Below are 144,179 nucleotides of genomic sequence, written 5' to 3'. Positions count from 1 at the left end.
CAAGATACCACTAGTGACCAGTAAGTAGTAAGAATTGCAACTCCAACCCATAGCCCAGCTAGATGTAGGAAGAGTGACTCCTTTGCAAAGATCTGGAAGCTCTCGGGGAGCCCGAGAACACCACAAGTAGATAAAGCTTGTGTCATGCTGCTTTGAAACTGGTGTATATTTTTGGGAAGAGCAGTACTATAACTGAAAAGACTTTCAGATCCAAGAATTTCCAGTTCTACATTACCTCATTTGAAAAAAAAATAAAAATGCTAACAGTAATAACCGTAAAATGAAAAAGTAAAATGGCAACCATTATCCCTGGAATATAAAATAATGAAGAAAGTATAAAATTCTAAGTAAAAGTAGTTACGAGATTTTCACTGAAACGTGGGCTATAGTTACTTCAGTGTAATTGTTACTTATATACATGCTACCCAGACATTGTTATCCACTGCAATTCTATTAGTGTGCAGAGTGAAATAATCTCATACATTTACCAATATTGGTATGTCTGAGTCACCATCTCACACAGGTCCAATTGAGCAAGACAGGAAGGAATATTATTTATTTGATATGATATATTTTTAATTATTATTTATTCTATAGTATTTCTCATTAGGTACAAAATTCTCTGTTAACATTTATTCTGTTTAAATCTGAAAGGCTGCCTACACCTCATTAACGACTTATTAAGCTGTTTATTTCTATCCTAGAGGTCTGCAGTACAATACATGCTTTATGCAGTATAGCAACTCCTTGTTTAATTCTTACTTAATCTCTCCTGTGTGTTGTATTGCAATGCAGAGATTTCATTTGTGCTAAACTAAGATCACATTTTTGTTTAAACAATGACATTGGCCCGTGATTTACTTGATCTTGATTAAGTTCCATGTGATGGTATCATTTTCTGTTTACATAATCTATTACATTTTCTGTGTAACTATATTACATTTTCTTTGTAATTATACTAATTAGCAGAAGATTAAAATATTCACATTTCTTTTTATAAAGAAAATTAACTCTTTGAAGTGATCTAGTAGGAAAATTTCTCTGCATATATACTAAGTTTATGAGCAAAAGAGTGCATATAAAATCGGTTTCAGTGACTAAGGCAGCATTTAGAACTTTTTGTTTCTGCAGCTGTTACAGTTATGAGGCTGTTTCTGTCATCTAATGAGCTGGAAGAGGCATACTTTCATGGAATAAATGATACTATGAGTAAATCGTACACTTCGTAGAGTCAATTGGAGAGGATTTTTATTCTTGTACTGCCTTATCTGGCCCAAAAGAACACTGGTCACTTGAATCTCCGATTGAGAGGCCTTATTAAAAAAGAGAGCAAAAGCAAAACAGTTAATGATACCAAGATTTCAAAAGTTCGGAGCAGGTAACATCAATTATTGTTGATAGGTACTTGACTTTCATGCAACTGCCATCTACTTCATCCTCTCCTAAAGAGATGCTTGATTTCAGCAGCAGTGAACAAATAGTACGTGATGATTTATTTCATGTTCTCCTTGTAGTCTTCCAGTATTTTGTTCTTGCTTTCACTATGCAAGGAGCACCAGTACAAAAATGATTCCTGTAATTGTAAAATGGCATTACTATTCCTTTGTAAAATCTGGAAGCAATGAAGATCATATGAGGAGAAACACAATAAGCCCTGTTTATCTTCCAACTTGAACAGAAATGAATTGGTGTGCCTAGAAGTCGCACAGCTGCATTAGCACAAGATTGTGTTTGAAGTAATAAGCCCTGCTTAGAGCCATGATGTAGGACCGAAGAAGTGTTTTTAATATTGCTCTACAGGGAATGGCACAAAACCAAAAAGGTAGAACATAGACAGGAATTCTCTGTACATTTAACAACACTGGATCTCCAAATTCATTAATCTGAACTGTGTTGTGTGTTTTTTAGTCCCCACAGAGGGTATGGATCTATTTCTCAAAACTTCCATCCAACTAAGATGTAGAAGGGCACTTGAATACTTTAAAATATCAGCCGAAGGACTGACAGACTCTGATGGAAAGGTGACTTTTCAAATGAGATTTTTTTTTTTCCTCTTTATATGCAATAGCCCATAATGAATGAGCAAACTGCATTTCAGGATTGTAGCTCAACTGGAACATGGAAATTAATTGTGCCAATCAGTCAGCAAGTAGCAACCTGTCACAAATGCCTGCACATATTAACTACGAAATGAGTCAAAAGAATAAATATTCAGCATTAAAACCTTCTGAGTGCATAACACAGTTATGTCTGTTTCCACTAATATTCACAGCACAGCTGTATTTGCTGTGCCAAAAGGAGATACAAGTCTAAAGCCAAAATAGGATTAATTAAACAAGGGTTGCAGGATCACCACAGGCTGATCTCAGCATCACAGATGAGATGAAGACTCCTGTTCCTCCTGTGTGCTGGCCAAAATAATTGTTCTGCAGCAGGCTGTGCTTGGAAAGATGGCTCTGAAGGCATGCTATTTGGGTAACCTCTTACAATTAAGCCATGGATTAATCTGCTTGTTAATGTTTGTCATCATGGAAAGACACTGTAAGAACCTTAGATACGTTATTGCTGCCTAGTATGACCATCTGCAACAATCAGCTCCTTGGAATAAATTTCAAAGTAGTGGTACATTTTGAGCGAAGACCATGCTGAAAATGTGTAGCTTGGAAACACTGTGGATTTTATCAATGTTATTATATATGGTGTGTAAACCATGTAAATGTAGTATTATTTCTGTATTAAAATTATTTTCACAAAGAAACATTTCCCAGACAAGCCTTGATTTCTCTGTTTCTTTTAACAGTGAATGGCTTGGCTACCATCTTGTACATGTTCCATTGCTGGTGAGAGGAAACCAACCAACCAACCAAAAGAACTACTAGAACTATTTTCCTAGCAACTGAACACTATGGATGCAAAGCTTGCAATTAAGGGAACCATAGATCCCTATCAGAAAAGAAGTGGAGAGAGAGAACTCAGAATCTATGAGAGAACCCCAGGCAGACAGGCTGAGGATAAAAGGGAGTTGCTCAACAATTGCCCAACAAAACCTTAGGGCTCAGTATTGAAGGGTAGTACATACCCTCAAATTTTAAAATACTGATTTAGGACAGGTCTCAGTAACACTGGATGAGACATACCAGAACAGCCAAGATGAATTTTTTTATTTAGATATTGGTAATTTTGCTAATTAATTTTTCTCTTCATAATCTAGTCTCAGGCCTCATAATTAAGAGCAAAATCTTTTCGTGTGCTAAAATAATTTTGTGTCAGTTCCGACTGACAGAACACTTTGTGATAGAGAAGCATCTAAGTGAAGGCAATCTGCAGCACATTTCCCCAGAATCAATAGACTGAAATCAAACGGTGTATAAATGTCACATGTATGTATACCTGAAAATAAATTAAAGGCCTCAGGTACTGTTTAAGGTACTGCAGCATCCTGCCAAACAAAATTAAGATTCAGTGTGAGGGCTGGCAGCACCTCTTGTTTTCTGGGGAAGAATTTCCACTGGAAGCATAGAACAGCACCTGTTCTGTAAAGAACAGGCAACAAGCACCTTAAATTTTCATGGTAATTTGAGAAAAGAAAAAGGTATTTTTTTATTTATAAGGATACTTCTTTGTGTCTACTTACAACATTTTAATATACCTACTATTATAATATTTATGCACCACAATTTATATGGACATTAAATGAAAAAGATGAACTAATGCATTTGGTTTAGAATTTTGAATTTTCTTTCTATTTTTTTGTCTTTTTTTTTTTTTCCCCTCCCACTTCTATTGAACATTACTACTTGTACCTAAACAAGAACTGTGATTAAAGTCCTAATCCTGCAAAAAGTTTACGGCTTCTGACTCACTACAGGAAATGCAAATAGAGAAGAGGCACCTCAAAACTGACCTGTAGACACACAATCAGAACACTATACAGCATCCCTGCCTGGAAACTTACGTTTTGTTTAAAAGATCGTTTAACACTGTAAGCAAATAGTCTTTTTCATGTTCTCACACACAGAAAGCATGAGGCATGACATCTGCCATCAGACCAGTGAGCACTACTGCCATTAAATGTGTTTAATGGGAGAAGAAAAGCTCAAGAAAATCTGGAAAACTCAAACACAGTACTGTGGAGGGAGTATTTCCTAATACTGGAAACATTAAAATCTCTGTAATGGAAGATAGGTATTTAGGGTTGTGCTACATCAGGTTTTCAGAGTTAATATTGAAAGATGCCTCTAATTAGGAAGTTTAGTCTAAGTGTCCAGGTGGAAGTTTGAAATTATGACATCCACTAGTATAGAACAATTCACAGACTTAAGCTAAAAGTTACCAGGACTCAAGACAGAAGACAAGATAAACCAATTATAAATATGTCCTAAGAACTTTCCATATATGCTGTGAAAAATATCATAAAGGCAAAAAGTATGTTCCACAGCCATCAACAGAAGGTTGTGGAAAAATTATGTTCTAAATTTATAATTTCTCCAGTAACAGAACTAACAAGTCACACTTGAAATTACACAGCTGAAATTTGTAGTGTGTTTTTTAAGCAGACGAGGCTTTGCACTGCATATAGTAGCTGCTGTCTGTTTAACTACCTTATTTCAGCACTGTTAATAGACAATGGCCAGTCACCTTCTAGCTAGATTGCGAAGTCAGATGTAATGGAATCCTTGTCACAGTGCTGGGTTCCAGAAACGCTAAGCAAGGACTTCATTTTAATGTCCATTTGCAAATGCTTACCATAAGCAAGAATTCCATGAAACAAAGAAAATTTGGAGTTTAGTTGATACAGAATCCTGCACTTCTCAGAAGCATAGAGTGAGCACTGTAAGAGTTGAATACAATTCTCACCATGTGAAAGAGAAAGGAGATGAATCTCTAAGTACACAGATTAATATTTATCAAGGTATGCTTTCGGGAGCTAAGCATGTGGGAAACAAGCTTGCACTAGAAATGTTTTCCCCTATGGAATCCATTGGGGAGTCAAATGCAGAGTTCTGTCTCCCACCAGAAAGTCTGCATCATTATAGCACCTGAGACTGCTTTGAACACATCTGCAGTCTAGTGGGATAACTCTAAAGTAAATTTGTACTCACAAAATTACTAACGAGTTGTTACTTGGATTTTCCAGGGGGTAGGTGGGAGGAAAATCAAATTATTCTGATTAAAGAATACGAAAAAAATTATTTATAGGCATGATCAGCTTTCTGAAGTATGTATGTATGTACATACAGAAGCTTGGGGGCTAGTGAGCCAAAAATAAGTGTTTGATGAAGAAAAACATAAACAAAACTCCTATCCCCAAATGTTAAAACGATATAGTGCTCATGCAGTCCTTTTGCGATGCCCTGGAAACCAATGTTAGGACCAACACTAACCAGCATTTCTTTGTAGTTGCTAACAGAGACGTGACCGAGATGGACAGTGATTATGATCAAGTAGAAATGTACAACTTATTGCATACATTTTGGAAGTGACAAATTCAGTTTTCACCTTTGGGGCAAAAGCAGACTGGAAGTTAAATTGCAAGACAGTTTTGTGATGAAAGTACCACTTAGTTGATCAAAACTCTACAACATTCCCCACATAATAAGCTGATTATGATAAGGTACTAGAAGATGGTCCAAACAGAACACACTTTACAGTATATTTATGCACAAAGAATAAACCATCAACATGTTACAGTAAGGCTGTATGTCTGATGGAGGACTTGAAACAATGCAATAAAGCCCTGAATTATTAGGAAGCATTTCTGCACAGAAGGGGTTGTGAGGCGTTGGAATGGGCTGCCCAGGGAGGTGGTGGAGTCCCCATCCCTGGAGCTGTTCAGGAGTAGGGTTGACTTAGAGCTTAAGGATATGCTGTAGGTGGGAACCGTGCAAACATTCTTATCTGTGCTATCAAAATTTAAAAACCCACCCTACACAGACAAGCAAACAGCCACTATATATCAACGAAACCCTAAGTATCCTCTTATCACCTACCTCTACTTTTTCAACCCATAAAATAGTATCAGCACCAACATCACCTCCCAAATTAGATCTGTATCATTAGATTTCCCTTCTCTGTTTTAAGGATTTTTACCAACTAAGACATACTTTATTTGTATATAGATAAGCCCAAACCTATGTTATAAATATGCAAATATTATTTTAGATTTTGTGTTCAATCCTTAAAATAAACACTGGGTCAAAATAATTAAAAATAAATAATAAAATTTCTGGGCCATGCTTAATTTGTTATCTGATGCTATCTCAAAATATTTCACCATCTTCCTGCTATGAGTAACTTTAGTGTTTGCTAAGGAGGAACCACTGCCTTCTGAATTCATGATTGACTTAAAACCCACTTTATTTGTTTAGTTCTTCCCTATGGATATGAAGTACATCAAAACAAGTTACAGTGTCTGGATATGAAGAACTTCTGTTGAAGGAAAAGCTTCCTTCATAATCTGTATTCTTCAGTCACCTATTTTTCGTTGACTTGTCAAAACAGATAATAAATAATGAAATTAATAAGATAGCTATGGACATTGCTGTTCTTTCATAAAAACCAAACTCACTCCTATAACATGAAAGAATATAGCATCTCTTAAAGTGATAAATATAAACCAAAGACTAGCCCTAGGAACAGTATTCTGGTAATGTAATAATACATTGTTCCCATCAGGCTTCGTTACAGTTCCTGGATTTATTTAATTCTATTCATGCCTAGCACAGCTCTCAGAAAAAGCTATTAGAGGAAATCATCTAAGTTGTCACAAAATAAATAAAAGTCATAAATTTCAATCTAAAAGTAAACTGAAAAAAAAAATCTAAATCACTTTTACCTACTCTTTCAATGTGTTCATTCTTCGTTACTGTTAAAGTTTCGGTGACATCCATGTAATGACAATGCATAGCAACACCGAGATCTTGGAAATGACCATAAAACTTCTTGAGATATAAGCTGTGATTTTTGTCTGAAATACAGAGGTGGAAGAATGCAAGTTCAGGAAAACAAAGTGAAGTTTGAAAAAAGCAAACCAATTCCAGTGAACATTTTAAACTTATACACATACAGGTTTCTTCTCTGTAAAGCTGTCAACAAGTTGAAAAAGCTTCAGCGGAGAAGGGGATAAATTCAGATTACTGTTCCATTCGTCAGAGAGAATGGTCTCAGTGACTATCACAGTATGGAATTCCAATTTCACTGTTTCTTTAGCAAGTTTTTTCTGTTCACGCTGCCCCCACACCCCTCAAAAGAAAAAAATACTAGTCATTGTTTTCATGCAAAATGTAGTGCAATTAACTCAAATTAGAACATAATCTTCACATAGGAAAGGAACAGGCATGAGTTCCAAGTACGATGTTGAATACAATGAAAATGTTCTCTCCTCCCTTCTCATAAAGAACTTCGACTCAACCAAATAAAAGCATCTACAGTGAAACTAAATCAGAGCAGCACATTAAACCACTAATACACCTTTTTTTTTTTTTTTTTTTCAATAAAAACTAGAGAAAGAACAGTGTAGAAGCTGGGTTTCCCCTTCTAAATAGAAAGGAAAAACGTTTGACAAAAGTAGTATTGCAAATTTTAGTTTTCAACAAAACTAGTATTTAAAGTAACTTTTTCTAAGACATATTATTGTGGGAATGTAGCTGTGATACTTTTGCAGATGAGTCTATAAACGAACAACGATATTAACACTCATTCAATTTCGAACATAACACTCAATTTTGTTGACTGTAACTGCCTTCCGTCTCAAACCAGCTTACCAGAAAACAGGCAAACGCTGAAAAGTAGAATTTTTTTGACCACATTGCATACTGAAGACTGATTGGTCAGCTTACATTGAAGTTAAGAATTTGAGAAATGTAAACAACCATTTTAGTATCATTTTGTTGCAAGATACAGTAAGCAGTAAAAACTATTACTAGTTTATAAGATATTCACCCTTCTGCTTCTCTCCCCCATCCCACCAGTGGGGAGTGAGTGAGTAGCTGTGTGGTGCTTAGTTGCCAGCTGGGGTTAAACCACAACAGGTTGTTATTTAACATAGTAATCAGAGAAAAAATGAAGTAAGGGTTGATTTATTTATTTAAAACCTTCCCGTTACTTTCCTCTTTTTATAAAAATATTCTTTTATTAATTTATCAAAGTGACAAATTTTGATCATCTGATTAAAACTGCAATAACAATTGTTAATTACAGAGCAGTTTTCAACATGCAAGTCTTTGTAAACCTGTCAACATATTTTACAAGTCATCAGAAGCAATTTATTGTAAATCACTTCAGAAAAATCAGGATTAGTATAGGAACACTTAAATGACAACTATCCACAAATACATGATAATCCTCTCAAGTAGGCAGAAGCTTAGGGCTGCAAAACAGTCACTTAGGAAGGATTCAGCTGGTTAAGAGATAGGTGCACAAGACTGAAGAAGCCTAAACCTCACTTTCAGAGGAAAATTACTGTCACTGACCTCAGCAGGATGGATGGCGTTCTGGCTTGGAACTATTTTACAACTGCTTACAGAAGTCTGCATGACAACCCTAATCTAGGTACCTGAATTTTAGATGCACAAGCTTAGGCAAAAGGAAACACGTCACTAGATTTTATTTATTTATTTTAATCAAAGCATTTTTAAGACCACAAAAAGCATCATCTAGGTGTTTCATCTTTTATAAATCACTTGTAGATTCTCTGGGCAAATACTCCAGATCCGCTATAAGACTCCCTTCTCCAACTAAGGTGGAATTAAAGTCTTAAATCATCTGAAACCATTTACTCTCAGGACTTTCAGAAATTGAAGATTTCTATAGTAACCTATTTAGAACTTTCCACGTTTTGATTATACTAAATAACTGCCTGTGTTTGCACCTCTGTGCAACTACAACCCACATACCCTTTTAGAATCTTACTCTTCCTACTCGAAGTCAAAGATCTTTCTCTGTATTTTACCTTATATAGTCACTCAGTGATAACTAACAACAGTACAGTAACGGCAATTTTTTTTAAGAATCACAACAGCAAGTGAAGCCCCAGACCCCAGAAGCACTGAGCAATTTCAGCCATAAGGAGCCATCCTAGAGGAGCAGTTCTAGTATCCCCCGGGAGAAACAACCTCTTTGAAGTATGAGGCCTCAGAAATCTCTCCTATTTTCTGAATACAGTCAATTTTAGTATTTGAACATATTAGACACAACTTTTTATTTTATTTTATTTTTTATATTCCCTTTGCCTTGTGCTCTGCAAATAGTAGTTTCTATTCTTTAGTACTCCAGTTATTTTTACTAAAGTTTTCTCTTGATGGCTATTCTCTAGTTAGAGCAATTTTATTTTTCCTCTGGGAAATGTGACTTTTGTGTTTATTATCTGAGTGAAATGAGGAATGAGAACATCTAGATTTCAGCTTGGGTTCAACCAAATCCTAGATCTGATCTCTGTCAAATATTTCCAGTATTTTGCTTACCCTTATCTCTCCCTCTCCTCTCACAAACAGGTGAAAAAACATTTTTGTCTATAGAGAACAAGCTTTTCTGGGACCTGAAACTTCCTCTTGGCAAAAACTCTTCTAACTTGCCTATCAGTTTCCATTTATGTGAGAATGCATTCTGTTACTATTTTTGTTAAATGTAGACTTCTTGAGGGTGTTTTTCCATCACCTAAGCAGTAAAATGCTAGAATTGGAAACACGTTTGAGATTAATCCCATTCACTGCCAAGTCAAAATATGCATCAGTTTTGATGAGGTAAAATAAACATATGCAATGGCAAAAGGACTGACATATATTATCAATGTATATTCTAGATTCCTTTGTCCAGCCCAAAGTTGTAAGAACTGTCAGTGACTTCAAGTAACTTCCTTTCTTTTCTCCTGAAGTACCAAATTTTGTTTACACATAGACTGTATGAGAAAAAGAAATTATTGTACTTCACTTATTAGTTAAAAGTGGGTTCAAATGACTTTTCAATTAAACTTGTTCACATGTATGATTGTGGTCTCGGGGCAAAGACAGATGACAGACTCGTGGATCACCAAAAGGTTTTAATAGAAATTTTAAGTTCAGAGCTTTCATTTTACTAGCTATAGCCTGAAGCAATAATAAATCATTTTCAAGCAGTGTACTGAATAAAAGATAAGTACAAATATCACCAGGATCAATAGCCTGGGGTTTTATCATTGTACTATAATTACTAACATAATTTAGCTTTAACACTATCTAAAAAATGAGTTTAATTACTTCAAGGCACCAGAACAATAGAACTGAACATATAAACTAAAAAACCCTCTTTTTTTAAAAAAAAAAAAAAGAAAGAAAAAACCCCACAGATATTCAGTTGAAACTACGTGCTAACCATCTGAGACACTGATCAGCCCTATTTGAACCAGTGTGACCAATTTCAAGACACAAACAGGAAAACCCTAGGGAAAGGAGTTGTCTGTATACTAAATATTTGCTAGAAAACATTTTGTTTGTGTTCCTCGTTTCTGTGTTTACTTTTCTATTTGATGCTGAAACTTTAAGAATGCCACAATAATCCTTTTTTGATCATGAAATTTTAGAGACAAAAACCTTTTATTATTCTGTTAGTAACTTTGCTTGGTGCTGCACCATTGCACTTCAGTCCTGACCTATAAAAGCAGTCTTTTATAGAGATAAGAGTAATTGCGTCTGCATCCTCAGTGAAGCAAGAAAACCTGAAGGTTGTCCAAAATGTTGTAAAATTTTTATTTATGTTATTAAATAAGCGGAGCTCAACTGCAACTATGTTTGTTTCAAATGTGTCCTTTTGCAGAAATTATTAAAAGAAGATACTGAAATTTGTTCTGTTTAGTATACTTGGAAGGTAAACAATGGAACTAGTCAAAGTACACTGTTAATTTACACTTTCATAACATAATGTAACTTCATCATTGTTAGTGATTCAAAGTGAGTTTAAATTAATTGTATTTAGTTGTTATTCACTGTTTAGAATGATCTGTACAGTGAATATCATTCCTCTTCCCACCTAAGCAGATACTTGTTCTGTTACAATGACAACTTCAGAAAACAGATTTATATTAAACAAAACCTTCAGCGCAATAAGCTAACAAAGAAAACCCTGTATCACAGAATCATGTAGGTTGGAAAGGACCATGAAGGTCATCCAGTTAACCTAACACTGACAGTTCCCAACTACACTGTGTCTCTAAGGGCTAAGTCAACCCAACTCTTAAACACCTCCAGGGATGGGGACTCCACCACCTCCCTGGGCAGCCCATTCCAACGCCTCACAACCCCTTCTGGAAAGAAATACTTCCTGACATCTAGTCTAAACCTTCCCTGGCTGTCCCGATCCAATATCGAGGAGGGTTCTTAAACAATCCCAAGACCGAGATTAAGACACACACGAGGTCAGATGCCATACAACCTTGTAAACTTTATTGTGCACACAACAGATAACAGCGATAGGACAGAGAGGAAAAGAAAGGAAAAGACAGAATCCCTAAGCAAGCAAACAGTAGAGAGGCAGTGAGACTAATTACCGCCACCATGAATCCAGTGATGTTCTGTTGGCTCGGTCTCGGTGCAGGTGATGATGTTCCAAGCTCCAGGCTCCACCAAAGTCCCAGCTCCGAGGAAGGATGAGATGGTAAGAGTGAATAGTGCTCCTGAAAGAGGAGTACACAGTTCTTTTATTGTCCCAGTCCCCATAATCTCTGCAGAGTCCACCCATTTCCACGGAGCTCACTGTATTACATGCTGCCCCACGGTCCCATGCTGACTTGCACGTCTTCCTCATCCTGATTTAACTCTGATAGGATGTTGTGGTCCCATTGGAGACAATTCATCTCCTTCAGAGTACTCCTCCATGATGACAGGATGCCGAGGCCAGGAAATGGTGGTGGTGCAACACAGATAACACAGTCCCTTACACTGGAGCAACGTGAGGCCATTCCCTCTTGTCCTATCGCTTGTTACTTGGTTAAAGAGACTCATCCCCAGCTCTCTGCAACCTCCTTTGAGGCAGCTGTAGACGGTGATAAGGTCTCCCCTCAGCCTCCTCCAGGCTGAACCCCCCCAGTTCCCCCAGCCGCTCCCCAGCAGACCTGTGCTCCAGACCCTGCCCCAGCTCCGTTGCCCTTCCCTGGCCACGCTCGAGTCATTCAATGGCCTTTTTGGGGTGAGGGGCCCAAAACTGAACACAGGAATCGAGGGGCGGCCTCACCGGTGCCGAGTACAAGGGTAAGATCCCTGCCCCGTCCCTGCTGGCCACGCTATTGCTGACACAAGCCAGGAGTAAGTAGTTTGTAGTAGTAATACGTTTTTTTAGTAATAGTTTCATGTAGTTCTCATAGAAACAAAAACTGAGTTATGAGAGCAATTTATTGAAGACTAATTTATGCTGATCAGCTGTACTGCACTCCCTCTGTAGGAAAACAGTGAAGATTGTTAGCTTGAGCAAAGCTAATACTCAGCATAAAGGTAAAATAATCTTGCATAAAATGCTTTTCCTTAAGATGCCTTTAAATACAGACATAAGAACTAAATACACTGATCTATCTCTAGCCATCAATGAAAACCATAACTTCAATTTAAGAAAAAGTGTTCTCCAAGAATTTGTCCCTAAATAAATTACATTCAAAACTACAGTAATAAAGATGAGTGAGAAGAAGCATGATAACAAGCCAATGGAATGAAGTTAAGATGAAACAAATTTTAAAATATTAAGGGTGTTCAAGTGCTACAATTATAATAAAGTTTAAGAAAGTGAAATTCACTTCTGCGTGTTTTAGAATATAGGAGCAACTGGAATGATTGACTCATAAAAGTTTAGCAATTTCTCATATCTCCTTTTTGGTTTTTTCCTCCCAGTGCTACACAGAAGGGAGGCATCTCCCAAATGGTTTGTTAAAACTATTCCACCCTTCCACAGGTGGGAAAGCATACTGCTTTACTTCCCACACCACAGTGCTGCAACACCAGTATGGATAGTTCCTTATTATGTTACTCTGTTCCAGACATGTTTGCTTTTGCTGTTTGTGTTTTAAATAGTTATGAGGAGGCAAAATAAAATTACTTCATTTAAATAGCTGGGGGGGATAGTTGTGATATGACTTAGTATAAGCTGTCTATATTTTTCCTCTCACAATCACTTTCAAAAGGCAGATTAGTTGCTTGTAATTCTTCAATATCTAGTGACATAGTCAATTGATTTTCCATGCTTTTCACATTTTCTTCCTAGATTTCTTTCTGAAGCTGGAAGTCAGAATGATCTCTTACAGTAATAATAAAAAAAGTTGTTTATTTTTCTATTTGCTGTCATAGCTGATAGACTAATATTAAAACCGAACTGGATCCTTTACCACAGTAGCTTTTTTATTCTTTTGTCATGATTAGAACAGATTAAAAGTTCTAATGACCTAGAACCGGCAGGAAAAGAGCCTTCAAGATATAGTGAGTGATTGGTATGAATCTGCAAAGGTGTAGGATGCGGCAGCATGGTTGCTTAATTCACAAAGGCTGCAATGAGAGGGGCTGACACTTGGCAGGGAGTAAGAGAAGTCTGTAGCGATAGTAGTCCCTACTGTAGACTGAATTGGGTACTATATCCTACATCCTCTTCCCGTAGTACACAATTCAGTCTTAAGGAGAGCTCCAAAGTTCGCTTAGCTCCTGAGTACTTGCATATTTATAGTTTCAGATCCACATAAATTCAGCTATTCATTTCCACAGCTACAGAAAGCACACAGATTCCTTCTCTAACCTCTAAAACCTCTAAAGAGATTTCGACACTGTATATAATTTTGCTGTTTCAGAAAACTTGGTGTTTGGTAAAGATGTTAAAAAATGTTCAGATTTCTTCACCCTGCTATATTTTCATTCCAAGAAAGTATTGATAATCAATTAGATATTGTTTGAGAGAAATTAAAAGCATTTTTATTAATAGATATTCTTTAATCTTTAAAATTCAAAACTTAATATATTTCATTATTCTTTGAATAGTTCTAAACAACATGGTCCCCACAGAACACACAAATTAGAGCTATTATCAGTTATTTAGACAAAGAAATAAGTCATACCAACAAACCCAATTTGCTTCCAACAAAATCTGAGAAAGAAAAAAAGATATATTGTTCTACAACAATTACAACTTCTAATATCAAACCTGTTTTTTTATGGAACACAATATCTAATCACTTTTAGAAAGATGAATTTAATTAACAGGATTTTTAAGTTCATTTTGAACATTTCATACATTCCAAATGGCTGTTTCAGTTATTACACATGTATAACTACCTACTTTCTCTGAATGGAAAGAAATAATCCATTATGTATAGTAGGAAAGTTAGAGAGCTCATAATAAAAAGCATAAAGAAGACTTCTATACTGTACTGGATCCCAAGAGAGCCTACAGCTTTGAGTTTTTCATTTTATTTCACTTGGTTACTGAAAAAGATAATCTAATACTTTCCAGAGATGTCAATCTATTCACACAGGTCCCTCATGAAAAATACTCATTTATTTTATAACTCATGTCTGAAGAGATGACTGTAGAGGTTGAAAACTATTGGTATATCACTGAAGTCTGCTAAATGATCTGTGTCAGAAGACTTGAAGTTGCCACATGCTATGTTTTATGAAGATGTACTTTTAGTTTTGAAAATTTTTATTATTAGATCCTAACAGTAACACATCAGCTCGTATAGCTTTCGTGAGCCCTCTGTCCCTTATACCACCATCAGTGCTTTCATTCTACCTCCTAGCAGTATGCAAGATGTATCCTGAGGGAGGAAAACTATTGTCGTGACCTCAGTCTTCAAAGTTATTATTGCACAGTAAGTATTGACAGAAAGTCTGTGTATCAATATAGTCCAGTTAGAGACCGCTAAATCACTGAAGATGCACAAAATTCCTGGGTTACTCTATAGATTATCCAGAAATTATAAACCCTAGTTGTTGCAGAAACCAGTCATCTGGCTCCACCATAACCTCCCATGTTTTATTTGAAGGTGAATGAAAAGTCTTTGCCTGATATATTTTTAATTGTCCTTAATCAAAGTATGCCGCCTTTGTGGAAAATCTGCCATAAATGCAAAACCAAGGTTCCCATTCATTTTTACACATGGTAAAAGAGTTCTTAACTCTTATTTGTGCAAGAGGAAAAAAGCCCAACATGCACAAGGTGTCCATGGGTCACAATCTCAATTTGAACCCCATTTCACTATTGTCTGTCTTAATCTTGCAACAGGATCCACTGTGAAATTTAAAGTCTGCTGTGTCCCTTGATCTTTCAAGAAAGTGTGTTAAAAGTAATTCTCTACAAATATAATATGACTCAAATCATGCATTTACAAACATACCTGATGAAGTAATTTAGAATCATACATTAACTATTATATGAACCATCCGTACAACAGACTGGAGAGCTGAGTTGATGTGAAGGAATGTTCCTGAGTTCTTAAATCTTACTACTATACTTACTACTAGAGTCCTTATTTTTAACATAATCATTCTATCATCTTTATTGGGAAATTTATCTTCAATATATTTGCTTGTTTTCAAGGAAGGTACAGTGATATGGAACACAAAGTAAGAATAGCAATAAAATTGCCAACAGACAGGAGTACCAGTAATTATAATGCTGACAGTATGCTTGTAATGCTACTACTCTGGAAATTCACCCAGTAAAAGAAGAGATAGTTTTAAATAATTCACCATTTAAAGATGACAAGAAACTTGGATGGGTAGGACTGGAAAGTAAAAGCTGGCTGAGAACCACAGAGAAGTATCTTAAGAATTACATGTTCATCCACTTTCTCTGATTTTGAAACTAAAATATTTTCATGGGATACCAGAATTGCTGAATAGTTCTTTCCATACCAGAATTGCTGAATAGTTCTTTCCAGAAATGCCTTTGGGTAAAAGCACTTAAAAAAATGGGTTGAGTACTTCTATATTATGTTATCTACCTATGTTCACTAAATGTACTTTAACACTATTCATATTATATTAGTTTCATTTGTCTTCCCATGAATCCAGAACACTTGAAGGATAAGCTACCTTAGGAAAAATACTTCTAAATTCTGCATTTTGATTCTGAAAAAAATACCAGTCTTGTACAAATTGTCAGCAAACATATGGATATAGTACTTCTTCCACACAAAAAAAAAAAACCCAAGGAACAGAAAACAACCTCTCCAAAAGTACACAAACAAAAAAACAAACTACAAGCCACACACAAAAACTACCACAATAACAAAAACCCAAAACCAAGCAGAATTTTTTTACTGAAATAACAAAATTCACCTTTATGGAATTAATATTCTCTGAAAGATCTTGTTATACAGTGTAACTTCACATGATACAGTTGCTGTGGTTCATTCTTTAAGCAGATAACAAGAATAAAAAGCTAGATGGCAGACCACGTATTCTTAAACTGAGGCAATTTACCTCAGTACCACATAACCTTCACTGAAAATAAAAAGGTCATGAAAAATGAAGATGTGGCTTCTATTCTCTTCACAAATCATATTTAATTGTTATTCATTATTTTTTTCCTACACAAGCAATTGAAAGGTATACATCATAAAATTTTATGATTACAGGAAGAAGTAGGTAATATTCCAAGAAGGTAATAATTTTATAAATTGTACAGAAATTCATGGCAAATAGATTACTGGTGCTGCTGCCTTTTAGATACACCCTGAAATAACATGAATTACTCTAAAAGACTTTTATTCAAATGTTTATATTGAGAAGTCTTCTTCAATACAGAACATTCATTGCTTAATGCCAAATCCTACAGCCTGTTTACTGCTGTTGGACATTTTCCATCTCTTACCTGTATAATTTTGGGGCAGTTGGTCTTAATATTGAAGAATTTAGAACTACTAGGGTAATTCAATCAACATAGATGGGAGTTTCTGACTGCAGTACAGGTAATAATATGTAAAGAAGCTGACTTGAAGAAATAGGCCTAACACTGCTGGCTCATATTCAGCTTTCTATTGACCAACCAGGTCTTTTTCCATCACTTTCCAGCTTCTCTTCCTCAAGCCTGTGGTGTTGCATGGGGCTGTTGTGACCCAGGTGCAAGACCCAGCACTAAGCTTTGTTGAATCTCATACTATTGACCTTGACTCATCAGTCCAGACCATCCAGATCCCTCTGTAGAGCCTTTCTATCCTCAAGCAGATCAACACTCCCACCCAACTTGGTGTCATCTGCAAACTGACTGAGGGTGCACTCGATCCCCTCATCCAGATCATCAATAAAGATGTTAAACAGGAGTGGCCCCTGTACTGGGTCCTGGGGAGCACCACTTGTGACCAGCTGCCAACTGGATTTAACTCTGTTCACCACAACTCTTTGGGCCCGGCCATCCAGCCAGTTTTTAACCCAGCAAAGAGTAAACCTGTCCAAGCCATGAGCTGCCAGTTTCTCCAGGAGAATGCTGTGGGAAACAGTGTCAAATACTTTACTACAGTCTAGGTAGAACACATCCACAGTCTTTCCCTCATCTGCCAGCAGGTCATTTTGTCATAGAAGGAGATCAGGTTTGTCAAGCAGGACCTACCTTTCAGAAACCCATGCTGACTGGCCTGATTACCTGTTGTCCTGTACCTTCCATGTGATGGCACTCAAGATGTTCTTCTCCAAAACCTTCCCCAGCCTCGAGGTCAGACTGACAGGCCCGTAGTTCCCCAAATCCTCCTTCTGGCCCTTCCTGTAGACGTGCATCACATTTGCTAACCTGCAGTCAATTGGGACCTCCCCAGTTAGCCAGGGGTAATGACAAATGATGGAAAGTGTCTTGAAGAGCACTTCTGCCCTTAGTACCCTTAGGTGGATCCTATTTGGGTCCATAGACTTGTGTGTATCCAAGTGGTGTAGCAGATTGCTAACCATTTCCCCTTGGATTGGCTTCATTCTGCTCTCAGACTCTGTCTTCCAGCTGAGGGGCCTGGGTACCTGGAGAATAACTGGTCTTACTATTAAAGACTGAAAAAGAAGGCATTAAGTACCTTGGTCTTTTCCTTATCTTTTGTTCCTCCTGCACCTGATAAAGGACGGAGATTCTCCTTAGCCCTTCTTTTGTTGATTATTTATAGAAACATTTTTTACTGTCTTTTACAGCAGTAGCCAGATTAAGCTCTAGCTGGGCTTTAGTCCTTCTAATTTTCTCCCTGCATAATCTCATGACATGTTGCCTGTGATGAGAGATAGAAGAGAAATAACGGGGCCCTCCTTGTCACTCAGAGCATGCTTTGTACTTAAGTTTTGCATAAAACCATCCCCCTTGTCGGTGGGTAACGTGCTGGTCTTGTTCAAATGCACAAGTGAAAGATAAATGTGCTGTTCTAACAAAAACACTGTAGAAAACTACATTTGCTGAAGAAGGAACAAGAATATCAAACAAGAAATTCAGAATGTTTTTTACTCACAAGTGTTTCAAAGATAGGTTTTCAAAAAAAAAAAAAAAGGGGTGAAGAAAAGGAAGGACAGTAGGTACTTTTATATGTCACAATTTAAAGTAGATAGGGGCATTACAGGTACTGCACTAACCAGGTGATATGTAAAAATTTAAGTAGCCTCAGATAATCCAATACAAAAATGGATTTTGCTCTGGGAATTTGAGAAAAAAATCAGCAAACTAGAGGATTAAAGAAGTCTGGTGGTGGACAGTAGAATGCTCCAGGCAGAGAAAAAGAATTTGCAGTCATGTAAGTGATGCTTACTCTCCAGGCAGAGAAAAAGAATTTGCAGTCATGTACTTCTTTCATTTTATGAAGCACTGAAATAAATGTATGAAAGTCTAGTTCCCATTCTGTCCTGGCCTATGGTCTTTAGGGAATGAGAAAAATTCAGCTCATTCTTTTAACGGTCAGCTTTACTGCTGATGAACTAAGAAATAAAATGATGCTTATAGTTCCTGTGAGAGCAACCAGTTGCTTATGAGAACTAAAAAAAAAAAAAAAGGAATTACAACTTTCATAATCCAGTCTGTCATCGTGTGTAATCTGCAAGAGTGTGAGAGACTACATAAAATGGAAATTCCAAGCACATTTTTGTTCATGCCTTACCTAAAGTCAATTAAAAACGAATTAGTGGTGGAAACCCCTTTTTTTTTTTTTTTTTTTCAGTCTGAATATGCTGAAATTTAGCTGTTATAAATACAGACAATCTGAATTCCGGTAAGGTCAGCAGAGTGATTTTACTGTGGTTTATACTTGTGTGAAAGATTATAGTACAATCATGAATTTCAAGTATTTGCATGTTACTAGCAAATTATTCTACACAGATTGTAAGATTAAAATGGAACCCTCCATCCATAACCACAAAGAATTAAAATGCAATTAAGTACCACCTTAGGGTATAAACTGTCCATAAATAAAAACGAATTGGTAATTTTAATTCATAACATCCCCAACTCTCTTTCTGCTATTGTTGTTAAAGCTGGGTTTCACAGAATTTTATAGTCATTGTATTTGACTTTCTGCTGCACAGACCAGATCTAATGCAGAGTAAAAGAGGAACGGAACAGGAGATAAAGTGCAGAAACGTAGACCATTGTAAAAAATGCAGATAGAGATGTTCTTAAATCTATTATCTTAAAAGATGTAATTAGTAAACAACAAATAGGTTTAGTCTGTGAAGGCTGTTTAATGGGAACCTTAAGAGAGAGCTTGCACTTTACTTGTATAGAGTAATACTAGGCATTGTGGGAACTGTCAGTCAAAGAAAAGTGTCTGTCTCTTTCCTTGCCTAGCTGGTAACATTATAAAGAAGCAAATACCACCAGAAATGCTATTCTACTGCAGAACATTGTGGTAGAAGGATTTGTGTTCAGGATAGTGTAAAAATCACATTAGATATGTCCTACCTACTTGATCACATAGTGAAAGGCTGAGAAGCGCTCCGAAGTACCACTCAAGTCAATGCATTACTGAAAAAAAAATAAAAAAATCTCAACTTTTTTCTGTTTCTATATGGTTCCTTATATTCTTTCCAGATAATTAAATCGACAAAAGTGTCCATAAGTAGAATGAAAGTGTAAAGATCTTAATATAAAGGGCTTCAATAACTACTGTAACTATCTGTATCCAGCAGCATTTACTTTTAAAGTTTCATCCCTGTTATAAGCTGACTTCCCGAATTGATGTGAGTCAGTGCTTCCGATTTATTTAGCAAGCGACAACAAGCAAAACAGCGCTGGGCGGCCGGGGAGTTCAACTCCACCAACGGCGCGCGCCTTTCAAGTCACTCTGTTTTAGTTTTATATTACAAAGCATCGCATATTCATGATAAGCCTATACATATACATTATCTAAACCCCGCCTACTCCCACTTTGTATGGTAATTAGCTTATCAGTTCTTTACGCTTGTGCAGATTCTGCTAAAATTGTGGGCAGGGGTCCTCAGATCATGGGTGGTGGTTTCCGGGAGGAAGGCCGTAGGTCTTCCTCACAGTGTACTTTTCACCCTTGGCCTGGAATGTGATGATTCTACAAGCTTGCAGTGCTCTTATCAGTCTAGGCTCACTGCTGGCCTTGAGCAAGGAGATTTATGGACGCAAATATCCTCCTGTTTATTCAACTAAGCGCCTGCGGTTAGCCTCGCACAATATACTCACGGTTTGGTATATACATGAAGTATTTACAAGGCCTTTGTTCATGCTTTATAAAGTACAGACACTTCTTTTTTACTCTTTTGTTGTTGCCCCCCCCCTCCCCTTTACACAACATCATGTTATCATGTTAGTTCAGCTAAGTGCTTGCTGTTAATTCTATACAGTGTGTCAATTTCACTTTTTGCTGAATTTGATGAACAGTTTACTATCCATCACAATCCCCATACGAACGTCAAGAACATTAACGAACAAATTCTTTCCTCTAATGAAAACAGATATTTAAAAGGTCCACACTATCCTTGGGAACAGGGAAATGCCTTAAAAGCAAGGTGTAATTTTACACTTCTCTCCCAAGAAAATACAAGACACCTACATTTAATTTCAGGCAAGTTATGAATATGAAAAGCCAGAGGGCCTGCACAAACACAGAAGATTTGATTAGATATGGTTTAAGAATCAGCTTTAAGTGTCCAGTATTTTATTTCAAACATTTTTGCATCATTATTTTTCCATTAGCTAGGCAACGTTTCTCCTGCCACTGAGCACTGTATCAAATACACTGATGATTTGTTGTTCAGTGCAGGAAAAGATCCTTTGAAGCACTGTTGCTTCTCCCCCTCTCCCAACTTTGTATGAAGTCTTTTATAAACAAAAACAATTCTCACAGAATCTACACCAACAGATAGCAGCAAATCCTCTGATTAACTCCCCATTCATTGCTATTTAGGGAGTTCATTGAAGGAAGAAGATTTGTAGCCACGTCATTCCATTCTTAATGACGTTTAACATTTGTCAGATGTTTTTCAGCTCAATCATTGTATACAGATAATTACAAGCAGTGTTAACTGTAAGTGTCTGAAAATCTGATTTCTCCCTATTATGGAAAAACTTTGGGGTTTTTTTCCCTAAATTTAGTTGTTTAAACCAAGTATTTCAGAATCTTCTTTTTAGTACGGAATATTTCAAAGGAAACTGCTAAGTTTAAAATTTAGTAGAAACTTCCAAAGCCAACTTCTGTGCAAGTTTATTATAGCCACTCCTGGGTCTTTTTGAGTTGTTATTAATGCACAGCTTTCAGCCCTGAGAACATTTTTAGTTGGAAAATTTTATATTAATTCGACCTTTGACTTAGCTGTAAGTCTACAGCCAGTGTAAACTGAATATTCATTATATCTCACAGTTTCTTTTATATTACACTAACTTAAAACTTGCAATATGTGAATGGCATGTACTATTTCCACATGTATTCCATTATCAGGATAGCATTTTAATTGTTGAAGCAACAGACAGGTCATTTCCAGTCATAAACAACATTCAGAGCTTTCTGCAATACTCCATGTATAAAACACCCTTACAGAACCCTTCCCCTTGCTGCCAAACCTGAACACCTGAATCAGGCAGGGGAGATCTTTCAGCAACTAGTGATTGAGAACTATGTGCTGTGTCACTCAGCTTCACAGACTCTAAGTGTTTTTAACCAGCTAGTATTTGTTTCCCTCCACATACCCTCATCAATCTAAATAAATTAATAAATTAATTCAAATAATTATCAATTTTTGTGTTCTCAAAAAACTGAGAAAAAAAGCATATTATTTAAGGATGTGAATTCTTGCTTTACATGTCCCCTAGTGACAAACTTCACAAGGGTCTTGCATTATTCTGAAAACCATCATGAATTTTGAGTATGTGCCTTAAAAAAATTACCAGTTATTCTGTAATTCTAAGTAGTCTCAAATTGCCTAAAATTTTTCAGTAGTCAGGTCCTGTCAGGTCTTATTCTACTTGCAGTTTTTAATATTAATCTCGCAGAAGAAATCAGCTGTTTAAAGTATTGTTAGAATTCAACATCCAGCAGCTGTTTGGTCAATTTGCATCACACCAGGGTTCTCTGTTCTTCAGAATTCTGTGCAATCTGTGGTAGATTTGTTCTTTACAACAGCAATGGGAGCTAATCTTTTACTGACTCTAGCAAAGAGCAGAAAAAAAAACTTGCTGTTTTTCCTTAAAAAATTTACTTTTTATTAACATTTCTAGACCTTTTTCCTGTTACATGAATATGCATAAAAGGCCATTTTCAGAGAAACAAGCTACCTAATTTCATGATCACAATAAAAACTCTAAAGACAAAGAAATATTTTTTAATTAAATACATTAAAGTCATTACTAAAAATGGTTTAAAGTTAAATCCAATTAAAATTAATCATTCATTTAAAATCAAAAGTAATTTTTGATACTCAACAGGTTCACTTAATGATTTTTTAAAGAAGTGTAAACATATTGTTCAGGTATTTATTTAAAAGAAACATTAAAAATAAGGAATTATAAAATTTAAAGAAACACCTCTTAACTAAAGCATTTGTGCGTGTTAACATCACATATCCGGGGCTTTCATGCCACTGGAAAAATAAACCAAAACCACTTTTTTACTTTCTTTCCCTCTCTCAATAGTCTTTACCACAAATTTAGCAGAAATTAAAATGTAAAGCTTTACCAGATTGTTTCTGTCCCTATATTATACAATAGACTGAAAATTGCTGAATCTTAACCACTGCGTAACTGCACCACCCCATGGTTAGCAGCCTTTTGTGGAGAGGATTAGTTTATGAAATGTTTGTGTAATGACTCCTGGAACAGTCTGGGACAGACTTGCTAAAGGGACCGGGACCTTACCTGCTTCTCCTTCAGCCATTTTTTCTGGTATTGCCAAGCGCTATAAAACTGTCCATGGTTAGAATTCTGGTTATCTCATCGCTCAAAGTCATCACATTTCATGAGCTGAAACCTATGCTGCTGTGATTATCACAGGGAACAAATGGGATGAAGAGGCACCAGGCATTGATGGGGAAGGCACAGCAATGGCAAAGATTACAGGGAAAGACCAGAACTAATCTGCTTCTATAGAAGCACCAGTTATCCACTTCATTTTCCTAAAACAACTCAGGAAAGTGAGCACCTTGAACGAGGTTACTGGAAAGAGCAATAAGGTGATATTGAAGCCATTCTGTGAAGAGGCAAAGAAAAATATTTCCACTGCAAAATGAAAATAAAGATGATTCTGCCAGAAACTCCACGGTAAAATTTATCAGTAAAATCTCAGCCCCTGTTATGGAAATGGCATCAAACTTTTTGCATCATAAACAAATTCTGCATCTCCCCACAATGGACAGGGCCCATTGTCATTGACTAGTCAGAGGATTTGCACAATTAATATTCTGCAAACATCAATGAGGTGCTCATCATGAAGATCAAAGCTCTTCGATTCCCAACAATTTCCCAAGCACAGCACAAAAACCATGATAGACCACAAAAGAATTTGTCACAGTGGGATTTTTTTTTCTTTCAAGTTAAAGTCAGTAGCTTATGGTTTAAAGACTAGCATATTAAGCAATATTATCGGAGGTTTGTTGATTACTAAACATCTAGCAGTTTATCAGTTTTACCAGGTTTACATTCCTTATCTGTTATCCACATTCCTACTGCTAATATTTTTCATCCACTCATTTAGCTGCTCTTGCTTACTCTCAGACGTAATAATTTTAATGAGATTTACTGGTTTAGCTTCAGCTATTTCCCTTAAAGCTTAGATTGTCATACAAATAGAGAGGATACACTTTTTTTATGGCAGTCAAAGTGCACAGAAATTTTAACTCACTATCATATTGTTACTAGTAATAATTCATCCCTGTCTGCACCCCATGGCCTGAATTAGGGAAAGAAATAAAACATATTCTAAAGTCAGAGTCTGGAACTTTGTACCAAAAAAATGTTTTAAGAATCTTGAATGCTCTTCATGAGACAAAATGTAAAGCATATTTTTGTTTCAACAAGTCATTAACAGGTCATTAAGTAAATAAATACTTTGTATAGGAACATAGATAATGTCAAATATTAGGCCCTAATTATTCTGGCAGGTCTGAAGACCATTTGCTTGAATCTCTGGAGTCTACCTGTGGAGAGGAAGAGGAAACAACCAACCCAGTCATAGAAATATTAGTTAATATTATTTTCTGTCTGAACTGTGAGCATTGCACTGTTCTGCCAACCTCCTTTTTATTTTTAAAGTATCCTCAAAAATTTACACCATAAACTGGGGGGTGGTGGTGTTTCTTTGTTTTTAAATAAAAGTGAGGACCATCAAAGCAGTTGTTTAAAAAAAAAAAAAAAAAAAAACCACAAAAAAACAACCAAACAAAAACCAACAAAGAAAAATCCCACCACCAATAAACCTCTCTCTCCTGCACACGCCAAAACCACACTTGTTTCCACATTTTCAACTGCTGTTGGAAAAACTCCCCTGCCTAAAGCAAGGAAATACATCATCACAAGAAAGCTGTAGTTTAGCTATCTCTTGAAGATTTTGTTATCCTCAATATGGAAACACATAGTTATTTCTCTTAATATTTCAATCACAAATACTGAAAAGTGCATACATAATTAAATAATGAGAATTATAATTTGATGTAAGAGAGCAAAAGGAAAACATCTGCTATTCATTTCTAATGATTCTGATGTAACAAGAGAAAACAGAATATAAAATCCCAAAGATCTTGATAATAAGTTCTATTAATAGCCACTTGTTTCTTACATTTCTGTAAAATCTTTGGAACCAAGTCCTTTGTGTTGGCACTTTGGACTGTGGTTCAACCACATTACTCCTAAATAATTTCCACCTTTCCAGATTCTAAATGAGAAACAACAGAATTTCTTCCTATTTTTTGTCTTAGAAAAACAACGCCAAAAAACCTTCCTCTTTAAATTTCAGATTCAACTCTTCCCTTGTCCTTTCATCAAACTCCTCAAAGAACAAGAACAAAAAAACTTTTCTTGTTTACAACTACAGTGTATTTTATTATGAATGCACTAAAGATCCTTTGAAAGGATCTGATTAATTTTACACCACTAAATGTATCATATTTAAAAAAAAAAAAAAGTAAAATAAAAAGCCAAGCACACAATCTTAAAGGAAAAATTAAATGGTTCCTCTGTATGTTTTAACATCAATGGAATCAATTTGATTCCTAACTTTATGATAATGTCTTGCAAAAGATGAATTCTGCATACATAGAGCACATAATCTGACTGACAATTAAATATGCAGGAATGAAGGAAACAGTACTTGACTTGAAATTGCAAGATTCTGCTAATATGTCATAGCTCAAAAGGTCAATCTATTTACATATGGGTGAGAACACTGATTTAAATCCAAACTAATAACAGTCTCAGAATGTTAATCAGACCATGCTGCAACATATAGATCTTAACTCAGTCACAGCATCACCTCGTCACACTACCTTGTAAAGTTAAAGGAACTGTTAAAATCTGTGTAATACCAGAGATCAATTCATTTAAGTTCCCATATAAGGTGAAGGGGGTTTACTGGGCATTAAGTTAGTTATCTGCTGTTGTAATTCAAATCGGATACCTTTTTTTCTGGTGAATGGAAATCGTAATTCCTTTAGCTGGACAAAAAAAGGACCTTATGTTTATGTGTGTGTTTATATATGGATGGCTACATATACTCACAGTTTTGCTGTTAACATTAGAAAGTAATGTAGAAACAAATAAATACTTTATGTGTAAAACCTACCAAGATTTCATTATTAAGCATCGTCTTAGTTTTATGCTGTAAACGTTCCCTTTTTTGTCTCATCTGGGGAAAATCCCTGGATTACAAGCGATAATATATGGAGACAATAAAAGTTGCTGCTAATCTCAGATTTTCTAGAGTATCGTATATTTTATTGGGTCAATTTTTAGGAATTTGTCATTTCCACAGTGCTTACAATCTCACGGTATCCAAGTGTTAACACCCAGCTGCACAAAGCGGTAGTTCTATCCTGTATTTCTTCTTTTAAATCTGCTGTACTGCAACAGAATCAAGTAGGTTTGAGTCCACATTTTTCTATTTGTTATTTAATAGTAGTGATATCTGTTGAAGCTTCCAGAGAGGAGTTGTAAATTTCCTTTCCATAGCTGACACATGTTACAGGAACATCGCTTAAGTGCATGTCTCCATTTCTCACCAAAGAAAGAGGAAGATTTTATTTCAGCATATATTTTCTCTCTGAAAGATATCACAACAGTCTACTCTCCTCTTAAGGACCACTGAAGATTTACTTCCTTTAGGAATGCATTCTCACCGAGTTCAGAACTGTGTGCAATGTAATGTTAATATCAGTGTCAGAATGCCATTTCCATTCTCTGGATGTTTTAAAAAAGAAAAGAGCTCCTTCCACCTCACTCCCAAAAAAACAACCCACACCTATTTAACCTATTTACTTCTGACCATAACAAGTTACACCCTTGTGTTTCTTACGGATCTGTGCAGGCTAACATCTTTACAACCACAGAAGGGATTTTGCGCCCACCCAAAGGAACTTCAGTAAACAACATTTCGGTGACAGAACACAACATTTCTTCCAAGTAACACTTCCTAGTTTATGAAGGAAAAACACACAAAAGGCTATCTTCATTCTTTCTTAGCAGTGCTTTCTGCAGCAAATTAAGTGAAGCATGATCATTTCTCATCTTAAATCTTACCAGAGAAGGATAAGATTTTCAGCTCGATGATTCTAAGAGGCCTGTTCAGGTCTGATAGAGGTTATAGGGATAAACTTGCATTATACAGCACAGTGGCTTAAAGAAGTATTTTAAGACCCCGTTTTTATTGAAATATTCACTTGCCTAAATGTGCAATAGTAAGCTGTTGGTACGCACAGAGCACTGAGTATGACATTGAATAATGTATGTCGTCATTTCCCTGTAGTCCTGTTGTTTATAACTGTAAACTATTTCTTATTTTGTACGTCAGTGATAACCTCTGGAGCAGTCACCACATGTGTTGTGTCTGACCAATGAATAAAACCCTTCTGTTCACAGCTGAAGACAATGCTACATAAGCAACTAAACTGCTACACAAAAACGGGCTGCTGTGAATAGCTGAGGACACTTGGGTAAAACTTATAATGTTACTTTTTTTTTACATTACTAATATTTTATATAGCCATATACTATTATGATTATGTTTTTTAATTTAAATAACATTTAAAGGAAATAATATCAAAGAACAACTCAGCACTTATGGAAATTATTTCTGCATAAGAGACAGTTCTTAATCAAAATTACTAGTGTTTGCACTTCCCTGTCCAAAACCCTCCAGGTCCAACTGATTTCATTGTATTTAAAAGCTTTAGACTCCCTCCCTGCCCCCCCCAAACTTTCTTTTGACTGGTTATCAGATGCTGGTGGGTAAAGGATTTATATTAAAATTCTTGCAACTACTCAAACAGTGCATTGACATTAGATAAAATGTTGTAGGTGTGGAAACCAGCACACTACTACCCAAGTAAAATTATTTCTTCATTATGTGAACAAGATACGAAGTAATCTGAAGAGTTTACAATACTGTTTTATCCAAAGATGCTTGGATGCAACTAGCAAAGCAAGCTTCCAAGACCAAGTCCAGATAATAATTATGGACGTATGAAATGCATTAGAGAGCCTAGCGTTTTACACTTCATGAAGGAGATGGGCTTCATTAAAAAATAAATTAAAAGGAAAAAAAAAATCACTGCTCAGAATACCCCTCAAGTTTTGCTAAGGGTGATTGGGCTGCTTTTTACTTTACAGTGGTGTAGGTCAACCGAAACAGTTTCTCTCCTTAAATCTCCAGATTCTCCTCTAATTTCTGAAAGACTCTCTTAAGCATTACAAGCACTTCCTTACTTCAATAGCCTGTTCCTTGAAACACTGACTAAAGTGAACTTCATAGAAGTCAGCTAAGCCAGGTGTTTACGGTTCACTTTTTATAGCACAAGCAGTGTCCTCTTGAACTGCAAAACCAATTCAGCTAACTCCAGAAACACATTCAGCAGTTCAAAACTAAATCTACTATACTTAACATCATAAAGACTACTTCTATTACGGGTATCTTTTTGCTTCCAGAAGCTAACTTAAAGATTTTTGCCACACACACACATCCTAATTTAAAGAAGCATGCAACTGCATGTTGTATTTTACATTGTTGGCAATACTTTCAGAATACTTCAGAAACATACAACAGTATAAATTCTTGCAAGATGATTTTGAATTCATATGTGATGCCATGAAAATCAGGGAAGTTATCTGCTTTAGTATGGATTGTAACACAATGCATAGTGTGAAAAATTACTTCTTGCGTATTTAACAAAAGACAAAAAACAGTTAATAAAACTGTTGCGTACCTAGGATCAACAGATACAGGAATAAAATAATTAAGTTCTAACATTTGACTATTTAACTGAGCAGTTAAAAACAGAATTTAACATTTTAATGGATTTTAAATGTCATACAAGCTGTATCACATCTAGCCTGCTAGTTCATATTATGCACATTAATGCATACTTTCTGAGAATTCATTGTTGGCTTATTCCTAGAATTTATTCTATTTCTATCACAAAAGTATATCATAGAATGGTTTGGGTTGGAAGGGACCTTAACAATCATTTAGTTCCAACCCCCTGCCATGGGCAGAGACACCTTCCACTAGCCCAGGTTGCCCAAAGCCCCGTCCAACCTGGCCTTGAACACTGCCAGGGAGGGGGCAGCCACAGCTTCTCTGGGCAGCCTGTGCCAGTGTCTCATCACCCTCACAGGAAAGAATTTCTTCCTTATATCAAATCTAAATCTACCTTCTTTCAGTTTAAAGCCATTATCCTTCATCCGATCGCTACATTCCCTGATAAAGAGTCCTTCCCCATCTTTCCTGCAGGCTTGCTATAAGGTCTCCCCAGAGCCTTCTCCTCTCTCTAGTCTGAACAACCCCAACTTTCTCAGCCTGCCCTCGTATGGGAGGTGCTCCAGGCCCCTGATCATCCTCATGGTCCTCCTCCAGACTCGCCCCAACAGGTCCATGTCCTTCTTATGTTGAGGGCCCCAGAACTGGGCATAGCACTGCAGGTGGAGTCTCACAAGAGTGGAAAAAAGGGGGAGAATCCCCTCCCTCAACCTGCTGGCCACACCTCTCTTGATGCAGCTCAGGACACTGTTGGCTTTCTGGGCTGTGAGTGCACATTCCTGACTCATAGTCAGTTTTCCATACACCACTACTCCCAAGTCCTTCTCTGCAGGGCTGCTCTCAATCCACTCATCACCCAGCCTGTATTTGTGTTTGCGATTGCCCCGACCCATGTGCAGGACCTTGGTGGACTTCATGAGGTTTGCATGGGCCCACCTCTCAAGCCTGTCCAGGTCCCTCTGGATGGCACATCCCTCCCTCCAGCGTGTCAACTGCACTCCACAGCTTGGCGTTGTCACTGAAATCCGGGATAAAAATAACTTATCAACACCAATTTGATGTAGATAAGCAGACACTTCTTTATTGACAGCCGGACGTGTAGGGGAGTGCTCTCACCAACAACACGTACCAGGCACCAGGGTCATACATCTTATATAGAACTTACTCATACATATTCATTAAGTCTTCATACATAAGCATACAATTTCTAAGAAATCATTAACATATTCTCCTCCTATTTCCGATTCTGCGCAGTAAAGGTTAGAAATGTCCAGAAATGGGTCTGGGGTGTAATGTGAGTAGGTGGCCCATGAGTCAGTGGTCGCAATCTCCCCCTGCCGGAATTACCTTCTGCTTAAGGACACAGTTTTCTTGGCAGGTACCTGCAAGCTGTTACGGTTACTTCCCTCGGTTCTCATTAATCCTGGACCTTGACAACTACTTGCATTCTTCTAGTCCTATACATGTATTATAAATCAGATTACAAATCACCTCATGTTTTGTTACCTAGGTTCTAACCGTTCTTACTAAACAATTATGACCAATCCCTTTAGCCTTGGTACGGGGCTGTACAGGGGATTTTAGAGTAGCAATCGGTTGCTAGATTCAAAATACAATAAATGTAAAATGATTTTTACTAAAATATCCCTTAATTTTATACTTACATTAAAATTAAACATAATTTAATTTCAGTTGATAATAAAATCAGTAACATCTCCCCCCTTTGAAAGTGTTGAAAATTATTTCAATACTTTCACACTTTTATTCTTTTTCATTTTTGAGGCCAAAGTTTGTCTTGCTAGATGATGGTGGTGGTGGGCTGTAGTCTGGTGGCATAGTGGGTACTTTTCTTATAATTCTATGATGTATTGCAAGTTTATTAGTAAACTGTCTTTTAAGGCACGCATACACTAGCATAATCATTAAAAGGACGATCAGTAATAAAAACAGTCTTGATTTGGGATTTCAGCCAAGAGCTCAAATTCCAACCTAATCCACTAAAAATTTTTCTTAGCCAATCTTCTGATATGTCTTCTCGAATGGTTTCTGTTTCTTTTTCAATTTTGCCTAACAGATCTAAATCATGTTCTAAATCCTGTTTAACATTTGGAATATGAATGCAGCAATGATCCGATCTATCTTTGAGATATCCACACACTCCATTCTCTTTTAACAGAAGCATGTCTAATGCCATCCTGTTTTGAACTGTCATTCGGGAAGTTGCCTGTAACTGTATATTTAATTTTTTAAATCCTTTTCTTGTAACATTGGCCAATTTTTTTTACTTGTCCTGTTAAGTGATAAAGCTATTCTCTCTTCCTATAGGACGCTATTGGGTTCAGAAGAGACTCTAAAGCCTGGCCAGTTTTTACTCCTGTTAATGGTTCATTCCAAGTGTCATCATCTGTTTCAGACCTTTTGATTCGTTGTAATTTTAAATTTTTCTAGGGATCCCTTGAATGGTGATTTCTTCCAAATTGGACACAATGTTGGCAGGCCTAAAGTAATTTGTTTTACCTTACTATCTACTGGTAAGTGGGTTGTCCAGGTGCCATCACTTAATGCCCAAACTAAATGTCCTGGACTTTGAGTGGTGGATTTCTTACAACTAGAAAAGTATCTGCTTCTGGGTGTAAAGATGCTAGTCATGGTGAAGTTATTATAAAGACCTCGACAATAACAACCAAACTTCTAAGTATCTGCCAAATGAGGAATTCTTTGAATTATTAAGTCTGCATTGCTGCAATCATACACCTTTTCACATTTCTACCATGGTACTACTATGTTCCTTTTCTAATCGGGTAGTGCCTTTATTTACTATTGAGGGAAGGATTGTAAACACTCTACTGATCCAGGTACTCTTCCAAGTAAAACACTAAGGGGTTCTGGCCATGTACTGAAATAGTAAGAATATGGACATAGACCATACAGAGTCTCACCTTGCCTGGTTTTGGGTACTTTGCCCAATTTTGTTACACTGCTATTCCATGATGATCCTGCTCACATTGTTGTTAACTTGTTCATCATATGAACACCATCCTAGATTAGGGTTTGGGCCTCCTGGAAGGAGAACTCGATCCAAAGCACTAGGTTGAGACCCTGTTACAAAGTCATAATTTAGTAGTTTTTCGCAGTCTGATTTTTTTCCTGGTGATTTCCATTGTTTTCTAATAACTTTCACTTGTTTGTACCATTGAATCACTGGCTTTTGTTTGCAATAAGTGGTCTCGTTTTTGTGTTCTAGATAGGTCAAATTAATAGTCAAGATTCTCCAAGGAATAGATTCGCCTACTGCTCTTGGAATTGGTAAACAAGCTGTGATCTGGGTGACATTTTGTAAGTTGGCAAATCCCTTAATCAATCCCAACATCAAATTTTCTTCAGGTATTTCTTTGGGAATTTGGATTAATTATTCTGTATCTGCTTGCCTTCTGTTCCTTGCCACCAGATCAACCATGATTCCACCAGTGTCACCTTCCAAGCTAATATAAGGAGAACAATCACAAACTGATATGAAATTTTAAACATGTTTTAAAGTCAGTTTTAAAGTCTTTGGGTCACAGCTTATAATCTTCCATGGAGTAGGTGCTTTCTTCACTCGGGTATAGTGTATCCAAGCATCTGATTCTGCAATTTTGATAGCCGTAAAGGTTGTTAACAGTATCTGAAAAGGTTCTTTCCAACGCTCCACGTTTTCACATAGACATAATCTCCTGGTTGAAAGTCATGCACTGGAGTTTCTAGGGATAATAGTCTATTCCACAGCACTGCACTCCGAATCGCAGTCAGTGTTTTTCCTAAAGAAAGTAAATAGTTATACACATCCTGTTTTCCTTTTACATGCATGTTTGGATTTGGTTCTGGGGACTCATAAGGTTTTTCCATACAGTAATTCGTAAGGACTGACTGAGGTTCTATCTTTGGTTGTACTCTGATTTGTAATAATGCCAATGGAAATGCTTGAGGCCATTTTAAATTGGTCTCTTGACAGATCTTACTTATTTGTCTTTTTAAAGTTTGATTCATTCTTTTTACTTTTCCACTGAATTGCAGCCTCCATGGAGTATGCAAATCCCAAGTGATACCCAGAATTTTGATGACATTTTGAACTATTTCTGTAACAAAGTGTGGACCTCTGTCAGACAAAATTCTAATAGGAATTCCAAATCTTGGAATTATTTCTTGTAATAACCACTTTACTACTTCATTGGCTTGGGTGGTGCGACAGGGAAAAGCTTCTGGCTATCTTGTAAAAGTATCAACCCCTACCAGGATGTATCAGTACCCATTTTGTCTAGTAATTCTGAAAAATCTACTTGCCAATAATCTCCATTTTCTGTACTAGATTTTAATCTACCCATCTGAACTCTTTTCTTGATTACTGGATTATTTTTTAAACATACGTCACATTTTGCAGTTATTAATTTAGCCATGTCCGCCATTTTAACAGATATAACTTGTTTTTGTAAAAAAGTTACTAAAGCTTCTGTTTCTTAATGACATTCTTGATGTTTGGTTTGCATTCTTTCTTTTATTAACAAAGGTGGAACTATTACTCCTCCATGAAGAGTTATTCACCATTCCGCTAAATTTTTCTTAGCATTCAAAAATTGACCTAATTTTCATCTTCTACTGAATATTTTGGCCTTTCCCTCGGAAGAGTTACTGTTTGGAGGGAATTAATGCCATTTGAATGTTTGTTCCTTTGTTATTTTTCTTGCTGTTTGGACAGCCAAAATGTTTCCAATAAAATTTTTTTGTATTTTTAATTTGGTGTGATTTACAGTGCATGATTGCTACCTGATTTGGTTTTTGAACTGCTTGCAATAATTGTATAATTTAATTTTGATGCTTAATATTTGATCCCTGAGAGGACAATAATCCCCTTTCTTTCTACAAAGCTCCATGGACATGTACCACCCCAAGAGCATACTTTGAGTCTATCTAATTATTTACTTTATTCGTTTCACTTAGTTCTAAGGTTCAAATTAAAGTAATGAGTTCTGATTTCTAAGCTGATGTGGTATTCGTCAGTGCCTTTGCTTCTATAACTGTGGTGTCTGTTGTTACCGCATATCCAACATACCAGACTCCTCCATAAAGCTGCTGCCATCTGTATACAATTTCTAGTCTGGTTGCTCCAATGGTGCATCCTTCAAACCTTCTCGACTGGAATAAACATACTCGATAGTAGCCAAGCAGTCCTGCTCCAGTGGCTCTTCTTCCTGTGTGGAACTTAAAAACACTGCAGGATTTACCAGGTTAGTTGTTTTTAGAATCACATCATCTTGTTCAGTCAGTACTACCTGGTACTTCATCATTCAGCTCAGAGATAGCCAATGTCCCCCCTTCTGTTCTAAAACAGTTATCACCATCTGTGGGACATAGACTGTTACTGTGCTTCCCAAAGTTAATTTCCGAGCTTCCTGTATGAGTATCACTGTTGCAGCCATAGCTCGAAGGCACTTTGGCCACCCTTTACTCACTGTGTCCAGCTGTTTAGAGAAGTATCCGACAGGTCGTTTCCAGCTTCCCATCTTCTGAGTCAGGACACCCAGTGCCAGGCGTTGTCTTTCGTGAACAAACATCTGAAAGTCTTTGGTGATGTCCAAAAGTCCTCAGGCAGGTGCAGACATTAAAGTGTTTCAATTCTGTGACAGCCCGTTGTTGCTGTGGGCCTCATGTCAAAGGAGAGTTCTTTGGGCCTCATATAGCAGTTTAGCTGTCAGACCATAACTTATGATCCAGAGGCGGCACCACCCTGTCATTCCTAAGAATACTCAGAGTTCATGAATATTTTTCAGCTTACATGGCTTCTCAGTGTTCTGTTCCTAATTGCCGCTGCCCTTTTGAAATCTTAAACTCCAAATATATCACAGTCTGACATGCTATTTGGGCGCTTTTTTTTTTTTTTTTTTTTTTTCCTGGCTACCTTATACCCATTCAGTGCCAGAAAATTAAAAAGATCTATTGTTACCTGTATGTAGGTAAACTTTCTTCTGTAGCAATCAGTGTGTCATCCACATATTGTAAAAGCAAATGTCCAGGTTTTGGTTTGTCCTGTTTCCGTGTTTCAAGCTTCTTTGCCAGCTGATTTCCAAAAATTATCGGGCTATTTTTAAATCCTTGGGGTAGTCTTGTCCATGTCAGCTGCATCTTTCGTCCTGTTTGTGGATTTTTCTATTCAAAGCAAACTATTTTCTGTTTTCCTTCTCCAAGGTATACAAAAGAAAGCATCTTTTAAATCCAGCACTGTAAACCACTGATAAGCTCCTTTAAAGCTGTTAACAGCGTGTAAGGATTTGCTGCTACAGGATATATACCCTTAACTATTTGATTCACTGCTCTGAAGTCTTGCACTAACTTATATTCACCCGATGGTTTTCTGACTGGTAGAATGAGAGTTTTATATTTAGATTCACACTCCTCCAAGATTTTATACTTCAAAAATTTATCAATCTGTTTCTTTTTTATATCTGGTACCAATTGTCCTATAAAAATCAAAGCCAATTATATCTGAGCTGCCTCAGTTTCTACTTTCAAATCAGTATTTATTTTTCTGGCAGCTTCTTTTAGTCTTTCTAGAAATGCTGAGGGAGATTCATTCTTATCTTGTCCCACCTCATACAATTTAGACCAGTTCAGAAACCTAGGCATGGCATGTTTAACTCCATATAAAATCCATTTCTGATACCAACTCAGTCTTTCTCTGTGTTCTACATTATTTGGATCCTCACTGCAGATCCCCAGATGAAGTATTCTGCTCTAATATTCTACCTGTTGTCCTACTCAATACAGTCACTTCTGCCTGTGCTTTACCAGCCTTCAATACCATCTGTTTTTCTGTATCATCTAACACATTAGCTAAAATCACCTGTAAATCACTCCAATCCAGATTCTGTGTTCTGTTTATATTATCTATTACTCTGCCTGTTTTCTCAGGATCCTCTTTATACACTTCTACTGCCTGCTTCTAAGCCATCAAATCCGTCACTGAAAAGGCACTTTCACATACACTGGCCCATCATTGCCAACTCTCTGCCGCAGGGAAACTATTGTTTGTACCTGCTGCCGAGTTCTTTCAAGATACAGGGGTATGAACTACAACCTTAGACGACCCTTCATCCACATCTTCTATTCCACTACTTTCAGGTTCCTCTACCTGTTCTCTATATTCTCGCCCCTGATGCCATTCTCTCTGCGGAGGGCATATATCTAATTCCAGCCCTTCATCCTTTTCAGTAGAAACAATTCTTTCCTTCAAACAGTCTTTCCAAGTTCATATGTTGAACAACACTTTTTCACCTTTTTATCATCAGAAATTATAGCCATTACTAAATTATCCTTACTAATCAACTTACATTCTTTCTGCCAATCCTTCCTTTTAAATAAAAAAATAAATCAACATATGGCACCTCACTCCATTTTCCTTCCCTTCTGCAAAACAGCATTGACTGAAAAATGGTATTATAATTTAATGTCCCATTCATGGGCCTTTTTTCCTGATCATCCACAGTATACAGAGGCCACCAATGATTGCAATATTCAATCATCTGACTCTTTCGCAAATCATCCTGCAAATCTCCCCAATGTGCTAACAAACATCCTAACAGAGAGGTTTTCGGAACTTTGTCATTTGCAGCAAGATTACCCATACTTTTGCTTTTAAACAAATGAGTCAGCTTAGATGCCATGGTTCAGTTATTTTGTTAACACAATATACAATTAATCACTCGCTCAAGTCTATCGCTTCGTCCTTCTCCGGCTGCACCCCTCGTGGGATAACAGAGCTGCGGATCCGAACTCCACACTCACTTCATGCTCAATTGCACGTCTCACACTTAACAAACACACTCACACCTTTCTACAATTACTACGACAAATAAAGGTATATAACACAATGCAACACAGTTCCTAATTACTACACAAAATTCAATTGACGAAACAACCAATCCCACAATAGAGTACATAAAAACTTCTAACTTTTTCGTTAGAGGCACTACCTTTGAGAACTCTATAGCATATAGGTTCTCTTGTTTCCAAATCCAAATGTCCAACCCTGCAATAGCTTTCGCTTATGTCTTACGGGCAGACGCCTCGGCTTCCAACAAACGAGGATCCTCTAGCCCAACCCTGCGCAGCTTTCGCCACGTCTGACAGGCAGGCTTATATAGTGGGACTCTAACCCACTTTTCCAAAACGAATGCAAAACCAATACAAAACCAATGCAAATGCAAAACCAATACAAAACCAATGCAAAGGAGAAGTGTCTTACCAAAATCCAGGGGACGTCGCGAAGAGCCTTACGGATCGGGGATCGATGGGTATCCCCGAGTAATCCTCGGTGCCGGCTGGAACCGATCAGGTCCCCGACTCCTCCGGTCTCTCTCAGCGAGGTCCCATCTGGGTCGCCAGAAACTGTCACCGAAATCCGGGATAAAAATAACTTATCAACACCAATTTGATGTAGATAAGCAGACACTTCTTTATTGACAGCCGGACGTGTAGGGGAGTGCTCTCACCAACAACACGTACCAGGCACCAGGGTCATACATCTTATATAGAACTTACTCATACATATTCATTAAGTCTTCATACATAAGCATACAATTTCTAAGAAATCATTAACATATTCTCCTCCTATTTCCGATTCTGCGCAGTAAAGGTTAGAAATGTCCAGAAATGGGTCTGGGGTGTAATGTGAGTAGGTGGCCCATGAGTCAGTGGTCGCAATCTCCCCCTGCCGGAATTACCTTCTGCTTAAGGACACAGTTTTCTTGGCAGGTACCTGCAAGCTGTTACGGTTACTTCCCTCGGTTCTCATTAATCCTGGACCTTGACAACTACTTGCATTCTTCTAGTCCTATACATGTATTATAAATCAGATTACAAATCACCTCATGTTTTGTTACCTAGGTTCTAACCGTTCTTACTAAACAATTATGACCAATCCCTTTAGCCTTGGTACGGGGCTGTACAGGGGATTTTAGAGTAGCAGTCGGTTGCTAGATTCAAAATACAATAAATGTAAAATGATTTTTACTAAAATATCCCTTAATTTTATATTTACATTAAAATTAAACATAATTTAATTTCAGTTGATAATAAAATCAGTAACAGCGTCATCCCTGAACTTGCTGAGGGTGCACTTGATCCCACTGCCCATGTTACCAAAGATGTTAAACAGCGCTGGTCCCAACACCTACTCCTGAGGAACACTGCTCATCACTGCTCTCTGCTTGGACATCGAGCCATTGACTGCAACTCTTTGAGTGTGACCTCCCAGCTAACTCTTCATCCACTGAGTGGCCTATCCATCAAATCCATGTCTCTCCAATTTAGAGACAAGGATGTCATGTGGGACAGTGTCAAAGTTTTGCACAAATCCAGATAAATTATGTCAGTTGCTTCTCCCTTATACACCAATGCTGTAACCCCAATTCATCAGGCCACCAAATTCAAGAGGCATGATTTGCCCTTAGTGAAACCATGTTGGCTATCACTAATCACCTCCTTATTTTCCATGTGCCCTAGCACAGTTTCCAGGAGGATCTGCTTCATGACCTTACTGGGCACAGAGATGAGACTGACTGGCCTGCAGTTCTCAGAGTCCTCTTTGTTTCCATTTTAAAAAATGAGTTACATTTCTTCTTTTCCAGTCACTGGGAATTTCACCAGACTGCCATGACTTCTTAAATAGGATAGCTAGTGACTTAGTTACTTCATCCACTAGTTGCTCAGGACCTGTGGTTGCATCTCATTAGGTTCCATGGACTTGTGCACCTTCAGGTTTCTTAGATGGTCTTGAACCCGACCTTCTTCTATAGTGAGCAGTTTTTCCTTCTCGCAGTCCCCACCTTCACCTTCTGCGTCTTGGGCAGTGTGGCTGGAGTACTTGCTGGTGAAGACTGAGGCAAAAAAGTCTTTGAGCATCAGTCTACTCTGTATCCAAGGTGACCAAGCCTTCTGTTTCCTTGGTGAGAGGGCCCACATTTTCCCTAGTCTTCTTTTTATCACCAACGTACCTATAGAAGCTTCTCCTGTTGCCCTTGATGGCCCTGGTCAGATTTAACTCTATCAGGGTTTTGTTTTCCTAACCTGATCCCTGGCTACCTAGACGGTTTCTCTGTATTCCTCCCAGGATACCTGTCCTTGCTTCCACCTTCTGTAGGCTTTGTTTTTGTGTTTGAGCTTGTTCAGGAGCTCCTCATTCATCCACGCAAACCTTCTAGTGTTTTTGCCTGACTTCCTCTTTGTCAGGATGCATTTCTTCTGAGCCTGGAAGAGGTGATCCTTGAATATCAATAAGTTTTCTGGGGTTCCTCTTCTCTCCAGGGCTTTATCCTATGCTACTTTGCCAAGAAGATCCCTGAGAGGTCAAAGTCCACTCTCCTGAAGTGCAGGTAGCAAACTTGATGTGGACCATCCTCCCTGACCTAAGGATCTTGAACTCCACCATTCCATGGTCACTGCAGCCAGGACTGCCCTTGAGCTTCACGCTCTCCACCAGCCCCTCCTCTATCACTTGTACAAGGAAGTTATCGTCAATGCATTCCGGGAACTTCCTGGATTGCTCATGCACTGCTGTGTCATCCACCAATAGATATCAGGGTGGTTGAAGTTCTCCATGAAGATGAGGGACTATGAATGTGAGGCTACCCCTACCTGTCTACAGAGGGCCTCCATCTGCTCAGTCTTCCTGGTCAGGTGGCCTGTAGCAGTCCCTCACTATAACATCTCCTGTCCCTGCCCTCCCTTAGGCCTGATCCATATGCTCTCAGCTGCCTCCTCATCCATCCCCAAGCAGAGATCCATGCCTTCCAGCTGGTCATTGACAGAGGGCAACACGCCCTCCACATCTTCCCTGCCTGTCCTTCCTATAGAGCCGGTATTCTTCCATTCCAACGCTCCAGTCAGAGGACCCATCCCCCACCATGTCTCCATGATGCCAATAAGATCGTAGCTCTGCAGACGTCTGCATGACTCTAGTTCCTCTTGTTTATTCCCCACGCTATGTGCATTTGCACAGAGGCATTTAAATTGGGCCCCGATGAAGCTCACCAACTGGCTGGAATTTCTTTGTGCTCCTCCCCAGGTGCTCTCCTGCTGACCCGTGATCCCTTTTGAGGCTCTGAGCATCTATTGTTGGCACTGGAATCAAGCTGGTAGGAGTGGGATGGATTGAGGTTACCCTCCTCCAGCAACTTTAGTTTAAAGCCCTCTTCACCACATTGGCAATCTATGACCAAAGATGCTCTTCCCCTTCTCTGACAGATGGACCCCATCAGCCCCCAGCAGGCCAGATTTCTTAAAGCAAGTCCCATGTTCTAAGTAGCCAAGCCCCTGGCTGTGGCACTAGGCCCGTACCAGCTGTTGGTTTACCAGTTTCAACTGGTCCTTTCAAACTCCTTTTCTTTGACCAGGAGGACAGATGAAAAAACTACCTATGCTCCCTTACCACTGCTCCCAGGGCTCTGTAGTCTTTCTTGATACTCCTCAGATGGGTCCTGGCTGTATCATTGGTGCCCACGCAAAACAGCAGCAGAAAATAGTCAGTGGACGGTATGAGGCCCAGCAGTCTCTCAGTGATGTCCCTGATTCAAGCCCCCTGTAAGCACCACACCTCTCTAGAGTGTGTCCGGTCAGCAGATGGCTGCCTCTGCACCTCTCAGAGAAGAGTTGCCTATGCCTACCTCGTATACAAATTTTAATAATCTTGAAACTATTAAGAGCTAATCTGTTTTTGTTTTGTAGTGTGTTGGAAGAATGATTTATTTCTTCTGTTAGTAGTAAAAGGAGACACGCAAACTTAATTTGGCATGACTTTACAGAGTAAATCTTTTAGTTTCTATATATAATCTCCATCTCTTTTAGACAACATTCATGGTGGCCTATGTATTCCATTAAACAGTGCAAATAATATTTTATCTTTTTCTTCTTTCATACTCCACTTTTTTTTTGTTACTATTATTTGAAAGCAATTCAGGTGCTTCCCAGCAGTAAAACAGACTGCTTGAAAATACAAAGAGACGATTATCCTAATACATCAGGTGAGAAAATTAAGACATTAAAGGTCAAAAGGTCTTACTGAAGTGGTTATACTCGAATTTGATACTTCAGTGGATTCATGGCAAGCAAAATAAGGAATTGTTTTAATCAGTTCAATTACACCTCTCAAATCCCTTCAGACTTGGTGCTCTGTTAACAGTGTTTTTCACATTACTATAGAAAAAATATAAAGGTTTTCCTCCCCCACTTTTCTCCATACAGCTGTTCCTATAATCTTGCTAGCTAAAGTCCTTTGGATGCAAGGCATCTTTTCAAGCAAGATATCTTCAGTGTTGCCTGCAGCCACTACAAAGCAGACATTTTCTTTGACCTCAGAGCGGCATGCAGGACAGTAAAGAAGCATTGCAAACCCCAGAGGACATAAATAACCACATTACAGAACATGTTTCTAAGGAAGATTTATTCTACTGAAGCATGGAAATGCCTTCATATAGAAGAACTCTTGGGCTTCATCTGAGTATTTTAATTAAGTGCAAATGCCAAAACTAAAATCCTATTAAAGTTCTAGTTCTGGTCTTGTGTTTCCCCAGGTGGTAAATGTGATATGATAACATGTCACAATGGGAGGAAAACCAGGAGGTGTTCAAAGCATCGCTGAGCAGAAATACTCAAGAGTAATCTACACACGCTACTTATCACGTAACTTAAGCAGTACTCTTTAATTGAAAAGTGTGTAACATGATTTGATCTGCCAAGCATTCTTCAAGGTTTTAGTGATAAAACCCTTTGGAGATATCTTATCCTTAATAGCACAGCGTTTGCAGCATAGGATGAACAAAGCAGCATTACTGAATCCCTGTTTTTACTGTGAATATCTCAGTATGATTACCTATAAAAGTTCACAAAGACCCTCTCTTCAGAAAATGGAAATCACTGTCAAAATAAAAACCAAAAGATGTCCAGACAGACTGTTGTCTATCACTACACATAAGAGAAATCTCCTTACCTCAGAGGGCAAAACATTAGTGATAAATAAGAGTGATCGTGCAATCTCATGCTTTGTGTCAGTAGGGAACTGCAGTTAATGATCCAAGAAGGCATTTCAAGTCCTATTTGATATGGAGAGGCAAAAAAACCGCACAGCAGTATGCGTTTTTTGCAGCATGCAAACCAGAGTTTAAGAAATCAAAACAAAACAGGAACAAAACTGTAGTTTGATCAACTAGAATTGCAAATGCATCTAAAAATCTGACAAAATGTAATCAGCTGCCAGGGAAATAAAGACCAGTGTGACCAAAATACTAGATGGTTAAATACGGATTGTATAAGGTCTGCCTACAAGATCAGCAAGGGATCAAATATGTCTTTATTTTGCACACAACTAGTAGTGGAATTGTTGAACTAATTAAGGTTAAAAAGTATTTCTTAAAGAAAAACAGTATAAAAAAAAATATTGAGTATGAAAAAACTGTTTTGCACTACAAACACCCTTAAGTTAATGTTCTGTTTAAGGTCACTATCATTGCCTAAAACACCTTTTTTGCTTGGCAACTGATGCATATGAGGAAAAACCTTGAGTGGGTTTCCCACCTCTTCCCATCTCCCCCCAACAACCCCCACTCCCAACAACTGAAGTGCATTACTTCTGGAGAGAGACAAAGGACTGTGTGACTCACTGGTGGCACCTGTCTCAAGAACAAGTATATTCTAGCAGAGGATTCTCTCCCAGGATTAGCACTAATATTGTCAACAATAAAAACTCCATTCTATTTACATCCCATTTCCCTAAAATATAAGTATTTGCACAAAGCTTTTCAAAGCTCTCCACAAAGAGCATATTCAAGCTGCAACCAATATCCTCTACATTTTTCCTTAAGCTGCTTAAATCTTACCAGTATACTCACAAGAGGTGTGATCATGATTACATTTTTACCTCATGCAAAGTATAATATAAAAAGCAACTATACTTCACTAAAACTGAATTGTGACTTACATCAAATCTGAATTCCAAATTTTCTCTGAGTTTGCTTTAGTGCTTGCTGCTATATTCAAAGAGTTGGCTGATATCAAAGCATAGAAGACTGAATAATAAGATGTAAGGAAGGCATATTAGAAGTTGAAAATCACTGAAAAACACTGACAAAGAAAGGTGAAATAGTGGAGTTGCAGAAAGAGGTAAAAGGAAATACAGTATTAACAACTTTGAAATTAAGAAAACCAAATTAATAAACATCCTAGCCATAATGCTAATGTTAAAATCTTCAGTCCAGAACTTCCACCATACCATGTTAAAACTGCATGTTCTTCCCTGAGAAGATAGTGACCTCCTCCAAGTGCAGAACTATACTGACTCCATAACAGTGTGACTATACCTCTTTCTAAATATTCACATTTAAATGAAAAGTTTAAAAAAGGAAAGTCAGGGAAGTCTTTTTCTCCTACGAACTTTGAAGTTTTGCTCCTCCCCCCCCGCCTCCCCCCTCCACCTTCATAACTTTATTCTAAGTGAATAAGCTCTCAGCATGAGCACTCTATCATTTCTGTAGCACAACTAATACATATTTATAGTTTTTTAAAGCTAGTTATCATAACCCAAATCAGGATAGTTGTATCTTTAATTCATCTCTCAATTTTAATCAACGCAGAAACTACGGTTTCATGTTTTACTTTTTGCCTCTATGGATGCAAGATCAGAGATTACTCATAAAAAGTTTAAAAGTTCCTTAGATCTAGTGTCTACAGTGTCACATAAATAGCTTCATTTTCTTTTAAGCAAAGGATGTAACCTGAGTTATATGCTGCTGAGAATATTCTATTTGCATCATGTTTACTTTGTTGCCTCCTTTCTATGGTTCTATTTCATCACTGCTGTACTCAGCCTCATTAGCTAATCTACTTGGAGGTCACCTCAGGTCATGCTTATTCAGGGCAGACAAGTTCTACTTCATGAAGCTGATAAATCAAAGGGATCACAGACTTGTTTAGAACAGAGATTTGTTTTGGATTCTTCTCAACAGTTCTCAAGGACTGTCACATCACATACAGACAACTCCAGCCAGACAGGGACGTGATTAAGGAAGGTTATCCTACAATCAATTCTAGATAGTGTTCTTCTGATGGATCCCAGCTGTTTTACAAGTCCTTCTCTGTATTTCTACACCTTTATTTCTCATGATAATTAAAAAAAAAAATTTAAAAGTCAACTCAAACGATGGAGTAAGAATAAAAGACCAGATCTATATAATGACTTGGAAATTCCAACACAGAAATACTAGAGAAACGTTCAGCAGTTTCCTAACAATGCAGTTCGCTAAGCCCCCATACTCAGGATTCTGCTGTTGAAGTCTGTCCATGCCTTATGGTGCTTGTGGTGTGCCATCAATGAAATCTTGACCCCACCAAGTGCTTGGGACTTAAGGCAAGGATTTTGAACAAGTCAGCCTGCTCACCAGCTGAATACTTTACTTATTGGCTCACAGTGTAAAGCAAAACATACTTCTTTTTCCTGTTACCAAAAACCCACCACAAAACAAAAACCAAAAAACCAGCCAGATTACAGAAGACAAAACACTAGCAAATACAATTGTTACCTGTGATATGCTAAGGATATTCTGTCTCATGAATGAAATATAACAGCTAATTTCTTCCACACTGACATCCACAGGATTACACGGGACATTTCACATAAAAATATTTTATTCACTGCTGATTGTCAGACAAGCCTGTCTTCTGAGCCTCCCCAGCTCTCTACTTTGTCATCCAAAGGAAGACTTGCAGCATAGATAATCACTACTGGGATTACCGAGCAACTAGTTATGACCACCAAACAGGAGCAAAAAAGCTAGTGTACATCATATGGCCACCCTGCAAAGAAATTTCTTAATAATCCTTCTTTGGCATCTATGCAACTTACATTTATACAGGTAGTGTGAATTTTAATTGCATTTTCACAATACTCTTCAAAGGTATGAAGTATATTCCCACTTTTAAAGAAATTTAAGAGTTTAGCCCACAAAGTCTACCATGTAACAAAAAAAAAAAAAAGAAAAATTAAAAAAAAAATCAACATTTTCAACTGGTGCCTAATACTGAAAGAACCACAAAGAAAAGCTGCCCAAAATCCTTAATCAGTACTATGAAAAAACATTGTTTTATCATTAGATTATCTAGGCCTGATTCTAAGCATCCTCCAAATATTCTTAAACAAGGCACACCCTCCAAAGACAGCAGCATTAGGAATTGTTTCTCCCTCACATTTGCCTCGTAGTTGGAGTTCTTTAAGGAGTTAAAGATAAGATTTGAATCTCTTCCTCAGGGAAGCTCCCAGGTATTTCTACACTGTGGTCATGCTGCAACCACAGGTCACCCATCCGGATACCTGAGCCAATGTCAAAAGCCAAAGGTGATTACTGTAACAGTGTAAATATGTCAGTACTTATCCCAGTACTGCCATTGTTCAACATGCTGAGCTACATGCTGCCAAAATAGTATTTTGTTTGACAGTACACAGGTAGCCAGGTATACATACAGATGAGTTTTAATTATATTCAGTCTTTTTAGCTAAAATGACTTTTTTTTTAAAAAAAAAAAAAAAAAAAAAAGGCTTCCAGATAAAATCCTGGAAAACAAATGCCTATAAGCTTGACATCTACATTGGGAAATGTAGCAGAAACTACCACAAGAGGACAAAAAAGTAAAACAGCAACCCTAAAACACACCAAAAGACACAACACTAACTATGATATCAGAGTCAGAATGTTTTTTCAAAAGTGAAAGAGCACCGTTAGGCTTGGGAACTAGCATTTGAAATAGTTAACAAGTTTGTGGGTAAGGGAGATCCACTGATACTGTCAGCTACAAGGCTTTCAAGATTACTTGCCAAAGCCTCTTAAACAAGCGAAGTAGCCAGGGGTTGAAAGGAAGGTGCTCTACAGTTTGTTGAGAGATTGGATAAGGTGAATTTTATAGCAGAGAAAGACTGTGAAGAGGGTTTCACATGTGCTGGATTACATGCTCTTCAACACTACAGATACATAAATGACCTGGAAAAGAGAAAAAACAATGAAGTGACAAATGTTGCTGATGAAATTACATTGTTCAAAATAGAAGAGTTGAAGGATGACTGCAAAAAACTCTTAAAGACTTTATGAAATTTACTGGATTCTAAATTGACAGATGAAATTGAACATAAAATTGTGAAGTGATGTAACAACAACAAAAAAATCCCAGCTGTCTATAGATATTAATGGGCATACCCCTATTAAAAGAAAACAAACTTTGGAGCTACAATAGATAGTTCTGAAAAAAAATGACAGTTTATAGCATAATAGCAGTCAAAATAAACTTAGTAATTATTAGGAAAGCTGCTGTGGTTGACAGTGTCCACTGTGAAACTATTTGGATCTCAAAAGTCCCCAAACAGCTCTCAAAAGGCTCAGAAGCTGAAGTGTAAATTAAGAGCTCAGAAAAACCCATAGTTGAGAGGTAGTTGTTTTCAGAACATGTTAGAAGCCAGCTATGTGGAATGATTTCTCAGTAACAGCACCGAAACAAATGGACTCGTAAAGAAGAAAGCCTCTTTCAACGAACATACTGCACCAGTTTACTCCGATCACAGAAATTTACATGTACTTGACCAGTGCTTACAGAATAACCAGTAGAAAAATTCATATGAGCAGCATTATATTCCTTTACAAGATTTTAGAGGATATGTTTTCTGTGTTGAGCCTGATACCTGTTATGATTTCTCCTAGAATCAACCTAAGACAGGGGAATTTGCTCTTAAGTAGTGGAAAGAGCATGACAGTCACATAAGGGCTTCCCTTTCAAAGTAGGTCATAGAATTGCTTTATTTCTGGGATTCAATTTGACACATTCCTAAATATTCTCAAAAATAACTGTAGTCAAATTTAAAACATCTCTCATGGGGTTTGTCTTGTAAATTTATTGTTACTAGGATGGATTTATTTGTATGTTATTTTTCTGCTTTATTGGTTATGAAGTCATTTACGCAGCAGATTTCTCTTGCCCAGCTGTTCTTCCTACTTTGATGCTGCAGAAATAACTAAAACTAAAGAAATAGAATGTTACTTGATCTTCAAAATGACACTATACATTCACAAATAATACAACCCCTTGAATATTTCAAGTTCAACAGTTAACTTTAAGTAGACTCTTTAAAAATGTAGATCTAAAGGACTGTGGGTTAAAAGAAAGACCCCTTACTAGTGATCATAGGCACATGGTATCCATCATCTTACACTGAGAAGTTTGATACCCAGTAGTTTGTACTGTAGCTTTGAGCAAAACTATAAACCCTTTGGATTTCCACCAGGTATACACTACAGTTTTATTCTCTCTTCTGGTAAAGTAACAAGTTACAGTAAACACTTGCTGAATAAACCCCCAAGTAAACAGAGCCAGAATACGACCCACAGTTAGAGCACAAGCAAAATCACACATGCATCTCTGTATTTGCAAAGTATTGACAACTTCTCAAAAAAAACCCCAAAATCTGCAAGAAGTAAGGTGTTTTGCTGAACATCCAAGGAAATAAACAGAAAAGGAAAAACTTAGTGGATTAGGGTAATGTGCAGTGTGTTAACTATAAACCACAGCTTCCTCTTCTAGGTACAGTAATCTCTGCAACCACCCCAGGAGGATTTGGCTTACCTAACAGAGCCTTTAATCAAATCTACAAAATGTGCAAACCTGCAAATTTATTTGATCGGTCATAGTTTATAACTAGTACAAATGCTTCTCCAAAGCTTTTAATATATTAAGACATCTGATGGAGAGGATTCTTTTCTACAGCTGCTTCTTCAAAATTATAATTTTGTACATGTTAGTCATTAGACAGTGTTCCATAAAGAATCCCACAGTTTCAAAGATCACATTTTCATTTCAAGTGTAGTGTATTTGGCTTTTGTGGAGGTTTGAAAAACATATCCAAAGACATCAACTTTGTACAGAAAAAAAAGGTACATATTAATATAGATATGTTTTTCATTAACTTATTTCATGGATTTTTTCCAATCAGTAAGAAATTAAGAGACAGGTTACTAAAGCCATAGAATACTTTCTATTTAATAATATTTCAAGTATAATACCCCAGTTGTGTTACTTGCTCTGATGTTGCTTTGAAAGGAGTTAGGGGCACTGGAGCCTATATTTGAGACTATACTGGAAAAGAGCCTGAATGAAGTCACACACTGCAATATTCCAAGTAAATATTTATTTTTTCCTCTCGTCAACTTTGCTTTCACAGATGCATTGCTTTCACTTTCTTGATGTGGGAAGAACCCACCTCAAAGCAGAGGGGTATGTGGCACCTCCTGATGCTGCCCTGTCCAGCACCAGCAAAGCTTTCAGTAAGTAGGAAGAGCACGAGGTGTAGGGACTGATAACCAGTGAAGTAAGATAACTAACCAGTGTATCTGACTAAGCTATTCTGTATTTGTCCAGCTCCAAAGTCCATATTTAAATGTTGTGTTCCCTCCACATGCTAATATCTATGACAGGCTAAAACTCCAAGAACATTGTCGCTTTAGCTCATTTGAAGACTACAAGCAGAGATGGAGCTTTCACTTAAAACGAGTGGAGAGCTCTGATCAAAAAAATAGTGTTCTCTTTTCCTTTCTCATGGAATGCTGGGTTAGACTAAGGGATGCCAAGTCCTGGCAAATCTTATTTTCAATTAGTCTTGTATCTTTACAGTTGTTGTCATCATTGACAGTAAGTTATGGTATGCTTGGAGTTTTTGTGGAGAATATGTTTAGTGGTTTTGTGGTTTGAACTCGGCTGGTAGCCAATCATCACGTGGCCAGTCATTTACTCCTCCCCCCAGTGAAATAGGGGAGAGACAAAAAAAAAATTCATAGGTTGAATTAAAAAGAAAAATAATTTGGTAGTAGTAACAAAACAACAGTAAGCCCAAATGGGTAAAATACAGCAGTTACCCACCCACCAGCAATCAGTATGCAGCCCACCCCCAGCAGCAACCCCGACTCCACCAGAAATCCCACTGCCAACTGGGAAACTGAAACCAAAAATGAGAAAGCGTGCATCCCCTCATATACTAAGCATGACATCACATGATATGAAATACTCAAATGATTGATCCAGGCCTGGGCCTCTAGCTGTGCTCCCTCTCAGCCCAAGGAAAGTTAACTCTATCCTGGATGAAACCAGGGCAAGTGTCATTCATCACTGTGATTTATGGAGATCCCATAACAGCAATTAAAAGTGGTTATTTAGTCATATGCTGTCACCAGAAGAGGATATAGCCCATAAAGTGGAATGGTTCGGGAGCCTGCAAAGATTTTATTTGATAGTCACACCTAAAATACCAGCCAAACAAATGATTTTTTAGGGTCCTTTACACATTTCAAGAAATCCAAAAGTCTTGGCCAGTAAAGAATCTTCGGTTTAAATGCTTGTTTTGCCTCTAAAATCAAATGAAACACTTTATTAACTCATTCATAGCCAAAATTCAAAATTACAAAACAGATGACTGGTTTTCTTTGTAAATAACTCTGTGCTGCTACTGGTAAGCTTCATTTGGTGTCAAACAGAAGATCTGAGTATAAATGCCATTTGCACAACGCATATCTCGGTGCATAAACTGCAGTAAAATTTGCTGGAAGATTTAGACATAAAGGTGATGAAATAAAAAAGGAAGCATTTCTTTTGCTCCACAGCTTGAAGCTGTTCTTCACATCAGGGTTTCAGAGAGACATACAGAAACACAAAGCTTTGTATCCTGAAGATCCTGTGGTGATATATACAAAGGAGAATTTAAGTTTTGGCATTCCTAAAGTGAAAATAAACAAGGGGGTTAATATAAGACTACCATATCTCACGTAATAAATAATTAAAAATCACTAATAAGTACAAGATACTTTTCATCAATTCTATCCTGTTAGGGCACACTTCAGAGATTTATAAATATCTGCTCAGCAAGCTCTTTGGAGTGGTGAAATAAATTCCAGGGGATATTACTAATCAATAAAAGTACATGCAGAAGTGTCACACTGTGAGCTGTCTGCAGCACAGCAAACAACTGCTTCGCGCTGCAGTGCAACTGCATGGGCATCCATGCCAATATTCAGTGAAACAGCAAATCTACTTTAATAGACTCAACAAATCAAATAAAGGTGATCACTCCTAAGTGCAGCGGGAAGTGATGCATATCCTATAAAAAACATTATTTCACAGAAGCAAGTCTATTGTAAGTCTCCAAAACTATCAGTGAAATAGCTGGTGTGACCTTCAGTTTCTAATCTGCAAGAATTTTTAGCAATCTGTAACTGTCATAGTTGATGAAACTTTCTGCTACCATACCTAAAAGCTTTGTAAAGTTTTCTTCCTGAGTAATCGGTAATGATGTGCTGTTGTTCTAACACGTGCTTACGCGTGACTGCAATATTAAGAACATACGCTCTGATTTAAAGCAGAGGTAGCTTAACAGGAAGTAGCATATTGATTTTCAAATTTTCATAGCTGGTTTACTTTAATAACATTTCAAAACTTCAAATAATTTCTTCCTTCTGCTGTAGAATATTTTAATAAACACTAAAATCATTACATTTATCTACTTTCCCAGCTAAAAGATTAATTTGTTTAATGAAAACTGCAAGATGGAAGAAAAATCATGATGAAGCTGTTATATGTATATCCTTGCAACACCAAGTTAGGAAATTTAATTGTTGTGAGTTCTTAAGTCAATCCAAAGTTGAACACAATCACATTTTTAAAAGACATTATTATAACCAAAGGAAAATCTAGAACTTTAGCTTAACTAAGTATATCTTACTTGCTAAGGTTACAGGAGATTTGGTGTTTATTCAGAACTGTTCCTCTCCGCATATTTTTCTGTGGCACTTAAAACTAATTTACAGGAATTATTAAACAGTTTCTTTGAGAACCAGGAAAATAACAGACAAATATACTTTGAAAAATTTTCTGGTTTAAGTGCGGATATCAAACATCAGGTCACACAGGTATTCTGCAGTTCACTTTAACTACTCCTCAGGGAATGTATCACAATAGAAAGCAGATAGAGAAACACCTCGTAGTACTCAGTATAAGTTATTAACAAATATTTGTGTTGGGTTCATATGGCAAGGTTATGACTGTGGAGTCACGCAAGGTGGCTTCTGTGAGAAGAGACCAGAAGCTGCTCTCCATGACAGACAGAGCCAGTTCCCACTGGCTTCACTGCTGCCCAAAGCTGAGCCCATCAACAACACTGGTGGGTGCCCCTGTGATAACATATTTAAGAAAAGGTAAAAAGTGCTGCATGTCAGTTGTGAGAGAGAGGAGTGAGAGAAATGTGAGAGAAACAGCCCTGCAGGCACCAGGGTCAGAGAAGGAGCACGAGGTGCCCCTGGTGCCGGAGCACATGGCCTGCAGCACACGGAGAGACCACGGTGAAGCAGGTTGTCCTGCTGCAACCCATGGAGAAGGCCACATCAGAGCAGATATCCACACTGCAGCCAGTGGAGGACACCACATCACAGCAGGTGGATGTGCCCTGAAGGAACCTGCAACATGCAGAGCACCCACACAGGAGGGGGATGCTGTCAGGAACTGCAGTCTGGGTAGAGTGGCACATGCAGGAACAGTCTGTTCCTGATGGACAGTACTCCATGGGAAGGGCCATGCTGGAGCATTTCATGAAGCACTGCATCCCATGAGAGGAATCCCACACTGGAGCAGGGGAACACAGTGAAGAGGAACGCAGCAGAGATGAAGTGTTATGAACCCCCATTCCCCATCCCCCTGTGCTGCTTGGTGGGGGAGGATATAGAAGCATCATGAGTGAATTTGAGCCTGAGAAGGGAGGGATGGGGGGAAAGTGGTTTTAGTTTTGTCTTTGTTTCTCACTATCCTACTCCATTTTTAATTGTCAATTAATCTTCCCCAGTCGTTTGTTTTGCCCATGAGGGTAATTAGAGAGTGGTCTCCCTTTATTTATCTTGACCCATGAGCTTCTTTTCATCTTCTGCCTCTGTCTTGCAGAGGAGGCGGATGGAGAGAACAGCTGGGTGGGGGTCTGGCAGTCAGCCAAGGTTAACCCACCACAATATTGAAAATCTAGGACAAAAATTATGTAGCTCTAAAAGACTCTGGAACAGCCTTCCAGAGTCATCTGAAACCAGAAGTTAATTGTTTTATGAAAAGGCTGATGTGGTATTATTTACTGCAGAGTGACACAGGACATCAACAGCCCCAACATCTTTTGTACTGAGACCTCCAAAAGTCATACCACTAAAAACTGCCAACCAACCCAAAACAAGCTATTGAACTGTTTTGATCTGCACTTAGCACAAGAAAGCCGGTGCTATGCATAAGACCTTTTAATCAGACCCTTAATGCATCTCTTCAGATAAATGCCTTTAGAAGTGTATTCAGTGATGACCATTATCAACATTTTGGAAAACAGCAGCAAGTGAATGTCAGTGACTGATTCCTGAGAGTATTCAAATCTAAATGAAATAAACCTTCATTTTATATTACCCTGACTACAATTTCAAACACTACTAGTGATTTTGGATTCCCGGTCTGAAATCATTTAGAGTGTGATTTCTAGAAGCCAGGTACTCAACATTGTCTGAAAATCCTTTAACCCAACAACATCTTTTAAAAAGACTCACCTTCAGAATTCCCATTCCAGTTTTACTTACAGATAATTCTCAGCACAAAGGCGTAGTTACTTTAGTTTAATGAAAGCAAACAGGAGAGAACAGAAAAAAAAAAAAAAAAAAAAAAAAGCTCTGTGAAAGAGTACCAGCTACTGAATGTAATAGCTTTTTGTGCAGGAGCACAAAATGCCCTTACTGAGCTGTAATATAACATTTCTTGCTTATACAGCTAAATTGACAATATTAAAAATTATCCATCTTTAAGGAACTCGAGTATGGTCTGTGTTTCAAATGAATATTGGAGTAAGAAGACCTTCAAATTAAAAAAATATCACTATGAAGATAAATATAAGGTTTATCATGTCAACAGAGAATTTTAGATGTTTTTTTAAAAATACCCACATGAAAGCAGAATGTAAATAAGACCTGACAATATACACAAACATCCTGAGGAATATCAGTCTAAGGGAAGAACTCCGACTTCTACAATAGTTTTTTTCTCACAGTACTATGACATCCAGTGTCTTGCAGATAAAAAAGCAATAAAAAAGGCTATCCTGGTTGTAAGCTCTAAAGTAAAGGATTACTGTGGTAAAGTCAAGCAGTTGTCTCTGTAGAGCATTTTACATTGTCTACAGCAAAACCAAGATGAGAGTTAGACGTAAGTTCAGGAAGAGACTCTATCTAGTAGCGTTTGACATTAACTAGTGAAAAGGCCCTCAAACTGTGAGGCTGGTGCTCCTTCTTCCTAGAGCTCTTACCATGTTCCTTCAGGCTGCAAGGTGTTGAAAGTTTGGGTTGGGTTGTTGGGGTTTTTTTGTGGCAAAGAGTACATGGTAGGTTCTCCTGATTTTACAGGAGAACTCAGACATCCACATACATAAAGTGGTGAAATCATAATCACAGTATTAAAAAAAAAAATGTTGAACACAACACTTACAATGTAAAAGTACAAAACTCTGGGGAAAAAGATATCACTGTAATTTCCCAGTGGCTTGGAAAGAATTGATTCCAGGTGCTGCAATTAATTCATTGGGAAAGAAATAAATGGATAACAGCAGAGAATACCAAATTCCCAAGGTTGATTTATTCACAATTATTTGTATGCCTGAGCAGGTGTCTTGATGGCAACATCAGCAGCAAATTTTACAATTCACAGGTGTAAGGCCCCTTTCAGAACTCCAGCAAAGACAGCTGCGTTTGAACAACTTCATCCTGCCAGCAGTTTCTCATATTCCTACTTTTCCCAAGATGCTGTCCCTAAAACTGCTGCAAGCTTGTTCCACTCGTTCACTACAAAGAAACTAGTCTCTTTGTGCTTAGGCACAATCGTAAGGTTATTTGATGTATTCTTGTTTTGTGACTACATATATAGCAGGATCAGCAATTCACTAGTATACAGAAGCAAGGTTTGCAGTCTTGAAATTTTCCTCAGTTACAAGTCATGAAAAAGTCCAGTGAAAAGTTTGAAGTTTGCTCCAGAACTTAAAAATCCATTTTAGATATTCATGTCTCTTCCAAAGGCGGGGTAGGTGATTCACAACCAATAATGTATTTATCTTTATGCCATCTCTGTGGAAGATTATTACCTTGATTTACAGGGTGGGACATCTGAAACTAGAATCCTGAATCCACATTACACAACTGTGACTCAAATGTCTAGTCATTAAACAGAGGAAAAGTCAGTAATTTCATTATAGGATTAAAAGGCACCTCAAGGCTTCATTGATAAAAAATTGTGTCATGGGTGCAAAACTAAAATATGCTTTGTGCTGTGGCTGCTTTATTTTGACATACAGGAAGAAAAGATAGTTTTATTATTAATTCTCAGTATGGAGATATTAAAATTGCAGTTTACATGTGCTCTGTATATTCTCAGATACAACAGATATATTCTGATTCATTACTGGGGTTTTTTTTCGATGGTATGAACACAGTTTAAAAAAATTATTTTAATGGGTATTTGAACACAGTAAAGGAAATCAACATGAGGAAAAAGTCTCTTCATAGTACATTTTGTTTATAAAGACTGAAAGCTGTGAGAAACCAAACTTAAGCTATTGGTGGCTATTAAAAGCCACCAAGGCTGAGGTACCAAAGAGCATTAATTCAGTAACGCAGCAGATTTATTGTTCCACCGATTTTCATGGCTTATCCTCCCAAGGTCTCTCTGGTCTACATATGAAAGCTAAATCTTTTTTCCTGTTGGATATGTGGTCTAGCTATCCCAAGGAGTGAAAGCACAAGGCTAGTAGAGAACAAAAGCGACTGCTGCACTGAAGGCAGTGCTTTTAAGAGTGACATTTCAGTTCTAATGAATCTCTTCCTGACATCTGAGATACCAGAAGTACAGCTTTTTTGTACCATTGTGATCTTGGTTCCCTGCTCCTCAGTCAGCAGGGGCTGAGACTGACAGCTCATTTAACTTCATAAGGGGAAGAGACTACCTCTTGCCTCATGTAACTTGAAAGTGAGCCTTCTGGCTGGATAAGAGAGACGGTCTCCAATGGGAGAGACATCTGTTCTTACTCCTACAAGGAAGGTGGTTCTGATGACAGGATTATAAAACAGAAGAATGAAAATAGAGCCGAGTGGAGGAGCCTTTTTACACTGAATGATACTTATGATCCCCTACTGGATATCTCCTATGTTAAACTTCAAATTTTATTCATATCTACAACATCATGTGTCTTGTTCATTAAAATAATTCAATATCATTATAAAATGACATTTTACTGTAAAATATGCTCAGTAACTGCAATCAGGTTATAATTGCTTCACAAATATATTTGTAAAACCTAAACAGGCCCTTAGAAACTTACAGCCACCTTCTACCCCCGCCCCCCACCCCCCCCAAAAAAAACCCAACCAACCCACAACCCAACCCAGCTTCACCTTAATGGCATTTGTATGAACCACATATTTCAAAAATCTTCTGTATTATATAAGGTCTTCTACTTCATTATAATGTGTTTCTTTACATAAGAAAAGACTGCCTAACTCCCCAGTGGCTGAGAAGAGTTAAATATGCATTAGCAACTCTCATGTATCAATTAGTCATAGAAAAGAGGAACAAGTCAGAAGGAAAAAGCTACAGTTCCATAGAAATAATTTTTTATATATATTTCTCATCAGTTGCATGTTGTTATTGCTAAGTTTACAAATAGTCCAAGGATACTTCTAAATAACTTCACTTTAGAAGTGATAACTTCTAAAATGCACGTATTTCATGGCCCCTTTTTTCAGCCAAGGCATACTTTAGTATTTAACCGCAGTACAGCTTCAGAGGCATTTCCGGTAAAGTCCTAAAAGGAAAATACCTGTTAATATTTTAGAGCTGGAGTAACTAGATAAAATTGAAGGGGCAAATAATTATCAAACTTCTGTGTGTGTATATGTGATGGTGTCCACTTAAGCACAACAGACTTGAATAACTCCAGGTTACTTGGGGATTATTTTTTTTTGGGGGGGGGGGTGGTGGGGTGTTTTTGTTTGGTTTGGTTTTTTTTTTTCCACAGCAGGTTCATTTAGCCTTGAATTTCCATTCGTTGTTTCTGCAATAGAAAATAAGTTCTAAGATATTGCAAATAAATATGGTAATTTCTGCTAATTGATTAATCTAATAAGCTCTTGTGGCATTTCCAGCTAAAGTCATGGAACAAAGAGATTTTGGCTATTCAGAAAGTTGTTATCCCTTGCATATGTTGCAATAAGAATGAAAGGCTATTATTATTTCATGTATTAAATTCTTTATTCTGATCAAGCAAAACAAAAGTCAAAATAGTAGCTGAGCAGAATTTGACCCACTAATGATAGCAACCAAACAAATAATTAGTAATAGCTAAAAGAAGTTAGAAAGAAGAAAATTACTGGAATGCAATAGTTCTTAAATCAGTTGAGAGCTTAGTTATTTTGTGAAAAAGTGATCAACATAAACCTGGAGCAAGGAAGAAGCCTGGGAAATGAGATACCTGACGCGGTCTCTAAAATGCACCTTCCTCTTCACCTTCCTTTACTGAAAGAGCTCCGTTCCTTTTCCACACGGGGAAGACAGCTGGGACACAGCCCCCTGGTGCCTGGGTCAGCCCCAGCAGCCTTTGGCCCCCCTGGACCCCAGCGCTGGTGCATACAGAATCACCCTACATGTGCTTTGGCACCTGGAGCGCAGCGTCAGAGCACCACTCACGCAGCGCAGAGCTCAGAAATTCAGGCCCAGCCACGGCGGAAAGGAGCTGCTTGCGATAGCCCTGGTCTCAGGCAAGGCTGCACATGGTTCACATGCAGATGAAACGGGACCAGCAGGATCAGCCCCTCATATTGCTCCTATTCAAAAACCCCTACCCAACTCCACCAAAAACCAGCATTCCATTGTGAAAAGTAACTGGTGCTGACTTTACGCAGAATTGCAGGAATTTGAGAAGTGTGCACGTTTTCAGCGCTGGTAATACCGCCAAGCAACGACATGTTAGTCCTTAGAAACTGCCAATCTCACGCCGCGCACAAAACCAAACCAATAGGAGGAGGCACACGTGTATTTTGAAGACATGTCGGTTTTACAGAAGGCAGTTCCTGTCATCATCAGTTACCTGCTCCTGTGCAATGTTCATTTCAATAAAGATTCCTTTCCACACCTTCAGCGGAAGGAACACAAACGTTTTCTCCGCCGCCTCCCAAGCTCTGCAGAGACAACTGTGCAGGGTCCCTGCAGGGATGACGGATCACGCGGGATGCTGGAGGCCCTTGTGGGTTGATCCAGGGCGTCATCCCTGTCCTTAGGACAGAACAGAAGTGCCTTGCTGGGTCACAGCCAGGGGACGGGACGTTGCCCTGTGCGGGCTGGGAACACCTTTCTGGAGGAACAGCGCGCTGTGGTTACCCATCTGGGTAAACCTTGCAACTTCAGCAACAGTTCCTCTGTGTGTCAGCAACGTTAATAACCTGATGCCGAAGCTACTGCCTGCCTCCCCCTCCAGAGGGGTTCCAATCAAAAGGGAAGAATAGCACTAAGACTAATCCCTGGGCAGACTGGCTCCTGGGCATAACCAAAATATCGTTACGCAGGACATGAATTCTCACTCCAATGCCGTGAGGGCAGACACCGCTGCTGCCGTTCCTATATGAAGTGTCATACGTGTCCCACGGATACAGCATACAATACACAACACAGCATCTGCCAACAGACGTTTCTCCAGGTTTGCTTCCATTGCTCTTTCCTCGGATTTATTCTAGTCACCACAATACACATTTTCTTCGCTTTCCTGACCATCTTTCCCATGCTTATAAACACACTGTAAAATAACACGCAATCTCTCTCAGGTTTTTAGAAACACAAATAATACAGCACTCTAACACCTAGGCTGATGCTTTACCCGTATGATACTGCAAGGCATGAGACACATCTGCCAGTCAGATCTTGCCGTGTCACATGCAAACATTTCATTAACGGATCTCGCAGGGGGGTTGTTTAACCTTTAATCCCCTGATTAGCTGACTGACTCCATGGGTAACGATTTGATTCCAGTCCCTCTGCCACAGCAACATGTTCTCCTTTGTCACTCTCCAAAACCACGAAACTTCTATCACAAGTTAAATCAGCTCAGGATATAGCAATAGAGAGAGTATTCTTGCTCTAACGGTAGGTTTAATATGGAAGCCTTCCACAACACTCTTAGAGAAAAAAATCAGGAAAGTTACCCTAAAAGGGAGGGTCTTGGCTTCCTGAAGCAACACATTTTCTGCACTAGAAAGTCTTTACTGAAAACACTTCAATGTCATTACAATTTTATGTAAAGATACTTTGTTTGGTTTTTTTTTTTTCCAGGAGAGTTTATGGCTCCCTCTGAGCCTTGTTCAGTTCAGCTCGATCCAAATACACCTGAGAATCAAAAAAACCAACTGCAGTGAAGCGAACGCTGAGCTCTGATTCTGCAGGCACGTTTGTCTGTGCTTTCTTTCACCCTGGAACCGATGCAGGGGACAGAGACACTGTGGGGTGGTAATGGGGTGGCAGCCCTGTCGCAGACGAAAGTATTGATTTAGTAGAAATCTAGATTTATTAATAACTAACAGCAATTTATCAATACAAAATAATTCAGAAAGAAAAGCAACTTATTCACAGATTCTAAAATGACAAGATTCACTGTAACTGACCTAACGGTACCTTAATTTATTCATATATATATATATATATATATACATGCACATACACAAACCAGACATGTACATACAGAAACACCCGCCTGTGCTGGTGTAAACAGTGCTCAAGCACTGAAATGCTGCAGCCTGAGCAACAGGCCCCGGGCTGAAGCCTCTACCTTAGCATGTGGTCATTAATAAAGCAGGGAAACTCGCCAGGGAAAGAGGCAGCTTAGACACCAGATATAATCTGTACGGAATGTGTCAGGAGGCAAAGTATCCAACTTTCCTTTCGCATCCTTGTTCAAGGCTGAGGACCCACGTATTCTGGCTTGGTAGAAATTCCTTTGGTCTCAGCCGCCGAGCCCTGGCCAGGCTTTGGGTGGAATCCAACAGGAGAAAACTGGGCAAAAAAAAGTTATTTTGGTTTGTCAATCTCTGGTATACAAGGGCGTGCCCGCTCCCAGCGCCTCTGGAGGCCTCAGCTCCGGGCGGAGGCACCGCGTAGGATTTCCCCCTGCCCGGGCCAGGCTCTGCAAACCCTCGCTGGAACCGGGGCTGCCCGCGGGGCTGGGGGATGTCATCCATCTGGAGAAGGCTCTTTCGTAATCGCCGTTTTCTCTCTCAGGTAGTGATGATTTCATGCATTACACTGTGCTCTCCTGTTTGCTGCTTTAAGTGCACTCTTCTGCCTTTCCTTACTGCACGTTTTCTGTATTATGCTCTTACATTACTTAGTTATCACTAGTAAAATACGCCTGCTCTTTTCACTCTGGTGTCTGAGTTTAATTGGTATCAGAAGTGGGTTTCGGCGAAAAATGCCATTATTTAAGTTCAAAGGTATTTGGTGAAGTCTACCAGATGTTCCTGGTTGGGAAAATCCTCCCTATAGTTCGCTGGCCCAGGAGTGGGCTCAGGTCGGAGGACCGTGTGAACAACGGGAGAGCTGGCTGGAAGAAGCCGAACCATTAGATGTTCTAAACTGTATGAAAAGGAAACCTACTGGAAAAGAGGTTACAAATCGGAGTAAACGAGGACGGATTTTGTTAACTGCATATAGAAAACACCACCAGAGTAAAGAGAGGCTGTTGTTGGAGCTCTCCCAGCTGGAGCGACAGATGAGTGATTTGCAGAGTCAAATAGTGATGCTGCAATGCCAAAATAATTTGCTTGCTGATAAGCTGGATACTGATCAGACAGTGGCAGAGAAAGCTGCGGGGTGAGCAGCACGATATAAGAAAAGGAAGGGGCGAGTGAATCGTAACAAGGTGCACGCAGTGATTGCGGGTGCCGGTGCACAGTGGGACTGAGACGTGGGATGGTGATATTTGGAAGTCCACAGATTCTGACGAGGTTGGTTCCACAGATGAATTTGTAGATGCAAAACCTGTGTTGAGGTGAAAGACGAAAGCCGATTCTCACGGGCAAGTTGTAAGGAAGGATACAATAGAGGATTATGCACAGCATGAAGTAAATGATATAATTGAAAGGTCTAAGCAGAGACCAGGGGAAGCCCTGCTTGCTTGGATGGTGCGTTTGCATGGTCAGGGAGCTGCAGGGATAATCCCAGATGCAGGGGGTTCTAAAAAGTTTGTGATTTTATGCTCAGATTCTTTTGTGCAAGATGCATTTCGAAACAATGTTCAGGATACTCATTTGTTAGCACTGGCTGCTCTGGGATGTATACCAAATATCCCACAGACAATAACTGGCCGGCATCTGACCGTCCCTGGTGTACTTTGCGAGACTGTATACAGCGGATGAAAGAGGAAGGGATGCAAGCAGCTATTTTTATAGGAGACGCTGACCTTATGCTGCAGCATCCTTTGTCAGTCACTATGAGAAACAGGGGGATTAAAACTGCTCCACCAGCATATAAGAATGTAATTATGACTCTTCTCCCTAAGGAAACGGGGAATCGTCTCAGTGAAGTAATTGGCAAAGTGCAACAGTTACGTGACCTTGGAGAGTGGGGCCGCCGGAGAAGTGCAGGGAACCGAGAGAATTCCGACAGATACGATAACAGGATTTCTCGAACAGAAATGTTTACTGCCTTATTAAGGGATGGTATGCCCCGTGATCAAACTGATGGCATTTTAACCCCAGAAATGTGGAAGATATATAAAAAGAGAGGGTTGCATAAACCCAACAAAAAGGTACAAAATTCCCAGGCCAATAAGGCAGGGACAACTCAGTCTACGGCACCACCTCTCGAGCCTTGACGGGACCATCCATCTACTCGCGGGGGGGCCACCGCGAGTGGATCGCCGGTTCCGGGGGGTGAGGAGGATTGGGCACCTTTCTCTGACTTGTACCCTTTGCAGGAGGCAAGGGAGGTGAGTCAACATTAGGATCAGCACAAATGAATTAATGGCCAAGCTCCAGTGCAGGGGGTACGGAAGGACCGATGGCCTCACGTGGAGCTCAAAATATTTTGGAATAACCCGTCTCCACAGACTGTAAATGCCCTAATTGACACTGGAGCGGAGGCCTCTCTAATATTTGGAAAGCCAAAGAAGTATAGGGAACAACCTGTAGTTATTACTGGGTTTGGAGGAAAACAAATTGGGGCAGTACAAACACAAATAGAAATGAAAATAGGGAACCTCCCAAAGAAATTGTCCTCGGTAATGATTGTTCCTATTCCTGAATATATAATCGGCATAGACATTTTGAAAGGATTGACTTTAAATCTCCCTGACGGTCAGTATCAGTTTGGAGTCAGACCCTATATTGGTGCCAGACCTGTTACCGTCGGCAAAGTAAAAATGCCTCCTGTGCAGATCCCGGCTGCAGCTGAGTTAGTCACAAGGAAGCAGTATAGAATTCCGGGAGGACATGAAGAGATATCACAGGCAATTGGAGATTTATTAGATGTAGGAGCTTTAAAGCCGACCACGACAGCGTGGAACAACCCGATATGGCCTGTCAAGAAAAGTGATGGCTCCTGGAGAATGACGGTGGATTTCAGAGAAGTAAACAAACATCCTGCACCGCTTGCAGCGGCCGTGCCGGACACTGTCACTTTCATAGAGAGGGTTCAGAGACATCCCGGAACTGGGTACGCTGTCATAGATTTAGCTAGTGCATTTTTTACTGCCCCTGTTGCAGAAGAGCATCAGGACCAATTTGCCTTCACATGGCAGGGCCAGCAATACACCTTTACTAGATTACCTCAGGGGTGGCTCACAGCCCCACCATCTGTCATAGAATTGTAGCTGAACACTTAGAGGGAGTACAGCTGCCTCCTCACACACAATTAAGTCAATATATAGATGATATTTTGATCAAGGAAATAACCAGGGGGAGGTACAACAAGCTCTTGAATTAGTGATAGACCACATGAAACAGAAGGGTTGGGAAGTTAGCCCTGAAAAAATCCAAGGACTGTCTCAGACAGTAAAATTTCTAGGAATTCAGTGGCACTGTGGGCATTGAGAAATACTGCCTAAACCCGAGAAAAAAATTTGCATTTTGCTGTACCACAAAATAAAAAAGAAGCTCAAAGATTCATTGGGCTATCCATCTTCTGGAGGCGACATATTCCCCATTTGGGACAGATTTTAACCCCTTTGCACAAGGTGACAAGGAAAGAATATGAATTTGAATGGGGAAGTGAACAACAAGTTGCTTTTGAGTTAGCTAAGGAAGCCATTCAAAAACTTTAGATTTATGGCCCCTACAGGAAGGGGAGGTAGAGTTAAATGTGTCAGTAAATAAATCATATGCTAACTGGAGCCTGTGGCAGAAACAAGGGAGGAAGAAGGTTCCGTTAGGATTTGGGGGCAGAAAGCTGCCAGAGGCAGGAAACAATTATACTCCTCCTGAAAAACGATTATTAGCATGTTATTGGGCATTAGTTGAAACTGAACAACTCATGACAGGACATGAAGTGGTTCTTTGCCCCGAGACTCCTGTCGTGCAATGGGTAAAAAGTTCTCCAAAAACTCATCGCATTGGGCATGCTCAGGAATCAAGTATCATAAAATGGAAATGGTGTATACAAGATAGAGCTAAGGTAGGAGTGGGTGGGGTAGCCACTCTCTGTGAGCAAGTGGTAACTACCCCCACAAAGGATCGAGAAATAAACCCTGATGTTACACCTGAACTGGAATCCCCAGTACAATGGGAAAGGCTTTACATCAACTAGAACCCTCTGCAGAGGAACATGTCTGCTTCACTGAGGGATCAGCGAAGTACACAGGAGGGAAAAGGTTTTGGAAAGCAGTAGCTTATCACCCTCCTTCAGGAAAATTTTTAGAAAGCACAGGAGAAGGACAAAGCAGTCAGTATGCTCAATTGTATATGTTATCATTTTAATCAGATTGCAAATTGGGAAAACAGATTCTTATCCCTTGCAGAAACAATAGCAAACATATTCGATCTCCGCAACTGCTGGGTCTGCGGGAGCCCAGGCGGATTGGAGGATTGGCCTTGGACAGCCCAGCCGGTGTCACCTAAATGGGGGATCAGCACACGAAGTGATGTAAATGAGACAACGGGATTTTGGACTGACGACAGCGACCCTTGGCGATTGCACTTTCCTGGAAAGGGTCTTTACTGTCTCAATCGGACAAGAGAACACGGGGTTCAGATGGGGAAAAGTGTTTGTGAATGGACCTTGTCTCCAGGTTTTGATTGTTGGACTCCTAATTGTCCTCCCTATGATTGTTTCAAATATCGGGGCAGATGGAATCAAACACATGTTAAACTTACTAATGGTAGTTGGGCAAGGTGTTCCTACCACAATTACAAGCAAGCTTTTGAAGGTTGTAAAGCAGTAGGATGGGATGGCTATTTTGACCATCTATTTTTAAGCTGTCCCAGAGATAACTCTACAAGTAAGACTCATGTTGTCCATGATTATCAGTGCAAGTGGCAACATCAAAATGGCACTCGAGCTCACTTCAGCGAGTTCTGGTCCAAAGCTAACAAAACATCTTGGGGATGCGATTGTAAAGGGAAGTCCCATGTGGGAGCTTGGAGCTGCACCTGTTGTGATTCTTACGGTGAAGCAACTGTGGTCGGAGGACCACTAGGCCCGGGAAACACATTATATTTTGACCCACCAATTGATGACGAAACCTGGGAAGGCCCCTTTGCCAATGGAGCTTGGGCTTTAAAGGGACATTATTGGATTTGTGGCCGACCTGCTTATCGGAGGATACTCCCAAATTGGTCAGAATATGCTGTGTGGGATACATCAGACCCCTATTCTTTTTACTATCACAAGATTAGGGAAAGGGGCTTGGGGTCGAAGTATATGAAGATTTGGTTAGGGAAAAACGGTTCATTGACACTTCCCTAACTAAGGGGAGTGTGCAAAAATGGGGACAAGATGAATGGCCACCTGAAAGAATCATAGAATATTATGGACCAGCCTCTTGGGATCCCAACGAAATAGTGGCGGGTGCCGGAGAACCCATCTATAATTTGAATCAGATAATTCGGTTACAAGCTGTCTTAGAAATAATAACTAACCAAACAGATACAGCTCTTGACCTTCTGGCTGACCAATCCACTCAAATGAGGAGTGCAGTCTCTCAGCATCGTATGGTCTTAGATTACCTGTTGGCAGAAGAAGGTGGAGTCTGTGGGAAATTAAATGAATCCAAATGTTGTTTGCAAATTAAGGATAATGGAAAGGTAGTAAAACAAATAACTCTAGAGATGAGAAAATTAGCTCACGTACCGATCCAAAGATGGAAGGGCTGGGACCTGGATCCATTTTCATGGCTGCCGGGGGGCCCTTCGATCAAACGTGTCCTTTTCTTTTTCCTATGGGCTGTTGCTAGCTTAGTGTTTATTGCTTGCTTCATTCCTTGCGGTATACAGTTGATTAGGCACGCAGTAATGGAAATGCAATTTGTAGTTACACCTGATGGGAGATCCTCAACTGATGAACGAAAACTAATGTCACTGACCACAGAAATGGTCTGGGAGCCATGATTCACCTATAGGTCCAAGGGCTGAATGAAGTGCTAAGGCTTGGACAACAAGCCCAAGCCAGAGTTGACCTATAGATGAATCCTGTCTATTTTAGAACTGATAACCATTGTGCTAACAGGTATTATACTGAGTTATAGCCACCCGCCTGTGCTGACGTAAAAAGTGCTGAAGTATTGAAATGCTGCAGCCTGAACAACAGGCCCCGAGCTGAAGCTGCTACCTTAGCATGTGGTCATTAATAAAGTACGTAAACTCGCTGGTGAGAGATGCAGCTTAGACAAAATATAATCAGTAGCGAGGAGAGAACACATCCAACTTTCCTTTCTCAGCCTTGTTCAAGAACCCAGGTATCTGGCCTTGTTAGAAACTCCCTTGGTTTCCCCCACCCCGAGCCCTGGCCAGGCTTTGGGTGGAATCCAACAGGAGAATGAAACCAGAAATTTTCCGCTCAAAACAAAGGTGCCAGCTGTTCTGGCCTGTCAATCTCTGGTCTATAAGGCTGGGCCCGTTGCAGTGACTCTGGAGGCCTCAGCTCCGGGCGGAGGCACCGCGTAGGATTTCCCCCTGCCCGGGACAGGCTCTGCAAACCCTCACTGGAACCGGGGCTGCCCGCAGGGGGATGGGGGATGATAATATATGCAAGTGGGGATGTATTTTTCCTAGTCTCTATTCTCTCTCTCATGTAGTAATGATTTGATGCATTACCCTGTATTTTCCTGTTTGCTGCTTTAAGTGCACTCTTCTGCCTTTTCTTACTGCACGTTTTCTGTATTACACTCTTACATTACTTGGTTATCACCAGTAAAATACGCCTGCTCTTTTCACTCTGGTGTCTGAGTTTAACTGGTATCCTTAATCAGCAAAATAGGGGGGATCTCCTCAAGCATCGCCCATCCCTGTCCTGCATCCCCAGGGGCCACGTCAGCATCCCCCTCAAACTCCCCTCGTAGCCCCCCTACAACCCCCAAACCCACCTTGTATCCCCCCTACACCCCCCAACACCACCTTGTCTCTCTCCCCAGGCCAGCCACAGCCCCAGCTCCATGATGCCTGGGGCCTCCTCCCCGGGGGATAACAGCCCCCACACCTCCGGCTCGGGGATCGAGCAGAGCTCCAGCGACTGGGTGACCACCGACATCGAGGTGAAGGTCCGTGACACCTACCCGGACAGTCAGGCGGTGGGACAGATCGGCGTCATCCGCAGCGTCACGGTGAGACCCCCCCGCCCCGGTTCGGGGGGTGTTTTTGGGGCAGGGAGGGGGTAACACACATGGTGAGGCTGATTTCCCCCCCCACCTTTTTCTGTTTTTGTAGGGTGGGATGTGCTCCGTCTGCCTGAAGGACAGCGAGAAGGTGGTGAGCATCTCCAGCGAGCACCTGGAGCCCGTCACCCCCACCACATACGACAAGGTAGGGCCCCCTCCCAGCCCCCCCCTTTACACTGGGCCCCCACCACTCCCCCCCCCGCCCCTGCTCCTTTAGGGACCTTCTAGATCCCCTCAGGTGCTACCCCCGACCCTCTGGCACCTCCCCACTGTGATAGGTGTTAAACCGTCTGTTCATCAAATTCAGCGAACTGTAATATGAACTATTGCATATTGTGTAATACTAACAGCAAATGCTTAATTGAACTAACATGATAGTGTAAAAAAAAAAAAAAAAAAAAAAGTGACAGGAAAGGGTGGGGGGAACAACAAGAGAGGAAGCATCTGTACGTCAGAAGATGTGGAGAATTGCAGGCACATAATTGACTAAAACAGGAGGGTGTTCACGACCATGAATCTCATTATGCAAAGAGATTACTGGGCCTAGACTGAGAAGAACTCTGCAAACTCAGAGGATCATCACATTCCAAGCCAAAGGTGAAACGTACACTGTGAGGAGGACCTACGGCCTTCCTCCCAGAAGACCACCCCCCACGATTTGAAGACCCCTGACCGTAGTTTTAACAACTTCAGCGCAAGCGTAAAGGACTGATAAGCTAATTACCATACGAAGCGGGAGTAGGCGGGTTCAAGTAATGAATATGTATATGTGTATAATGACTATGTAATACTTTGTAGTATAATGATTGATAAGATTGACACAGAGTGCCCTGGGGGGGGCGGTCCGTTGTTGGAGTACGAGACTCCCGGCCGCCCAGCGCTGTTTTGCTTGTTGCCGCTTGCTAAATAAAGAAATTGGGAACTCTGACTCAGCCAAATTTAAGAAGTCAGTTTATAACACCCACAACCGCTCTGGGACCCTCCCAGCAGCCCTGGGACCCCCACCAGCCCCCTCAAGGCCCACTCTCCCCCCCATCTGCCCCCCCCCTCAGGTCAAGGTGACCCTGGGGGAGGACCGTGAAGCCACCGGGACCCTGCTCCGCATTGACGGGGAGGACGGGATCGTCCGCATGGATTTAGACGACAATATCACGATCTTCAGCCTCCGCCTCCGGCAAACTGATGGAAGATTGAGGGGAGCCCCCTGTGCCCCCCACCCCCTGCTGCCCCCGTTCTCTTTGTGTCCCCCCGTTCTCTTTCTCCACACCCCTTTCCCCTGCTCAGTGTCGGCGGTTGGAACGAGGTTTAGTTGTCAATAAAGGCCTGTGGGTGCAGCCGGGGGGATGAACCAGGGCCCCGCGCCCCCCAGGGCTGGGGAAAGGGCGGTTAAATGCCCCCCCGGGGCCGAGAGAGGGTTGCAGCGGGACCCCCGGGGGTGGGGGGTGCTGAGCCGGGACCCCACTGCGGGGCGGGGGGAGAGTGAAGCGGCTTCAGCGCCGGCCGCGCTCATGCTCTGCCCTTACACCCCGCCTCCGCTTCCGCCTCCTCCTCCCATTGGCTCTGCCGCCGCCGGGCCCGCCTGCCCACCGTCACCATTGGCCAGTGGCCGCGCCGCCATTGGTGGTCGGCCCTCATTCCACGCCCCTCCCGCCCCGCCGCCGCTCATTGGCTGGAAGCGGAGGGAGAGGATTGGCTGCGGCGGCCGCGCGTGCGCCCTGTGGCGCGCGGTGCGGGAAGATGGCGGCGGCCTGTGAGTTCCGCGGCGCCCTGGGAGCCCGCCGGGCCGGGCCGGGCCGGGCCGCCGGCGGTACCGAGGCGGTGCTGCGGGAGCGGCTGCGGCGGCAGCAGGTGGGGCCGCGAGGGGGCTGAACCTGGGCCTGAGGGGACGGGCGGGCGGGAAGGGGGGGCACGGGGCTCCGCGGGTGTCCCCAGCGGTGCCCACCTGTCCCCGGGCTTCTCTGGGCGCCCCGCGCCTGGGCCTGTCTGTCCTCGGGGGTCCCCCGCCCTCCCCGGGAGGCGCCGGCGGTCTCTGACTGGCGCTGGGTGTTCCCAGAGCTCCCCGGCTGTCGCTGGCCATCCTCGGCCACCTCTAGGCCTCCGGGGCTGTTCCCGGGGCCCTCTGGCTGTCCCTGGCCACCCTCGGCCCCGCCAGCACTCCCTGCCTGCCCCCGAGTGTCTCTGGGGCTCTCGGGGTGTCCCTGACCATGCCCAGAGCTCCCTGGGGGTCCCCAAGTGTCCCCAGCAATTCTGGACTGTCCCTGGACCATCCCCAAGTATCCCGAAGCGTCCCTGGGTGTCCTCACGCCCCTCCTCCCGGTGTGCGCCCCCCCTCTCTGTGTCCCCTTGCTACACAGGTGACAGAGTGACCCCTGGGACACCCCGCGGGCCTGGAGGAGGATGAGGAGGAAGAGCACAGCCCCCTCCAAGTGGGGCAGCTGGAACACCGGCTCCTTGGCTTGAGGGGTGGCCAGCGCCGCCGCGCCGGCGAGGCCGAGCCCCACAGTGACTTTTGGCACTGCCGCCTCCACGGCTGGTAACCGCAGGTCGGTACCTGCCGGCGCTTCGGCGGCCCCGCCAGCGAGCTCTGTTTTCCCTGGTGGCTCCTCCATCGCCTGCGTTTTGGTGGCGGCCGCTTCCTTCACTGTTAAGCGGGACGGCGTTGCGCGTGGCCGTCGGGGCTCCGCCGCTGGCAGCACCGCGGTGGCTGCGGCGCTTGGTGCTGCTTTGGCAGCTCTTCGGCTCTTCGGCCGCTTGGGGAGCTTGGGAAGGGCAAAGTCCACGGCCGCCGCGCTGCCGGCTGCGGCGCTCACCGGGCTGGGGGCTGCTGGCAGCTCCTTGCAGGGCGTCAGGATGGGGGTGTTCTGGGTGAGGGTGGGGGAGATGGGACCTGGCACCCACTACACTCATCCGTCCATATAGGGACCCCCAAGCGCCCGGGTTCCCCGGTGCTGCATCCCCAGGGCCTCTCAAGCATCCCCCATCCCTGTCCTGCATCCACAGCCCCCCCCTCCCCCCATTCCTGCACCCACAGTCACCTACCAGCCTGGCCACCTTCCGCCGGTGCCGCCGAGGCCTTCGTGGACGTTGCGGTTCTGAGCTCCCTACCCCCCACTGTATTCTGCCACCCCCAAAGGTGTGTGGGGTCTTAGGCCAGCCCTGACTTGCTGGCCCCGGTGCCCCTGAACCCTTTTCCCTCGGCAGGTTTTGGCCGGCAATCGATAACTGGCTGCGGAAAGCCGTCTCTGGGCGCCGGGTCAAGGTGCGCTTGCTGGTGGGTTGTTGGTGACACAGCCGAGTCACCGCGTTTGCCTTCCTCAAACCCCTTGGCGCCATCGCCGATGCCCAGACCCGCTGCAACATGGCCGTAGTGAGTATCATGGCCTGAGCGCGGCGTGCCGGCAGGCGACGGGTCGGTGGGCGCTGGGTGACGGTCTCCTCGCTCCCCGCAGCTCCATCCAGGAGCAGGTGCCGGCGGTTTTGGAGCGGGATTGGAGCTCCCGCTGCAGCGCTGACGTCAGCGGTTCTGAGCGGGGGCAGAGCCTCTGCGGCTCCCGGTAGGCACCGGGGAACGGGCCACTGGTGAGCCACAGGTTCCAGCTGCACCGAATCCAGCCTCCCCGCTCGCGTTTGGGGAGAAAACTGCGAGTTTTTGTGGAGTTTGCGGGGCTGTTCTCGAGGCAGGGGGCCCTCTGCGCCGCGGCGATGGAGAGCGCCGGGCCTTTGCTGAATGCCGTGCCGGCAGCGGGAGGGAAGCCGGGCGCCCCTCGAGTCCCGGCGGTGCCAAACCCACCCCGGCAAAGAGTCAGAGGAAACGCTTGGCTGTCGGCAAACCATTTACTGGGGCATCACTGCGAAAACCGGTGCCGAGAGCGTGTGGCACAGCACATCCTGGGGCATCCCTGGCTCCGCTCTTCTCTCCCGGCGTGGAGCCGGGTGTTGCTGGTCGGGGTGGCTGAAGGTGAGGAAGAGGAGGGTCTCTGGGCAGTTCTTCTCTGCCAGGGGGTTTGCCAGGGTTGCTGCGGTGGCTCAGCAGGGATGTGGGTGTTCCTGGCTCTGTGCCGGGAGGAGTGTGCCAGGCACAGTGGGGGAGTCCCCGTCTGTCCCCTGGGGCCCATCCTTGGGGACAGGGATGGCGCTTGGCGGCTTGAGGTCGCGCCGTGTCACCGGAGCGTCCTGCATTGAGAACAACGGGGGGGGTGAGCGGCACCGTTACAGAGGCTCCCAGATAAACAACCAACCACCAACAATAAAAAATGATTACCACAACTAGTTCTTTGTAAATCACAGGTTCGAATGTCTGTGAGAGGAGAGCAGATCGACTTTCTAGGGTTTACGGGCAACCCAGGGACCTGGAGCACCCCGGGATTCTGGGCACTCATGACATGGGGCACCAGGGACCCGCAGCACCCATGATCTGGGGGCACCAGGGACCCCGAGCATCCAGGGCCCCAAAGCACCGGGGGGACGCAAAGGCGCCAAGCACCCGGTGTCCCCGAGCACCCACGCCCAGGAGCCCCCCCACGGCTGTACCTCGGCGTGGGACGAGGTGTTCGCTCTGCCAGGCAGGTTCTGCTCCACGCCGCTCCCGGCGACCACGCTGCCATCGGGGCGGCCACGCTGTTCCCGGCTGCCGGGGGCCCCCGGCACCGTGGAGTTACCGGCCGCGCGCGTTGCCCTGGGCTGGCGCTGATGCTGGGAGCGCCCGGTGCCGTGGCGGGTGGGGACGGGGGCTGGGCAGACGTCCCGCGGGCTCGTGCCGCTGCCGTACCCGTGAGACCCTGCGCATGATCCAAGAGATGAGCAGGGAAACCCCTGAGCTTCTCCCCTGAGCCCTGGCCAGGCTCGGGGGCAATCTCCTGTGAGAGCCAAACCAGATATTCCCGCTCCAAACAAAGGCGCCGGCTCTCCTGCCGGGCTGATTTTGGGGCTAGAAGGCCGGGCCCGCTCCCAGCGCCTCTGGAGGCCTCAGCTCCAGGCGGAGGCACCGCGTAGGATTTCCCCCTGCCCGGGCCAGGCTCTGCAAACCCTCGCTGGAACCGGGGCTGCCCGCGGGGCTGGGGGCTGGCAGCGGGGGCAAGGGCTGAGGGATCTGCCTTAACCCCTGTGCTCTCTCTCGGGCAGGGATGCTCTGAGGCGTTACCCTGTGCTCTCCTGTTTGTTGCTTTAGCTGCACTACTCTGCCTTTTCTTACTGCATGTTTTCTGTATTACGCTGTTATATAATTTGACTATCACCAGTGAAATACGCCTGCTCTTTTCAGTCTGGTGTCTGAGTTTAATTGCTATCCTTAATCAGCAAAACAGGGGGGATCTCCCCGAGCATCCACCATCCCTATCCTGCATCCCCAAGGGCCCCCCCAGCAGCCCCCCTAAACTCCCTATAACCCCCAAACCCACCTTGTAGCCCCCCTACACCCCCCAACACCACCTTGTCTCTCTCCTCAGGACAGCCGCAGCCCAAGCCCTGTGGGCAACAGCTCCATGACCCCTGGGTCCCCCTCTCGGGGGGATAACAGCCCCCACATCCCCAGCTCGGGAATCGAGCAGAGCTCCAGCGACTGGGTGACCACCGACATCGAGGTGAAGGTCCGTGACACCTACCCGGACAGTCAGGCGGTGGGACAGATCGGCGTCATCCGCAGCGTCACGGTGAGAGCCCCCTGCCCCGGTTCGGGGGTGCTTTTGGGGCAGGGAGGGGGTAACACACATGATGATGCTGATTTCCCCCCCCACCTTTTTCTGTTTTTGTAGGGTGGGATGTGCTCCGTCTGCCTGAAGGACAGCGAGAAAGTGGTGAGCATCTCCAGCGAGCACCTGGAGCCTGTCACCCCCACCAAGAACAAGGTAGGGCCCCCCCCCCAGACCCCCTCTTTATACTAAGCCACCGCCGCCACGTGCTCCTTTGGGGACCTTCTAGATCCCCTCAGGTGCTACCCCAGCCCCTCTGGGACCACCCCACAGCCCCTCTGGGACCCTCCCAGCACCCCTGGGACCCCCCACCAGCCCCCTCAAGGCCCACTCTCCCCCCCTCAGGTCTGGATGATCCTGGGGTAGGACCGCGAAGCCACCGGGATCCTGATCTACAGCGACAGGGAGGACGGGCTCGTCCATATGGATTTAGAAGACAAGATCAAGATCTCCAGCCGCCGCTTCCTCAGCAAACTGCTGGAAGCTTGTGGGGGGGCCTCCTGTACTTCCCAGCCCCTGCTGCCCCCTGTTCTCTTTGTGTCTGATGCAGAGAACTGATGACTTGTTTTGAGACTTACTTAGCTACTTACTAATAGCAAGCTGCTTAGCAACTTATTTACTTAGTTATAGCAACTTACAGTTTTACTTACAGTATTTTTGAATCTTGCTAAGAATCCTGCTTGCCCAGACTGTTCTGTGGAATTTTACCCAGGACTGTGTTCATCAAAATAAAGCAGTTCACTGTGAAAATCTACCAAGAACTACAATGTTCAGCAAAATATCATGGTTTTGTCCTTGGGGAACAGGTGTGCTCTAACTAGTTGGTTCTTGATAATGAGTAAAGATAGCCATGTACAGACGGGAGAAGTTCCATTGCTTCTCTTAGATAAGACAGAATGAGTAAACCGGCTGAAAAACCCTCTTGTTATTCAAGAAATTGGCCAAGAGAATCTGCACGTGCTCTGGGGGAAAAACAAGGTGAGAAAGACTAGAGCCTTCCTCCCAAAGCCCCCCGGAGATGCCCCCAGGAGGCGATGGGCAGGTGCAAAGAGAACATCAACTGCTGGCACCAGGCTCTAGAACTAACCCACCCTCATCCTGCACACGGATGTTTGTGTTGCGGAACCCAACGACTAGCTGTATCCACACTCGATGAGTCTCTGGTAAAATGTGCGGTAGGGGTGCGAGCTTTGTGGAGAAATCCCCTTGCACCCCGGCTGGAGTCAACATCCCCACTGTTGCAGTGGTAGAGTCTGTTTCCACAAATCGGGTGTCTCTGCCTGGTCCTGCGCTTCTCAGGGCACGGGGGTGAAAAGGGACGGGCAGGGCACTGCCTGGCTGGGGGCAGTGGACAGGAGCTGCCACGGCTGAAGCCCGAGAGGGCAGAGAAAGGGAAAGAAGGAGAAAATTAAGGCCATCTGTGCAGCAGCTGCCTCCCGCTGCAGACGAGAGAGCCTGCCTCTCCGGGTGAGGAAGGAGCCCCCTCAGAGACCCCAGCAGGCGCCCAGGGGCTGTGTGTGTCACCCCGAGGGCGGTCCGGCCGCGTAGCGTGCGAGCGAGCGAGGCTGCGTGTGTGGGAAGCCTGGTCTCATAAGAGCCAAGAGACACCGTGTATTCTTTTAGGTGGAGAACAGCCAGGTGACTGGAGCTACAGAGGAGAAAAGGAGAAAGAGGGGTCTGAACTGGGAAATGTCCCTGGCAGCGCTGGGAGCGACAGCTGTGGTTCGGGGCACTTGGGGCCCTGTTGCTTCTCCTGTGATTTTTGGGCCCTCCCCTGTTTCCCCTCTATCCAACGCTGTGACTTTTTTTTTTTCTTCCCTTTACCTCTGCTCTCCTCTTCTGCTCCCTCTTTGTCTTTTTCTAGCTCTCCCTTTTTCTTTTTCTCTAGGCGCCCTTGTCCTGCTCCCTCTCCTGTTTTTCATCCTCTGTCTCTCTCCTGCAGCCTAGCACTGTTTTTTCCCTTTTCCAGCTCTTTGTCCTGATCGGCACTAGTCTCTTTTCCCCCACAACTTCTCTGGCCTGTTCCCTGGCGTTCTTTCCCTCTCCATGCCTGTGTGTGCCGCTCCCTATCCCTGCCTTCCTATTTCCCTCCCTCCTTCTCTTCCTCCCTCTATCCCATATTCTCGCTCGTGCCCCACCCCTGCTCCTCTATCTCCCTGTCCCCCTCCTCCACCCTGTTCACCTCGCCCTCTCTCAGACCCTCTGTGCTGCTCCTGGTCTCGACTATTGATTGCTTCATCTCTCTGCCTTGGTCTCTGTCGCCGTCTTTTCTAACGCTCCACCTCTCTGTCCTTCTCTCTGTTGCTCCTGTTGGTGCCAGGCCAGCATCCTGTGCCCCGTCCCTCTCCCTTCCGCAGTCGTCTCCTGCTCTCTGGCTCCCTGTCCCTCACTTCTAGATGCCTCTGTGCTGCCTCCTCTCTTTCCTGATCCCTCTGGCCTGCTCCCCATCGCTGCCTTGGCGTCCTTTCTCCCCCTCTCTGCCTCGCTCCCGTCCTTCTCCTTGTCTCTCGGTTTCCTTCTCCACCACCGCCTCGCTGCCTGTCCCTTTTCTCTTCTCTCTGACCTCCAGCCTCGCCTGAACATTTTGCCTCTAGAGCTCCATACCACTCCCTGTCCCATTGTTTCCCAGTATAACCCCGTGCCCAGCTCCCTGTGCCATTATTGGGATTAGACAACCTGTCCTGCTCTGTGCCCTTTTCCCCTTCACCCTCCAGCCCATCACGGTCTTTCCTTTCTCCCTCTCTTTGTCCCGATCCCTCTCTCACCCCCTCAAGCCCTCTGCCTTTTTTACCGTCTCTTGCTCTCCCTCCCTCCCTCCCTCCCTCCCCCCCACATTTGGTTTCTCTCTCTCTTCTTTCTACTCTCCACTCATCATTCTCTCTCTCCCTCCCTCTTGCTCCCTGACCCTGTTTCTCTCCACCCCGTCCCTGCAGGACTCCTCATTCCTTTTCTAGTGATTTCTCCAGCTCTACTTCCCCCACGTCCTCCCACCCCTTTTGAAACCGAGAGGCATTAGCCCCTCAGACCTTGCAGCCTTTTCCAGCATCTGCTTTTTTCTGGCCTGCATTTGCCCTCCAGCCTCCAGTTTTTTCTGGCCCACACTTGCAATCCGTCCCTTCCAGCCCTTTTTGGCCTCTGCTTTTTTCTGGCCTCTACTTCCCTCTGGCCTCCCAGCTCTTTTCAGTCTCCCACCCCTTTTTGGCTTCCACATTTTTCTGGCCTCTTTTTCCCTTCCAGCCTTCCTTTTTGACCTCCTGCTGCTTTTCGGCCCCCACTTTTCTCTGGCCTTTATGTGCTCTTTGAACTGCTGACCCTTTTTTGCCCACCCAGCCCTTTTCTGTCTCCCACCCCTTTTTGCACTCCACGATTTTCTGCCCTTTACTTGCCCTCTGGCCTCACACCTGTAGAAGAATTTAAAATATAATCTCTGGTATATTTGAAATAGATTTTAAGGCCTAGTGAAATGTGTCCAGGACTGAGCTATACTGTAATATTACCAAGGCAACCGGAATGCTGCTCAACAGGCCTGAGAAGCATTCTTGGCCTGCTGCTTGTATAGTCCCAGCCCAAGGCTGGTTTAAAACCCCATCAAGCTGATCCTATAGAGACAGGTTTAACAAAGGATGGTTAATTGACTGAACACAGGGGGTTTGCTAGATTAGGAGAATTTAGTATCTAGAAACTGCTTGCTCTACCGAAGCTTTTAATAGAATGTCTTGAAGTCTTAGAATTGTGCAAGGTGAAAACTAGTGGAAGAAAGATGAAGAAGGTGATGACCCGAAAGATGACCCTGAAATCAGTTTCAACAAGGATTGGAACCAGAAGAGAATAATTAGACTGAGACAGGGTGTTGTAGTGAACTTCAATAAATGATGAGCATCAAGAACTGAAAGGTTGAGTGGAAACTTATGAAGACTTTGGACTTAGGTGATACATTTAGGAATAGTGTATAAACCGTGTGAGGCCTTCGGACAACCTTGGGGGCCCAGCGGTGAGGGGAGCCCATTGCCCTTGCCGTGGTTAACCTTGGGACCCACCACCCTTGGGGCAATTAAAGCCAGGCCCAACACCCTTCGGACACATCACCCTGGGGGCTGTGAACCCCGGGGGCCCATCACTTTTTACTTCAAAGGACTTTGGGATTGTGGCACCCACTGAAGTGACGACGAAATCTGTCTCCATCCTGGGTGGCGCTCGGAGGGGTGCGGCAGTAGGGTCCTGTGCTCCCGCTCCACTCAGCACTGAGGAGCCCACCCGCTGGCCACTGGGTCTAAGTCCTGGGCTACCAGAGATGGAGTGACTGGGAGAGAGCCCAGTAAAGAACTGTTCAGCCTGGAGAAGGTTTGGGTGTTGGTAGTCCCGCCCAGGTGGGGCCTCAGCAGTGGCAGTGACAGGACAAGGGGCGCAGAGCACAAACCTCGACACAGAGTGACTTGGGGAGACATGTTTTTTACTGGGGGGGGTGTGACTGAGGCTCCTCGGGGAGGTCTCTGATGGTGGAGGGAGAAAAGGCCACCTGGATGTGGCTACGGTGGCCTCCCAGGGGCTTGCCTGAGCCCCCCAGCACCCCTTTAAGGTGCCTGCTGACCCCCAGGGTCTCCCAAGGCACCTTCTGAGCACCCCCGGACCCTATGAAGTTCCCTTAAGCTCCCCCCCCTGCACCCCATGAAGGTCCCTGTTGACCCCCAGGGACCCTCATGAGCCTCCCAGCACCCCATAAAGGGACCTTCTGCCCCCCATCGAACATCCCAATCCCCTCCAGGACCCCACAAATGTCTCTGCTCCACCCTAGGAACTCACAGGACCTTTTCCAGAAGGAGGGGGACAGCTGGTGACACCGGGGACATGGCGGGGGCTCAGCGTCTCCCCCAGGCCAGCGCATGGAGGCGGTGGGCAGCATCCCGCAGCCTCCCACGGTGCTCGAGGCGGCAGTGCAGCCCGGGGGGGGATGGACACCAGCCCCCCCCCGCAATCCCCAGCACCCAGCAGTGATGGTCCCCGTCGAGTCGTTGTCCCCGCCTTGCAGCACCCCATGGCACACAGGTCCCCCCAGCATCTGCCAGCAGGGCCTCCAGGGCCACCATGGGCGCATCGTGGCCACTGCGCCTGGGCCACCCCTCCAGTGCCCAGCCCAGGTATGCTGCGTCCCGCTCGGCCGGTGACAGAAGGGCTGGAACCTGCGGCGGGCCACAACCCTCCAGCAGCCCTCGGGATTCCAGGTACCTGCAGGGACATGGGACACGGGTCATGGGGACACTGGAGTCATTGAGGGCAAGGGGATATTGGGGTCAGTGGGGACACTGGGGTCATGGGAACACTGGGATCACTGGGGATATTGGGGACACTGGAGTCACTGGGAACACTGGAGTCACTGGAGATACTGGGGTCATGGGATATTGGGGTCACTGGGGACACAGGTCAGCAGGGACATGGGGATATTGGGGACACAGGAGACATGGAGATGCTGGAGTCACCAGGGACACGGGTCACTGGGAACATTGGGGTCATTGGTGTCACCAGTGACAGTGGGGTAAGCAGTGACACGGGGGGCACCGGGCTGTGGCTCTCCAGTAGCCCCTGTGGCACGAGGTACTTGTGGAGACATTGGGGACAATTGGGGCATGGTGGCAGTGGGGACACCAGGGACACTGAGGTCACTGGGAGTGGGGGGTGGCCCTGGGCTGAGGGTGGCAGCACTGGCAGGGACACTGGGGACATGGGGACACAGGGTGGGCACTGGGATCAGCAGTGACCAAGGCGTTGCCAGGACGGGGATAGAGCCTGGCGGGCATCAGTGACCCCCCTGATCCCCTCCCAGTGCTCCCAGTGACCCCCTCACCGGTGCCAGGCATCCCCGAAGAAGGGCCAGGCAGCAGCGTTGTCCTCCACGGCCACCCCGGCACCCTCCACGTAGTCCCACGCGAGGGGCAGGACCCACAGCAGCTCAACCCCCCACCGCTCTGGGGACTCCCCCCGAGCCCCCAGCGCCCCAAAGAGGGACACTGCCAGCGCCCCAAGGTACCCTAAAGGTGACGGGTTTCAGGAGGTCTCTGGTGTCCCCTGTCCGTGTCCCCCCCCGCACCCCAGGCCTGGCACCCACCGGTGGGGTGGTGGTGGGTCATGCGCCCGCTCTCGATGCTCACCCGGATCAGCGTCGGCAGCTCCCAGGCGTGGGGGTACCTGTGGTGGGTCAGCCCTGTCCCCGTCCCTCCCCTTGTCCCCTGCCCTGTCCCTGTAGCCCCAGCCTTGTCCCCATCCCCATCCTGGCACTCTTGGCCCCGCTATCCTTGTCTCCATCCCCCTGTCACCAGCCTCCCGGCTCCAGCACCACCATCTCGGCAGTCCCTGGTCCTCGTCCCCTCCAGCTCTGACACCCCCGTGTCCCCATCACCCTCTGTGTCCCCATCCCCCTGTCTCTGACACCCCCATGTCCCTGTCACCCCCATTTCCCCACCCGCCCCAGGCCCCACACCCATGTCCCCATCCCCCCTTGTCCGTCTCCCCACGTCCCCATCCCCCTCCCATCTCTGACACCCCATCTCCCCACCCCTGTCCCCTCCATGTCCCCATTCCTCCACCTCTGACACCCCCATGTCCCAACCCCCCTCTGTGTCCCCATATTCCGGCCTCTGACACCTCCATGTCCCTGTCACCCCCATGTCCCCATCCCCTCATGTGTGTGTCCGTCCCCCCCGTCCGTCCCCCCTACCCAGCTCCGACACCCTCATGTCCCCATCCCGCCCCCCCCAGATCTGACAGCCTGGTGTCCCCATCCCTGTCCCCTCCAGCTCTGACACCCCCTCATTCCCCTCCCCACCTATTCCATGCCCCCCCAGCTCTGATACTCCCACCCCCTGTCCCCAAGTGTGTCCCCATGTCCTCCCCCCCTCCCCCTTGTCCCTGTCCCCACCTGAGGCCGATGGCCAGGCTGCGCATGGCGGCCCCGCAGCCGGTGCCGCTGGGGTTGAAGGGGATGCGGTAGCCCTCGGGCTCCCCCGGCCGCAGCTGCGAGGTGCCTGTAGGGGGTGTGGAGGGGGTGAGACCCTCCCCTGGCACCCCCTGAACCCCCCCAGACTGTCCCCCCTGCCACTCACCCAGGATGCTGGTGGGCCCCGGCTTGCGCCCCTCCATGTCACCCATGGCAGCCACGTACCGGCGAGCCAGCTCCTGTAAGAGGGGTTCCCCCTCTAGGCCTGGGGAGGGGGAGGCTAGTGAGAACCCCCCTTGGGCCACCCGTATAGGAGAGGAAGGTGAGGCCCCATGTACCTCCCTCCCCCATACAGGAGGGGAAGGGGGACAACATCCGTGAACACCCCAGAACTCAAGGAGAAATAGGAACACTCCTGAGCACCCCAAATTGGGTGAGAAAGGAGTAACCCCCTCCCCCTGCACCTCACCAAATTGAGAAGGGGAAATGGGCCCCCTCCAGCACCCAATATGGGAAGGGAACACAAACTCCTACAAACCGGGGGGAAAAATAGGACACCTCCACCCCACCCCTGAGGGGAAATGGGGACCCCTCCAATTATTTTTTTGGGGAAATAGGAAGCCTCCCTGGATCCCCTAAAAGGAGGGGTGTGTGGAACTAGGATGCCCCCAAACCCCCTCCAGGGCCTGTCAGGGACCCCCAAAAGCTCCCCGCAAGGACCCCCCATACAGCCCAGGGTTATAACAGGGACCCCTGAATGCCCTCAGAACCCCCCCTAAGCAACTCAGAGGTATAACAAGGACCCCCCCAACCTCATCAGAGACCCTCCCCATACAGCCCAGGAGTATAATGGGGACCCCCCCACCTCCCCCAGGACTTCCCTATACAGCCCAGGGGTACAACAGGGATCCCAAACCCCCTCAGAAACCCCCCTAAGCAGCTCAGAGGTATAATGGGGTCCCCTCCATACAGCGCAGGGGTATAATGGGGACCCCCCACCTCACCACAGCCCCCTACCATGCAGCCCCAGGGTATAACAGGGACCACCACCACACTGCTGGGGACCCTCCCCAGTGTTTGTGGGGTACAATGGAGATCGTGTCATCTCCCCCACCCCCTCAAACCTGTGGCCAGGCCCTCGGCAGTCGCGAGGTGGAGGACAGTGTCATCGCCACATCGGGCCACTTGGGGGGCTCAAGGGTGATGGTCTCCAGCCCCCGCTGTTCGGCCAGCTCGGCATGGATCTGGGGGCCCGAGGTACAATATTCCCAGCGGCCCCCCCAGTAACCCAGCGCGTCCCCCACTCCACCCAGCACCATGGCTGCTTCGTAGGCTTTGACTGAGGGCTCCCTGGGGGGAACGGGAGGGTTAGGGGGGTGCCAGCACTGGGGGGAGTGTGGGGAACCCCCGGGGGCACTCACGTCTCCTCCATTGCAGTGGCAGCTGGGGATGCCCATCAGGTTCAGGGCGTGGGGCCAGTGCTGGCCGGGATCCCTTAAGGACACCCCGGGGATTTTTGGGAAGGGGACAGGGCCTGGTCCCATGGTGATGGGGATGAGGGGTGACGGACCCCAGGGCCTCTGTGCCTGGGGGGTGGCAGGGAGGGAGAAGGCTCAGGGGGGGCTCAAAACGCATGGTGGGGGGGGTCTGGGGGGGGCACCCAGAGGGGCATGGATAGGGGGTGTACCCAAAGAGGGCTGGGGTACCCAAAGGGGCACAGAGGAGCTGGGGGGGGGGTCACCCAGAGGGGGCTGGGGGGACATTCAAAGGGGCACAGAAGAACATGGGGTCACCCAAAAGGGCTGGGCAGGGCATCTGAAGGGGTACCCAGGCACATCAGGGGTGCCCAAAAGGTCAGGTGGGCACCCGAACACATGGAGAGCACCCAGAAAGGGGGGGGGGGGGCATCTAAAGGGGCACCCAAGTACATGGGGGGCACCCAAAAGGGCCAGGGGGGCACCCAGTGGGGAGAGAGGCCCCAAAAGGATTTGGGGGAGGGCTGGGGTTTAGCAGCCCTGGGGGAAGGTGGTGTGGGGAGAAAAGGAGCATTCCAAGGAGAAATGTCTCTGCCAAACATTTTCCCTGTTTTTATTTCACTGGGATGGGGCAAAAACTGCCCTGAGCCATATTTTGGGGCGCAATCCCCCAAAACTGATATCACTTGGCTTGGGGGAGCGATATCAGCCCTGCTCTGACAACTGGGGCCTATGCCAACCAAAAACCTCTGGGTTTTGTTATTCAAAAATGGTAAATTTATGTTTGGTGGTGGGCAACGAGTGGTTAAAAGATCGTCCTTAAATTTCAGAGCCCTAATTATGGAGTCAGGCCCAAGGCCTCAGCTCAGGCCCCAGCCAGGCCAGAAAAGTGTAACTCCTGCTTTCCTAGCAGCAGCTTTTAATTTTTTTTTTGTTTGTTTTGCACAAATTGTGCCAAAGGATACAGAAATCTTTGATCTGTTTGGAAAAATCCTGTTGGGGTGAGGGTGGGGGACAGGTTGTTGGTAGTAAAACAGGTAAATAATGGGGTTTAAAATTCATTGTCAGTTTGGAAAATTACAAAAACCCTGAAACAAAGAGCTTCACTCCCCAGTCAGGACTGCGAAGAACCGCTCACAGGGTTCCTTTTCACAGTGCTGGGGATCACTCCACTACAAGTGCCCGCTTACTAACAAACCTCTCTGACTAATACACACAAAATCACTCATCGGCACCAGATCTCTTGGAAAAGGCAGTCTGATGCTAATGGCTTCTTAGAACTCATTTACATAGTAAAAACAGAGTCAGGGTCTTCTCCCCTCCTTAGGGGTCCCCACGGCCTTTCTCTCACTGTCCCTTAGTGAACCTTAGGTCTCTCGTGTCCATCTCTGGTCACGGAGTTACTTCATCCCTCCTTCAGCTCGTTTGTTCCAGCTCTCAGCACTTGTGACACTGGCGTCTTCTTAGGCCCTTTGTTTGCTTGAGGATCCTGCTACCAGGGATGGACTCGGGGAGTTTCTCAGAGTGTCCCAGGTCTGTCTTATCTTTACTAGGCAAGGAGTTAAAGGTTTCAAAACATCTTACAAGTGGGTGACTGGGTAACAACTACAGAGGGTAGTTAAGAAAATGTATAAATGAAATTCCATACATTACAGTAAAATACAGGACAAATACAAGCTGGTAAACCACAAAAGATGTCTGACGTTAAAACTAAAAGTCCTATTTTACAGGTCTCTGTACGTTAGCAATTTCAAGTATATTTGTAGCAGCTTCCCGTCAGGAACTTTGTTAGGAACTCAGCAGGCTGCCTTGTTCATCATTGCGATTATTCAGTCAGGAAAGACAGAAAGAAGGCCGGCAGGTTCCAGTTTCTTATCTTCCTTCCAAGGCCTGTTTCTCCTCAAAGCCTTGCTGCTTCCCCAGGCCTGCACAGAGCTGAGTGGCCGATGTCGATTTGCCTCTTAACATGTTGAATCTCCCACGGCCGCGCAGGGCTGACACTCGCACACCCGCCCAATGAAAACTGGGCTTCTTGGCTGGTCAGGGCTAGCAGCTGCTGATTGCCTTTGTTCTCGGGGCCTCGTGGTGGTTGGGGTTCTGGGGTTATGCAGTGCTGGGGTAATGGTTTTCCAGGGTTATCACACAGTAGTTTTAGGGAGAGCCAGTGTTACTGGGTGCCAGGGTTATGGGGGCGTAGGCTTACAGTGAGCTGGGGTTATGGGGTGTTAGGGTTACGGGATGGCAGAGTGTAGGGGGGATAGCATTAAGGTGTGTTATTTTAGGGACAAAATCTGGGCTTTTTGGTCCTGGATTCCTGGGTTGCTTATGTTCTTGGGCACGGACATGCCTCCAATGTCAACAAAACATTTTGGGTAGCTGCCGTAGAGGATGCTGGGCCTGTGGTGTGACGCTTGTGCCCTGGGACAGGAGGTTTGTGACCCACCCAAGCAGAGAAATGGGCTGTGTCACCAAAGGCACTGGGGGAGTCTAAGAGGTTTGGTGGGACTGTTGAGGTGACACAGGTGTGCTTGCCTGTGACCTTGGCTCACGGGTATTGTGTCTTCCTTAACCCCAGCACCTTGCTGCTGAGGATTGTCCATCCACAGCCTGTTTGGAGCAGGAAATCCAGACTGTTACTCATTTTTCTCCACCCCAGAGTCTCCCCAAGTCTGGCCTGAGCCCTGGGTCCAGTACGGGGGACCAGATGGAAGGACTGGACATCATCATGTGTGGAGAGGTGGAGGTAGTAGGAGCCGAGGTACCTAAGGCTGCCTTTTGGAAGCCTTGGCTCAGCTGGCAGGAGTCAGGCACGAAGTGTCTCTCTTGGCTCCAAGGTCACTCCTGCCAGCAGCTGCCTGCCTTGTTCAGGACCCTTAGCTTGGATGTAGTTCCTTTTGTTTGCAAGGAGCGGCTCTTTGTCCTCTGCCCTGGGCATGACCCCCCCATGCATCACAAAGGGACACCAGTGCCTCCCAGTGTGGCGCTGTGCTGGCATGGGCAGTGCTGGGGAGAGACGGGCTCCAATGGGAGCAGCACTGCCCTGGCACAGGGACATGGCCTGCCAGCCTCAGAAGGCTCTGCGGGGCCTTGCTCTTCCCCTTGCTGAGCACTTCCGCAGCACAGGTGTCTGCCTGGCCGCAGCAGGATGGGCCAGCTGACCTCCTGCTTCTCCCGGTGCGTACCCGCTCTGTCTCTGTGGCACCAGGCATGGCCGGTTCCCGGCAGAGCCCCGTGTCTTATGTCCACACTGTGTCTTTGCTGAGGCAGCTCTGGTGGCAGCCAGCTGGGTGTCCTCGTGACCCAACGGCATTCCAAGCTGCTCCGCTGTGACTGCATGGAGGTGACCTGGCATGGGAGGACGAGAAGGAGACACCTCCTGGTTTTCCAAGACGCCCTTGCTATTGCCAAGCACAGGTAAGAGGAGAAGATGGCAGTACTCTTTCTTCCCAACTCCTGCCTCCAATACCAGCCCTCAGGAAATACCTCACAAAGCCCTCACAGGCTTGCCTTTCGTCCAGTGTCCAAGAACGTCGCAGGGAGGTTTCCTTGGGAGGGTCAGGCGGTCAGAAACCAGGGCTGTAAGAGTCAGGGTGTCTCCCCAGCCAGGATGTTGCCGGTTTGTGCGACCAGCAACTCTGAGCCACCCTTCCCAGGGTTGTCTGGGTGCAGAGGCTCTCCCAAGGAGGATTGCCATAGTTGCCCCCACCGAAGGCAACCTCACCATCAGCCCCTGCTCTTCCTGGCTGCAGGTGTGGCACCAGCTTCTGGCTGCAGCACAGGGTGTGTCTCAGTGAGCTCCGGGTGCTGTGCAGGGAGAAGACAGTGTGCGGATGTGCCGAGGAAGAGACACCGCTGGGCCTGGACTGCTGCGGGACCCTCATCCTTGCCTGGCCCAGCAGCTTCCGCATGGTCACTTTTGTGTGAGTGGCGGTGACGTGTCACCCAGGTGCTGGGCTCTCTGGCCCAGTGCTTTCCCTCAGAGCCCAGCTGGCTCCTCAGGCTCGCATCACAGGGTGGGGGGGAAGCAGAGGCACTCCTTTGCTTGTGTTCGACTTGTGTGGAGTGTGTGCAACTTGACCTGGCGGGGGGAAATGGGAGGGGCAGCCGTGACAGGGATGTCCCCAAGACCCTCCTCCAGCTTCGTTAGGGCTAATGAAGCACCCCACACCCTGTCTGGTTGTCACCTGTTCCCCTGCGGTCCCCAGTGTCCTCTTGGGTCACCCCAGGGCCTCCCCACAGTCCCCAGCGTCCCTTTGGGTCACTCCAGGATCCCCAAAACGCTCTCTTGGACCTCTGGGATGTCCAGTATCACCCTGAGTCAGCTTAAGGTGTCCTCTGGGGTCTGCCTGGGTAACCCTCGTGTGCCCCATGATCTCCCTCATCCTGCTCATTCCCCTCGGGGTCCCCAGTGCCCCCCTGGGTCACCTCATGGCCCCCAATGTCCCCACCAGTCACCCCATGTCCCCAGTGTGTTGCAGGGTCTCCCAGCTCGCCCTGGGATCCCCATGTCTTGCCCTGGTGTGACCCAGTGTCCCCCTGATCCTGCGTGTTCCTTTCCAGGGTCCTCACTGTCCCTCCGAGTCCCCCTGTTGTGTCCCTGCTGGGGTGCCCCCATGTCCCTCTAGTGCTGCTGGGTCGCCCTGGGTCCCCAAAATCTTGCTGGGTTCCCCCTGGTCCTGCCTGATCCCCCAGGACCCCCCGGTTTCTCCCAGTCCCCCTCAGTCAGTCTCCTCCCGGTGTCCCCTCAGGCCCAGCCCCGCTCCCCAGCTCAGGGCCCCCCCAGAGGAGTGATCCCCCTCCAGGCCTGTGCTCACCCACCCTGGGGCAATAGAGCTGGTTCGGCACTACCGGGTGTCACCCTCCGTGGCCTCCCGGGTCCGATCCACCCGCCGGGGTTGTTCAAGCTCCCCCGGGCCGACCCGCTGCTCCCGGGGCCCACTGCCCGTCCCCGCGGTCTCTCAGACCCGGTTCCACGCGGCGGGAAAAACGAGGCGCCGTGGGGGGGGAGAACAGCCAATGAGAGCGAGAGGCGGCTGCTGCTGGCCCCGCCCCCGACGTGCCCACATCCCACCGAGCATCCCACCGGACCTTTTCCGCGTGCAGGCCCCGCCCCCCCGGCAGCCTCGTCCAACCGGAGCAGCGGCTTGCGTGGGACTGGCCACGCCCCCTGGCGCAGGACACGCCCCACCGCGGGCTGGTGCCAGCGGAGCACAGGAGAGGTGTGAGGGCGGGATTCCTGGGCCTGGGCCTGGGCCTGGGCCTGGGCCTGCCCCACCCCAGGTTGGGCCTGCTCCACCCGGCCTGGGCCTGCCCCACCCGGCCTGGGCCTGCTCCACCCGGGCCTGGGCCTGCCCCACCCGGCCTGGGCCTGCCCCACCCGGGCCTGGGCCTGCCCCACCCGGCCTGGGCCTGCCCCACCCGGGCCTGGGCCTGCTCCACCCGGGCCTGGGCCTGCCCCACCCGGGCCTGGGACTGCCCCACCCGGCCTGGGCCTGCCCCACCCGGCCTGGGCCTGCTCCTCCCGGGTCTGGGCCTGCCCCTCCCGGGCCTGGCCCCCCTCATCCCTGGGCCTGGCCCCCTCAAGGCTCTCAGCCCTCCTCTTGAATTGGGAACCCCCTGGGCCTGGAACCCCCTGTGATTTCTGCCCCCACCCCGGGTCTGATCCCTCCTCTCACCCTGGACCCCCGGCAATGTGCCCTCCCCCCTGGTCTGACGCCCCGAGGCCGTTTGACCCCAACATTTGCCCCTCCCCAGCAGATGTCGCAGCAGGGAGGCAGCACCCAAGACCCGAATCAGACTGGCAGCCGCCGGTGAGGGGGAAGGGGAGGCACCACACCCTGCCGCGTGTCAACCCCCACCCCCTTGTCACCCCCTGGCTGTCCCCACAGTGCCCCTCCAGCCGTCCCTCACCCTGCCCTGTGGTGTCACCTCTTCCTCTCCTGGTGCCCCCCGCCTCCCCGCAATGGGACTCGGTGTTGCCATCCTGTGCCCCCCTGTGTCGCCTCCCCTCCAGTGTCCCCCCCTTCGGTGTTCCCCTGATGTTCTCCCATGCCCCCCGTGTACTCCCATGGCTCCCCAGTGTCCACACTATGTACCTCCCATCGGTGCAGCCCCCCATGCCCCCCCCGTTTTCCCCCCATGTGTGCTCCCCCATGTCACCCTTTTTCGTCCCTCCCTGTGGTGTCCCCCCCCAGGCGCCCTCGCCAGAACTGGCGCTTGCTGCTCCTGGACCTGGAACAGATGGTGCCATGGCCCCGTGGTGATGGGGGACCCCACACCGAGGTACAGGGGGGTCACCCTTCATAGTGGGGACACACTGTGGTGTTAGGGGGGAGGGCAGGGTGTCAGGGAGGTCTGTGGGAGGATCCTGAGTGCTGGGGAGGGGTCTCAGAGAGGGCTGATGGGAGGCAGGGCGCCAGGGGGAGACTGGGGTGGGGATCTGCGTGCTGGGGGTCATCTGGGTGCTTGGGAGATCTAGCGGGGGCCCTGGGGGCTGAGGGGAGCTTCACCCCCACACCCATCTGGACCTCCCGGACTCCCCTCCCCAGGTGCAGATACTAGAGAATGTCCTGGGGTACATCCAGTACCTGCAGGGAATCCTGAGTGTCCTCCAGGGTGATGCAGGTAATGGAGATCCCCCCCACATCCAGGGACACACTCCCTGACCCCCCACCCCAAATTTTTGAGTACCCTCCCTGGGACCCTCTACTTGCTGAGCCCCCCCCCGACCTCCTCCTTTCCCACCCACCCCCACTTCAAGCTCTACAGGCCACCCCTAAGGCCCTCTGCATTGGGGGACTGCCCCCCCAGTGACAGACCTCCTATGTCCACAGGCAACCCCGGTGACAGTGACAGTGACAGTGACAGTACGGAGGCGGGACCAAGCACTAGAGGCACATGGAGGTAGGTGATGGGCGGGGGGCAAATGGATGGGGGCACTGCCAGGTGCTGACCCCCTCCTTGCCCCCCTCAGCCCCCCCAAGCAGCAGCTGGTGCCTTACGAGGAGGAAGAAGAAAAGGAGATGAGGGGGGGCAGTGACCCCTGGATGGGCCTTACTGGGCCCTGCTGGGAGGCACTGGACTGGGAAGGGGGGGCTCCCCTGAGCCCCTCTCCGGAGCGGGAGGGGCTGCTGGGGCTCAGCCCCTCCTTGCTGGCCTCGCCACCCCCCCCGGGGCCCCCTGATGAAGTGCTACAAGGTAGGTTTGCGGGGGCCAGGGGGGTGTGTGACAATGTGTCTGTGCCCCCCCAGTTCAGTGTCACCATCCCCCCCCAGATCTCTTCGCAGACGTCTATCTCGGCCCGCAGGTAGGGACTGTCAGCCCACCAGTGTCACCTCTCCTCCTCCAATGTCACCCCTCCCAGTGTCACCCCTAGGGGACACAACTGTCCCCGCAGGCCCCAGCAGTGGCATCGCAGGAGGCAGCGGCCAGTGGCAGCCCGGTGACCCCCAGGGTGGCTGTGGAGATGGGGGGGTCACCGCGCACACAGGGACAGGGTGTCCCCCTCCGCCCCAAGAAGAGATGTATAAATGGGTTCATCATGTTCTGCCGCATCAACCGGAGAAACTACATGAGGTGGAGACACGGGGACCCTGGGGGGGACATGGGCACCCTGGGGACAACATGGGGACTCTAGGGACATGGGGACCTGAGAAGAGGGATGTGGGAACAATATGGGTACCCAGGAGGATGGAGACCCCAGGGAGGACATGGGGACCCTGGGGACAACATGGGGGCCCAGGAAGTTGGAGACCTCAGGGGAGGAGGAGTGTGTGGGGACCCCACAGAGGACATGGGGACCCCAGGGAGGACATGGGGACCCCAGGAGGATGGAGACCCCAGGGAGGAGGGGGTATATGGGGACCCTGGGACAACATGGGGACCCCAGGAGGATGGGGACAGCCAAGGGGCATATGAGCTCTGTGGGGGAACACGGGGACTGGCGAAGGGGTGTCCTGAGGTGGTGACACCCCCGACAATGGTGCCAGAGCCTACCCAGGAGTGGCCTCCTCTGCGGTCACGCGGGAGCTGGCGCAGCTCTGGCACAGCCTCAGCCCTGATGAGCGCCACTCATACTGGTACATCCTGGTTCATACTGGGTGCCCAGATGCCTGGGTGTCCACCCCAGACACCTGGGAGTTCCCCCTTCTGGACGCTGGGGTCCCTCACTGTGTCCCCTCTGTCCCCCACAGCCTGTGGGCCCAGCGGTTCAACCGTCTGAACAACCGGGTGACAGAGCTGGATGGGGATGAGGATGATGACGACATCAACCCCCCTGCGCCCCTCCAGCTGCCACTGGCTGCCTGCGCTGGCACGCTTGGGGGGAGCCCTCTGCCACCCTGATGTCCCCTCCTGTCACCATCCTGTCCCTGTCCCCACCCCTGTTCTTGTCCCCATATCCCTGTCCTCATCCCATCCCTGTTCTTGTCCCCATATCCCTGTCCCCGTCCCTGTTCTCATCCCCATATCCCTGTCCTCATCCCCTCCCTGTTCTTGTCCCCATATCCTGTCCCCGTCCCTGTTCTTGTCCCCATATCCCTGTCCCCACCCCTGTTCTTGTCCCCATATCCCTGTCCCCGTCCCTGTTCTTGTCCCCATATCCCTGTCCTCATCCCGTCCCTGTTCTTGTCCCCATATCCCTGTCCCCACCCCTGTTCTTGTCCCCATTCCTTCTGTGTCCTGGTCCCTGTCCCCACCCCTATCCCCATCGCTGTCCTTGTCCCTGTTCCTGGGGGTTTTAACCACATAAAATTTATTCCCGGGAGGGGCTGGTCCTGCCATGCAGCGGACAAGGACACCTGTGGACACCTGTGGCCCCGCCAGGGCAGTGGCTGTCCCAGATGGGGGCTTGCCGAGTTGAACAATAAAATCCTTTCTGTGTCTCTGACCCTTGTCCTTCCATGTGTTTCGTGTGTGTCCCAAGTGTCCCCCCCATGTCCCTGGTGTCCCCAACAAGGCTGACAGCTTCATAGGAGCCTTTTATTGGGGAGCGGGGGTGTCTGGACCCCCTCAATTCTTCCTGGGCCTGGAGACCTGAGCCAACACCCACAGAGAGTAGCAGGTGCCTGCTGGGATAGGGGGGCTCAGGGACACCCTGCCCCCTGGGACCCCTCCTTGCCCCCCACCCCAAGGGACGCAGGTGTCCAGGAGGGACCCAGGCATCCGGGGGGTGTGATGGCGGTGGGTGCAGCCCGGCTGGTGGTGGGGAGGGGACGTGAGAGTTTGCGGAGCCTCATGGAGGATCTTGCGGTTGGAGGACACATAAAGGGGGGGGGGGGGGGCAGATACAGATATTTGGGGAGCAGAAGGGGGCTTTCAGGTCCCCTTGGTCACCCCAGGGGGGTGACAGCGGGGAGGGGATGGGGACAGGGCGGTGGGAGCGGTGGCCGAGGAGCCTGAGACCTGGCGCTCTCGTTTCCCAGATGAGCGGCAGGGGCGGGGACAGGGTTGGGGACAGGGACACTTGCTGCTGGACATGAGGAAGACACTGCTGGGGCTGATGGCCAGGCGGCAGGGGACGGCGCCCCAGCGGGCACCATGGAGTGTGTGACTTGACCTGCTGGTGGGAAATGGGGGTGGCAGCGGTGACAGGGATGTCCCCAAGGCCCTCCCCCAGCCTCGTTAGGGCTAACGGAGCGCCCCACAACCTGTCTGGTTGTCACCTGTTCCCCTGTGGTCCCCAGTGTCCTCTTGGGTCACCCCAGGTTTCCCCACTGTGGGAATTAAGAACTAGTGGTTACCAAAAGGTGAACTGACCTTGAGGCTAGAAGAATAATTTTGGGAAACTGCGGCAGTGTTGTGTAACACCGTGTTTTGTGAAAAACAGCAGCAAAAAACACCCCCTGCAGAGTCTGGTGAGCGTGTGAGCAATAAACAGGCACAGCCTGGAGGTCAGTGGGATGCAAAAGTGAAACGGAACCGATGTAAACAGGGGCAATGAACGGAGCTGGCGCACAGGGCGGCGGCGTTTGCTCTTCCCCCTTCAGCAAAGCGGTGTGAGTCAGTCATCAGCTGCTGACAATGTCCTGCAGCCCGTCATGGACCTCCTGGACAGCAAGAGAGTGTGGGGGCAACGGGGACACACCCTCCCCTCCCCAATGCCCCGGGCCCCCCCCAGGAGTCTGGGGGACCTCCAGGGTCAGGGTGACCGCTCAAGGGGTGGCAGCAGGGTGCTGTGCCGGGACTTTCAGCTCCATCCCCTCGCTGCAGCCTGACGCTCCGCCAAGATCTGCGAGCAGATGGTGCTGAAGTGGGTGCTGAAGGGGCTCTGGAAGCTGGTGATGAACACGACGGAGAAGACAATTGTCCTGCTGACTGGCTGGATGGTGAATGATGGGGAGGGGGACCAGCGACAGGGACCCTGGAGCTGAGAGGTGGCTGGTCGGGGCCAGTGTGGGACATTGCTGGCCAGGTGCCCTCGCTGGCTGCTCGGGGGGGGGGGAACTTCGGTGACGTCCCCAAACCTGCCCCCAGCTCATGGCCAGGGAAGGGATAGAAAGGTCATGCTTGACCCAGGTGCCCAGCACAGCCCAGCACCCTCTTGGCTGGCTTTGCCAAAGGATCTTCCTGTCACTCCATGTGGCACCAAGAGAGGACACCGCTGGTCCCTTCCTCTCGATCCTTGCCCCTGAGCGGGGGCAGCAGCCCATGCTGTGCTCATCAGCGCTCCTGTCCAAGCTTGCCCACCCTTGGCCAGAGATGGCCAAATCCAGCAGGAACACTGGTGCCGCTGGCCCCGGTTGCCATCCCAGCCCCTCTGTCTGTCCCTTCACGCCGTGCGTGGCTATGCCGTGTTCTGGAGGCCGTGAGCCCGGTGCCGGGGGCAGAGGTGACACGGCCGTGTGGATCTGCGGGGCGGTTTTCCTGGGGGGAGGCAGCCCTTGGAGGGGCCGTGCTGCGGCCAGTCCCTACGGCAGGGGACAGCCTGCCCAGGGTGGCTGGTGGGTTGGTGGCCTGGGGCTACGTGTCAGAGCCAGGTGTCAAGTGGGGTCCACCAGCTCCCTGGAGCCGAGTCCCCACGGGGCAGAGCCCCCCGCCACGGTGAGGAAGGGCTGGGCGGCTGGGATGGGGCCACTTGGGGGCTGTGGGGACCTGCGGTGCCGGTGGCAGGGCATCGATGCCAACTGCTGTGACACGTCAGGTGGGGACACCCCTGGCTCTGCTGTCCCTCCTGGCTGGGGGGGCGGGGGGGAGCCGCGGGGCAGCTGGGGCTGGGGAGGATGGAGGCGGGGGCCGACACTCATGTCACGGCTGTTCTCTCCAGTCGCTCTGTACGGCAGCTCCCTGTCCGTCTGTCTGTCTGTGTGCTGTGTGTCGGTCCTGGCCTCGCTGGTTTTTCTCTCGTGTGGCTGCCCGGGTCCTGCCCACGCCCTCCTCTGGCTCCCGACTTGGCCCACCTCTGTGGCCCCCACCCTCGTGCTGCCCGCTTGGCACTTGCTCCTGGCGGGCACTTGCCCGCGGCCCCAGCTGGGTTCAGGGGCTGGAAAGGTCCCGGACAGATTCGCGGTGCCTGGGTGTGGGGAGGGGCAAGTGTTGGGGATGGAGCGGGAGGGGACGCGCTGGGGCAGCGCCATGTAACCAGGGACAGCCAAAGCCCGGCTGGTCCCATCGTCCTTCTCTGGCTGAGGGATGAGAGAGGCGGCAGGAGGCAGGAGCAGGGGCAGCGGTGCGTGCCCGGCACTCAGGGCTGCTCTTCCCTGGGCCCTTGTGCCTCAGTTTCCCCTGGAGGCCCTGGCTGGGGTGCAGCTGTGGTGGGGGCTGAGGGCAGAGACTTTCTCTGCCTGTGGAGAGCAGCATCTCGCTGGGGCATGACAGTCCCTGGCCCGGCTGCTCAGCGGTGGGGCAGGTTGCCGGTACGAGTTGTGAGACTTTTTCCCTGGTGGGGGTACAGCCCTCGGAGCCCGAGCTCCTGGGTCCCATCTCGGCAGTGCTGCTGGGGCCCTGCCTGGCTTTGGCGGAGCAGTCACCGCCTGTCCTCTTCTGCTCAGTCGGTGGCCATGGGCTTCTGCCCCACGGGGCCAGGGAAGGGCCACAGCCACCCCCAGCCCTCCCCTCCCCCTGCTTTGACCGCAGGCACCTTCACGAGGAGGAGCAGTGGTGCGGGTGTCGGTGGCGGGGTGCTGGCTGCCAGTCCCTGTGGGGACAAACGCCCGTCTCATGTCCCCCAAAACCTTTTGTTTCCAACAGCAGCATCTGAGAGGCCCTGGGGGCAGCCTGGGGCTGAGCCTCCCTCAGACCTCACGGGGACCCCGAGTCCCAGCCTTGCTGAGGCTGCTGGGGGGCCGAGGTGGTGTCAGCTCTATGGGGTTCCTGTCAATATCAACAGTGGTTTTGTCTCTTTCAGGGGGAGAAAGTGCAGTTTAAACTCCTGAAACAATGGAGAACAGAAATTTCAATTAAAGTTTTCCTTGTACACATGCATGGATAACCCTCCCTTTAGCAAAGAGAAGCCCTTTTTAAAATTAAAGTTATCATGCTGAAATTGTTAACATAACTCCTGGGAAAAATGCATAATCTTGGCATATCAAATGCCAAAATGACGTGAACTATGTTTAATAAATATTATGCTTCCCTTTGAGTTCATAGACTCAGTTCATCATAGCTGAAAAATTTAAATATTAATATTTAATATTTGTATCTTGAATACGAACATCCCAAAATACGCCATACCATTTAGAAACAGACCACTGATTTTTCTTCTACAGGCTGAAATAGAGGCACTAGGGGACTCACTGGCTTCCCAAAGGTCACAGACCCCAACATCTATAGAGTCCCAAATATTTTTCACGCATATATTAGTAGGTAAACACCACTTCCAGACCTCTCGTACTGAAGATGTATACCGCTTACCTGAAAGCACCTACAGTGCTTCGGAAGAGTTTCTGAAGAATGGTCTTGGACAACTTTAGGCGCAGCCCCAGTGCCAGTTCATCCCCAGCCCAGCCCCTCACACGCTGCGTTTGAGCATTCTGGATGGACCGAGTCTACGACGAACTATGGGAAAAGAAGGACCAAAGATGGGATGAAGAAATAGAAAAGCCCCAGCGTTTTGCCAGAGCGACAGAAACATTTGTCGGTTGTAGAAAATACCACCTACGTAAAGAAGGCTTCCCCGAAGTATAAGGTGTGGAAGCAAAACACAGGTGTAACAGCAACACAGAAGCTGGCCCTGCTCTGTCTTCTAAGGTTAATTAAAACCCTCGGAGAAACAGATCCCTGGTGTGATTCTAACACAGTGGTCTGAGGATCTGGGCACGACTCGAGCCTGACAGAAGTGATCTTGGCTCTCTGACATTGCATTTCACAATTACCATTTTCCTTCCTAACCGGAAGAGTCCATGACAGTATTTCCCATTTTATATACCGTATTACCTCAAATGAAAGGTATCAATTAGTAGAATAATGTAATTTGCATTTAAACCGCAGGCAGCAAATCTACAGCAATTTCTGAAATTTAAAAAAAAAAAGAAAAAAGAAGTGTATATATTATAAAGAATCCCTTCAGCCCTCTCCAAGGGAGCTAAGCTGTCACAGAGCGATGTAAGACTGAAAGGGATGCAGTTCTGCTCTTCCCCAGCAGCCCCAAAAGCCTTATTCTTGTACCATCTTGTTTAGCACAGACAGGGGTGCTGGACTCTTGTCTCCAGGAGAGCTCAGCAATCAGCTGTATCAGCAGCTCCAAGGAGGATGATGTTTTTAAAAGCAGGTTAGGACAGACTTTCTCTCACCGTAATGAACCTGCTGAGGATCAAGCACATTGCAATGATTTTCTGGATGAAATTGTGCAGCCAGCCACAAGGCCAAGCAGTTTCACAGAGCCACTCTGCCCCAGCAGACCCACGGCCCCAGAATCACCATTAACCCCAGCAAGCGCCTGTCGCAGCAACGTGAACCCTGCGGGTGCAATAAGCCTTCCACGCAGACTCCCTCCCGTGCCAGGCGACTCTCTGGACACCAAACCGGAGCGTGTGGATACCGCGTTTCAAACTGCCCGATGAATGCAAACGTCCCTTCTGGTGATGCTGAAACTCAAGGCTGCAGGAGTTGTCTGCTATGAAAAGGCGCAACCCTCAGTGTGGTTGAAAAACAAAGACGCACAAAAGCAGAGGGCAGAATCCCACTGCCTTTCTTCTTCTGTAAATTTTACAGATCAGTATTCAATACCTGAAGATCATTGTGCTCTACAGCTCAGTGATAAAGGATTCACCCTCGCAGAAATACTGCCAAGCATATTTCACTTGCGACTCCAGAAGTGAATTTTATGGAACGATGTATGGCATTTGCAACCACACCCAGTAGGCAAAGCTTCAAAACGCCAGTAGGGGTCTACTGCTTCTTCTCAGACAAAAAATAGGAAATGAATTCGCTGAAACATACATGATAGCGATGCAGCGCCGCAAGGAGTCTCTGCGTTGGTCCTTCCGAGCCAAAAGCCTGTCCACTGAAGTACAGCTCAAGCAGGCGTCCTGAAAGATCCCCGACAGGTCAATCCATCCCTGCACACAGGCCATGAGAAGTCAGAGGGAGTGCCGAGTCCTCGGAGTGGCTCCATTCGGAAGTCTCCTGAAGAGGTCCTGCAGGGAAGTTGGTCAGACCGGACTAGAGAGTAGCACAGCACACTGGGGGGACTGGCCCTGTCCCCTCGGGTCAGTGACACCCCCGGAGGGATGTGAAAGGAGCAAGATCGGGCAGTTTGAAAACACAGAAACGCCGATGGCGCCTTCCCTCACGCAGGGAACCGCACGCCTCGGGCAGGAAAACGAACTCGCGTTCCCTCGGGCCGGCCGGAGTATTTCGGGGACAGCCCCGCCGAGCCTCCCCCGCCTCCCATCCGAGCATCGCGGGACGCGCACACGCCCGGCCGCCCCCCCGCCCCGGCCCGGCCCCCCCCTTCCCCAGCTCCCGCGGGCGGGCGGGCGGGGGGTGCGCGGGGGCCGCCGTCGGGCGCCGCCCGGGAGGGGACGAGGAGGACGGGCCGGGCGGCTCGTCCCCGCCGCAGCTCCCCGGGACGCGGCGCTCGGGGCGGCGCGGCCCGCGGCCGGAGCCGGCGACGCTCTCCCGGCAGCGGCGGCGGAAGGGGCGCGGGCGCGGCAGCGGCTCGGCTGCGGCGTGCGGCCACGCCCGGCACACGGAGCCTCCGGCCCCGGCCCCGGCGGCTCGTCCCGCTCCGCCGGCTCCCGCTCCGCCCGCCCCGCCCCGCCCCTGCCAGCCGGTTCCGCCCGAGGCCGCAGGGTCCGGCTGGGGCGGGCGCTGCCAGCCTGCCCGAGCTCAGCCCGCGCTGCTTGCCCCCGGCCCCGGGCGGGCCCTTCCCGGTGCTGTCACGGGCCCTCACCTGGCACGGGCGCTACGCCGCCACCTGCCCCGGTAGGCGCCGCCCCAGAGCGGCCGTCGCCCGCCTCCGCCACGCCGCGTGTGCATCCCAGGTTCTCCTCCGGGGTGAGCTCCGGCAGGGTCACCTTCCGCGGCCGCTGCATCTCCCTGGGCGCCCGCGAGCGCCTGATCGTGGCCCGTGAGAAGCCGAAGGCGGCCGGCTGCGGCCTGCGGATCTTCAGCTCCCGGACCGACGAAGGCGCGTGGGGGCGGCGGGCGCGGGGCCTCGGGCTCTGCCCGGCGGCGGCGGCCGTGTCGTGCCGCAGCCGCACGCTGCTCCCCGGGGCTCGTCCCCACCTGGCGTGAGTCAGCCCGGGGCCCGGCCCGGCGGCGTGCGGGCAGCCGGGAGGGCGAGCGGCACCGGCGGATCAGTGCGGGGAGAAGTGACCGTGCGGTTCGGCCCCGAGCAGTAGCTGTGGCTTGTGCTGGGCCACCACAGAGCTGTTCTTCTCTAGCTGCTGTCCTGGCAGCTGCCTGCCCATCTGCTGTCCGCCATGGAGCCGGGCCTGGAAGAGGCACGTTGTGTGACATACAGCGCTCACAAGAGCTTCCGTTGCCTGGAACTTTCGAGGTAAAATGATGATGGGGAAATGTGGGGGGATATCTTCTAGTAAAAAACTGGCCAGATTTCTTTGAAATCTGGTGGAGAAAGCAGAAAGTGATGGGAATGGGACAGATGGCTACTTTGAAGAAAAAAAGTGTAAAGTAGAGCCTTAAAACCCGAATGTTGGATGGTACTAACCTGCGATGGAGCCTGATTAGCATCACCAGGAGAAAACACGTTTTGAAACGGGTCGAGCGCGTGGATTGTGTTATGGTAGGTGAGGAACAGAAAGCAAAGTTTTAGAAGAAAAATGTATGCTCATAAATGTCTTGCCCCATCAAGTGTGACTCTAATTGACATCATACCAGTTTTACAACGTGCGTAGCTTTGTTTTCACACGCACTCGGAATCCAGTGAGGAAAAAGCACCTGCTTCACTAGGGTCTGCTAGATGTGGTGTTGCCCAAAGGTGAAGTGAAAGAAGGGATATCCTTCATACTTTAAAGAGCTTGTTTAACAGTGACAAGTCCTCCCTAGGTGGGTTGTGTTGCACTTTGACTTTTGTAAAATAAGCCTAAAATTTTAAACTTGGTATATTAGTGTCACAGATGCTTATTGAAGCTTTCAAAAGGCTGTTTTCCATGTGAAAATGCAAGAATTCTTCAGTGGTTTTCAGAGAAAAGCTAGAGAATATGTTTTGATGTAATACACGTGCATGTCAAATTTTTGGTTTGTAGGCATAACGATGAATTTCGGTTTTTATTTTTCAGATGTGCATGCTTAAACTCCCCTTCAGAAAGTAAAGGATAAAAGTAGACCAGGATATTCTGCCTAAATGGGATGTCTGGAATTCTTACATGCGGACATACGGTATTGGTTTTTTATAACTTTGTGCAGTAGCCCTGGCTAAATGTTGCGATGATCTTGGAAAGCACAAAATGAAGGTGGCCTGGTTGTTCAGATTTGTCCAAGTACTCTAACTTTTTACAGCTCCGTAACTGATACTTTTCAGAATGGAAATCTAACAATAGAAGCAATGCTAATAGAAGCTAAAAGTAAACGGGATTTTAAGTATCAGTAGAAAAAAAAAATGATAGGATGGACTCTTTTTAAGGTGCTGAGAAGGCAAAATGGCTGGTTGGGACCTATTTTAAAGAGGGAGAGGGGATGTGTGCGTGTCCTCTTTGGTGCTTAAGATCAAGGCGTGTCCTCCAGAGACGGAATTCCTTTCAAAAAACCTGTACCCGAGAATGATGCATTTAAAGTTGCCTCCTTTTAATTTGATCTGAACTTCCTGACCTGTCTCTTATAACAGATGTTCTCACAATACTGTAGGAGAACTGCAAACTCCAAAACTCTGCTTTCTTGAGGGCTCGTTCCTGTCCTGTAACATCCTGACTCAAAACACTTGGAGAATGTGCGATCCTGCTTATCAGGCTAAATACAGAAAAACCTAAAGCCAAAAGTGGGACTCTGAGCTGGTCTTAGATGAACAGTTTTAAGGAAGTGCTTTGCTTCTTGAACTCAGAACTTGCCCGAGTTCAGTGCTGCAGCGTGCACTTGGCAGTTTTAGTAATGCCACGGTGTGATGTCCTCAAAACAGACTCATGCTAACTCTGGCTGACATCATTTGGCCTCACAGCTGATGTCTGTCTGTCTACAACACTCTGCAAACGTAGCCTTTTAGAGAAAGCATTTAAGCAACTTTTAATCCTTGCCCTTGCCTTGCCGTTCTGTGTTGCAGCGCTGGTGTGGGGGAGTTACTCTGGTTACACCTCGGAGTGCAATGAATTCTTGGGCTGCCGTGCAGCGTTACGGCATGGAGCCTTCGGAGGGGGGGTGGAGTTCCCTGTCTCCCTGGCTGAGTTCACAAAACGGGATTGTTACGGTGGAGCTCGTGCCCTACCTGTCTGCGAGTCGGCTGCTTTGACTCTGTCACCAGGGGTTGGGACCTCTCCGGGCTGTGCTGTCAGCTCGGGTCGGTCCCCTGGCCCGGTGCTCAGGCCAGGCTCAGTTCGGTTCATCACCACGTGGTCTCCAGCATTGCTTTTGCTTTCGCAGTCACACGCTGGAGGGGCAAGCAGGGCCAATAAGACATTCAGGCGTCGGGCGGTCTGTATAATCAGGTGAATGATTGGAAGTTTGTTAGATTTCATCGACTGATTCTGTCAGAGCCATAGAGGTGCTCGTTCGGAGCACAGCACTGTATGATAATAACGCAAATGAACGGTTCAGCCTAGGGAACTCGCTGATTCGAGAAATGATGATATGCTAGTTGGAGATGAGATCATTGATCATCCTAGTGGAAGCTGAAAATCCAGAAATAATAGGCGTCTGTTAACCAGGATGTTTCGGGGCGGCGCTTTCAGTGCCAGCTCCATAGATGATTTATTTGTTGCAAGTGGTGTCGATTAGAACATTAGAGTTCAAAAGTGACATCATGAGAAAGCACATTTTTAAGTGCTAGGGAGAAATGTGTTCTTGGGAATTCCCCTGTTTTCGGGTAGAGGCAATCTGGCACATCAGTAGCCATTTTCATCTCTTACTCTGCAAACCCTTCCACCAGTAGTGTAACAGCTGGTTAGCCTAATAAAGGCTTTTCATTGTTGTTTCACATGAAGGCTTGCCTTCTGATGACTTCTGCTCGGATGAACTCCTGTACTTTATCTGGGTGAAAGTACTTCTACAGGTAGTGCTCAGAGAGATGCGTTTGTCATGTTGTCAGACTCAAAACAGTGGATTAAAGCCGACCATAAAATAAAGTAGGAACGTCTTCCTCTATCTTTTTTATAGTGTACATATGTCACAAATTATTAAATTTTCAGAATTATAGATGATAATATATAGATATAGATTTTCAGAGTTATAGATGAACTTATAATTGGGGTTTTTAAACTGTTCATTAGTAGTGAAGCAGTACAAACTTCAGAGCATAACCCGAACTGTCTGTACTTTTTGGCAGAATAATGTTGTGGACACTAATGCAATTGTTAAGATTTCTAAGTCAGTCCGAGGCAGCAGTCAGAGTATCCATTGTTTGAGTTGTCTGTCTCCACTCGTTCCTTGAAATACTTCTTTGCCCTGGCTCTTTCAAGCATGCTGCTGTCATGTAGAATAGATAGCAAGCTTTAGACTGTTCTCTCTCTTCTGCTCTCGACTTTATTATACCATCCAAATATTCCTTTGCTTTTGCATATTTTTTGAGTTAACCGAATCCTTATTTTTAATCACAGATCGACGGATTGTCAGATTGACAAAAGCCCAGTAGCCACTTCCTGGCCATCACTGGCAGCGAAACAAGTTTTGTGCTATAAGGGCATAAGAATCAGCAATGTTGTTGTCTCCATCTTTGTTGGACATTTCTGTTGGAGCTCTGCTTGGACAGCTGTGAAAAGTAGGCTTGTTGAGCGTCATGTCACTGCTCACTTTGCAGATGTGGAGTCATGGTGAGGCAGAGTGACACTGCTTCGCAGGTCCTGGTGGTTCCCAAGTCTGGGGAACAGGCTCCTGCTGGGAGATTCCAGTTTAGACTGAGAGCTGTTAGACTAAGCTGGCATCTGTTAAATTCAAATCGAGCAAACAAAAATTTCTGGGGACTTCAGGAATAAGGCTTCAGCTTTAGTCCTTTCCCATTTAAAACAAAAAAGTTAACTTTTTAGTCTACATTGTTTGACTTCCCCTTTAATAAAATTTAATAACCAAAACGAATTCAATTAATTGAGGTGAAGGAAAAATAGTACTGAAGCCAACTGCTATGAGGTCCCTTCACGGAACTCAATACAGCAATGTACTCTGCTGTACGTAAACACTCCTCCACAAATTCTCTGACTTGGTGACCAAGCTAGTGGGATACTTCAAGTACCAAATACAGGTGTGTGCAGTGATGTGTCCTATACAAATAAAGCCTTTACTTCACCAAGCTATTGTCACTCTTCAGTTCACCCATTTAGAAGTATACTGACTGACTTTTAAGGTGAATTAATTTTTCTAACAGTCTGTTATTAAATGGCTGGAGCTCTCTTCACTGTGTGCTTAACAAGCAGGTTGAAAACAAGGCTATCTCTCTCTCTCTTTCTCTCTCCATGCAAGGACAGTCTATTCAGAAGGCAGATGTCCATGTTTCCCTTCTAATGGTCAATGAATTGTCAGGAAATGCTAGAAGAGGACTTATTCCTCTTTTTGCGTTGTACACCTGTTGTGCATGTTCCAACTGACCTCTGCAGGCTGGAGGTCAGTTGGTCAATTTGTGAATAAAGCCCTGGTTGCTGTCTGCATACATACAGTGTCTTTCTAGGAGAGGTGCTGCCAGTTGTAATCTTCTGTGCAACTGCCACAACCCTCAGCTGGGCACAGGCGTAGAAAACTCCTGTCTCTTGTGGAGCCACTGTTGCTTATCCTGTACGTCTGAACTCTCAGTCCAGTGGTTTGTGATATGGACCAGAAAGAACACTCTGTATGACCCTGTTCAGCAGGTAGAAACAGCTGCTTTGGGCTGCCAGAGCTGCAGCTGGCATCATCTCCCAGTTTTTTGTCTGGGCGTCACTTCTACTTGAGCTCTTGTGCCATCAGAAAGCCCCAGTGCGGACCTCTCCTGATGGGTGGCCGTATAAGGGTTAGATTTTCCTACACAGCACCCACAGCTGGATCCTGGGTGCTGGCTGCCTCTCATGCCTCAGGTATGGTTGCACACACCTTGCCGGTAATCCCCAGGGACTGTGACCTGTGCAGACACCGGCATCACCTCTTCCCCAGGGTATTAAAGGAACTGGTCCTTCCCAGTTACCCCTTTCTAGGTTTTTTGTTAACACTTGAGCTTTGCTCTGGACTTCTTGTTGATCTGGTATCTGTGATGAGAAGTGACACAATATTGGTGGCACCTGTGAGACAGGGGAGTGTAAAAGTTCATGACATACAATGCCTTATTTAGCCTTTTGTGAGGTGTGGATTGATACCGTGCATCTCCCGTTTTTTGTTGCTGTAACAGACGCTTTAGCTTGCCAGGCGTGCGCTCCACAGTGGCCTGTCCAGTCAGCGAGTGGGGAATGCCAGTCGGATCCCTGCATGGCAGGATGCAAACAGTGCTCCAGAAAAGCTGTTAACAGACACATGTACATCTTTAACATTGGAAATGCAGCTAAGTGAGTGACAACAGATTGCTGTCATTAGAGGAGGTGAGTCCCCAAGGGTCGACACCACTTCCCTGTTGAAGAGATGGAGTCTGTCTGGTATTCAGGGCAAGATGATAAAGAAAACTGGTTTTGTATTGCCCTGGCATTCTGGTGGAAAAAATGCATGTGAAAGCTGTTCTTGCTTGAAGACACTTGTATTAGCCGCTGTAACATGTGCATAGTAACCATAACTATGACACACACGGGTTCCTGACCAGCAGGTCAGCTGCTGACCTTTCATGATCAGTTTGGCAAACATTTCTGGACAAGTGGTGATTTTCTTGCGCAGTTGGCGTGACAAAAAAGGTCCATTCAATAATAACAAGAGGTTCGCTAAGTGTTTCATCCCACTGAAACAGCAGAGCGTATGGCTGCCCTGGAGCCAAGATCTCTCCTATTTTTTGTTTTTTGCCAAAGCGCTTTCAAGGTTTGGTGTGCTCTTTCTATGATGGCTTGTCCCGTGGGGGAATGCAGTGTACCTGTGATGCTGGTCTGTTTGAGATGGCGTTAGCTGTGCGGTGGAGATCTTCTTTCACTCTCTCTCTAAGTACTCTGGGTGATGTCCGTGAAGGATCTCTTCAGAAAATATCAAACAAGCTATGCAGATCATCATTAGTTAGGCCCACAACGGCTGTATCCAATTTATGGTTCCTAACAGTTTCTGTAAATCTTTTAAAGTCTTAACATCAGTTTTGAGTTCAACCTGTTGCCGGACAATGGTCTGTTCACAAATTCTCCAGCCCAGGTACTGCCTGGGGATGATCTCTGTACCTTTTCAGGTGCTGTTTGCCACCCCATTGGAGACAGTGAGCCTTTGGTTAAAGCGAGAGTCTCTTCCATGACCTCCTGTGTTTCTGGGCCATAAGGATGTCAGCCATACAATGATACAGAGCAGCCTGGGGGACCTGGTGGGACTTTTTATGTCTTATGGTAAAACAGCCCACTGGTACCATTTTGCAGATTCACTAACATTAATAATGAGAATAGAAAAGGCAAATTGAGGTGCATCATCTGGATGCAGGGGAATGGTAAAAAAAAGCAATCCTTTAGATCAGTTATTACAAGGTGCCAGTTTCAGGTCATCATTGTTGGGGAGGGCATTCATGGTGGTAAAGTACCCTTATCCTCCATGGCATCATTAATGTGTCAGAGATCATGTAAAAGTCACTATTTACCACTTTTCTTTAAAGTAACAACTTAATTGTCTCTGAATTAAATCATTCAGGTGGCACAACTTTTCCCTTGGCAGGGGCCACTGACCCACCCGCAGAGGTGATTCTGTTTCCCAGGTGAGTTTCAGGGGGGGTTGTGCTGCCGTGGTGATTAAGACAAATTTGATCCAGTCTGAGTTCCCCATTGAGCCACACAGTCACGAACCTAAAATGTAATAGGGTTTTCCACTATAAATGGATGAATATTTGCTCCCCGGTTTTCTGGGCCCCTTAACATGAACGAGATCCTTGCTGTGAATTGCTACAGCATGACACCAACCCCTGAGAAAGTGCTTGAGCTACCCGAGCTAACAGCCAATCTGCTCGCGGATATTACGGTCACATCCGCACCAGTATCTAAAATGCCTGTCAGCTCAACAGATTCTTTAGCTTTAGCGAGAGCACATTTTAGCAGAAGTCAACCTTGTGTCACTGTCTGAGCCCAAAATATTTAAGGGGTGCCTGCTGATCCAAATCCTGAGTCATCGTGGCTTCTCGGCATACTATTAGGGGGAGCCGCAGTAAAGTAAGCAAGCTGAGCAATTTTTTAACCTTTTGTTGCTGAACTTGGGGGTACAAGGGTCCAGGGCATAATTCTGATTTCCCCTTCAGAATCAACATCTGTGACCCCTGGTAAAACAAACGACCCCTGTCAGGTTGTAGATGATCTTTTGACAATATTTCCGTCAGGCAGATGGTACAGAGGGGCCCTCTCCCCGCAGAGCATGCGCCTAAATGCAAGACAACAATGACCACAGAATTGCTGCCTCCCGCTGGAGGAGGTATTTCACACGTAACAGTTAACACCCTGAGCCCAGACAGGCAGCAGCGCTGACGACCCAGCGGGCGGGCACTGGGACCCTCCGCACCAAGGAATCTCAGCTGCAGTTTCGTTCCTCCCCGGGCGCTTCCCCGCGGGTCAGAGAACTCCGCACTGCTCAGTTCAAAAACTAGTATCTCTCAGCACTTTCAACAAGGACTGATAGCCGTGCGAAGCCAGTAGATGAATTTCTGCTTTGTTATTTTAGAGAATCCCTTCTTATCTGTTTCTTCCCTAACAAGCACACATTTTTGCTTTTAGCCGTCGTTAATATAGATGCCGTTAGTCTTCTAACAGAAGTGTGTCATTAATTTAGACATCGTTAATCTTCTAACCCAAATGCTGATGACGCTTTTACATTGTCAGCGACGCAGAAGGTTCGCGACCCGGCATACGCACCCACACGGTTGCCAGTTCTGTTAAGAGAAAATGCTAACAGTAATTGCAACTCCTTAATGAAATATATAGGCTTACTAGCCAAGAGTGAAAGATGTAGCTTACACAGAAGGTAGTTATTAATGAGGATGAAATACTGTAAGAATCTGTGTATTCAACTCCCTCTGTTTAGCAATATTAAGAATTAAGAGCTCAAGTGTTTAACCTCATTAAAAACTCCCTTGGTTTTCCCCCTGGAGTGCTGGCCAGGCTCTGGGTGGAACCCAACAGGAGGATGAAATCAGATGTTCCCGCTCAAAGAAAAGTGCCAGTTATTTTGGCCCGTTGATTCAGAGGCCGGACCTGCTTGCAGCGACGTTGGATGCCTCACCTACGGATGGACGCATCGCGTAGGATCTCCTGTTTGTGAGGAAGGGCACTCTGAATCCTCGCTGCACCCAGGGTTCCCCAATAACTGCAGATCTGAATGTTAGTACCCCATTAAGTAAGTGTGCTAGTCCGTGTTTTCCTTACTGTTTATTTTTGCAGTATTTAGTCATATCCCTTAATTATGGGTAGTGAAATTAGCCTACTCTTTTTAAGTAGTAATTGTAACCGCTGTATTGTTTTTAGCCTCCTGTGAACCATTCTAAGCATGCAGTGTTTTTGAAGTTTGTCTAACCCTTAATGGATGCAGCTCTCAAACAAGTCTTGCAGGTGCCGCAGCAAAACAAAGAAAGGGGAGGGCTGGAAGGCATCGGCCTCACACAGCCTCTGACAAACAGCTAAGCTTTGCTGAAGAACAGGCCTCGTAAGATAGATAAGAAACTGCTGAGCTGTGCCAAGGTGGCAGGGAAAGATCAATCAGGACAGCAGGCATTTTGCCTGGGCTTAGCAACTGCTGCCGACCCATCCCAGACCTGTTTGATTGGAGTTAGAGCCGAGAGCTCTCTTCCCCCAGCAGCTGGGAATAGCATGCAAGATCAGCGCTGGGGATGGACACAGTTTGGTGGACGAAAAGCCGATCTGACTGGCCATCATGGTTGGTGTAATCAGACAGTCTGGCTGGAATGGCAAAACGTGACCCCTTCAGCAGTCCCGGTAAATGACAGTTGGTTTTGTAGTGACGCTTATACGATGGGTTTACTTCTTGAAGAAGGAAGAATATGTAATAATGATTAGGCTAAAAGCTTACCAATTACTGGATGTTTAAAAGATTTGTTTTTACATGGAATAACAGTTTAAATCGTCATTATACTCCTTTTAGTGACGTTAAACTGTGTGGGGAAGTGTTTTATGAGAACGATGGACCGAGCAATAAAAGGGGTCTGGATTGCTCAAAAACAAAAAGGGGATTTATGGAACGGCTGGAAAACAACGGGCACATTATGAGCGATCCAGACCGAGTGGCCTCGCTGTAACAACAGGCTGTGGCTGTAGTGAAGAACGCCTGCAAGGCAAGGGGCTGAGAAGCTGCGTGCGTAGCAAAGAAATAAGGAAGCTGGACTGTGGGAAACAAGGTGTTTGCCTGGCAGGAGAGCGGCGCGTGGACACTACACCGGGACCAATGATAGAGGGCAAAGGGGCACGTGGACAAGTAGCTGTAGCCTATGAGCAATCAAGTAGCTGCGTGTGTACTGTATGGTGGTCTATAAATTGCTGTGTATCCTTTAATCAAGGGGCATTGCTCGATCACATTGGCCGTATGCGTGCTCATCTCTCCCGCAGAGGCCTGCGTGAGGCCAAATGCACCGTGTCCCCTCCACCGTGTCCCCAAAATCTGAGGGGGTCCCCAACCCCGTTTTTGGGACATCCCGGTGTCCCCAACTCAATGTTGACCTCTTGGGCTGGTGGCCACCCACGCTCCTCCCACCTTCAATATTGTATTTATGGGTCCCTGTTGCCCCCCCAGTGGCACTTGTTTTAAAATAAAAACAGGGGCGGCGTGAATTGCTGTGTGCCACTCTACGGTGAATCATCTCCTCCTGCATGGAGTGAATGGCTTTATAATTAAAAATCTCCATCCAATGTTACAGAAAGGGGTTCCCTTAAAGATCCAAGTGCTTGCTGATGGATTCCTGGCTGACAAAATCCCCTCCCCACCCTCCTTCGAGTGCCATTCTTGTTATCTAGTGTGATTTCTTCCAGTTAATCATAGTTGTCTAAAGTGAGTATTGTTCTTAAAGCCTAGGGTCGGAAGTTCATAGAAGCACTTTCTGTGTCTGGTTTAAATGAGTTAAAGCTGCTGTTGTGTCAGGTGGAGGCTTTCTAATGCCGTGTTTTCCTCTTTGTTGAGGTTTGAACTCAGCCAGCAGCCAGACACCACCTGGTAGCCGTGAGGCCAAAAGAAACAGGTAAAATGCAGCAGTGTCTTACGGAGCGCAGCGACCGCCTCTTCCCCAGCAGCACCCGACCGCACCCAAACCCGAAACCTGCGGCTGCAGAGAGATCCCGGCCAGCTGTGCCCCCTGGGCACGGCATCGCTGGTGGGAAATACTCCAGTGAAGGTTAACTCCATCCCGGTCGAAACCAGGACAAAGGGCAAAACTCACAGGTGCTGCACGCCCATCCCTGAAGCCTGAGGAAGAAGTTGTGGGGGCTGACACGGTTGCCTTCAAGGAGCACCCTGATACAGTGGGCATCTCCGAGAGCTGGGATAGGGAGGGTCGATGGGATTCAATGGGAGCTGTCTGCTAGGCTCGTAGCAATGATGCGATAAGGTGTTCAGCGGGCAGAAGGGCACGCTGCGTGAAAGACTCTGAAAGCAGCAAGAGCATCCAAGCACTAGGAGAAGACAAGCATCGGAGGACCTGCAGGTGGAAATCCCGGGCCGACAAGAACCAAGGGTTTGTCAGGTTGCACGGCTGACCTCCTTGGTCAGGAAGGAGAGAGAGTGGTCAAGAACTGGGAAGTAGGAGTGGCCAAGCTGCAAAGTGTGGACAGGTAGTAATGGGGGGATTCCTACCACTGGGTCAAGGACTTCTGAAGAGTGAAGTGCAGAGAGAACATCTCTGGGCGCAGCAAATGATGGCCGCCTAAGGCAACTGGTCCGAGAGCCCCCAGGAGAAGAGGCCGCACAGGATTTGGTCTGGAGTGGGGCATTACTTGCACGTAAATGCAAGAGGCTTTATCCCAATTGCAAGGCCTTGTCTCTAACAAGTACAAGGGTACAACTGAGTTCAGCAGCCTAGCGGGGAGGACAGCCCGGAAGAACGCCACATCCAGCTCTTCTGGCATTCCGCTTCAAGAAAGGGGAGAGAAAAGGCGGAGGTCACACTGGGTGCGATTGAAAAGAAGATTGAAAGAAGAATGCGATCGGCATGCCCCGTCTCTAGATCAACGGCCCTTGTCCTCATGGGCGATCTTACCTTCCCAGACATCAACTGAGAATGTCACACAGCGGACTCCGAGAAGGTTCTCTAACGCCACAAGCCCACTATGGGCTGCTCAAGACCCGCTCCAAGACCGAGGACTCCTGGGAGTTTGTAGTCACCTGCACAGTGTTGAAGAGCCCCTGTGACGCTGAGCTGGCCAAGGAGTGGGTCTGGACTTGCTCTGTAAGAGGGTAGCCAGGCCCATTTACTCATGCTGTTTGGAGGTCCTGGGAGCGTTTTTGTGCACAAGGGAAAGGAACATCTCTCTGCAAACTTGCATATTTTGTGCATCACGGAGCTACCGGAAAAGATTTCTCCCCTCCAGAGCAGCACCACCAGCCTCATTCTGCACACTGTTCTCATTTAAAGCTGCCTTCTAAGAGGGGAACAGTCCCGCCTCAACTGCGGACCCATCTGCATGTCTGTGCGCTTAGGAGAAACGGCAACGGGACAGGGGAGCTTTGCAGGCCCACAGCGTTCTAAGGTGGGGTGTATTTTTTGGGTGTAAATCGTGATCAAACAGGTACGTTCACTGAATAAGGGCTCTCTATGGAGGAAATGGGAACTTGTGCCAGGTCCTTGGCGAGTTCTTGCAAACTGTCTCATGTATGCTGCTTTCAGCCTCGAGAGACGAGAGCATAAAGTAACCCATGTAACCCATGAGAAATATATATTTGATTTTTCCAGCATTTTTCAGGTCCCCATCAGACCTGCAGCAAAACCAGCTTCCCCTCGTGCCTGCTCTTGCTGCGTAGAGGGTGGGCGGCTGGAGCAGGATTTTCTGCAGGAGGAGGCACCACAGACATGGGCCTGGGGCTCCGGGGGCTCTGGGGGCACCTGGCCGTGCGCCCCAGCATGCCAGGGCCACCAGAGTGGGGCGCAGGGGAGAGGGAAAGGCACCGGAAGAGTGGGGAGAAAGCAGCACCCAGAGACGGGGTCAGAGAAATAGTAATTTATTGATTGAATAAAAACTTGCAGCAGCCCCGCTAGTGCTGTCGGCGGGACGGCCTGTTGGAGGGCTGGGGAGAGTCCTAGGGGCTGGGGACCCTCCTATTCGGGGGGCGCCGGGAACCCCCAGTTGAGCGGTCCCTGCCCCGGCCGGGAGCGGAGGGGCTGCAGCTGCGGCCCTGGGCAGAGGGACCTGCCACCGCCGCCTGCCCCGGCTCCTCCTGGGGCTGCTCCTGCTCTGCCGGGACAGGAACGGATGGGGGGCAGCCGGGACCCCCGTGAGGGCGCCCTCCCGCTCTTCTGGGCCTCTCCCACTGCCACAGCTTAGTTCCTCGTCTTCTAGAAGAGGAAACCGCAACTTCTCTAACGGTCCTCTGCAGAGCGGGCACTCTGCCTTCACATCTACCCACTGCAGGATGCGGCCCAGGCAGAACCGGTGCCCACAGGGTATCACATAAACGCTGTCACGTGGGGCGTCCTGGCAGATGGGGCAGATCTGCTCTGTCTCCGCGGCCACGTGCACGTGCTGCAGCCGGTTGGGCAGAGCTGACGATGAGGAGCTGCTCCCACTTGCTGGTTGCTGGAGCTTCCAAAGGGCGTCACGTGCTGCAGAAGTGAGAAAGGCCCCAGTCACTCGCTGTCGCGGCGAGGGGAGGGGGAGGAAGAAATGCCCAGGCCCCTGGCGAAGGACACCCTCCAGCTCCCCGAGCCCCTTGACCCGCCCCACGTCCGCCCCGGGGGGACGCTTCCCCGCACAGCTCACCTCCGCTGCCACGAGCGCGCCCGGCGGTGCCCGGCTGCCTGACCCAGGCAGGGCCGGGGAAACCCAGGGGTGGGCTCTGGGACCTGCACCGAGAGCTGCCGACGGCACCCCCAAAGCGCCACCCGGCACCGGGATCGGCCTCGCTCGAGCCTCCAGACCTCACAGACTCGCTCGGCAGGAGCCCAGGCACGGGCCAGACTGAGCCGGGCTCTGACGGTGCCCGAATTTAAGCAGGGCGGGACGTGCGGTCACGCTCCATCGCTCGCTGACATCACAGGCCACCGCACGGTGACCTCATAGTGGGACGTCTGCCCCCGCATCACTCACGCCTCCGCACACGCCTCTGGGGCTACCACAAGGGCAGCTCCCACTCCCTCCCCTCACCGCTGCCTTCTGCTTGCCGTCAGCGTTTCATGCCCGTCACCAAGGCCTTGTCTGTGTCCTCAGCCCCCTCTGATGTGGGAGACCCCGGCCTGTCGGCCCTACACAGCCCCTGAGCAGCAGCAAGGCTTGGATGAGAAACAGGCCTTGGGGGAAAGATCAGACACTGCTGAGTTGTGCCGAGGCGGCAGGGAAACCAAGGGACAGCCGCAGCACTGAGCGGTGGGACAGTCCTGAGCGGTGAGAAGTTACCGCCGCGGGAACAGCGCCTGAGCGAGCAGGGCATTGGTCTGCACAGCCCGTGTGAGAGCGGCCTTGTGCTGGCAGGAGAAACGCTTGATAACTGCCTAATCGCTGATTTGTAACTGTGGAGTACGAGCTTTGGCGAGAGCATACGTATGTGCTATTGGAAAAATAAAGGGTCTTTCCTTCTGCACTTCATGGAGAGTCCGTGCCTCAGTTGCCACAGGTAAATGTGTGGCTTAGGGGAGAAGGTGACCCGAGTGTTTTGCTGGCACAAGGAAGCTGTTCCGAGCGCCTCTCGAGTTCTGTTTGCAACCGTTGGCGAGGGGAGAGAGGGCAGTGGGGCCGTTACCAAAGTGAAGGGGGGAGATTACAGGGCGGGGATGGAGGGGGGGCAGGACAGGGGGGCGGGTGTCCTCCTTCCAGCCCCAGCATGGAAAGCGCTGGTTTGCTTTCCGAGGCGGCTGATCTGCTGTCAGGAGCTCCTGGGGGAGCAGCCTGAGGGCAGCCCCGTGGGTCTCGAGAGGGCACCGACCTGCCAAAGCGGGAGGCAGCAGCTGGGGGGGCGATGTCAAACCGCACAGAACTGCTCTGCAGCAGCAGCTGTGCCGTGGGGTCAGGCCCTGCCCCGCGCACGGGTCCTGGCACAGACTTTCCCTTCCTTGCTGTCTTTCCCTTCCTTGCGTTCAGAGGCTGTGAGAAGGCTGCAGGGACTGGCGGGCTCTGCTGTTGGTGCAGAGCAGCTTCAGTCTCACAAGAGCGTGTGGCCGCGGGTGCATCGTGGTGCTTCGACCCCAGGCCGAGAGCACAGACCTTCTCCCTCTGCTGTGTTAAAGGGACCCCAGGGATGAGCTGGTGTTGAAGGGGGAACGGTGAGGGGGGGTCGAGGTAGGAGGCAGCTTTCAACTGATGTTAATCTGAACTGAAAATGGTTCTGGGCTTCGAGAGGTTTGGGTTTGGTTTTTTGCCTTAAGTGCATTATTACCTTTGCGGGTAATGGTTTCCGTGGCAGTTGGCAACGGTCCTTCTTGTGCACCAAAGCCCAGCTCGCATTTTCTCTATGGTTAATATCTGTAATAGTGATGGCATTATATTAAGAATCACCCAGGTTAATGAAAAAGAAACTGGTGAGTCAGGACCAGTTCCAGCAATAGGTGCCCAGCAACTTCCTCGAGAGCGACATCTCCAACTCACAGACCGTGAGCCTGGAGCACACCAGATCCACCCGCCCTGAGCTCCAAACGCAGCAGAGACTACGTGCCCTCCTCTGCGGTGTCTGTTCAACGTCACCCCCGTCACCGACGGAGCCAGCTCTGCCTCGTCCCTCCTGCGCTGACAGACGGTCACAGCAGAGAACCCAGGGCTATGGGCTGAATGAACTCAGGACACGTTTTGGAGGGACGGCCCGTAGACTGCAGGAATGACATGGGTGTGTATATATCAACCCCCAGCATGTCCCCAGTGTCCCCAACAAGGCCAACAGCTTCATAGGACCCTTTTATTGGAGAGCGAGGGGGTGTGTGTGTCCCAGCCCCCCCCAGTTCTTCTTGGGCCTTGAGGCCTCAGCCAGAGCCCACAGCGAGTAGCAGGTGCCTGCACGGACAGGGGGGGCTCAAGGTTACCCTGCCCCCCACCCCAAGGGACGCAGGTGTCCAGGAGGGACCCAGGCATCCGGGGGGTGTGATGGCGGTGGGTGCAGCCCGGCTGGTGGTGGGGAGGGGACGTGAGAGTTTGCGGAGCCTCATGGAGGATCTTGCGGTTGGAGGACACATAAAGGGGGGGGGGGGGGCAGATACAGATATTTGGGGAGCAGAAGGGGGCTTTCAGGTCCCCTTGGTCACCCCAGGGGGGTGACAGCGGGGAGGGGATGGGGACAGGGCGGTGGGAGCGGTGGCCGAGGAGCCTGAGACCTGGCGCTCTCGTTTCCCAGATGAGCGGCAGGGGCGGGGACAGGGTTGGGGACAGGGACACTTGCTGCTGGACATGAGGAAGACACTGCTGGGGCTGATGGCCAGGCGGCAGGGGACGGCGCCCCAGCGGGCACCATGGAGTGTGTGACTTGACCTGCTGGTGGGAAATGGGGGTGGCAGCGGTGACAGGGATGTCCCCAAGGCCCTCCCCCAGCCTCGTTAGGGCTAACGGAGCGCCCCACAACCTGTCTGGTTGTCACCTGTTCCCCTGTGGTCCCCAGTGTCCTCTTGGGTCACCCCAGGTTTCCCCACTGTGGGAATTAAGAACTAGTGGTTACCAAAAGGTGAACTGACCTTGAGGCTAGAAGAATAATTTTGGGAAACTGCGGCAGTGTTGTGTAACACCGTGTTTTGTGAAAAACAGCAGCAAAAAACACCCCCTGCAGAGTCTGGTGAGCGTGTGAGCAATAAACAGGCACAGCCTGGAGGTCAGTGGGATGCAAAAGTGAAACGGAACCGATGTAAACAGGGGCAATGAACGGAGCTGGCGCACAGGGCGGCGGCGTTTGCTCTTCCCCCTTCAGCAAAGCGGTGTGAGTCAGTCATCAGCTGCTGACAATGTCCTGCAGCCCGTCATGGACCTCCTGGACAGCAAGAGAGTGTGGGGGCAACGGGGACACACCCTCCCCTCCCCAATGCCCCGGGCCCCCCCCAGGAGTCTGGGGGACCTCCAGGGTCAGGGTGACCGCTCAAGGGGTGGCAGCAGGGTGCTGTGCCGGGACTTTCAGCTCCATCCCCTCGCTGCAGCCTGACGCTCCGCCAAGATCTGCGAGCAGATGGTGCTGAAGTGGGTGCTGAAGGGGCTCTGGAAGCTGGTGATGAACACGACGGAGAAGACAATTGTCCTGCTGACTGGCTGGATGGTGAATGATGGGGAGGGGGACTTTTCAAGGCTGTCTTCATGAGTAATTTAGTTTGAGTCTCTCTGCTCTGCAAAAAAATGAATGGAAAAAAATCATGTCCCTTTGGTTAATTCAAACTAGATGATTAGCTTACGAGGGGAAATACCACTTTAGTTTGGGCCAGTTCTGCCCTACTAGTGAAAGCAAGCTCAAACCCCACCTCCGCCCCCTGAAATTTCTGCGATAAAATTTCTAGCACTGACAGTTTCATTTTCATTTAAATGTAAAGCACTGAGCTTGACAAGTGTGGCTGTCGACGGATGAAGCTCCAAGAAACAGAGAGAATGTGGCTCTCTTCTGTTCTGTCAGTCTGCAGCACTTTCAGCACAGGTGAATCATTTTTGGTGAACAGCTCTGAAAGCAACAGCGCAGAGTTTTCATGCTTTAGCCGTGTGCAGTTTTGTTGCAGGGCAAGCTGGTCAGGCTTTAAAATCTGGTTTATGCAGGTGAGACTTTGCTGCGGTTTGTTCCTCTCCAAAGATCTCTTGGGGGGGCAGCCTAACAGAAGCAGAAGCAGCTTAAGCCAGATCAGGACAGAACCTCATGCATTAGCAGACCCTCCTTTAGTGACCTTTGAGACCATTTTGCATTCAAACTATTAAAAAACTGAAAAAGAGTTTGCTACTTGTGTTTGATATTCAAACCTGAAGATTTCTTGAAAGGTCCTGTTAGGGTGTTGAGACAATAAAAGCACGATGTTACACATAAAATTTTGCTTTTATGTCTGTGAGGGGGTTCTCTGAAGTGCCGTGTAATTACATATGAATACACATTCTTACAAATTGACTAATGTTTTCCTCTGTGTTGATGTCATTTTCAGAATACACAGACGATAATGCCCTGATTCCCAAGAACTCCCTGGTAATTGTTAGAAGAATGACTGCTGGAGGAATTAAAGCTGCCAGCAAAACACGTGTTATGTAAGTACCCATAAAGTACTGTAGTCTTTGTGAGGGCTTTCAGTGGGTTAACTTTTTTTATGGAGGTTATTTTACAGAGGCATTGGAATTGTATCTTTCTTGTTAAAGGTGCAGTTCCTTCTGATTGTCATGGGATAGATTTTGATGTGTCTGTCCCACAGTAGAGTCACATTTTTAGCCCTGCTGGGACGCGGGGGCTCAAACTCCACCAATGGTGACTTTTAAGATGATTCTGTTGGGTTTGTTCTTGGGTTGATTTTTCTGAGAGCCAAGTTGTAGATCCTGTTTCCTCTGTGTAGAGAGATTCCTTATTATATGTGTTTGCTTTTATTGCTTTTGTAGTAAAGACAGATGCACGTTATAGTATAAACATAATTTGTTCCCACCTCACAAGAGTCTGATTCTCAGTGTTAACTATTTGTTGCACTTGGGGAAGGAGGGGCAGGATATGGCAGGTATTCTTACACCTCAGATCTGGGTATTTTCCATACTAGCTATAGAGGCAAGATGAAGGAAGGGTTGCCAGCCGGCAAACCATGCAAACTAGATGTATGAATTGTTAACTATATCAGTGGTTGCAGGTACAGATCAATGAGCATGTGGAACCTCAGCAAATTTTCAAATGTAATATATTTTTCCTAAAATATTGCAGCTTTTTCAAGATTATCTTAAAGCAAATTCTGGCAATTAAGACCTTTTTGTTGTTGTTGTTTTTGTGTCACAGGGCTCCTAAATCAGACAAAATCTTAGCAACTGCTTTCAGGTGACATTTCTACTACTATTTTTAGTCGATATAGCCTATGCAACACGTTCAGTATTTTGGCACTTTCATGGCTAAGTATGGTGGATATCTGAACACAGTGCTTGGGCTTCCACAAAGGAACACTGTTCTAAGGACTGTGCTGCTGACTGTCTCGTTATTTCTTTGTCAGATGACCGTTTTCACTTAAGTAAACTTGCACTTTGGACTGTCTAGACTATCACTGTCCTTTCTTAGCAACTAAAGTACTGGTTCCTGGTATTTGGTATACAGATATACAGATTGGCTGAAGTTGCCTTCCTATTTTGATGGTTGATTATTTAAGGACACAAAACTGTAGTACAGATTTCATCTTTTTGATACATACGTAGCAGAGACAAAATATCTGAGGAGTCCCTATTGCACTGTTGTGTTCTACAGCTACAGGTCTCAGAATAATTGGTGCCGAAGTAGAAATGTAATTTTGGGGTTTTTTTTTTAGTTGCACTGAATGTACCAAGAGAGGACACTTTATGCAGATGAATGAATTTCCACATTCACTAGACTATCAGAACATAGTATTTTAATGTTCAGGTTTTATAATCTGTTTTCACTGCTTTATGCTCAGTAAAAGTGCTTTAAGTTCTGATCACCTTTATTCTTCTTTATTCTCCTTCTAGAAGTCAAATGGAGCCAGTGAGTGGAGCATCAAAAGCAGTATGTAAAAACACAACCTCACACTTTTTTCTACATTCTGCACTTATTTCTAAATAATGTAGCCTTGTATTATTTTTCCAAGCATTAACTTAATATATTTTCCAGTAAAACATAGTATACAGTGTAAAGACAGTGTATTTGATTCAATATAGCAAAGACCGAGTAACGCCATCATTTGCACTGTTCTGATGCAAATCTTGGTATTTGTGCCTAGTGATGCATTGTATTTCATATTGAATATGCTAGAATATTTCCTGAATGACTTCATGTTAGATCAAGTAGGTTCAGGGCTTGCACAACTGAACTTGGTTCCATGTTCTACATCTGCCTGTCTATAGGTTGTAATATGTACGTTTGTATACGCGGTTGTGTGCTTTTGCTTTCTTGCAATTAAAATTGTTTGAAATGTATTTTTTGCCGTTTTCACTTTGTGTCACTTGGCTTTTGTTTTTAAACAGTTTCTTTGCCTAATGGTTCTGGAAAATGTTATCAAAACCCACTGAGAAACCGTTGTTGTTTAACTTGGTACTGTTTATTACTTTTGACTTGGGTGTTCAAACAAATACCAAACCCAACACATCCCCTGTGTTTTGGGGACAGTTCTGTGCAGCTCAGTGATTCCTTTCCGTGCTCTGAAGTACTTGGGTATTCGTTCCTAAAACTGTATAACTGAAGTGATATTGTTTGGGCCCCTGAGTCCATCACTGTCTCTAATACAGTGTACAAACTTTGGCACAAGGTTAGAGCCTGGTGCATTTGTGGGTAATACCTGTTCTTTTTCTTAACTTCTGCCTGCAGTACATTTTGTAATCTGGGTGACTTGGGGGTTAACTGCTGCTTTAGTTTTGCAAAAGTTAAAGCTTTTCTTTAGTATACCACCACTTGGAATTTACATTTGGGAAAGAGGCAGCATTTTTATTTGCGTTTGAAAACATTCAGCCGCTAAAATGTAAACAGGTAACACAAGGAAATACTTGACTGCTAGTGGTCTAGATCCTGATTTGCCACTTGGGTCAAATACTGTGTGTAACTACACATTTCAAAGGAGTCCTTATAGTATAAAAATTACTATGTACTGTTTTTTATTTTCCCTCTTCATTTCAACTATAACTGCTTTTTCCTCATGAGAATGATGTGAGGCATCACACTAACCCTGGATCATTGGATCTGATCACTGATAAGCTGTTAGGATAACTTAATCTAGAAATCTATGAGCTCTGTCTGTGTGTTCTGTGAAGAATACAGCCTCTGATTCTTGTGGAATTGTATACAATCAACTGTAATTTGAAAACTTTTTGAATGTAGGTCTAAAACCACTAATCTGAGATCTGCAATTCTATCCCTGATTGGTTAGAGTTCCTTTTTGGACATGAATGCCTTTCGCTGTGAGGTTCAGTTAGTTTAACTGGCCCAGTGACCCTAGTAGTGAATGTAACAGATTTACACGAACCATGTTGATAGTATTTGATTTAATTCAAAGGGGGTTTTATTGCTTGAAAAGAGTTCTTTTCCCTTTTGCTTACTAGCATGTGTATAAACACAAATCACGTGTTCATAAATAGGGTTGACATTCTTTTAGCTTCACGTGTTCTCTGGCATCTTACCGTAAGCTAACAGAGATGCCTCAAAAAAAATTAATGTTTGTAAAAGCATAACCATGTGTTTTATTATCATTTATAAATGATGAAACATTAACTGATCAATTTATGAACTACACTGAAAATAAGTTTCCTGTAGTGATGCTTCGTCCTCAAATAAATATTTTTAAAAATCCTTTTAACTGAAAATTGACAGCGTCGTTACACCTTTGAGTTTTAAGCAGTTGTGAGCATTTGACAAGGGTCTGTCTCAGATATTCTGGAGCAATACATTGATCTCAAGCAGGTTTGGTTATTTTTGTTTCTTCTCATTAACCACATTGGCACTCTTAATTTGTCATAGGTTTGGACTTTGTTTTGAACAAATACAGTTACACTAGGCTGGAAATGCCTCTTTCAGTGACATTCAGATGATATAGTGCAGACTTTCAGACTACAGTAGAGGTTAACTCTTGCTATGTTTTGGCTGTAGAACTTGAGTATGTGTTTACTTTTTTGTGAACAGATTGATGACTCCTCTGCATCTATTTCTCTGGCCCAGCTTACTAAGGTGTATATATATTCTTGTCAAACACTTAAAGAAGAATGTTTGCTTCATATTTTTAGACCTTTTACTGTGATCTATATCTGGATAACTGTTGTAATGTGAACAAAACTTTAATTTAGTTTGAAATAATTCAGAGGATTAATTTTAACTTTAAAAAGTGTGTCTATTTTGATACTACCCTGTAAAGAGCAGTTCCCAGTTTGGGAAGATTGAAGGTGGGAGTACCTTACCAGGCTCAACATTATGTTGCAGATTACTCATCTTCAAGACACAAAGAAGCAGCACTTCAGAAGCTGCTCACCATTTTTCATATGGCTTGTTAATTTTGCATTGGGAAGTAACACAATTTTTATGGAAGAATTTAATTGGCTGCAAGCGATGGACATTTCGGGAGTGTTTGCAAGAGCCAAAATCGGAGCCTTGCTGTAACATGGACAATTGCGTGGCTATTTTTGAGTTTCTAGTCACTATAGTTAGAGACTGTTACACAGTTTCATAAATTGCAGTATATATACAGTGGACAACACAATCTAATCTATTTGAATTCAGACTGTGCAAATCGGGCAATGGTACCTGTTTGCAGGAATGTGGATGTGTGGCATATTAGCAGAGGTGACCATCTGAGACTGCTGTAATGCCATGGTTTGCTATGGAACTGCTTGCTTTTTTGCTCAGTAATGTGTAACTTTGTCTGGGCAAGCACTAGTGATTGCACTTTGTGGAAAGGACTAGTGCTAGCCAATTAAGTTACTAGTCTTTAAATCTGTGAAGATTAGAGAAGGCAGGTCCTGACGCAGAGGAGCTAGTTCTTTCTTCTGAAAATAAAGGCTGGAGTGAATTTCTAAGAAAGACAAGTCTCGTCCCACTGGACGAGATTTCTTCTTCTCTCTCTCACTGTAGAAATTAAATTGTGTATGTTTGACCAAAAAAACCCCTCACAAAGTTTGGAAGGTAGCCACCAAAAGAAATTGGTCTCCATTAGTGCTGTCCCTAAACATGTCCTTGGTTTTGTAAACTCATGTGAAGTTTTACTCTAAAATGTGAAAAACTGCCCAAGCGGTGTACACACTTAAGCTTTTGAGAAAATCCAAGTGCTTCAGAAAAATGCAGGGACATAACATAAGTCAGCTCAAAGCAGTTACTTACTCTAAGCCCTTCTGTTCAGGCTGGCTTAGCATGGAGGCAATGTGCTGAGCACTTTCTGTTTGGTTATTACTGTGTGTTGAATACCATGGTTGAATTGTGGTCTATTCCTTTGTGGGTTCTGGATGTGTTTTGTAAACTGCTTGGGTTCAGACAAATCAGTCAAGTATCTGTAAAGTTTTCTGTAAATGTCAATAGGAATGATTTCATAGGATGTTGAAACCACTTGGTTGCTTTTGTGAATGAATGCACATAAAACCAAAACCTGACGGAATGATAGCTGCTTGAAGGTCCAAGTAAATCCTTCACAGTCACTCCCTTAGGCCTTGCCTGTATCTGCACTACTGTGTAATAATGAAGACGTCTGAGCAAATACTGCTTTAAAAAAAGCAGATGGCTTCCATAATTTGAAGATCTAGTTCTGCATAAGGTTTCCGTTACAATTTATATGCTAAAAGGACAGAGTCAGCTGGAAAAAAAAGCAGGTAGTGCTGACTGTAGTTGAATCACATAATATGAAGAAGTCAGTAGGCAGGGGACATGCAGTTTGGGCTGCCTACAGCACCTGATGGTCAAAATTGTACTGACAAGAATCTTCTGCCTTGCTGAGGCATTATGAAAGCTTGATTGCTTTTAATGCTTCTGTGTCTGAAGCCGAATTTCAGCAAGCTAAAACAACTTCCCTGACTCTGAAGTCGTGTGTCCTTTTAAGGCTGCAAAATGTAAATCATACTTGCATACATCTCTCTCAGGTAAATGCACAGTGGAGATCTCCTCCTTCAAATAGTCAGCAGCTTAAAAATCAGCTTAAAAATACTGGATAGTATAATGTTTTCTACACATAGCTTCAGTCCACTTGGAGGAAAACTGGATTGGTTACACAGGTCTTTGTGTAAGGGACAAACAGAGCCTAAGGTTTTGAGTGCCCAAGAATGCTCTTCTCAAGTAGGTTAACAGGCACATCAACACCATGTAAGGGCTCCCCAGAACATCTTCAGGACAACTCTGTTTCATGTAAGCAGCTGTTTTCATGCAACCTCAGCTAGCGTGGTGCTGCTCTTTACAGGACGGGGTGGGCAGTGTTGTCTTTGGCTGTGTGGACTTAAATGTGTTTCTAATGTGTGTGTCAAATAATTAATTACCCGTTAAACAGACTTCCAATCTGGCTGAAGCCAATGCTTCTGAAGAAGATAAAATAAAAGCTATGATGATATAGTCTTGTCATCAGTATGATCCAGTCATGTAAGTGTTGATAAGGTCAAATCTGTTCTTTGAAGATTATGGAAAAATTGTAGAGATGGTTGTTTGAACAAGAGAGACACATGCATACCTCTTTCTTTTTTCCCAAAAAACTTGTAGTTACGTGAAGAAACCTGTGGGTCCACCTCCGCCATCATATGTTTGCTTTCATTGTGGAAAACCTGGCCACTATAGAAAGGACTGCCCAACAAATGAGGTAAGATCATGGGGGACTTCTGGTGTTACTTAATTTTTAATTTATTTACCTTGGCAGTTACATAACAAATACATGAATATTCACGTTAAGAATTGTTTCTCTTGGGGTGAAACACAGAGGTTATATGCCAACGGTGCAAAGCCCTTCAAAATTTAAGGGAAATCTGGAATTACAAATGTGACATTTTCTTTGTTCTAGGTCATGGACATTAAATATGTCCAGAGATCTTTCTCTGTGCACTTTCATGCATATTTTTATCTCTTTCAGTATTATTGGAAATATTTCTGGTTTTAACTCCTTTTAATGACAGTTCAGAGGTTTTAGTACTTTGCATAAAAAGGTGTTTCTCTTGACCCTATCTATTGAATATTTGTATGTTTTAATTACACAAGTCTCTGGTTGAATATTCATGCCATTTAATCACTTAATTCATGTCATTTAACGTTACTCACTAAATGTATATGCATGAGGAAGGAATTCAGTCTTCACCTGTAGATGATGAATATCAGGTTCCCCAGTGGCCAGTTCAGAGCCTTGCATTAAGCCCTCCCTCTGGACTGCACTTTGGAGGACGAGGGGGCTTGTGTCTCTTCTCTGTGTGGATGGTGAGCTGAGGGATATTTCATCCTTCAGGAACCTGAAGTTAAGCCGAAGAATGTTGAATGGTTTCAAAACACTACTCGAGCCTTTGGAGCATCCTGGCTATATATTCATTTAGGAAAATAACTATTTTAGTTGAGCAAGCCTTAGGCTAGGTAAAGGGAGAGAGTTAGAGGCTTGTCCTGCTTAAAAAATAATTGAAATTCATTTAGCATCTTAAGATGAGATATGTCTGCAATTCTTTTCTTAACAGGACAGAAATTGTGGGTCTGTTCCCAGAGTTAAACAGAGCACAGGAACAAGTAGTTTCTTGACTGAGGTGAAAGATCACCATACAAAGGGCGCAATGCTGACAAAGACTGGAAAATATGCAATACCAGTTGTTAATGCGTGAGTATGGAGTTAGTTGGTCTGACCAAAAAGTGAAGGAGAGAAGCCACGTGTCAGTGTCTGAGTGGCAATGCAACCAAGCAGGCCAGCATCTGTAATTACAGGGGAAGAAGCACTGTCATTGTATCTTAACCTTAAAATATGTGATACTTTCTAATATTAAAATAGGGTGGTCCCGCTGTTCATGCCCCTGGAAGTTGGTTAAACCTGTGGTATGCTCAGAATCTGTATTTCTACAAAACATTTCAGTTGTGTTTACAGTGGAGTCGTTCTATTTGAAAGCTCCTTTTGCTTCTGTTTTCTGTTTCAAAGACTTCTTGAAAAATGTAACAAATAGCTGTTAGAGTGAGATTTCCTCTCCCTGACATTTATCAAATCCCGTGTGTGAAACAGAGTGATGTTTTCCTGTTGCTGTAACCTAAGAAAATACTACTGACTGCTGACAAGAGTGGCTGTTTTAAAATGCACTTGGTAGCACCTGGTTTTCTGCCATGGATCTCCTTCTGTAGAAGCCGTAACATAGACTTTCATTCATAAAATGTAATTACTTGAAGCCTAACTTTATACCGAGCCTGCAATTTACATTTACCCTCTGGCAAAGGAGAGGTGGGATTCATTACATCTGATTTCTAGCTGTCAAAAAATGACTTTTCTAGTCTGAGCTAATTTCTTAGTTGATCCAAAGAATGGGAGAGTTCTTGGAAGGAAAATTGTTCACCCCTCTCTCTTCTGGTTTTATGGGTATAGAAAAGTAGTTTAAACTAAATGTCTATGTTTTTGAAGGCCAATGAGGAGTGAGAAGAATTATCTTCCTTTGATAAAATCCAAAGCTTGAAAAAGTTTTCCTTTATCCATCTAACTTTTTTCTTTTTCCTTCCCCCCCCCCCCCCCCCTCCAGGGAAGCTTATGCTAGAGAAAAGATGGAAAAGCCTCCCTTTTTACCAGAGGAGCTGTCCTCCTTCTCAGATGATGGTAATCCTATTCCAGATGTGTTGTTATGTCTTCTTTGTAAAGATATAATGACTGATGCAGTTGATATTGCCTGCTATGGAAACAGTTATTGTGATGAATGTGTTAATCCAAAACATCATATCTGATCTTCTGAAAGTAGAAATAGGAGATAATGAAATTACTTTGTGACCAGCTCCATTTAATACTTAAGTATATCCTGAACAGGAAAGGACTGTTCTCTTAAAAAGGAAAAAAAAAGTCAGAAAGCTTTTTTCCCTTTTTATGTCAATCAGTCAATCTTCTTTTCCCTTTTTATGCCAGTCAGTCACTCTGCTGTTGTTGTCTCTGGCCTCCCTCCAGCAGTGTCCCCATCTTTCTGTGCTGAAAAGCCAGGTGGACCTTTCCGGTAAGTAAATCTATAGATCAACGTGAGCATAAAAGACACCAGAATACTGAAGTGAGTTAGATTCTTCTTCTTGGGCTTCTCTGCTAGCAAGCTGTGTATCATTAGTGACGGTTCCAGACAATTGTGTAAGTTCTGGGTTGTTTTTTTTCCCTTTGAACGAGGACAGTTCCATAAGTTGAAAGTGTGCCTCAGGCAAGCATTTTCTCAGAAGTATGTTTTGGTTTTTGTTTATAAGTCATTCAGTACAAGTTCACCCTGAAAGAGGAACTTTTTTTCCCCAGGAGCCCTTTGATTTTAAGTAACTAGCAATTCCTAAAGTAAACAGTTAGTTATGTCAAACCTTCTGGAGTGCATTAATTTCTCCTTAGTACTGAGGAAATGATCTTTTCATCAAAAGTGTAAAGCTAAAATGGACTATGTGTTTTCACATTACTATTTTCTCCAGTATTTCTATCATCAATATTACAATGTCAGAGTCATCCTTGGCAATACACAGTGTAGTCAGTGATGGATAATAAACACTGAAACGCTGTAAATTTGTAAACCAGTTTGGGATAATAAACATTGAAACACTGTAAATTTGAAGTATTTACAAACATGACAGTCTAAGTTTGCAAGCCAGTGAAGTCATGAAAAAACGTTAAGAGTCTGTACTTTTGTTTAGGGCTTATGTCCTTCCAGCTTTATGCCTTGAATGCAAACAGCCGCTCTGCCCAGAAGACTGTCAGGCTCAGCTGTACCGTTGAATACAAAGGATCCCAATTGACAAGAGCCTTCAAGGGCTGAACTAGCACATAAATATTTCTTCAGAGAGTTTCAGTTCTTGGATCTTCCAAAGCTGAGATTCGGTGTGTGGGTTACATGTACTTGTGGGACAGGACTTGAAAGAAGCAGACAGGACGGCGCGCCCTGCTTCACTGTTGTTGTGAGAAGGGGATGTACTGGACCTTGTAGGCCATAAGCCTTGGGCAGCCTGATAAGGGGAATAAAGACGTGCTGATGTGGGGGAGAGTTACTGCCCCTATGAGTCATGTGGCGCCGGAGAAGAAGAAAATATAAAGTCTCTGAAAAACAACTCAGTGTCTGCAAAAACAACTTAGTCGTAAACAGTCCTGTTGTTAGAGTTTTAATTAACTACCAATCAACGAGCGTTGATAAAGAATGTTGAAGTATAGCAACCAATCAATGTAAGACGCGTGTCTTCTAATTTCTTCTAATTTTCTATATAAATGAATGATTTCTGCAATAAACTCTCTGACTCTGCTTGCATCAAGCTGTGTCCCATCTCTCAATCGCGGCAAATTGATGACCCCAACGTGATCCGAGTGAGCGACGTGATCCGAGCGAGCGGCGTGATCTGAGTGAGCAATGCGCTCTGAGCGAGCAATGCGCTCTGAGCGACGCGACCCGACCAGTCGTCGTGATCACTGGACTGAGAAACCGCCTGCCTGCGCGGCTTGCTGCGAGTCCTGCAGAACGTTGAATGAGCTGCTGAAAAGAAGCAGGAGCTGGCCAGCAATAAATCCCTCCGGGGTAGAGAGGTGAGCTGTGGGAAACGAAACATGGGGAATCAAGCGTCTTCCCCAGAAAGAGACGTATATGAGCTTATGAAAGCTCTTCTTAAAAAGCACGGGAAAGTTATTTCTGGGCATGACCTTAAAACTGTGCTTAAATGGGTGCAGATGAAGATGCCCGATGTAACTGCTTCTAGTATTTTGACATGGGAACTTCGGGACGACGTGGGGGTGAAGTTGTGGGACTCTGCCACATCGGGGAACGTAGAAGCACAGCGTATGCTTCCGTGGTGGAGGATCATTTTTGAAATCGTAAAAGCTCAAGAAAAGAGTGATGATGGTGATGTAAAAGCAAAAGGGAATTCCCCCACGGTCCCTTCTCTGCCTTCTGAAAGTCAAAGCTGCCAAGGACCTCCAGAGGTCGGTGCCGTAAATTATCCTCTGGAGGATGACCCCTTTGATCCAGAGCTAATAAATCTCGAGAAGGAGCCAGATTTATATCCCCCTAACTCACGCAATGTGTGGGCTAAGATAAAACGTCAAGCTTTAAAGGAGGGGAATCTCGAGATTGCTAAAATGATAGTTGCTCCTGTAATATATCAGGGCCGAGGGGTACAATGGGAGGCTTTGTCTTTTTCTGTAATTAAGGAGCTGCGCCGTACCGTTACCGAGCATGGGCTTTTCTCTCCTTATTTCGCGAGCCTGTTATCCTCTATTTTTGACACTTACGTTATGACTCCTCATGATTTAAAGTCTCCAGCTGAATTACTGTTAACTCCGACTCAGTTTTCACTGTGGGAAGTCGCATTGGAGAAGAGGGCTCCAGGCACCACTTCTCACATTTGTGGGTCACGAAAATCAGGCTGTGGCTGCTTTAACTATAGAACATCTTACAGGTACGGGTCAGCACACTGATCTGGTAGCTCAGGCACGGGATATCCCTCGGGAGGTTCTGGAAGCGGTCCACGAGGAAGCGAAAAAGGCTTTTTTCAAAGTCCCTGACACACAAAAGCTGCAGAAAGCTTTTACAAATATTACTCAAGAACCCCGAGAGCCTTATGTGCAATTTATTGATAGATTAAAAGAGGCTCTGGAGCGTCAGATAGATAATGCGGAAGCACGGAAGATTTTGTTGTTGAAATGGGCTGTAGAAAATGCTAATGCGGATTATAAGAAGCTCTTAAAATCCCTTCCTAACCAGAATCCTACACTGGTTGAAATGGTGGAAGCTTGTAATAAAGTTGGCACTATAGATCATAAATTTGAGGCCATGGCTGCTGCCTTTGCAGCCGTGCGTGGTCTGTCAGGCATGGGGAATTGCTACGGCTGTAGCAAACCAGGGCATTTAAAAAAGAACTGCCTGGCTATGAATGCGGGGGCTAAGCATCAAAACCCTGGAATTTGCCCTAGATGCCGAAAAGGGCGTCATTATGCTAATCGATGTTGGTCTAAGTATGATTTTCAGGGCAAACTGATACAGGGAAACTGGTCGCGGAGCATGGGGCGGCAACGCGTGCAGATACAAGTTCTGCAGCTGGCATTCCAACCCCCCCGGAGGGAAGCAGCAACGTCACAAGTCTGCGTCCAGCAACAGCCGGGAGTGCTGGATTGGACCTGACAACCGCTCACACAGTAAGGATACTTGATTGCTCAGTTCACTTGCTGTCTGTAGCAGGAACCCCCTTAGCTGCAGGACGAGGCTGTGAGACAAGACACACACCAATATGGTTAGCAGTCAAGCTCCGATGTTTATTAGAAAAACAAGTCCTTATCTATTCTTGTGACAGCAAATCCGTGCGTTGCTCTGGCGCATGCTCATTTCAAAAACTCGTTCCTCTCAGCACTTTCAACAAGCGCTACTAAGCGTGCACAACCGGTAGATAAATTTCTGCTTTCTTATTCTACAGGTTCCTTTATTATCTGTTTCTTCCCTAATGAGCAAAAATACTTTCGCTTTTAGCCATCGTTAATCTAGACGCCGTTAGTCTTCTAACACAAGTGCGTCATTAATTTAGACATCGTTAATCTAACTTGAATGCTGATGACACTTTTACATTGTCAGTGACGCAGACAGTTCGCGACCCGGCATATGCGCCCACAGCTGTCAACAAATGTTTCAGGACCCTCACCCTCTAATACACAGGCGCTGTTATTAGGAAGATCATCTACCACATTATCAGGGCTTTTTGTACTACCAGGTGTCGTTGATTCTGATAGTACCGATGAAATTAAAATTATGGCATGGACTCCATTTCCTCCCTGCACAGTACCTAAAGGTAGTCGTATAGCGCAATTAATATTGATTCCAGCAGGGATGGACTCCCTCATTCCTAATCCCTCTCCTAAAAGGCAAGGAGGATTTGGGTCTACAGAAAACCCACAAATCCTATGGGTGCAATCTATTTCTCAGAAATGACTCCTATATCAATGTACTCTTATCTGCAGGGGACAGCAAGTAGTACTAAGTGGAATTATTGATACTGGAGCGGATGGCACAATAATATCTCAGGCCAAGTGGCCTCCACAATGGCCTCTGACTAATGTGTCCCATGCACTGGCTGGAATTGGAGTAACTAGTAACAGCCGCCAAAGTGCAGAATTAATCCAGATCCAGGGTCCAGAGGGGCATGTAGCCTCTGTTAAACCTTTCGTGTTACCTGTTCCTTTGATTCTATGGGGGCATGATGTGCTGTCTCAGTGGGGAATGTCCATCCAAACTCATTTTTAGAAGGGGTCATTGAAGCGCACAACACCCTTAAATTAACATGGAAAACCAATACTCCTATTTGGGTAGATCAGTGGCCCCTAGCACTCGAAAAGCTTCGCGCCCTCCAAGAATTAGTTATGGAGCAGTTAACAAAAGGGCATATTGTGCCTTCTACTAGTCCTTGGAACTAGCCTATTTTTGTGATTAAAAACCAAACCAGCAGGTGGCGTTTGCTCCACGACCTCAGAAAAATTAATGACGCTATGGAAGACATGGGAGCCCTCCAACCAGGACTCCCGTCCCCCACTATGATTCCTTGGAATTGGTATTTGACTGTCATTGATCTTAAAGATTGCTTTTTTAATATCCCACTACATTCTGATGATACTCCTAAATTTGCTTTTTCAGTTCCAAGCGTCAACATGCAAGCTCCATTGCAAAGATACTAGTGGGTTGTGCTGCCACAATGAAGAATAGTCCTACAATTTGTCCGTGGTGTGTAGCTAAGGTACTTAGTCCTGTTAGGACTGCAATGCCTAGTGTCTTGTTATATCATTATACAGATGACATCTTAGTGGCAGCACAACATCACGAGGTCATGGAGGAAGCTGTAGCCCTTGTCACTACTGCTGTCAATTCAGCAGGCCTCTGTATCGTGCCAGAAAAAAATCAGAAAATACCACCATTTAAGTACTTAGGTTGGCGCATCAGGATTCGAACTGTAATTCCTCAACCTTTACAGATACAGACAAACATTAGAAATCTGCATGATGTACAGAAACTGTTGGGAACAATTAATTGGGTCCGACCACTGCTGGGAATTTCTAATGCAGACTTAAATCCTTTATTTGAACTGCTCAGAGGAGATACTGACTTACTTTCTCCTCACAGTCTTGACTCTGAGGCTGTTAACCCTTTGCAAAAGGTTGCCACAGCGATCACAAACAGGCAAGCTCATCGATGGGCCCCTGAACTACCATTTCACCTAATTATTTTAAATCCCGTTTGACAACTTCATGCGCTGATTTTTCAGTGGGATTCTCAGAAACCAGATCCACTGTTAATTATTGAATGGATTTTCTTGCCGAATCAATCTACAAAAATAATTTTGACACAGCATGAGATGTTTGCTTCTCTGATAATTAAAGCCAGACAACGCTTACTAACATTATCAGGGAAAGACTTTGTTTATGTCTGCTTACCTGTGACAAACATATATTTACAATGGCTTTATCAGCAATCAGACTCTTTTAGTATGGCACTAGCAGACTATATGGGTCAACTTACATCCCATCCACCTCTGCATAAACTGCTCAACGCCAGCATTCATTTGATATCCAGACCAAAAAAGAGTGATCGACCGTTACAAGCACTTACTGTATTTACGGACGGGTCTGGAAAATCACCCAAATCAGTCATGTAGTAGTTAGGGCTTGGCGGTCGGAAGATGTCGCGCTGTACGGAAAGGTAGGACCCCTCTCCAGATAGCAAATAGCGTTATAGCGCGTAGTTATGATGTAAGCGGACGGAAGTGACGTTGTAAACCTAGGCTATATAATGCTGTGTTAGTCAACGATAAACACCAGAATGCTGAAGGTCTCGAACGACAGTTTGGACTTACCTTTCAACAAGCATCTAATATTGCTGTGTGTCCTGACTGCCAAAGGCATTCTTTTCCATCAATAGCAAGAGGAGTTAATCCTAGAGGTCTACAGAGCTTACAGCTATGGCAAACAGATGTTACGCATTATCCAGAATTTGGTAATCTGAAATATATTAATTCTTCTATTGATACCTTTTCAGGTGCTTTGTTTTCTTCTTGTCACACAGGAGAAAAGGCGTGTGATGTTCATAAACATTTAACGCGTGCCTTTGCCACTTTGGGCATACCCTCTCAGATAAAAACAGACAATGGTCCTGCATGTTTCAACTACAACAAAAGCCTTTCTCGACTCCTGGGGTGTAACTCACATTACTGGCATCCCTCATTCCCCTACAGGTCAATCTCTGATTGAACGTTCTCATCAGTCTTTAAAGCGTTTATTACAACAACAAAAGGGGGGAGCAGGGATTGCCACCCCTGAGGAACGACTACAGAAGGCTTTGTATGTTTTTAACTTTTTGAATTGTTCCTTGTTAGAGAATAATCCTCCAATAGTTCAACATTTCAATGCGAATGCCTCGTTTGAGACACGAGTTAAAGCTCCAGTGTTGGTTCATGACCCAGAAACAGGTAAAATAATAGGACCATATCCCCTTGTCATGTGGGGAAGAGGTTATGCTTGTGTTTCCACAGAAAAAGGCCCCAGGTGGATTCCAGCAAAGAACGTGCGTCCTTTCCGTGAATCCCTACCTCGAGCACTTGACGAGCCCAGCGAGGGTTCTGCTCAATCTGCAGATCATCCTCCCGAACAGCAACTCCCTGATCCTTTTGAGGCTGCAGAGGATATTCACCAAACTTCATAAACTGAGGATTGTTACACGAGTCAAGACAAAGGAGTACCTATAATAGATACTGTCTGTACTCGATGTGGGTATTGCAAACCTTGGGTTTTTTGTGTATGTTGTGGTTGTCCTAGGAAGGGATCAAAGAAAAATGCAAGAAGTAATTTGCATGGAAGAAAAAAGGGGGCAAAAAGAAATCTTTAAAATAGTTTCTGCTTTTTTAACACTGATGACAATAGTGAGAGGCTATTCATTTCCCCCTGCACTTCCTAAGGTCAACGTTTGGGTCACGCTAGCAAATGTAACTGGGCAAGACACTTTGTGCCTTGCTACCGCTTCACCTAATTACCCCTCCTCTACATGTCTCGTAGGCCTGCCATTAGATAAGTGGCCAATACCTGAAAGTATAAAACACGTCTTTCCAGCGCTGATGCAAAATTTGACAGATAAGTGGGATGTACGGCTCTCTTTTCTCCCACAAGCTACTCTGGAACCACAAGAAATTGAACTTCTTGGATCGATAAAAATGGGGTTTTGTGTTAAGTTTAACTATACAGGAAAAGATCAATCTGAGGCCTGGGATGTTTCTCCTACCCATCCCATTTTTTAAAATGCCAGCGTTTGGTGTAATTATACAGCAACAAACCTCTCTAAGTCTAGCAATAATCCACTTCTGTTACCATCGGGAATATTCTTTATTTGTGCAGATAGAGCATGGCCCATTATCCCTTCTCACATAAAGGGAGGCCCATGTAGCCTTGGTCATCTTTCTGTTTTGACTCCTAATACATCTATGATTTTGCAGCATCGTTTATCCCACAGAGTGAAGCGTGACATTCATGCATATACTCCTGATTGTGACGAAAATGCAGAATTTTGGTCCTTGGGTAAACGCTTTGCTGCTTCTTTTCTGCTACCAGGAGCCGCTGCTGGAAAAGCATTAGCAACATTAGATAAACTTGGCTGCTGGCTTGCTAAACAAACAAATGCCACTAGCAAAGCTTTGTCTGGTCTTTTATTAGATGTAAATAGTATCCACCATGCTACATTACAAAATAGAGCTGCTATAGATATTTTGCTTTTAGCACAAGGCCATGGTTGTGAAGATTTTGAAGGCATGTGTTGCATGAATCTCTCTGACCACTCGGAATCGATTCATGCCAGTATCCAACAGCTTAAAAAAGGAGTCTCTAAACTCCAACAAGATGATAGTTAGGATTGGTTAGACAAGCTTTTTGGAGGATGGGGGTTATCAGGGTGGCTTAGAAGCTTAGTAAAGACTATTGTTTATGCTCTGGCTGTTTTTATTCTCTTATTGCTTTTTCTGCCTTGCTTGTTACAATGTTTGCAACAATTGATGGAACGCTCTATGAAAAAGATTCTTTCTGTACAACAGGAAGGGGGAGGTGTGGGGCTGGACTTGAAAGAAGCAGACAGGACGGCGCGCCCTGCTTCACTGTTGTTGTGAGAAGGGGATGTACTGGACCTTGTAGGCCATAAGCCTTGGGCAGCCTGATAAGGGGAATAAAGACGTGCTGATGTGGGGGAGAGTTACTGCCCCTATGAGTCATGTGGCGCCGGAGAAGAAGAAAATATAAAGTCTCTGAAAAACAACTCAGTGTCTGCAAAAACAACTTAGTCGTAAACAGTCCTGTTGTTAGAGTTTTAATTAACTACCAATCAACGAGCGTTGATAAAGAATGTTGAAGTATGGCAACCAATCAATGTAAGACGCGTGTCTTCTAATTTCTTCTAATTTTCTATATAAATGAATGATTTCTGCAATAAACTCTCTGACTCTGCTTGCATCAAGCTGTGTCCTGTCTCTCAATCGTGGCATGTACTCTAATCCTTTCATGTGCAGCTAGCTTAATAAAATATCTTTCCAGTGAGCTTTCTCTTTAAATGCCAGTAGTTCAAACAGACTTGTCGTCAGTGCTTCACATTTGTAAATCTGGCGAAGATTTTTTTTTTTTCCCCAATTACAGCAGCCAGCCTTTTCTCACCTTGAACTTAATATTGCAAGTAGCACTTCAAAACATTGTTTGAATAATAAAAATCTGGGGGTTTTTTGTAGTGATGCTGATGTAGTTCTACCTCTTACTGCTCTGGTGACTGCTGCTGAACTTCCTAAATCTTCCTCTCTGCCAATCCGCAGTTTGTTGGAACAGGAGGTAAATTTTATTTCAACATCTGCAGTGATTCTTGTATTTTAGTATCTTGTTTTCTATTAGTGTTTTATCGTAAGAGCTATCACGTGCCTTCACTAAGATAGCCAGCATCACCAAGTCTTCTTGGCCCCCAAGGACAATCAATACCCACAATTGGTAAGTAACTGTAACTTCAGAATTTATTTTAAAAACTTATCTTCAGCTAAACTGAATGTTGGCTCTGTTTTTTCTCTTTTCTCTCCCCACTCGAAAAGGTCATTGAAGGAGAGCCAATCCAGTTCACTCAGCATGTGGCAGACCAGGCTGGGAACTGTAGGGATTCTACAGAAATGCAACATACTGCTACTTACAACTTGTTAAATGAGGCTGTAACACATAACGTACAACAGGTGATTTATCATTAAATAAGCACGCACGGGTAGTTGTGGAGAATACTGGTGGTTCCAATTTTTAAATGGCTTAATTGCAACTGGCCTTAACAAAGGGATCTGTGCTTGCAGTAAGATTATTTAAACTCCAGTACATGACTGAAAAGAGGACTCTGAAAAATGAACAGTTTTTGAGGAAACCATAATTACATATAAAAATGAAATATAAGTAAAGGATCAGGTGGAAAGCCACTCTTTTGATTACTGGCAGAATAGGGCTGAAGAAATTCATTTCCCAATAGAAATCAACCTCCAGCTTTCTTTTTTTTTCACAACACAGTTGATACTGATTGAGCAAATTATTGGAAAAGTCAAGGCTGTCATTTTATGACAATTCTGAATTTCCTCAATGTAGCCATCTCAAATAGCCAAGCTGCTTTCTCTCAGTTGGAGAGAGTCTCTTTTGTCTCTTATTGCAGCGTCAAGTTACTCCTTCCTTTTGCTATGTATTAGTTATAGATAGATTGTAAGGGTGCATGGTGCTTATAAAATATTAAAGATGAGTCAAAACAAAAATCAGGATCCACCCCACATATTGTCTAAAACCTCAGATTCAGAAAGCAAGACAATAATGCTTCAGAGCCAAGAACGGGCCAAAGACATCATCATGAGGCAACAACATAGGAAGTGTATGCAGAAGAAGTTAAAAGAAATTCGAGAGAAGATGAGTTGAGATCTATGCATTGCTTTGAAGATCAGCAGTGTGAAGTGTTAAGCATACCAAGGAGTGGCAGAGGAATGGTGGGCACTTGGCACATGGGAGGTGCGAGTCTCTTAGACACGGGCAGCCTCCATCCACAGTTGCAAAGCTGAGTATAAGGAGAGAAGATGGGGGGAACTGTTGGGGGTGAGGGTGTGGAAGGCAAGTATGAGGATCGAGAAATGAGCATAGTCTCAAATGAACAGAAAACGGGGAGAAAAATGCGTAAGTTGAGAACAAGAAGTGCTTGCCGCCACGCTCCTCCTTCATTGGCTTTCCTCTAAAATCAGAGTGGAGTGTGACAAATAGTGACATGTGGGTTTGGGTTTCTTTAGAAGTTCAAGTCGAGGACGCCTGCACAGTGAATGTACCCAAAGGACTCAGGCCCCATCACTACCAACATCAACAGCGGTCTTTGTGCCTGTGCCTCCACCTCCCTGGTATCTTCTGCCACCACAGGCACTTCCTCTTCCACAGGTGGCACCACCACCACTGCTTCCTCCTCAGTTCCCACCTGGGCAGCCTCCTTCTGCTGGGTGCACTGCCCCGCCGCCCCCGCCCCAGGATATCCCCCAGCTCCTGCAAACACATCAGCAGCTTGGGGACCAACAGCTCATCCAAATACCACCCCAACAACACAAGCACCCCCTTCACCTAGGGAGTTGTTTTACAGAGAGAAACAGGCTTAAAGAGGAGTAAGTATTTGGCTCAATGAAGTTCTGTTGTTTTTGATGTATGTATTTCCATAGCATATTGGACTGCAGTTACACACAAATGCATCTGACATAAGCAAAAGTGACATAGTTTTGTCCAACATACTTTTTCGTTGCAGATGGTAAACATGCAGAACTGAAACAAGATGAATTCATTCTAAAACTTTCCCTAAAACTTGTAGGAATTCTAAACTGGTTTTGCTTAAATAAGATGTTCACCTTCTGCATTTGCATGCAGTATACATTTTCTCATGTTGGTCATGTTTTGTTTGTTGGTGTCTTTATGTAATAAAGGTCAAACTATAATTGTAATAGAAGTCAAACTTATTTTAACAGGGGTAAGAAAAGTCCAGACTTGATGAGTTTACAAATGATTTTGTTAAGAAACAGATGGAATATGAGAAGATTCAAAAGGAGCGTAGGCGTTCATTTTCCAGGTAACTGCTTTACATATTGTAATGGAGAAGCAGATTGTCTAGAAGAATCAGGAGGAGTTCCACTCAAACTCTCTATTGTTAGATGGGTTGGATGATTCAAGGGAAAAGCAGTGAGAGGTGTTTCAGTGTTTCACATGAAGGTTACTAGCGCAGCTATGGCAGAGATTACAGTTGACTGAGAGTTTCTTTCCTAGAGTAATGGTATTGAGTCAAGTTACTAGAGGCTGAGTTTAGAAGCTTTTAGATATGATTTTTCTTGACATGTCGACACTATCCTTGGTTAGAGCTAGAGGTATGTGCAAGATTTTGCTAGGACATCTGCCTAGAAGTGTGGATTAAATGGGCTTGTATGTAAGGTTGCAGTACAAGTATTTTGCATCCCGTACCTATTGCCAAATAAGTAGTGAAGTTAAATAGACTAAGGCAGCATTGTAAAATTGAGCTTTGCTGTCTTTTCCTGATGTTTGATACTGTGCTGTAGCCATTAAGACTTGCTCTTTTTGCACCTTACTGCCACAAAAAGGATTTGCACTGCATGTAGTTGTGCAGCGAGAAATGTTCAGGTACCAGTAGAGGCCAGTCAATACCTGTGGTAGTTCCTGCAATACAAGGGAGTGGAAATAGAGGTTCCCTTCCTGTATGTTCTAAACTAACAAAGCAGCAGCTGTTTGTCTTGTAAGCAGAAACGTGCTCAAGTTCTTCAGCCTGCAGTACCATTCTGTCAGCAGTGAAAGAAGCTTTGACATAAGCATATGGAGAGGAAAAAACAAACTAAACCCAGTTATGTAGAAATAACTGTTCTGAATTAAATTCCTCTGTGTGTGTGCGAGTGTGCTCTCTGGTTTCTTTAAGGTCCCAGTCTCTCTCTAGTGCTTCTTCTTACTCTAGAAGTTCATATACCTACTCCAAGTCAAGACTGGGTTCTTCTCACGCTTGCTCCTACCATCAATCATCTAGTCATTCCCATTCTTGTTTCAGCTTGCGATTGCCGCCATATCCCAGAAGAGGCAAAGGGAAGAATCATCACAATCATTCCAGGTCAAGGTCACATGGTTATCACCGTTCAAGGTCACGATCACCCCCGTACAGAAGCCACCATTCACATTCAAGGTCTTCAGTAGGTAGAGGCCAGTCTCCCACTAAACACAAAAAAAACCCAGAAGAGAAGAAGAGGGGATGAGAATGAAGGAGTTCCCAATGCTGAATTGTTAGAATCTATGAGAAAACAAAGAGAGGCAGTTAGAGCAGAAGATGTTAAAATGGACTCTCTGTTCATGCTCCCAAGCAGAGCTGATGCCACCCCTGTGAGAGATGAGCCTATGGGAGCAGATTCTATTGCTGTCTGACTTGCTACTCCACGGAAAGTTCACCCAAAAGTGGCAAAAGATCCCCCAGAAACCAGACCAGCCAAGGAGAAAAGGGTAAAGAAAGACCATCCAAAAGAAACCAAGTCAGAGAAGCCCTCCAACAAAAAGGACAAGTCAAAAAAACCTATGGAGAAAAGCAAACCTTCTAAGGCAAAACCTGAAAAAAGAGGAGTAGATGAAAAGGTTGATAAAGAAAATGAAGCCACTTCCATAAAGACATCTAAACCAGAAACTGATGTATCAAAAACATCACCAAAGGGGAAGACTGAGAAAGAGAACGCGACTGGACAAAACGTCAAGCCCAAGCCTCAGGTAAACAGCTCCTGGTGGCTCTCTTCTGATCTAATTCAAGAGACTGATGAAGCTACACTTGTACCAGATTACGGTGAAAGTGACAGTGAGAGTAATGTGTCTGCAAAAGATGAGGAAACTGCAGGAGAAAATCCTACAGAGCCGGAAGAAAAAGCTGTTGATAAGGTCAAAGAGGATATGGCAGCACCTGCTGCAGCTGACCTGCCTGAAGCAAGCAGGAGTCAAAGTCAAAGCAGTCCAGGTGTTAGTCAAGGCCCTTCTGAGAGTCAGACTCGAAGCCACAGCAGCATTGTGTTCTCCTCCATCCCTTCGGTTGGGGGGATGGATGAGGAAGATCACAGGAGAATTCAGCAGATGAATGGGTGGCTCCAAGACTGGTGTTACCATCAGGGCTTTGGATTCGTCAGTCATGGGTTGGTATACAGGGCACCTGATCTTTTGACATTTGACGGGATGCACCTGTCCTGGAGAGGGAAGGGGATTTTGGGGCAGGAGTTAGCTGGGCTCATTGACAGAGCTTTGAACTAGATTTGAAGGGGGCAAAATATCGGCCCATCTGAAGTGCATGTATACCAAAGCGCACAGCATGGGTAACAAACAGGAGGAGCTTGTAGCTGTGATAAAACAGGAAAATTACGATGTTGTTGCTATTACAGAAACATGGCCTCAAGTTGTGTCAGGAAAGGTTTAGACTAGATGTCAGGAAGTATTTCTTTGCAGAAGGGGTTGTTGGGCTTTGGAATGGGCTGCCCGGGGAGGTGGTGGAGTCCCCATCCCTGGAGGGGTTGAAGAGTCGGGTCGATTTAGCGCTCAAGGATCTGCTGTAGTTGGGAACTGTCAGTGCTGGGTGAACGGTTGGACTAGATGATCTTCAAGATCATTTCCAGCCTAGATGATTCTGTGATTGCCAATGCAGGAGAGAGCCAAGACAGCAAGAAAAAGAGAAGCAGCAGCGTAAGAAGCACAAGAAGCAGAAGAAACAAATTTTGTTAAAATGTAAATGAATTCAAGCGTTGCAAATAATAACATGACATGACATACCCTGAGCTGTACTATCGCTGCTTATTTGACTTTTACATTGGAGTGTTATAAAAGTGAACAGTTTGTACAGGATTGTGAGTTGTGGCCATGTAACATGAAAGTCTTTGCAGGGGCATCTTATTTTTAATCACTGTTAATTAGTTTGGGTGGAGTTTACTGTATTGTGAAAATTTTCACAGTTGAATATTTTTTTAATTGCCTGGCAGAGGAAGCTGGTATCAGATTTAAAAGATCGGCAGAATGACTTGCAGGCCCAGTTATGTCACTTTTTGTTTACAATAAAAAGTTTTCAGTGAACTATCCAGTGTGATGGGATTTTGAGTGACAGCTGAACACTAGCGGAGAAAAGGCTCGTGACAGAAAATAGCTACCAGTAGAAGCTTGCTGATAGCTAACGTGTATGAAAAATAACTGTCCTGGTTCAGCTAGGATAGGGTTAAATTTCCCCAGCAGAGAAGGGGGAAGGGATCTCCAGCTGGGTTATTCATACCATGCTGACTTCAGGTCCGGGCACGGGAGCACAGGAAGCTTTTTCCTTTGTGGCTTTGGTCGCGGGGAGCATGCGAGCGAGCTGTCTGTAACCATTGCGGTATTTCTCTGTATATCTTCTTCTTGTTTACCGTTATGACTGTTTATTGTTGTTATCATTGATATTTTGTTGTTCAGATTGCTTATACACTGTTGTATTAAATTTCTCCTTATTTTAACCCGGAGTTTGTGCCCTACTTGCGTCCAAGGGTTGGGGAGGGACAACAGCAACGTGGTCTCCGGTCCTGGCAGGGCCTAAACCACCACAGCCTTTTTGGCGCACCAACGTAGAGCACAACAGGGTTGAAATAAGAATCAAAAAGGGACAGACCCTGACCAGAGTGTGTTAGAGCAATCTGTTAGTTGTAATTTTTCTGTTTGTATTTGTTTGATAAGAAAATGTTTGCAATGCTGGCCCACTTGCTTGCGTGGTGGGGTTGGATTAATCCTTATATCCAGTATATGATCCCAGTGCTGGTGGTTGTTATCGGTGGAAAATGTGTCAAGGGTCTTACTGTACTCTATCGGCACTGGACTGCTTATAATGTGCTGGTATCGCTGGGGGGGGCGGGTGGTACCTGTTTGCTGCCTGGGCTTTTGTGAGGGGTCTCACCCCCTCTGTGGGTGAGCCAGGGGAAGAGATCCTCTCGGGTTTTGAGAGTTTCAGTTATTCTTGGAGCATTCAGGCCAGTGTATTTGCAGCACAATGTTTGGGGGCATCTGCCAGATCTTGTTTTGGGCCATGCAGCATTTCTCTAACAATAGCAGTGCCCGGAAACCTGCCCCGAGGTCAGGTAACAGTGAGTGGCAAGGGCTGTGGGAAGAGATGGGCAAGCACCTGAGTCAGTGGGCACCCCCAAGGCTTTGGAATTTCACCCCCGAACAAATGCAGAGCCCCGATAAACTGGCGGAGTGCTTAAAAACGGTGTGTCGGCAACCTGGCAAAACCCGGGAGACACAGCTCGCTGCGACGTGCTGGGGACTTGCCCATGCCTGCCGTGTCCTTTTGAAGGCCACTCACTGCCCTCAAGGGGGAGGAAGGGCTGCAGGGTCTGAGAGTGAACTTACTGGGACAGCAGCTGGGCCGGGGGCACAGGCAGAGCCAGGCTCGGTCGCCTCCACCAGCACAGCAGCTGAGCCAGAGAGACAGCCAGGGCCGGGATCAGTCGCCCCGATACAGAAACCAAATACACCAGAAAGTCAGCTCGCAAAGGGGCGGATGGGGACGGGCCCGGCACGGGAACAGGAGGAAGGGCCAGAGGTGATCGTCCAATCTCTGTCCCCGACTGAGCTGCGAGATATGCGGAGAGATTTCGGCCGCCTGGGAGGCGAGCAGATTTGCACCTGGCTGCTCCGATGCTGGGACAATGGAGCCGGTGCTTTTGAGATGGAGGGGAGAGAGGCCAGGCAGCTGGGGTCTTTGGCCAAGGAGGCTGGCATTGATAGGGAAATAGGGAAACAGGCTCAAACCCTCAGCCTTTGGAGGCGACGCCTGCTCAGTGTAAGGGAGAGGCACCCCTACAAGGGTGATCTCCTATGTCAGCTGAGCAAACGGACCAGCACTGAGAAAGGCATCCAGAACCTCAGGGAGCTGGCTGTGTTTGAGATGATCTGTGGTGATCTGAATGAGGAGCAGTCACCCATGGACCCAGATCAGGCCCCTTGCACACACCTGATGTGGCGAAAGTTCCTGAAGAGCGCACCAGAAGCGCACTCGAAAGCGCTGGCAATAGTGTCCTGGGGGACAGACACCCAGACTCTGACAGTGGATGGAGTGGTTGGCCAGCTCCGGCAATATGAGGGAAATCTCCCTTCATCTCAGCATTCCCTGGTCTCAGCTGTGGAGGAACTGTCTCAGAGGGTCCAGAGAGTGGAAGAGGACGTGTCCTACGTTCCACCTGCACGGGCTGATGTCTCAGCCATTAGAAGTAAACGTTTCCCCACCCAAGAGAAGGGCAGCAGCAGGCACACACCACGAGGCACCCTGTGGTTTTTCCTCCGTGACCATGGAGAAAACATGAGGAGGTGGGATGGACAGCCCACTGCCACCCTGGCTGCACGAGTAGAGCAGCTGAAAGGGAAGACCATCACCAAAGGGGAGTCCTCCAAGAGGAGCGCAGCTCCAGTGTCCAGTCAGAAATCCCCCAGGCAGAACAGAATGGTGAACGTTATGTCTGACCCTCTTGAGGGGACCAGTAAATCATTCTCACAAGAAGTGAGTGATGATGAGCAGGATTAGAGGGGCCCTGCCTCCAGCCAGGTGGAGGAAAGGGATAATGGGATTTAGTGGACAGTGTGGATCCGATGGCCTGGCACGTCAGACCCACAAGAGTATAAGGCTTTGTGGACACTGGCGCTCAGTGCACCCTGATGCCATCGAGCTACAGTGGGGTTGAATCCATCTGCATCTCCGGAGTGACAGAGGGATCCCAACAGCTGACCCTACTGGAAGCTGAAGTGAGCCTGACTGGGAAGGACTGGCATAAGCACCCCATTGTGACTGGCCCAGATGCCCCGTGCATCCTGGGCATAGACTATCTCAGGAGAGGGCACTTCAGAGACCCAAAAGGGTACCGGTGGGCTTTTGGTGTAGCTGCCCTGGAGGAGGTTGAACAGTTGTCTACCTTTCCCGGCCTCTCAGAGGATCCCTCAGTGGTGGGGCGGCTTAAGGGTGAGGAGCAGCGAGTGCCGATTGCTACCAGGACGGTGCACCGGCGGCAGTACCGCACCAACCGAGATTCCCTGGTCCCCATCCATCAGCTGATCCGTCAACTAGAAAGCCAGAAGGTGATCAGCAAAACTCACTCACCCTTCAACAGCCCTACATGGCCTGTGAGAAAGCCTAATGGCGAATGGAGGCTCACTGTGGACTACCGTGGCCTGAATGAAGTTACGCCAGCGATGAGTGCTGCCGTGCCGGACATGCTGGAGCTCCAGTATGAACTGGAGTCGAAGGCAGCCAAGTGGTACGCCACGACTGACATTGCTAACGCGTTCTTCTCCATTCGCATAGCGCCGGAGTGCAGGCCACATTTTGCGTTCACTTGGAGAGGCATCCAGTACACCTGGAATCGATTGCCCCAGGGGTGGAACCACAGCTCCACCATTTGCCATGGACTGGTCCATACTGCACTGGAGAAAGGTGGGGCTCCAGAACACCTGCAGTACATTGATGACATCATTGTATGGGGGACACAGCCGAGGAGGTCTTTGAGAAAGGGAAGAAGATAATTGAAATCCTCCTGGAGGCCGGCTTTGCCATTAAGCAAGAGAAAGTTAAGGGGCCTGCAAGGGAAATTCAGTTCCTAGGGATAAAATGGCAAGATGGGCGTCGCCACATCCCAGTGGAGGTGATAAACAAGATAACAGCCATGGCCCCACCAACCTCTAAAAAGGAGACTCAGTCTTTCCTGGGCGCTGTGGGGTTCTGGAGGATGCACATCCCCAACTACAGCCTGATTGTGAGCCCTCTCTACCACGTAACCCGCAAGAAGAACGATTTTGAATGGGGCCCTGAGCAACAACAATCCTTTGAGCAGATTAAACGGGGGATTGCCCAAGCAGTAGCCCTCGGGCCAGTCCGGGAAGGGCAGGAGGTTCAGAACATGCTCTACACCGCAGCCGGGGAGAACGGCCCTACCTGGAGCCTCTGGCAGAGAGCACCTGGGGAGTCCCGAGGCCAACCTCTGGGCTTTTGGAGCCGGGGATACAAAGGCTCTGAAGCTAATTACACACCCACTGAGAGGGAGATACTGGCAGCGTACGAAGGAGTTCGGGCTGCCTCAGAAGTGGTCGGCACTGAAACACAGCTCCTCCTGGCACCCCGACTGCCGGTGCTGGGGTGGATGTTCAAAGGAAAGGCCTCCTCCACGCATCATGCAACCGATGCCACGTGGAGTAAATGGGTTGCGTTGATAACACAACGGGCTCGAATAGGGAACCCCAGCCGCCCAGGGATACTAGAGGTGATTACGAACTGGTCAGAGAGCAAAGATTCCAGGATGTCGCCAGAACAGGAGGTGACACGTGCTAAGGAGGCCCCACCATATAACGAGCTGCCGGATGAGGAGAAGCAATATGCCCTGTTCACTGATGGGTCTTGTCGCATTGTGGGAAAACATCGACGGTGGAAGGCTGCTGTGTGGAGTCCCACACGACGGGTCACTGAAGCTGCTGAGGGACAGGGGGAATGGAGCCAGTTCGCAGAGGTGAAAGCCGTTCAGCTGGCTTTGGATATTGCTGAGCGGGAAAAGTGGCCGAGGCTCTACCTCTACACCGACTCGTGGGCAGTGGCGAATCCCCTGTGGAAATGGCTGCAGCAACGGAAACAGAGCAACCGGCAACGTAAGGGTAAAACCGTCTGGGCTGCTGAGGTGTGGCAGGATATTGCAGCCCGGGTGGAAAACCTCGTTGTGAAGGTGCGCCATGTGGATGCCCATGTACCCAAGAGTCGGGCCACTGATGAACATGGACACAACCAGCAGGCAGACCAAGCTGCTAAGATTAGAGTGGCTCAGGTGGACTTGGACTGGCAGCGCAAAGGTGAACTGTTCATAGCCCGGTGGGCCCACGAGACCTCGGTAGTGGTAGCAAGGTAGAGATGCAACATACAGGTGGGCTCAAGATTGAGGGGTGGACCTCACTATTGACACCATCGCAGAGATCATCCACGGATGTGAGACGTGTGCTGCAATCAAACATGCCAAGCGGGTGAAGCCCCAGAGAAATGGAGAGCGATGGTTGAAATATAGATATGGAGAGGCCTGGCAGATCGACTACATCACACTGCCACAGACCCGCCACAGGAAGCGCCACGTGCTCACAATGGTGGAAGTAACCACTGGGTGGCTGGAAACTTACCCAGCGGCCCATGCCACCGCCCGGAACACCATCCTGGGCCTTGAAACCCAAGTCCTGTGGCGACACGGCACCCCAGAGAGAACTGAGTCAGACAACGGGACCCACTTCCAAAACAACCTCAGAGATGCCTGGGCAGAAGAACACGGCATCGAGTGCGTCTGCCATATCCCCTACCACGCACCAGCCTCTGAGAAGATCGAGCGCTACAATGGAGCGTTAAAAACCACACGGCTCTGTTGGCCCCAGGACCGGCCCATGGTGCCACGCTGACTGCTCCGGGACAGGACCTTTATGGCGCTGCCCACGCCAGAAATGAGTGGCAGTGCCGTGCTGCCCGCCCTGGGAACGGAGCCTGATGGCGCTACCCATCCCTGCACCAAACACTGGTGTTGCACTGCCCTTCCCATAACCAGAACCCGACGGCGCTGCTTGCCCCGGGTCCGGCCCCCAGAGCCATGCTGCCTGCCCATCAACTGAACTCTGCTACTGTGCTCCCCGCCCCAGGACAAGCCCCCGGTTCCACCCTGCCCACCCCAGGACCAGGCCCCAACAGTGCTGCCATCCCCATGACTGGACCCTGATGCCCCTACCAGCCCCGGGACCAAACGCCAGAGCTGTGGGAGGCATCGGCCTGTCAGCCCTGCACAGCCTCTGAAAAGCACCTCAGCTTGATGAGCAACAGGCCTTGGGAGAAAGGTAGTTAGGGCTCGGCGGATGGAAGATGTCACGCTGTACGGAAACGTAGGACCCCTCTCCGGATAGCCAATAGCGTTTAGCTCATGATGTAAGCGGATGGAAATGACATTGTAAACCTAAGCTATATAATGCAGTGTCACCTATCAATAAACGCCATTTGCCATCCACCACGTTGGTGTCTGAGAGCTGATGGCCCAAGCGGCCTCAGGTTGGTCACCATGCCGTTCCTGAACCAGGTCGACATGCCGATTTCAGGCAACAATCAGACACTGCTGAGTTGTGCCGAGGCGGCAGGAAAACCAAGGGACAGCCGCAGCACTGAGCCGTGGGACAGTCCTGAGCGGTGAGAAGTTACCGCCGCGGGAACAGCGCCTGAGCGAGCAGGGCATTGGTCTGCACAGCCCGTGTGAGAGCGGCCTTGTGCTGGCAGGAGAAACGCTTGATAACTGCCTAATCGCTGATTTGTAACTGTGGAGTACGAGCTTTGGCGAGAGCATACGTATGTGCTATTGGAAAAATAAACGGCTTTGCTGGATGTAACTCTCCTGGAGTTGTGCAGGTCCGATATCCTCCCGTAGGGATGGATGAAGGAGATCCAGTGCTGAGAAAAAAAATCCCTGCTGAGCAGTTATACTCAATCCTGACTGATTGTGGGGGGCTTTTGGGGGGGCTGGAGGGTCAGGGAGGGGGTTATGGGACCACTCCTGTGCCATGATGATGCAATTTTGGGGCATTTCAAAGCTGTTATTGTGCAGTTACGGGGCTCTCTGTCGTCAGTTTGGGTGTTGCTATGGGTCAGGGGTGTCGCTATGGATGTTCAGGAGTTCTGGGGGTCTCCTCACATGATGATGGCGCTGGGGCGTGTGGTGGTTTAAGCCCTGCCGGGACCGGAGACCACATTGCCGTTACCCCTCCCCCACCCTCAGCTGGTCAGGCTGGCAGTGAGGCACAAACCCTGGGTTAAAATAAGAAGAAATTTAATACAACAGTGTAATAAGCAATCTGAACAACAACAGTAGCAATGATAACAGCAATAAACAGTAATAACAGTAGACAAGACAGAAGATATACAGAGAAATACCACAATGGTTACAGACAGCGCGCTCGCATGCTCCCCGCGACCAAAGCCACAAAGGAAAAAGTTTCCTGTGCTCCGCGCCCAGACCTGACATCAGCATGGTATGAATAACCCAGCTGGAGACCCCTTCCCCCTCTCTGCTGGGGAAACTTAACCCTATCCTAGCTGAACCCGGACAGGGCTCTTCTCGGCAGCGCAGAGGTAGATGCGCCATCCCGCTTGCTGGACTGCCCGCAGTGCCGTGCTCACCAACACCCCCTGCCCGGCCTCCAGCACCACCCCTACCCTAGGGGGGGACACACACTGGCAGCGGGAAATGGGGGGGACCCAGGGGCATGGGGGGTGCCCCATAGGGCTGGGGGGGGGCATGGAGATGTTGAGGTGTCACCGAAAACGGGATAACAGAACTTATTGACACCAACTGGATGCAGATAAGCAGACACAGCACTAAAATCATACATCTTATATAGTATTTATTCATACATATTCATTAAGTATCCATACAGAAGCATACCATTTCCTAGAAATCATTAACATACTCTCCTCCTATTTCTGATTCTGCGCAGCAGAGCCCAGGGATGTCTAGAAATGGGTCTGGGGTGTAATATGGGTCGGTGGCCCATGAGCCAGTGGCCGCGATCTCCCCCCAGTGGAAGTACATTTTACCGAGTTTCAGTGTTTCTTAGCAGGGGCCTACAAGTTGTTACAGTCGACTTTCCCCGGTTCCATTAATCTCACCTGAGACATTCCTTACAATATATTTTAGGTATTAAACTACTTCTGTTTAGACTCTTCCAGGGTGCCCCCCAGAGCTCCACAACCCTCTACAGGCCCCCCAAACCTCCCCTACAGACCCCAAACCCCCCCAAACCCACCACAGCTCCCCTAAATCCCCTCAAACCCCTCCCCAGCTCCCCCACATACACCCTAAACCCACCCAATTTCCCCCAACCCCCCCCAGCTCCTCTCCAGGCCCCCTTAACCCCCTCAGATCCCCCTCAGCATCCCAACCCCCCCAAATTTACCCCAAGCCCTCCGCAGCCCCCCTAAACCCCCAAAACACTCCCCCCACCTTCAGGAGGCGGCAGAGCAGGCGCTGGTGCAGGCAGGAGAGGACAGGGAAGCCCTTCTTGCTGGTGAGGAAGATGCTGGCAGGGAGGAAGGCTGCTTGCCTCGGCTCTGGTCAATGGCCGCCCCCAAGGGCGAGTCCGGCCCCACCTCCAGGGCTGGGTGGGGAGGGGGGGCGGCATCAGCACCAGGCACCACCCACCGCGGGAGGGACACGCGGGGCCTAGTCTTGTCCTCCTATCCCCCACCTATGGGGCCAGGGTGGTGGTGGGGGGAGTTTGGCCCAAACCACACCCACCAGGCCCAGGCTCCACCCCCTGCGGGTCCTAGCTCCACCCACTTCTATTTACATACCTAGCACAGCAGCAAAATATGCAAATGAGGCAGCCGGGGCAGGCGCAGAGCCCACTATGAGTGCAGGGGCGGGGCCTGCATGCAGATGAGACTGCATGGAGCACCATATGCAAATTAGACCACTTGCAACCTTCATGCAAATCAGAGGGCGAGGCTTAAGGGCGAAAGGGAAGGCAAATCAGAATGACCTGGTTTTGGCATAGAAATGAGGGGGAGGAGCTTTCCTACAAGCAAGTAGTGGGTAGGATGCG

At 46.2% G+C, this 144,179-nt stretch overlaps 3 protein-coding genes and 2 pseudogenes across 5 annotated transcripts in view; 3 read left to right on the top strand and 2 right to left on the bottom strand.

Annotated features, from left to right (window-relative positions):
• The first annotated feature begins 67,611 nt into the window (after positions 1–67,611).
• Positions 67,612–74,705, top strand: LOC141955293 (transcription elongation factor SPT5-like). Of its 2 annotated transcripts, none has more exons than XM_074895173.1 (4): positions 67,612–67,733; positions 71,330–71,533; positions 71,636–71,728; positions 71,918–74,705. In XM_074895173.1, the coding sequence occupies exons 1-4, from the start codon at positions 67,623–67,625 to the stop codon at positions 71,936–71,938; spliced, it is 429 nt and encodes a 142-aa protein (XP_074751274.1). In that variant the 5' UTR covers positions 67,612–67,622; the 3' UTR covers positions 71,939–74,705. The 2 variants fall into 2 exon arrangements, with proteins under 2 accessions (XP_074751274.1, XP_074751275.1); XM_074895174.1 differs by lacking the exon at positions 67,612–67,733 and adding an exon at positions 69,108–69,252.
• A 1,663-nt stretch (positions 74,706–76,368) lies between these two features.
• LOC141955290 (ADP-ribosylhydrolase ARH1-like) lies at positions 76,369–79,932 on the bottom strand (annotated as a pseudogene).
• Positions 79,933–86,998: 7,066 nt separating this feature from the next.
• LOC141955294 (meiosis initiator protein-like) lies at positions 86,999–88,428 on the top strand. 2 transcript variants are annotated; one of them, XM_074895175.1, is made up of 5 exons: positions 86,999–87,172; positions 87,250–87,281; positions 87,372–87,550; positions 87,964–88,053; positions 88,168–88,428. In XM_074895175.1, the coding sequence occupies exons 1-5, from the start codon at positions 87,022–87,024 to the stop codon at positions 88,316–88,318; spliced, it is 603 nt and encodes a 200-aa protein (XP_074751276.1). In that variant the 5' UTR covers positions 86,999–87,021; the 3' UTR covers positions 88,319–88,428. The 2 variants fall into 2 exon arrangements, with proteins under 2 accessions (XP_074751276.1, XP_074751278.1); XM_074895177.1 differs by lacking the exon at positions 87,964–88,053.
• A 1,785-nt stretch (positions 88,429–90,213) lies between these two features.
• Positions 90,214–133,804, top strand: LOC141955289 (E3 ubiquitin-protein ligase RBBP6-like; annotated as a pseudogene).
• An 8,858-nt stretch (positions 133,805–142,662) lies between these two features.
• The window catches only part of LOC141955288 (uncharacterized), a 5,602-nt gene continuing 4,085 nt past the window's right edge, over positions 142,663–144,179 (bottom strand). Inside the window, exon 6 of the mRNA XM_074895172.1 lies at positions 142,663–142,792. Within this exon, the coding sequence (XP_074751273.1) occupies positions 142,663–142,792 (130 nt within the window). The remainder of the gene's footprint in view (positions 142,793–144,179) is intronic.

This window comes from Athene noctua, unplaced genomic scaffold (assembly GCF_965140245.1).
Source record: "Athene noctua unplaced genomic scaffold, bAthNoc1.hap1.1 HAP1_HAP1_scaffold_153, whole genome shotgun sequence".
NCBI lineage: Eukaryota > Metazoa > Chordata > Aves > Strigiformes > Strigidae > Athene > Athene noctua.
This window is presented reverse-complemented; position numbering and strand designations above follow the sequence as displayed.

Bases quoted from the DNA above. Each gene is read 5' to 3' on its own strand.
- LOC141955293 (XM_074895173.1), top strand. From the start codon at position 67,623: ATGGCGGCGGCCTGTGAGTTCCGCGGCGCCCTGGGAGCCCGCCGGGCC. The intron at 67,734-71,329 runs GTGGGGCCGCGA...CTCTCTCCTCAG, and splicing joins AGCGGCTGCGGCGGCAGCAG to GACAGCCGCAGCCCAAGCCC. The intron at 71,729-71,917 runs GTAGGGCCCCCC...TCCCCCCCTCAG, and splicing joins TCACCCCCACCAAGAACAAG to GTCTGGATGATCCTGGGGTA.
- LOC141955294 (XM_074895175.1), top strand. From the start codon at position 87,022: ATGGGCCTTACTGGGCCCTGCTGGGAGGCACTGGACTGGGAAGGGGGG. The intron at 87,173-87,249 runs GTAGGTTTGCGG...ATCCCCCCCCAG, and splicing joins CCCTGATGAAGTGCTACAAG to ATCTCTTCGCAGACGTCTAT. The intron at 88,054-88,167 runs GTACATCCTGGT...TGTCCCCCACAG, and splicing joins GATGAGCGCCACTCATACTG to CCTGTGGGCCCAGCGGTTCA.